The sequence below is a fragment of the Rutidosis leptorrhynchoides genome, chromosome 5 (assembly GCF_046630445.1).
Source record: "Rutidosis leptorrhynchoides isolate AG116_Rl617_1_P2 chromosome 5, CSIRO_AGI_Rlap_v1, whole genome shotgun sequence".
Taxonomy (NCBI): domain Eukaryota; kingdom Viridiplantae; phylum Streptophyta; class Magnoliopsida; order Asterales; family Asteraceae; genus Rutidosis; species Rutidosis leptorrhynchoides.
The window spans coordinates 381,946,665-382,090,843 of NC_092337.1; the positions used below are offsets into that span (position 1 = coordinate 381,946,665).

Sequence of the window (144,179 nt, forward strand, 5' to 3'; positions counted from 1 at the left end):
ATTTTCTCTCTCATTTCCAGAGTATCTCGTCATGATTATATACTATCTCAAATTCTAGATCTCATTCACCCGCTCGTCCGAACCGACAATCATCCCGGTGTAATAGAAGAGTCAACGAGCTTCGCGCTCGGGTAGTGGCTTTGGAGAATATGGTGCAAAGGTTACAAACACTAGCAGCAGCACCGGCAGCAACAGTACCACCATCAGCAACACCAACAGTACCATCACCACCACCAACAACAACATTCGCATCCCACACCTCAACATCACAATCTGTGCCTCGAGTATCAACGTCATACGCACCATAGATACCAAGGAATACCAACAACAAACGATGAAGTATCGATTCATAAATTCATTGAAGAAATATTCTACGGCGATTATGTAATATCTAAAGTTTTAGAGATTATATATTCTAGTCCTAATCGAAAACCAGATGAGATTAATATTATTAAATCCATGATTACATCTAAAGAAAATATATATGTAGGTATATTTTCATAAAGATTGTAATTAAAAATTCATTTGTACAAACTGTTAATGGGAGAATATTTTAACGGGTAGGTAATACCCGAAAGATATATATAAATTCACAATTAATATGTTACATTCTTCAATTCTGATTCAACAAATCATCAGCTATACTCACTACTTTCACAACGAGATATATTCTTTCATAGAAATCAAAACAACCATACTCATTCAAATTCAATTACATATTCTGATTTTAACATATCAGAATCCAAGACGAGATATAACCGATATCATCACTCTTAGATTTCTACATCTTTCAAAGCTGTATTTTGATTTCAAAACTGTGCTAAAACATCATATGTATATTAACGATTACGATCGGTGTTCAAACCCTTCGAAATTCCTGAAGACACTTCAAATAATGAACAATCAAGATGATGATCCAACCACATGTTACCCACAGTTATGTACCTGAAAAACTCTTAAAACCAAAGTCATAGTTTAACACATATCCGTGTTAAACCCTTTGGCATTTATTAGCTAAAATAACTTTGCAATCCCTTTACAAAGTAGTCAGTTTTGTCACAACTCCAGCAAGTCAACTTTAATTCTTCAGTTGAAACAGCCTTATTATAACCTTGATATATACGTTGCCCCTTTTACCATCGTTACTGGGGAACCGTTTATGTTCCACCACAAATAAACTTACCAATAACTTCACTGATCTTTGACTTTCCGAAAAATCATTACATTTATCGAAACCCCATCATTTACTCATCTGCATCTTATAACAAGAATTGTCTTACCAATTACTGGGAATCAGCAATCAGTATTTTGAAATCTCGCAGCATGTCTACTCCAACAGTTATATGTGTACATATAACATCTATCTCCTATACTTACGTACTTTGAATGTGAAGTTTCTAAAAAACACCCTAAACTGCGAACTAGTTCTCGAAATTTTGAAAGATGCTGATGAAGCAGCAAAAACTGTAAACGACCTTAACAGTAAAATGTTTGATGATAAAGAATAGTGTGTTGGCAAAGCTCAGAAAAAGAGAAGGTTTGGAACTGGAAAACGAATTGTGCAAAGTATGAAGGAGGCTGTGGACAAATCACAAAGACTAAACCTGCCTTCAAAGAATCCAAATGATTCAGTATCTGCTAAAGTCATTAACGAATACCTTGCTCCTGAGTCTAAACCCTTGCGGATAATATTCTTCATCATCCTCTGATATTAGAAATTTTAAGATATCATCGTATATTTCATTATAAATATCCTCCATATTTCTGAAGATATATCCATAATTATTCTTATCTAAAATAATTTATCTATTTGCACCATCTGTATTATATCATAAAAGAAACTATTTTAGTTTCTAAATTCTGAAACCTTCAAGTTTAAAATATGAATGTTTTTGAAGTAGTGTTGGAAATTGAAGCATGAGTTAACATAATATAATGACACTTGATCAACGTGATTATATTACAGTAAGTCATGCTGAGTTTCTAAATGGGACATGACGATTCACAGACCATACCGTCATCATGTGCCATGTTACACGACTCTGGTATTCTATTTAACCTCTAAGAATATCAAGAAAATATTTTCTTGATGATTCGGTTTTTTCTGGATATTCTGGTAATTTGACAAATCAAAATCGTGCCATTACAATTTCCTTCTTAGAACATTAACTATGTTCATTTCAAAATCCATAACTACGAATTCTGGACCATTATTCGCTTGACTTGAAGTCAAGAAAAGGAGACAAAAGTATGGAACTCTTGGATATAAAAGAAAGTATAAAGCTCGACAACAACACATAAATTACAAACCGTGCATATCAATATGTATTGCCACGTAAAGGCACGGGAGAATTAAAATTACTATAACCCCAAGGTAATAATAAAAATAAATAAAATCCTCCGGTGGTAGATGAAAGAGAAGAATGACAGATATAAAAGTTAGGAGTATATCAAGGATCAGAACTGGATGTAGCATATTGACGAATGATTCAAAGTATGAATTAAAGGAGAGAGAATAGAGGGTGTGAGTTGTGAAAATAAGAAAACGAAGAGAATGAATTTATAGTGACATATCCGACAGAGCAATCAAAACAGGTTATCACATTTAATCAAAGAAGATCCTAATTTCCTTAATTATCGAAGAATCAAATCTTATTACGGAAATTTTCTCTAAATCCCTTGAAATCCGGAAATCAATCCTATCTACGTCAAAAGATATGATGAATCTACATTTATTTATTTCACTCTTTTGTGATAGCTTCACTCGTACTCTTCACAAAATCAAATTGTTTGTCTATATTACTCGATGATGATAAAAATCTAATTTTCAGCTCGTATGCGTCATGAAAACATACTTATTGTCAGCCATGACCAATCCAATCAAATTTCGGGACGAAATTTTTTAACGGGTAGGTGCTGTGATAACCCGGAAATTTTCGACCAAATTTAAACTTAATCTTTATATGATTCTGACACGATAAGCAAAGTTTGTAATGTTGAGTCTCGAAAATTTTGGAACTATGTTCATACATTCAATTACCCTTTTGACTATGCTCGACGATTCACGAACGAATATATAAATAGATATGAATATATATATATGTATATATATATATATATATATATATATATATATATTATAACTTGAAAACGTTAACAAAGTATTAAATGTATAATATTTTACATTAAACGTATTTGTCTCAATATATGCTAAATAATATATATTCATCTACGGAATTAGAAGATAATACCAACGATTGGATTAGTAAATATTTCAACAATTATAAAACCCGTAAGTATTGTGATAAATCTTTGTTGAGAGATTCACCTTGATTTAAGAAATCTTTCCTTTTTAACTATATTTGATATATAAATAACTTGCAACGTGTATAGAAAAAGTATTTATATATATTGTATATATATATTAAGGTTCAACATTATTTTTGTAAACAATAGTAACACCCATTTATTGTTCCGTTTGATAAATAAATATTATATACAAATTTATATTCTTCTAAACGAAAATATATATTTTACAATGTGATAATGCATAGAATTGAATTAGATATAAAACGTTTCGATATTATTAAATATATTTTAATAAACAACGAGGAGTTGAATTATAGAAGCAAATGACCAAATTACTCAAATGTATAAGTTATACTTTGAGTAATATAGTTTATTGATAATTTAAGATTATATTTTGGCAAATGTACGAATCACGAAACGTAAAGTACAAGTTTTCTAAATGTACGAAAGGACGTTCGAAAATTCGGAACCGAGACATAAACCGTGTATCAACGTGCGAGTCAACGAACCTAAAATTACAAGTCAACTATGTACATGAATATAATATAATATATATATATATATATATATAATTAATATAAATTATATATATTATATATATAATAATATGTCGACAAACAAGAAAACAAAAAAATTGTGAGCTGGATTTTGGGGCCATGCGATCGCATGAGAAATAGGCATAAAACCCATGCGATCGCATGAGGTCAGATTTCAGGACTGATCTATAAATTGAATTCGTTTTTGCTCGAATACACACCCACATATCCTCACATCTCTCTGCTCACTTTATATATATTTATATTATTATTATAATTATTATTATAATTATTATTATTATAATTATTATAATAATAATTATTATTATTATTATTATTATTATTATTATTATTATTATTATTATTATTATTATTATTATTATTATTATTATTATTATTAAGATTAATATTATTATTAATCTTATAATTAGGAGTATTATTATTAGTATTATTATACATAAAATACTACGACGAGGTCATGAGCAAGTTATTTTCAAAACAAGCTTTTCGAGCGGGATAGAGCTAAGGAAATTATGAGTTATGGCTAAGGAGGTGATGGGTATTATTCGGGGGTATTGTTCGTAAGTCAAACTAGTGTTTATCATCTCCGTTGCGTCTACGTACTTTCCTGCAATATTGAATCACATTATTGATACGTGAGCATTCATATCTTATCTTTTATATATTAATAGTGTATACATGTCTAGTGCTCGAGTATATATGTTTATGCATGCTAGTATGCTAAATTTTGTCGTTAAACAGTTTATGATGAATCACGAATTAAATACACATATTACTGATAAAAGGTATATGATATGCATGTTTTTGGAAAGCTGGCGAAAAATCAATAACTTTTCATTTAGAAATCGCGAAATTTCTATGAACGAATTAAAAGATATGGGCAACTGAATTATGATCAACGTTAATTGGAATTGCTTTTGAATCTGAAATTAATATTTAAACAACTTGTCTATGAGATTGGTAAATTGGAATTTTAGATATTACTAATCGAGTAAATGAATTTCTATATAAGGCACGTCTCGTTTTGTTGAACAATTGTCAAATTTAATTGTTTTATCATATTTTAAAGCCTTATAAAAACTATAGTTTAATTTTACAAGAATTGGGAAACTATGTGAAATGTTAAAATGTTTCGATTGCCCTGATCATTCAACTAGAGTATTGAGTCAGATTGACTTTTTGAAATGACTTTTGATAACTTTTGTATGTCGATCTCGAGCATTAGGATTGTGATACACTATGACCAGATTGACTTTTTGAAATGACTTTTGATAACTTTTGGTATTTCGAGTTTCGGTCACATTTCGGTGAACTACTTTATGTGCTGCTAAGGTGAGTTTCATATGCTCCCTTTTTAATTGCTTTTGCAATCTATATTTTTAGGCTGAGAATACATGCACTTTATTTTAAACGTAATGGATACAAGTACATACTAAATTCTACACCGAGTTTGAACCGAAAATCCCTTAGCTTTGGTAACTAGTAACTGCCGGTTATAAGAACTGGCAGGCGCGAGTAGTTATATATGGATCCATAGGGCTTGACATCCCTTCTATTCCAGGTATAGAAACCCTAGCCTGAACTATAAAACAGACGTATGCTATTTGAGTTTAGTACACGTTGGTTTGCGTGTATTGTACATGTTGGTAGCATGTATGTTAAAATAGGGGTACTTATTATATATACGTTAAAGTTTAGTTACCAGGGTGCTCAATCTTGTAGAATAATTTGATAAACGTTTCTGGATGAAACAACTGAAATCTTGTGATTCACATTTATATAAGATTATACGATACATTAAAACTATGAACTCACCAACCATTGTGTTGACACTTGTTAGCATGTTTATTCTCAAGTTCCCTAGAAGTCTTCCGCTGTTTGCTTATATGTTAGACAAGCTTTGTGCATGGAGTCATACATGCTTTATTCTAGAAAACGTTGCATTCACAAAACCATCATCATGTATCTATTTTGACTGCATTGTCAACGGAAGTATTATTGTAAACTATTATTTACGGTGATTGTCTATATGTAGAAATCATCAGATGTCGAAAACCTTGGATTTAAATATTCATTATGGTATACCTTTTCCAAAGAATGCAATGTTTATAAAACGTATCATATAGAGGTCAAATACCTCGCAATGAAATCGATGAATGACGTATTCGTCCATATGGATTTGGAGCGATCGTCACAGAAGTTTCCGCCTCGATGTGAGCATAACCAGCATATCGTAGTTCGTCGATAAAACTGCGCGAAGACGAGATAGTATACACGTGTAACATACGTTTGAAGTTGCAAGAATTTGTCATTCATTCAGAAGCATAAATATGGTTCGACAATAATCGATGATGTGTCCCGGGTATGGTTGTTATCAGTATTCTCGGAGTTGTCGGATGTTCAAACAAGGAAAATGAAGTCATGTACATGGCACATGGTGGTGATTAGGTTGATCGAGTCCAATCACCATCACGTGTCATTAGAACTTTGGTATGACTTACCGTAATATAACCACGTTGATCGAGTGTCATTATATTACGCTAACTCATACCTCCATTCCCACATCACTCCATAGATTCAAGTTCATGTAATCGTGAAGTTTTAATGAACAAAGTGTAACGATGTCTCTAACGTGACTCGTATTGAATCGAAAGAATTAGTGCTCGTATTGAATCGAAAGAATTAGTGCAACTCTAAAGAAGCGTTCCCCGAGGGAAGTGTATAAATGATTGTTCATGTCAATGCGGTTCAAGTCAACTAATAATGTCTTTTAGGTACGAAAAGAGTAACGAATTATGATAACGAGTAGTACGCAACCGTAGTGATAAGTAGTGATGACGATACTCTAGGTGAGTAGTGGTGGTAGTAACAAGAAGTGGTAGATAGTAAGGAACACCAGTGCGACACCGATAGTAAGTTGAAACGATGGCAAATAACAATCTGGGAGACAGAGTTCCCGAACAAGTGTGACTAATGAAGTCGTCGTCATTCTTACGCGTATGAATCTTGAATTTACGTGTGTTACCAGAAAGTGGTAGAGTACATGATCGTATGATGAAAGTTTGGTACCATTATGGAGTTCACCTAAGAAAGATTCAAGTATATATGCACAAGTAGTCAAGTAAGTGTTATCTATAGCAAATGCAAGTCAGAATGCAATGATTAACTATCCGGTTGTAGTCTAGATTCACTAATGCGTCCTAACGACTCTGTCAGACACACTAATGCATATCCTAGTTCCCTACAACCAACGCTCTGATACCATCTGTAGCGACCTGACAAAATCGCCATTGACGGCGCTGTTAACTTAGGTCCCGCTTGTAGTGACCCGAACTTTTCCATGTTTATATATATTAATTGAGATTGATATTTACATGATTAAATGTTTCCAACATATTAAGCAATCAAACTTGTTAAGACTTGATTAATTGAAATATGTTTCATATAGACAATTGACCACCCAAGTTGACCGGTGATTCACGAACGTTAAAACTTGTAAAAACTATATGATGACATATATATGGATATATATATAGTTAACATGATACTATGATAAGTAAACATATCATTAAGTATATTAACAATGAACTACATATGTAAAAACAAGACTACTAACTTAATGATTTTTAAACGAGACATATATGTAACGATTATCGTTGTAAAGACATTTAATGTATATATATCATATTAAGAGATATTCATACATGATAATATCATGATAATATAATAATTTAAAATCTCATTTGATATTATAAACATTGGGTTAACAACATTTAACAAGATCGTTAACCTAAAGTTTTCAAAACAACACTTACATGTAACGACTAACGATGACTTAACGACTCAGTTAAAATGTATATACATGTAGTGTTTTAATATGTATTTATACACTTTTGAAAGACTTCAATACACTTATCAAAATACTTCTACTTAACAAAAATGCTTACAATTACATCCTCGTTCAGTTTCATCAACAATTCTACTCGTATGCACCCGTATTCGTACTCGTACAATACACAGCTTTTAGATGTATGTACTATTGGTATATACACTCCAATGATCAGCTCTTAGCAGCCCATGTGAGTCACCTAACACATGTGGGAACCATCATTTGGCAACTAGCATGAAATATCTCATAAAATTACAAAAATATGAGTAATCATTCATGACTTATTTACATGAAAACAAAATTACATATCCTTTATATCTAATCCATACACCAACGACCAAAAACACCTACAAACACTTTCATTCTTCAATTTTCTTCATCTAATTGATCTCTCTCAAGTTCTATCTTCAAGTTCTAAGTGTTCTTCATAAATTCCAAAAGTTCTAGTTTCATAAAATCAAGAATACTTTCAAGTTTGCTAGCTCACTTCCAATCTTGTAAGGTGATCATCCAACCTCAAGAAATCTTTGTTTCTTACAGTAGGTTATCATTCTAATACAAGGTAATAATCATATTCAAACTTTGGTTCAATTTCTATAACTATAACAATCTTATTTCAAGTGATGATCTTACTTGAACTTGTTTTCGTGTCATGATTCTGCTTCAAGAACTTCGAGCCATCCAAGGATCCATTGAAGCTAGATCCATTTTTCTCTTTTCCAGTAGGTTTATCCAAGGAACTTAAGGTAGTAATGATGTTCATAACATCATTCGATTCATACATATAAAGCTATCTTATTCGAAGGTTTAAACTTATAATCACTAGAACATAGTTTAGTTAATTCTAAACTTGTTCGCAAACAAAAGTTAATCCTTCTAACTTGACTTTTAAAATCAACTAAACACATGTTCTATATCTATATGATATGCTAACTTAATGATTTAAAACCTGGAAACACGAAAAACACCGTAAAACCGGATTTACGCCGTCGTAGTAACACCGCGGGCTGTTTTGGGTTAGTTAATTAAAAACTATGATAAACTTTGATTTAAAAGTTGTTATTCTGAGAAAATGATTTTTATTATGAACATGAAACTATATCCAAAAATTATGGTTAAACTCAAAGTGGAAGTATGTTTTCTAAAATGGTCATCTAGACGTCGTTCTTTCGACTGAAATGACTACCTTTACAAAAACGACTTGTAACTTATTTTTCCGACTATAAACCTATAATTTTTCTGTTTAGATTCATAAAATGGAGTTCAATATGAAACCATAGCAATTTGATTCACTCAAAACGGATTTAAAATGAAGAAGTTATGGGTAAAACAAGATTGGATAATTTTTCTCATTTTAGCTACGTGAAAATAGGTAACAAATCTATTCCAACCATAACTTAATTAACTTGTATTGTATATTATGTAATCTTGAGATACCATAGACACGTATACAATGTTTCGACCTATCATGTCGACACATCTATATATATTTCGGAACAACCATTGACACTCTATATGTGAATGTTGGAGTTAGCTATACAGGGTTGAGGTTGATTCCAAAATATATATAGTTTGAGTTGTGATCAATACTGAGATACGTATACACTGGGTCGTGGATTGATTCAAGATAATATTTATCGATTTATTTCTGTACATCTAACTGTGGACAACTAGTTGTAGGTTACTAACGAGGACAGCTGACTTAATAAACTTAAAACATCAAAATATATTAAAAGTGTTGTAAATATATTTTGAACATACTTTGATATATATGTATATATTGTTATAGGTTCGTGAATCAACCAGTGGCCAAGTCTTACTTCCCGACGAAGTAAAAAATCTGTGAAAGTGAGTTATAGTCCCACTTTTAAAATCTAATATTTTTGGGATGAGAATACATGCAGGTTTTATAAATGATTTACAAAATAGACACAAGTACGTGAAACTACATTCTATGGTTGAATTATCGAAATCGAATATGCCCCTTTTTATTAAGTCTGGTAATCTAAGAATTAGGGAACAGACACCCTAATTGACGCGAATCCTAAAGATAGATCTATTGGGCCTAACAAACCCCATCCAAAGTACCGGATGCTTTAGTACTTTGAAATTTATATCATATCCGAAGGGTGTCCCGGAATGATGGGGATATTCTTATATATGCATCTTGTTAATGTTGGTTACCAGGTGTTCACCATATGAATGATTTTTATCTCTATGTATGGGATGTGTATTGAAATATGAAATCTTGTGGTCTATTGTTACGATTTGATATATATAGGTTAAACCTATAACTCACCAACATTTTTGTTGACGTTTAAAGCATGTTTATTCTCAGGTGAATTTTAAGAGCTTCCGCTGTTGCATACTAAAATAAGGACAAGATTTGGAGTCCATGTTTGTATGATATTGTGTAAAAACTGCATTCAAGAAACTGATTTCGATGTAACATATTTGTATTGTAAACCATTATGTAATGGTCGTGTGTAAACAGGATATTTTAGATTATCATTATTTGATAATCTACGTAAAGCTTTTTAAACCTTTATTTATGAAATAAAGGTTATGGTTTGTTTTAAAAATGAATGCAGTCTTTGAAAAACGTCTCATATAGAGGTCAAAACCTCGCAACGAAATCAATTAATATGGAACGTTTTTAATCAATAAGAACGGGACATTTCAGTTGGTATCAGAGCGTTGGTCTTAGAGAACCAGAATTTTGCATTAGTGTGTCTTATCGAGTTTGTTAGGATGCATTAGTGAGTCTGGACTTCGACCGTGTTTACTTGAAAAATGATTGCTTAACAAATTTTGTTGGAAACTATATATTTTTAACATGTGAATATTATGTGATATATTAATCTCTTAACGCGTTTGATATTATGTGATAGATGTCTACCTCTAGAACAAGTCCCATTGACTCACCTAATAATAATGAAGAGTCAAATGTAAATTGGAATGATTCGTGGACTGATTCACAAGTTCCCGAAGAGGAACCGGAAGAAGAGTCGGAACCGGAAGAAGAATCGGAACCGGATGAAGAAATAGAACCGGTGGGGGAAATAATAAAACGGTTAAGTAAAAGAAAATCCTCAACCAACCGACCAAGGTTAATTATGGTAAATGGTGTTTCCGCCAAGGAAGCAAAATATTGGGAGGATTACCAATTCTCCGATGAATCGGATTCCGACGAGAATTCCGATGATGTTATAGAAATTACCCCAACTGAATTTAAAAAGGCAAAAGAAAATAATAAGGGAAAGGGCATAAAAATAGAGAAATCTAATTCCAACCCGATGAACTTTATATGTATCGTCAACCCCCGAAGTCCTTCAGTTGTAACAATGACCCGGGAACCTCTAAACCACTAGGTTTTTCTAAACCAATGTGGATCACGACGGCTCATATTAGGGGAACATCATATATCCCTAGAAACTTGGCAAAACGAACCAAAACCGAAGAAGAAGAAACAAGCGAGTCGGAATAAGATAGTTGTATTCGTGTGGTGTAATATATGTAATATAGTGTGCTTATGCTTTATGATATATGTAAAAATTGCTTGTATTAATAAGTATTTTTTTTTATGAATCTAACTCTTGTCTATTTTACAGTATAAAAACACAAAATGGATAGACAACCCAATATTTTAAGAGACCTACCCGGAGACATGATTGATGAAATCTTGTCTAGAGTCGGTCAGAATTCTTCGGCACAACTATTTAAGGCGAGATCAGTTTGTAAGACATTCGAAGAACGTTCCAAGAATGCCTTGGTTTATAAAAGGCTTTCGTTCGGAAGATGGGGGATATCACATTGGGAAATCCATAAGTTACGATGTGTTTACTTTGACGCATATATTGCGGGGAACCCAAATGCTATTTTACGCAATGGGTTAAGAAATTATTTTGACTCAATATATCCGAATATTGGACTTCGTGATTTAGAAAAAGCGGCTAACATGCAACATAAAGAAGCATGTTATGCTTACGGATTAGTAATGTTCGCTTCTCACCAAAGTGAGAACAAGAACATCGGGCTACAACTATTAAACAAAACGTTCCCACAAGTGACGGAGTCGGTAATTGGGGTAAGAAATGAGGTTTTTAGATTGTTACGGGACTGTTGGACATTACGTAACCCTCGTCCCTTTGACGACGTTACAACACGCTGTCTTATCAATGGCCATAACGGTTATGTTCCACAAGACCAAGGATGGGAAGTAGTCCTAGTAAAACCAGAATGCATGACTTGTTTCTGGACGTATGAATTACGTGTCTTTATTGCCTTTGCTGAACGACTTGTGTACTAGCTAGAATTATCTTCACAACCATCTTGTATCAAATTTATTGTGTGCTATATTTCATGCTATATGTAAAATAAGCGGTATTGTAAGTTTGTAAAATGTTGTGTAAAAGTTTGAACGCGAAATATTATTATAATCAGTTTTTCATATAGAATTGTAGTAGTTGAATTGTATATTAGCTACTAAGTATGAACTTAACGGGTAGGTACTACCCGAATTTAAACTTATAAAACGCTAATATGAAGAAAAAGCTTTTATAAATGAGTTCATATTATGCTACGAAATACTATTAACTACTCTTAATATTCTGTATGATTAACTTGTTCCATTTAACTATTTTGAAGGAAATGGCACCGACTACTCGACACACCATGAATATGAATGAAGAGGAATTCCGTACTTTTCTAGCTTCAAACATAGCCGCAGTACAGGCTGCGCTACATACCAACAATAACCTTGGATCTAGCAGTACACGAAATCGTGTAGGATGCACCTACAAAGAATTCACTGCCTGCAAACCTTTGGAATTTGATGGAACCGAAGGACCGATCGGATTGAAACGGTGGACCGAGAAGGTCGAATCGGTGTTTGCCATAAGTAAGTGTACTGAAGAGGACAAAGTAAAGTACGCTACGCATACCTTCACAGGTTCTGCGTTAACATGGTGGAATACCTATCTAGAGCAAGTGGGACAAGACGATGCGTACGCACTACCGTGGTCAGCATTCAAGCACTTGATGAACGAGAAGTACCGTCCCAGAACCGAGGTCAATAAGCTCAAGACAGAACTTAGAGGGTTACGAACCCAAAGATTTGATATTACCACGTACGAAAGACGATTCACAGAATTGTGCCTATTGTGTCCGGGAGAATTCTAAGATGAGGAAGAGAAGATCGACGCGTTTGTGAAAGGATTACCGGAAAGAATCCAAGAAGATATAAGTTCACACGAGCCCGCCTCCATACAACAGGCATGTAGAATGGCTCACAAACTCGTGAACCAGATTGAAGAAAGAATTAAAGAACAGACTGCTGAAGAGGCCAATGTGAAGCAAGTCAAAAGAAAGTGGGAGGAAAACGGTGATAAGAATCACCAATACAACAACAACAACAACAACAACAACAACAGCAACTACAACAATCATCCCAACAACAATAATAACCGCAACAACAACAACAATCAGAAGCAGCTATGCCAAAGGTGTGAAAAGAATCACTCGGGGTTCTGCACCAAGTTTTGCAACAAGTGTAAAAGAAATGGTCATAGCGCGGCGAAGTGTGAGGTCTACGGACCAGGGGTTAATAGAACGAAAGGAACAAATGGTGTCAGAACGAGTAATGGCGGAGCAAGTTATGCCAATGTAGTTTGTTATAAATGTGGAAAACCGAGCCACATTATTAGAAATTGCCCGAACCAGGAGAACACGAATGGACAAGGCCGTGGAAGAGTTTTCAATATTAATGCGGCAGAGGCACAGGAAGACCCGGAGCTTGTTACGGGTACGTTTCTTATTGACAATAAATCTGCTTACGTTTTATTTGATTCGGGTGCGGATAGAAGCTATATGAGTAGAGATTTTTGTGCTAAATTAAGTTGTCCATTGATGCCTTTGGATAGTAAATTTTTACTCGAATTAGCAAATGGTAAATTAATTTCAGCAGATAATATATGTCGGAATCGAGAAATTAAACTGGTTAGCGAAACATTTAAGATTGATTTGATACCAGTAGAGTTAGGGAGTTTTGATGTGATAATCGGTATGGACTGGTTGAAAGAAGTGAAAGCGGAGATCGTTTGTTACAAAAATGCAATTCGCATTATACGAGAAAAAGGAAAACCCTTAATGGTGTACGGAGAAAAGGGCAACACGAAGCTACATCTTATTAGTAATTTGAAGGCACAAAAACTAATAAGAAAAGGTTGCTATGCTGTTCTAGCACACGTCGAGAAAGTACAAACTGAAGAAAAGAGCATCAATGATGTTCCCGTCGCAAAAGAATTTCCTGATGTATTTCCGAAAGAATTACCGGGATTACCCCCACATCGATCCGTTGAATTTCAAATAGATCTTATACCAGGAGCTGCACCAATAGCTCGTGCTCCTTACAGACTCGCACCCAGCGAGATGAAAGAACTACAAAGCCAATTACAAGAACTTTTAGAGCGTGGTTTCATTCGACCAAGCACATCACTGTGGGGAGCTCCTGTTTTGTTTGTCAAGAAGAAAGATGGTACATTCAGGTTGTGTATCGACTACCGAGAGTTGAACAAACTTACCATCAAGAACCGCTACCCACTACCGAGAATCGATGACTTATTTGATCAACTACAAGGCTCGTCTGTTTATTCAAAGATTGACTTACGTTCCGGGTATCATCAAATGCGGGTGAAAGAAGATGATATTCCAAAGACTGCTTTCAGAACACGTTACGGTCATTACGAGTTTATGGTCATGCCGTTTGGTTTAACTAATGCACCAGCTGTGTTCATGGACCTTATGAACCGAGTGTGTGGACCATACCTTGACAAGTTTGTCATTGTTTTCATTGATGACATACTTATTTACTCAAAGAATGACCAAGAACACGGTGAACATTTGAGAAAGGTGTTAGAAGTATTGAGGAAGGAAGAATTGTACGCTAAGTTTTCAAAGTGTGCATTTTGGTTGGAAGAAGTTCAATTCCTCGGTCACATAGTGAACAAAGAAGGTATTAAGGTGGATCCGGCAAAGATAGAAACTGTTGAAAAGTGGGAAACCCCGAAAACTCCGAAACACATACGCCAGTTTTTAGGACTAGCTAGTTACTACAGAAGGTTCATCCAAGACTTTTCCAGAATAGCAAAACCCTTGACTGCATTAACGCATAAAGGGAAGAAATTTGAATGGAATGATGAACAAGAGAAAGCGTTTCAGTTATTAAAGAAAAAGCTAACTACGGCACCTATATTGTCATTGCCTGAAGGGAATGATGATTTTGTGATTTATTGTGATGCATCAAAGCAAGGTCTCGGTTGTGTATTAATGCAACGAACGAAGGTGATTGCTTATGCGTCTAGACAATTGAAGATTCACGAACAAAATTATACGACGCATGATTTGGAATTAGGCGCGGTTGTTTTTGCATTAAAGACTTGGAGGCACTACTTATATGGGGTCAAAAGTATTATATATACCGACCACAAAAGTCTTCAACACATATTTAATCAGAAACAACTGAATATGAGGCAGCGTAGGTGGATTGAATTATTGAATGATTACGACTTTGAGATTCGTTACCACCCGGGGAAGGCAAATGTGGTAGCCGATGCCTTGAGCAGGAAGGACAGAGAACCCATTCGAGTAAAATCTATGAATATAATGATTCATAATAACATTACTACTCAAATAAAGGAGGCGCAACAAGGAGTTTTAAAAGAGGGAAATTTAAAGGATGAAATACCCAAAGGATCGGAGAAGCATCTTAATATTCGGGAAGACAGAACCCGGTATAGGGCTGAAAGGATTTGGGTACCAAAATTTGGAGATATGAGAGAAATGGTACTTAGAGAAGCTCATAAAACCAGATACTCAATACATCCTGGAACGGGGAAGATGTACAAGGATCTCAAGAAACATTTTTGGTGGCCGGGTATGAAAGCCGATGTTGCTAAATACGTAGGAGAATGTTTGACATGTTCTAAGGTCAAAGCTGAGCATCAGAAACCATCAGGTCTACTTCAACAACCCGAAATCCCAGAATGGAAATGGGAAAACATTACCATGGATTTCATCACTAAATTGCCAAGGACTGCAAGTGGTTTTGATACTATTTGGGTAATAGTTGATCGTCTCACCAAATCAGCACACTTCCTGCCAATAAGAGAAGATGACAAGATGGAGAAGTTAGCACGACTGTATTTGAAGGAAGTCGTCTCCAGACATGGAATACCAATCTCTATTATCTCTGATAGGGATGGCAGATTTATTTCAAGATTCTGGAAGACATTACAGCAAGCATTAGGAACTCATCTAGACATGAGTACTGCCTATCATCCACAAACTGATGGGCAGAGTGAAAGGACGATACAAACGCTTGAAGACATGCTACGAGCATGTGTTATTGATTTCGGAAACAGTTGGGATCGACATCTACCGTTAGCAGAATTTTCTTACAACAACAGCTACCATTCAAGCATTGAGATGGCGCCGTTTGAAGCACTTTATGGTAGAAAGTGCAGGTCTCCGATTTGTTGGAGTGAAGTGGGGGATACACAGATTACGGGTCTGGAGATTATACAAGAAACTACCGAGAAGATCATCCAAATTCAACAACGGTTGAAAACCGCCCAAAGTCGACAAAAGAGCTACGCTGACATTAAAAGAAAAGATATAGAATTTGAAATTGGAGAGATGGTCATGCTTAAAGTTGCACCTTGGAAAGGCGTTGTTCGATTTGGTAAACGAGGGAAATTAAATCCAAGGTATATTGGACCATTCAAGATTATTGATCGTGTCGGACCAGTAGCTTACCGACTAGAGTTACCTCAACAACTCGCGGCTGTACATAACACTTTCCACGTCTCGAATTTGAAGAAATATTTTGCTAAAGAAGATCTCACTATTCCGTTAGATGAAATCCAAATCAACGAAAAACTTCAATTCATCGAAGAACCCGTCGAAATAATGGATCGTGAGGTTAAAAGACTTAAGCAAAACAAGATACCAATTGTTAAGGTTCGATGGAATGCTCGTAGAGGACCCGAGTTCACCTGGGAGCGTGAAGATCAGATGAAGAAGAAATACCCGCATCTATTTCCAGAAGATTCGTCAACACCTTCAACAGCTTAAAATTTCGGGACGAAATTATTTAACGGGTAGGTACTGTAGTGACCCGAACTTTTCCATGTTTATATATATTAATTGAGATTGATATTTACATGATTAAATGTTTCCAACATATTAAGCAATCAAACTTGTTAAGACTTGATTAATTGAAATATGTTTCATATAGACAATTGACCACCCAAGTTGACCGGTGATTCACGAACGTTAAAACTTGTAAAAACTATATGATGACATATATATGGATATATATATATATAGTTAACATGATACTATGATAAGTAAACATATCATTAAGTATATTAACAATGAACTACATATGTAAAAACAAGACTACTAACTTAATGATTTTTAAACGAGACATATATGTAACGATTATCGTTGTAAAGACATTTAATGTATATATATCATATTAAGAGATATTCATACATGATAATATCATGATAATATAATAATTTAAAATCTCATTTGATATTATAAACATTGGGTTAACAACATTTAACAAGATCGTTAACCTAAAGTTTTCAAAACAACACTTACATGTAACGACTAACGATGACTTAACGACTCAGTTAAAATGTATATACATGTAGTGTTTTAATATGTATTTATACACTTTTGAAAGACTTCAATACACTTATCAAAATACTTCTACTTAACAAAAATGCTTACAATTACATCCTCGTTCAGTTTCATCAACAATTCTACTCGTATGCACCCGTATTCGTACTCGTACAATACACAGCTTTTAGATGTATGTACTATTGGTATATACACTCCAATGATCAGCTCTTAGCAGCCTATGTGAGTCACCTAACATATGTGGGAACCATCATTTGGCAACTAGCATGAAATATCTCATAAAATTACAAAAATATGAGTAATCATTCATGACTTATTTACATGAAAACAAAATTACATATCCTTTATATCTAATCCATACACCAACGACCAAAAACACCTACAAACACTTTCATTCTTCAATTTTCTTCATGTAATTGATCTCTCTCAAGTTCTATCTTCAAGTTCTAAGTGTTCTTCATAAATTCCAAAAGTTCTAGTTTCATAAAATCAAGAATACTTTCAAGTTTGCTAGCTCACTTCCAATCTTGTAAGGTGATCATCCAACCTCAAGAAATCTTTGTTTCTTACAGTAGGTTATCATTCTAATACAAGGTAATAGTCATATTCAAACTTTGGTTCAATTTCTATAACTATAACAATCTTATTTCAAGTGATGATCTTACTTGAACTTGTTTTCGTGTCATGATTCTGCTTCAAGAACTTCGAGCCATCCAAGGATCCATTGAAGCTAGATCCATTTTTCTCTTTTCCAGTAGGTTTATCCAAGGAACTTAAGGTAGTAATGATGTTCATAACATCATTCGATTCATACATATAAAGCTATCTTATTCGAAGGTTTAAACTTATAATCACTAGAACATAGTTTAGTTAATTCTAAACTTGTTCGCAAACAAAAGTTAATCCTTCTAACTTGACTTTTAAAATCAACTAAACACATGTTCTATATCTATATGATATGCTAACTTAATGATTTAAAACCTGGAAACACGAAAAACACCGTAAAACCGGATTTACGCCGTCGTAGTAACACCGCGGGCTGTTTTGGGTTAGTTAATTAAAAACTATGATAAACTTTGATTTAAAAGTTGTTATTCTGAGAAAATGATTTTTATTATGAACATGAAACTATATCCAAAAATTATGGTTAAACTCAAAGTGGAAGTATGTTTTCTAAAATGGTCATCTAGACGTCGTTCTTTCGACTGAAATGACTACCTTTACAAAAACGACTTGTAACTTATTTTTCCGAATATAAACCTATAATTTTTCTGTTTAGATTCATAAAATATAGTTCAATATGAAACCATAGCAATTTGATTCACTCAAAACGGATTTAAAATGAAGAAGTTATGGGTAAAACAAGATTGGATAATTTTTCTCATTTTAGCTACGTGAAAATAGGTAACAAATCTATTCCAACCATAACTTAATTAACTTGTATTGTATATTATGTAATCTTGAGATACCATAGACACGTATACAATGTTTCGACCTATCATATCGACACATCTATATATATTTCGGAACAACCATTGACACTCTATATGTGAATGTTGGAGTTAGCTATACAGGGTTGAGGTTGATTCCAAAATATATATAGTTTGAGTTGTGATCAATACTGAGATACGTATACACTGGGTCGTGGATTGATTCAAGATAATATTTATCGATTTATTTCTGTACATCTAACTGTGGACAACTAGTTGTAGGTTACTAACGAGGACAGCTGACTTAATAAACTTAAAACATCAAAATATATTAAAAGTGTTGTAAATATATTTTGAACATACTTTGATATATATGTATATATTGTTATAGGTTCGTGAATCAACCAGTGGCCAAGTCTTACTTCCCGACGAAGTAAAAAATCTGTGAAAGTGAGTTATAGTCCCACTTTTAAAATCTAATATTTTTGGGATGAGAATACATGCAGGTTTTATAAATGATTTACAAAATAGACACAAGTACGTGAAACTACATTCTATGGTTGAATTATCGAAATCGAATATGCCCCTTTTTATTAAGTCTGGTAATCTAAGAATTAGGGAACAGACACCCTAATTGACGCGAATCCTAAAGATAGATCTATTGGGCCTAACAAACCCCATCCAAAGTACCGGATGCTTTAGTACTTTGAAATTTATATCATATCCGAAGGGTGTCCCGGAATGATGGGGATATTCTTATATATGCATCTTGTTAATGTTGGTTACCAGGTGTTCACCATATGAATGATTTTTATCTCTATGTATGGGATGTGTATTGAAATATGAAATCTTGTGGTCTATTGTTACGATTTGATATATATAGGTTAAACCTATAACTCACCAACATTTTTGTTGACGTTTAAAGCATGTTTATTCTCAGGTGAATATTAAGAGCTTCCGCTGTTGCATACTAAAATAAGGACAAGATTTGGAGTCCATGTTTGTATGATATTGTGTAAAAACTGCATTCAAGAAACTGATTTCGATGTAACATATTTGTATTGTAAACCATTATGTAATGGTCGTGTGTAAACAGGATATTTTAGATTATCATTATTTGATAATCTACGTAAAGCTTTTTAAACCTTTATTTATGAAATAAAGGTTATGGTTTATTTTAAAAATGAATGCAGTCTTTGAAAAACGTCTCATATAGAGGTCAAAACCTCGCAACGAAATCAATTAATATGGAACGTTTTTAATCAATAAGAACGGGACATTTCACCGCTGCGTGGTCATAGTCCCTATATGAGACGCGTTTGACCAAAATTATGTCGCATTCATTTGAAACGTACAAGACTTGCAAAGTTTAGTTTACAAAACGGATCGACAACAAGTTTAAGTTTACAAAAGTATAAAGTATAAATGAAATAATTTGCGACATAATTAGTTTAAAATCACGGTTGCTATAAATATCATAAGTATGTATGCTTGAATCCAAAGGTGCTATCACTAGCGTATGCATTTATGCTTGACCCCAAGCAAGTAATCAAAGTATGCGGAAGCATGTATCAAGTAGCCAAGTATGAACCTAAGAAACATATAGAAAACTGTCAACGAAAAACGTTGGTGAAATCATAGGTGTATTTGTAAAAGTATGTCTTTGAACCACAAGATTTAGTATAAACCGATTATCAAGCGTATACATCTCAAAAGATGTGTTTGTATCACGAGCATCCAATTATCAAAGCTTAACTGAATCTTACCTCTGCATATAGTGTTAGAACCTACACTATTTCCCGAAAATACGTTTCATTCATCCGAATAAGGGTTCGTCAAACCCGTATGGCCACACAACATAAGTTCACGCTTACACCCTACAAGTGTAACTGATGATAATTGGACTTGAGGATTTTTGTTCTAACTCGTACGTATCTTTGCCTTCGTATTTGTGTTCAAAGTATAAGATTATAAACCGTATAAAATGTATACAAAGTATATGTTTCTCAGGCCACGATTTAAAAGTATAAAAGTTATTGAAAAGGTGGGACTATGATCTCACCTCGAGTGCACGAGTATAATGGTACTTCACAAAGTAAATGTGTGCATGAAAGTTGTTTAGCCTTGATGAAACGACCCAACCCGTATTAAAACCGGCCCATAAATTTTTTTCCTTTTAATACGCTTTAAATAACACTTTAGGTCCCAATTGTGTTTCCATAAACATCTTTAATACAATAGAAGGTTTAATAAACCTTAAAACATTTAATACATTAGTTTCGGACATACACGACCCGACTAGTTTAGTTTCCAACAAAACCGAGCATGGTGATTTGGGACTACGCTACCCAAATCCTAATCGAATACAAAAGCAAGAGCTTCTAAGCAACCTAGCCAAGATCTCTAATCCCCAAGCTTACCCGAGCCGCCAAGCATGCGATCCTATAAAAATAGCAACAACGAGAGGGTAAGCTAACACTTAGTGAATGAAAATATACTAAATACATATATATGTATAAAATGGACACGCCACACAAATATCAAATACCGCATACCGAAGCATCCAAGTGTAAAGGCAAGCTAAGCTAGGCATACCATACGATCACTAAGCAACAAGTTAAAGATATCAACAAAGTATAAGTTCACCAACGACGATGTGAACAATGCCAATAAGCTACACCCAGAGGGTTAGCTACAACACAACATTACATTAATATATATAACAATATAAAACGAATAAGGTTAACCCCTTAACCCATTACCGAATACCAAACGCCACAATGAAGATTGGCCGAGCTACACGAGCCTTAGTAATCCGAATCCACACGAGATTACTATCTTCACAACATCGAGGTTGGCCGAACTACACGAGCCTTAGTAATCCGAAACCACACGAGATTACTACCTCAATAAGATGACCGAACTACACGCGTCATCATGAGTCCGAACTACACGAGACTCACTTCTCCAATATCAAAACCCACGGTCACGGGATTATAAAATCCACCACATCGGAGTTATCCACATGATGTCGTAGGGGGTAGTATACGAAATAGTTTATATTTTACTAGGAAAAACTATTAAATACGATACAATTTTACACAAGATATTTATTTATTTATAGAATGGATATACTTAAACCTTGCTACAACACTTATAGGCAGTGTACCTAATCGTACAGTAGTGTAGTTTTTAGTAAGTCCGGTTCGTTCCACAGGGAATCTTTTTTTTTTTTAAACAAAGCTCAACGCTATATTAGTTTACTTTTATAAAAATACAAATATATATATATAAGTAATATTATTATTATAAAGGGGGGTTTTTACCGTTTAATGACCGGTTTGTCGATTTTAAAACTTTAGTCGCAGTTAAAACCTAATGTAAAATATTAAATAAATAAAAGACTTAATTTAAAGCGTAAAATAAATAACGATAATGAAATTGCGAATAATAAAAGTGCGATAAAATAAAATTGCGATAATTAAAAAGTACGATAATTAAAAGTGCGATTAAATAACAATAAATAAAAGTGCGATAATTAGAAGTGCAATTAAATATAAAATAAAGGAAATTAAATATGAAATAAAAGAATTATGCTTATTTAAACTTCCGTAATCATGATGTTTGACGTGTTGATTTTAGTTTTATGCCCATGGGTTAATTGTCTTTTGTCCTGGATTATTTAATATGTCCGTCTGGTTTTTGTCCATAACAGTCCATCAGTCATAAATATAAAGTGCGAGTGTCCTCATCAAATTATTCTTATACCCGAAGTTAAATATTCCAACTAATTGGGGATTCGAATTGTAACAAGGTTTTAATACTTTGTTTAATGAATACACCAGGTTATCGACTGCGTGTAAACCAAGGTTTTACTACTTTGTTAACAATTACACCAATTACCCTTGAATGTAATTTCACCCCTGTTTTAATTATTCTAGTGGCTATTAATCCATTCCCGTGTCCGGTTAAATGAACGAGTATTCGTACATATAAATACCCCGCCCATCGTGTCCGATTGAGTGTATATGGTAATTTATAGGGACGCCCAATTGTAAATCTTTATATTAACATTAACAAACTATCATTTAGTTAAACAAATATAAAGCCCATTAATAGCCCATAGTCTAATTTCCACAAGTGTCGTTCTTTTGTCCAAACCCCAATTATGGTACAAAGCCCAATTACCCAATTTTAGTAATTAGCCCAACATCATGATTACTTCGTTTTAAATAAGCATAATAATAACTTAGCTACGAGACATTAATATAAAAAGGTTGAACATAACTTACAATGATTAAAAATAGCGTAGCGTTACACGGACAGAATTTCGACTTACACCCTTACAACATTTGCTAACATACCCTTATTATTAGAATTATAATTAAAATTAAAATATAAATTATAAATATAAATATAAATTTTACGTATGAATGAGGATGAAAAAGATTATGAAAATGATCAGAATTCGGTTTGCTTTATAGGGAGTTTTAAAACTGGGGGCTCCGCGACTCGCGGCCATTTTGGCCTTCAAACTCCGCGAGTCGCGGAGAATGAAAATACAGCTCACATCTTTGGAGTCTTTCTCTGCCGACGGTTTTTATTTATAAATATAATATATATATAATTAATATAATTAATTATATATTATATTATATTTATATACATAGTTAACTTGTAATTTTTAGTCCGTTGCGTCGAGCGTTAAGAGTTGACTCTGGTCCCGGTTCCGGATTTTCGAACGTCCTTGCGTACAATTTAATATCTTGTACTTTGCGTTTTGAATCTTGTACTCTTGTAATTTCGAGACGTTTCTTATCAATAATTGGAACCTTTTTGATTGTCTTTTGTACTTTTAAGCTTTTTGGTCGTTTGCGTCTTCAATTCATCGAATCTGTCTTTTGTCTTCACCTTTTATTATTTAAACGAATATCACTTGTAAATAGAACAATTGCAACTAAAAGCTTGTCTTTCTTGAGGAATAATGCTATGGAATATATGTTCGTTTTTAGCATTATCAAATATTCCCACACTTGAGCGTTGCTTGTCCTCAAGCAATATCGTCTTGAAATACTAGAATCACTTCTTTATTCTTCACACTTTGTACATCAGTGATTTTTATACGACGGTATAAACAATGGTAGTAACGATATGGTTTACAGTCCCACATGACTATAAAATTTTAGATCCATTAAGGAAATTGGATCTTTATGAAAACATTTGATCTTTTGAAAATTAAATCTAGTTTTTACCCTAGATAAGTTTTCCGGAATAACCCTTTACCGGTGTTTGCAAAATATTTTTGTGGGTTTGGTGAGTTTCAGATTTGAAAATTTTAGCTCAAAACTTGCGGTTTTGTGTCACCCACTTGCTAACCTTGTATTTGGAAAGCAACACGTCCAGTTTACTTGTCCCGTATATTACCTTTCGGTAAACTACCGTCCGGTCGTAAAGAAAAGCATTGAACAAGCAACTGTTAAGGCAATGTCCCCTGACATGCTTTTAATTATGGTCTATAACGTGTCGGACGCAATTACTATCCTTTGTAGGAGCAATAGTAAAGCTCACCCTTATAATTTTTTGATCTGGCACAAGGTCCTGTCTTTGACCATGCTATGCAACCACCGTTCTTACGGTTGACACCCGATTTAGTTCAGGTGACCTAATGAATTCCAGGTGAATTCCTAGGATTTTACGTTCAATGGTAATGAACGCATTAAAAATAGGGTTTTCAGACAACAAATCGGTTTATAATTTTGATCAAAATATTTTCTCGTTCAAGCTCGAGTTTAGATATCATTGAATTCCATGAGTTTGTAATTCTCAATCTTTAAGGTCAATCTCTAGGATTGAATAATATCAGTCTTAAAAGCTGATTTTTAATCTTTAAGGAGATTATCCTTTCTGGGGATCTGATTCATTAGTCTTATCCAGCTAATTTGCATGGTGCCCCCCATTTTACAAGATAAATCCTTCTCATGGTTAGGATAAATCTGACCACATGGCAACCCTGTTTGATGCTGAGGTCCGTGGATTTCCTGCTGATTTTAGTGATGACTTTTCTAGATTTTTCGTCAACCTACAGCTGGTATGGACGACAACTTCATGACCTAAATCAAGAAGCGCGTGTCTTTTTCGGAAGACTTTACTTCCTTTTAATGATGGAATTGATTCATCGTGTAGATCCATCTCTTCTTTTCTTTCATTGGGTAAAACAGTTTAGTTTAGTCCAAAGCAAAAGTATTTTCAGTTATTTATTACAGATATATGTGACATATGTTTAAGATAACTTGGTAAATTTTCCCACACTTGGCTTTTATTTTCCTTTTTATCGTCCTCTATTCTATTTTAAATGAATTTTAACATTTTAGTTTGTTTCTCAATTTATGTTCTTTCCGAGGTAACAATAATTTCGGTGTTAAAACCTAGTTTTATTGTTCATAAATATGTATAAACATGATTTTGAGTTCATTTAGTTGAAAATTTTTAAAAATTTTACTAGAATTGGGTAGTCAGTATATAAGACTAGGGCTGTTCTTTATTATCAGAGAGCACTAGATTCTAATACAACTACTGCTTTACTAGTATTTTTAATGGTAACCAAGTGTATAAAGTAAAAAATTTTAAAATCCGAAAGAATTTAACCCCTTCCCACACTTAAGATCTTGCAATGCCCTCATTTGCAAGAAATCAGGAATAATTTAAATTATTGAGGGTGATTTGTGTGAAAATGATTAAATTTTTACCAAAGTTTCCAAATATATTGGCGTTTGTTTGCTGAATGATAAATGGTGCACATCATTTGTTCATTCCGTCTTGTTGTTATTTCACATATATTTTGCATCTTGTCGTCAAAATTAGTTGCTTTTGCTGAACTTAATGCCAGTCTTTGAAAATGCGTTGTTTTACCCTGTTGTGTACATAAGATAAACTGCAAACATATATACATATTTTTGAAGTTTGGTATATTACCCCACATTCAAAAATTATTAAAATCTAAGAATAAAAGTTAGACAATTATAAAAAATGATTACAATATTAACAAAAGTATTAAACGTATCAATAATTACAAATTACAAAATAAAAAAAAAATAATAAGTAAACTAAGGATGATATTGGTACCAATAGGGGTTCCAGGCATAACCATAGGTACTATAGAATGCTTCGGCAGGGTCATACGTAGGATATGGTGGCTGCATCTCTATAGACCAGGGAGGGAAGATGGGTTTCGGTGTAGGAATATAGTTTCTACCTATATGTTGGCAATGAGCTATGATTTGGTTCTGATGAACTTGCCAATCTTCAAATGCTCTCTGTCTAGCATTTTCGTATTCCTGAGAAGCTATAAACCTTTGCATTTCTTGCATCTCATTCCCCCCTCCTACATTACCTTGCCGTTGGTTTCTCTCCACCTGTGGATGTCTACCATGGTATCGTACTCCGGTGTTATTTCGCCTCTTTAAAACTTTCGCACCATGGTATACATTTAAACCTATAGTATCGCGTGGTTCTGGTTCTTCTACTAATAATCCCCCCCGACTTATATCCACACCGAGATATTCACCAATCAAAGTAATAAAAATACCACCTCCTATTATGCTATGTGGTCGCATCCCCCGAACCATAGCTGATAAATAATAACCCACACAATATGGTATACTTACAGCGCTTTGTGGGTCTCGAATACACATATGGTAAAACAAATCCTGTTCATTTACTTTTTCCTTGTTCTTACCCCTTTGTGTAATCGAATTGGCTAAAAACCTATGAATCACTCTTAATTCGGCTCTATCTATATCCAAATAAGAGTAATTTACCCCTTTGAAACGGTGATGGCTTGTCATTTGACTCCACACACCGTGTGTATCAAAATTTTCATCTATCTTTCTACCGTTTAGTATCAACCCTCTACAATCGGCAGATGCTAACTCCTCAGGCGTATATATACGTAAAGCCTGAGCCATGTCCAGTAAAGACATGTGGCGCATCGAACCGCCTAACAAAAATCTAATAAAAGAACGATCGGTTAAACTAGCTACCCGATCATTCAACTCTATACTACATAACAATTCTTCACACCATACTTTATATACAGGTCTACATATGGTGAATAAACGTACCCAGTCATTAAAAGAAGAATTACCATACCTCTGTACAAGTAATTCCCTAATTGGCCCGGCCAATTCTACAGCTTCTAAGGGTCCCCATTCTATGACCCTCGGTACCTCAACAACCTTAGAATGAAGAGTATGCAAACCCCTTTGATATTTTGGATAATCTATCCAAAGTCTGTCAAATCTTAGGTTCGGGTGCAACTCTTCCAAGTGCATATCAGAAAAGGTCATGACTGGATGAGGTATATCCTGCTTGTAGTAGTTATCCACCTCCTGTTGTTCCAAATTCTCAGCAGGAGCATTGCGGGCTTGGGATGAAGATTCACCCCTTTCATTCTGCAAAACACATCAAACACAATTTTTGTGCATCCAAATATGCATTAGTGTCAGCAAAATCATCAATCAAAATAATTACAATGACATTATCAATTTATATCAAACTTAAGCTTATTTTCATATTTTCATCAAATCTACACTTTTTGAAATAAGCATATACGAAAATGTTCGCCAAGTTCATAATCATTCAACTCAAATAACATGTCAAAATAATCATTACTAGCAATTAAACAAGTTTCAAATGGCATTATCTTTCAAAAATCAAGTTCATGAATTTTAGACTTGAAAAAGTCCACTTTAATTCTCAAAATCATGTTTAGGCTCAAAGTTTGGATCATTTAACTACCTAGACATGTTACACTACTCAATTTAGCAACAATTCATGACAAAAATCGGCCATAACCTGTTTATATCAAAAAGCCCCAAATTTCTCAAGAACACAAACCCTAGATTATTCAAAATTTGAAGTTTAAGGCTTCTAATCATGTTAAACAGCATCAATCTAGGTTATACAAGCATAATACATAAACAATTTAAGCCTAATTACACTAAAAAGCATCAAAATCAAATTGGGAAAAAAATGACTCAAGAACACCAAATTTCGGATTAAATGGTGTTTAGGTGTAGAAATTTACCGTTTTTCTTGAGTAATTCTTAGATAGCATCCTTCTCAACATGATTTTAGCAAAAGATTTGGTGATTAACGGTAAAAAATTGTGATTTTGGGGTGTATTTTTCGGGTTTTTCGCGTGCAGTTTTTCGCAGGTTTTTATTGTTTTGGGGTTGGGACTGATCTGTTCCAGCTCTTTATTTTTTTTTCTGATTTTTCATCCCTCCGCGACTCGCGGTGAATAACCCTTCAAACTCCGCGAGTCGCGGAGTTTGATATTTTTTTTTTTTTTTTTTTATAATCAATAACTTATAAAACAATTAAGTACTTAATTTTAAAATTTTGTTTCCCTTGTTATTTAGGACGAGGTCGTTTCGGATCGATGTCCAAGTCCGTCCCTCGACAAAATTTTAAAATTTGTCTTTTTGTAGCGATTGTTTTAAAAGCTAAGATTTTTTTTTTTAATGTTTTTGGCATACTTTAATTCAATAAGATTAAAAATAATGATAATAAAAGTTCTCGTCCCTTCCTCGGATAAAGCAATTTCGGTTCAAAGACCTAGTCTTCAACTTACGACGAATTTTAAAAATCATATTTTTAACTTAATGAGATAGAGTAAATTTTTGTTTTTAAATTCACACAACTTAAATATAAAATTCAAAATTAATATTAAAAATTCACACCAAACTTAAAATTTAAAATGCATAAAATTAAAAATTTATATTTTAAAAATTAAAAATTTACACCAATCTTAATTTAAAAATTCATATTATAAATTCACACCAAACTTATATTAATTTTTCAAATATTTACAATTTTAAATATATTGTTTTTACAAAGTTTACAATATTAATTTAAGATTTAAATATTAATTTTAAAAACATGGTAAAAATAAAATTAAAAATCTTTTTGGCTTTTTATCCCACTTTAATCAATCAAATATTATCAAAAATATGCGCCCCTCTTTTCGGTAAAGTAATTTCGGTTCCAAGACCTAATTTAACTCATGACGAATTTTTGAAATATTTTGGGTTGATTGTTTAAAGATATTTATACCTTAAGAATAAACGTTAAATTTCGCAGTGATGTAATAAATTTTTGAATGATATCAATAATTTCGGTCGCCAAACCTAATTTTATTTAATACCAATTTAATACTTTTTAGCGAACAAATTAGCGTTTATTATCAAAAGGTTAAAAATAAAAATAAAAATAAAAACTGTACAGACATACCTGTGGAATAGATTTCTTAGTTATATGATCTATCCCATTCATAAGATAGTCGGTTTAATTGGTTTTCCATGGCTACATAGGCGTAACCTCGAGCATTCAGTGTCTTTTCTTCTAAACATATGAACGGTCCGTCTCTGCATAAAGTAACAAATTCGGTATTTGAATAGGTTTGATTATTTGAACATTTACCTCCATGTGACCATTTTCCGCATTTGTGACATCGTTCTAGGTGTCGTGCTCTTCTTTTTGCTGCGGATTTTGATTTTCCTTTACCAAATTGTAACTTATTATCTTCGCATCTAGATTCTTTTCTAACTCCGTCCATTCTTTCTCTGATTACTGATACTAATTCACTCGGTAGTATGTCATTATTTCTTTTAGTGATCAAAGCGTGTAGCATTAGACCATGGTTTAGTTCACAGGCAGTCTTCATTTTGTAAAAACCTAAAAAAAATAAAAATTCAGAATGGGGGGAGAAGACTAGTTCTTTAGGGTCTGCTAGGGAAAGACCATTCGGGTTCCATTTTCGAGAACTACACAAAAACAGATAATCTAACTCTAACAGAAATACATATTATCCTTTAAAGACTTGATTCTCCCCACACTTAGTTAGCTGTGGTGTCGAAATTGTGATTAACTTCGTTGTCGACTTCCATCGGACCATGTATGTAATGTTTACCTCTGTGACCATTAACTTTAAATTCAATCCCATTTGAATTTATCAATTCTATCGTTCCGTATGGGAAAACTCTTTTGACTATGAATGGTCCAGACCATCTTGATTTCAATTTTCCAGGAAATAGCTTGAATCGTGAATTGAAAAGAAGAACTCTGTCTCCTTCTTTAAATTCTTTTGAACTTCTGATTCTTTTATCATGCCATTTCTTCGTTCTTTCTTTATAGATTAACGAATTTTCGTATGCTTCATGTCTTAATTCTTCTAATTCGTTTAGTTGACTTAATCGTAGACGTCCGGCTTCATGTAAATCAAGATTACATGTCTTCAAAGCCCAAAATGCTTTGTGTTCAATTTCTACTGGAAGATGACATGCTTTTCCATAAACAAGTCTAAAAGGTGTGGTTCCAATTGGAGTTTTGTAGGCTGTTCTAAAAGCCCAGAGTGCATCCTCCAATTTAATGGACCATTCCTTCGGATTTGATCCTACGGTTTTCTCTAGAATACGTTTTAAAGCTCGGTTGGTATTTTCAACTTGTCCACTTGTTTGTGGATGATATGCGGTGGAGATTTTATGAGTTACTCCATATCTTTTAAGAACTTTCTCAAGTTGATTATTACAGAAATGAGTACCCCGATCACTTATTAAAGCTTTCGGTGTTCCAAACCTTGCAAAAAGACGTTTTAAAAAGTTGACTACAACTCGTGCATCGTTAGTTGGGAGAGCTTGTGCTTCCGCCCATTTAGATACATAATCAATGGCTACGAGTATATATAGATTATTATTAGATTTTGGAAATGGACCCATAAAGTCAATACCCCAAATGTCAAATACTTCACATACTTGGATGACATTTTGTGGCATTTCATCACGTTGACTTATTTTTCCGGCCCTTTGACAAGCATCACAGGATTTGCAAAGAAGGTGTGCGTCTTTGTAAATTGTAGGCCAATAGAATCCAGCATCATAAACTTTTCTTGCTGTTAGTTGAGGCCCATAATGCCCTCCTGTTGGTCCTGTGTGACAATGGTTTAAAATTTTACTAGCTTCATCTCCAAATACACATCGGCGTATTATTCCATCGGGACAACTTTTAAACAGGTGTGGATCTTCCCAGAAATAGTGTTTTATATCACTGAAGAATTTCTTTCGTCTTTGGTACGATAATCCTTTTTCAAGGAATCCACAAACTAAGTAGTTTGCATAGTCTGCAAACCATGGGATTTCTTTATAATCTATCTTCAATAGATATTCATCAGGAAAGTTGTCTTGTATGGCTGATTCATTTAGAACTTCTAATTCGGGATTTTCAAGACGAGAAAGATGATCAGCGGCGAGATTTTCTGCTCCTCTTTTATCTCGGATTTCAATATCAAACTCTTGTAAGAGCAAGATCCAACGGATTAATCTTGGTTTAGCATCTTGTTTTGAAAATAGGTATCTAAGAGCAGAATGGTCGGTATAGACCACCGTTTTTGCTAGAACGAGATATGATCGAAATTTGTCAAAAGCAAAGACAATAGCAAGGAGTTCTTTTTCAGTAGTTGTATAGTTCGTTTGTGCTCCTTGTAATGTCTTACTAGCATAATATATAGGTTGAAATCGTTTTTCAATCCTTTGTCCTAAAACGGCTCCCATTGCAAAATCACTTGCATCGCACATTAGTTCAAATGGTAGATTCCAATTTGGCGTTATCATGATCGGCGCATTAGTGAGTTTCTCTTTAAGAATATTAAAAGATTTGATACACTCATCTGAAAAGATGAATGGCGCATCCTTTTCTAGGAGTTTATTCATAGGAGTGGCAATCTTAGAAAAATCTTTTATGAAACGTCGGTAAAAACCGGCATGCCCTAGAAAACTCCTAACTCCTCTAACATTGGTGGGATGTGGAAGTTTAGCAATTACATCTACTTTAGCTCTATCCACTTCAATTCCTTCTTTTGAAATTTTATGTCCAAGAACGATGCCTTCTTTAACCATGAAATGGCATTTCTCCCAATTAAGTACTAGATTTGATTTTTCGCATCTAATTAGCATTCGTTCCAGATTTACTAGACATGATTTAAATGTATCACCGAAGACTGAAAAGTCATCCATGAAAACTTCCATGCATTCTTCTATCATGTCGTGAAAAATCGCCATCATACACCTTTGAAAGGTTGCAGGGGCGTTACAAAGTCCAAATGGCATGCGTTTGTAAGCAAAAGTACCATAAGGGCACGTGAATGTGGTTTTCTCTTGGTCCTCGGGTGCTATTGGAATTTGAAAATATCCGGAAAATCCATCTAGAAAACAATAGTAGCTATTTCCGGCTAATCTTTCCAACATTTGATCAATGAAAGGTAAGGGAAAGTGATCTTTTCTGGTGGCGTCATTTAATTTTCTATAATCAATACATACACGCCATCCTGTTACAGTCCTAGTAGGAATAAGCTCATTTTTCTCATTTGTGATGACAGTCATGCCACCCTTCTTAGGCACGCATTGAACTGGGCTTACCCAAGGACTATCAGAGATTGGATAAATTAAACCTGCATCTAGCAGTTTAATAATCTCTTTCTTAACTACATCTTGCATATTAGGATTTAGTCTTCGTTGGCGTTGCACATACATTTTATGACCTTCTTCCATAAGGATTTTACGTGTGCAATACGAAGGACTTATTCCTTTAATATCATGAATCTTCCATGCAATGGCTGGTTTATGAGCTTTCAACACAGAAATGAGTTGTGATTTCTCATTTTCAGTAAGAGAAGACGATATTATTACAGGTAATTCAGATTCACCATGTAAATAAGCGTATTCCAAATGGTTTGGAAGTGGCTTTAACTCTAATTTCGGAGGTTCTTCTATCGATGATTTGTATCGATATCTGTCTTCTTCTTTTAGCATTTGAATTTCTTCTGTTGTTGGTTCATATCCATTAGCTATAAGTGTAGCTAACATTTCAGCTTCATCAATTGGTTCATTACCTTCTCCTAAAGAACATTCTCCTGTTCCTTGTAATTCTGGAAATTCTTCTAATAATTCTGCATGTGCATCTATAGTTTGAATATAATAACATGTATCATCTGCAGATTGTGGTTGTTGCATTGCTCTATCAACTGAAAAGGTAACACTCTCATCCTCTATACTTAGGGTCAGTTTCTTACCGAACACGTCTATCATTGCTTTAGCCGTGTTTAAGAATGGTCTTCCTAATATGAGAGGAACTTGAGAATCTTCTTCCATGTCCAGAACAACAAAATCTACTGGAAATACTAAAGTACCAACTTTAACTAGCATGTTCTCCATTATCCCTCTAGGATATTTTATTGATCTATCGGCTAGTTGTATGCTTATTCTGGTTGGTTTCAATTCTCCAAGGTCTAGTTTAGCGTATAGTGAATACGGCATTAGATTTATACTAGCACCTAAGTCTGCCAATGCTTCTATTGAACTAAGACTACCCAGAAAACATGGAATTGTGAAACTTCCTGGATCAGATAGTTTTTCTGGTATCTTATTCAACAGCACTGCTGAACAATTAGCATTCATAGTAACAGCCGAGAGTTCTTCCATTTTCTTTCTATTTGAGATTAGATCTTTCAAGAATTTAGCATATCTAGGCATTCCTGAAATCACATCAATGAAAGGAAGATTTACATTTATCTGTTTAAACATATCCAAAAATTTGGATTGCTCGGCTTCAAGTTTCTCTTTCTTCATTTTACTCGGGTAAGGAAGTGGTGGTTGATATGGTTTAACATAAGGTTTATCCTTAACTGTGTTATCTTCATTAACCTTTTCAACTACCGGTTCTTTTTCCTTATCTTGATCAGGTTGTGGTTCTTGTGGAGTAGGAATAGTTTCATCAGAAGTTACAGGTATTTCAGGTGGTTTAAGTGTTGTGCCACTTCTTGTGGTAATGGCTTTAGCTGTTTCATTTCGGGGGTTAGCATTTGTATCGCTCGGTAAACTTCCTGGTTTTCTTTCACCTATTAACCTTGCTAGGTTACTTACTTCTTGTTCTAGATTTTGAATAGAAGCTTGTTGATTTCTAAATGCTTGAGCATTTTGTTCATTGGTTTGTTTCTGAGATGTGAAAAACTGCGTTTGAGTTTCAACTAGCTTCGTCATCATATCTTCTAAATTTGGCTTTTTATCATCGGTTTGTTGTGGTGGTTTGTTTTGAAAATTAGGTCTTTGCTGATTGTAAGTATTATTAGATACTTGTTGATTGCTAGGACCTTGTTGGTTGTTGTATGGAATATTTCGGTTATAATTTTGGTTTTGATTGTAAATCGGTCTTGGCGGTTGATAATTATTCTGATAATTATTTCCAGGCCTTTGGTTTATGTATGAAATATTCTCTCTTTGTTCCATTGTTAATTCAATACTGAGACAATCTTTTGTCAAATGTGGTCCTCCACACTGCTCACAACTAATTCGTATTGAGTGAATATCCTTAGTCATCTTTTCCATTCGTCTCTCCACAGCATCTATCTTTGCGAAAATGGAATCTAAGTCATGGCTAGAATCGGCTCTAGCTGCTTTAGATGATCTAATGATATCTTTTTCTTGGTGCCACTCATGTGAGTGAGAAGCAGTGTTATCAATAATTTTGTAAGCATCAGTTTCGGTTTTCTTCATAATAGAACCACCAGCTGCTATATCTATGTCTTTCCTTGTAGTGATGTCGCATCCTTGGTAGAATATTTGTACTATTTGACAGGTGTCTAAACCATGTTGCGGACATCCTCTTAATAACTTTCCATATCTTGTCCACGCCTCATATAGAGTTTCATTTGGCTTCTGTGTAAACGTAACAATTTCTGCTTGAAGTCTTACGGCTTTAGATGCAGGAAAGAATTGTTTAAGAAATTTGTCAACTAAAACATCCCATATATCAATCGCCCCTTCAGGTAACGATTCCAACCAATCTTTGGCTTCTCCCTTTAAAGTCCAGGGAAATAACATGAGATATATCTGTTCATCCTCCACTTCTCGGATTTTAAATAGTGTGCAGATCCTATTAAAGGTACGTAGATGTTCATTTGGATCTTCCTTCGGCGCACCACTAAATTGGCATTGATTAGTCACCATGTGTAGAATTTGTCCTTTGATTTCATAATCTGGCGCATTAATGTCTGGATGAGTAATTGCGTGACCTTGGCCAGTGCGTTTAGCTCTCATTCGGTCTTCCATACTTAAAGGTTCCAGATTCTCCATAATTGAATTTGTTGAATCTGTATCACTAGATGATTCTGATTTAATGGTTCGTTCCTCAACAATCTCTGTTTGAATGATTGGTGGTTCCGGAGGAAAGTTTAGTGGTTCAGGATCTATGAACCGTTCCTGAATATTCTCCGGATTCTCAATTGTGAGGTCGGGTTCAAAAAATGGATTATCGGAAATTTGAACTGAAGTACTTGGTCGACTGGATGATGATTCTAAAGAAAAATCAACGGCGGTTATATTTGCTAAATGTCTTGATCGAGTTACAGGTGGTGAACGTACAAAAGGTGGTGAACGTCTTGCTCGGTGCATTCACTGAATATCCTATTAGTTTTAAAAAGGAAAGAAAAATTATAATAAGTTATCCAACCAATTGACTTTTCTGATTTTGCCCACGTTTCGAATAGCCAAAAGATGCAGCAGAGGGGCTGGATTCGTTTGGTCTCAATATAATTGAGGACTGTTTGGCTCCAATAACCCGGTCCACGTACAAATCCAACTATTACTACGAACCAGAAAATTTTGATGTCTATCAATTTAACCACTTAAAATAAATTTTCGTAATTTTAAGAAAATTTAGATAAGAAGTAGAAAAAATTCTAAGTCCTAAAAACTAGAATGGCGAGAAATAAGAGAGAAAAAGAGTTCGTCGAAAAAGGTCGAAAAAGAAAAAATGGTTGAAAAATAAAAGGTGACGAAAAAAAATAAAAGAAACTTATAAAACTTAAAAATACTTGACCTACCTAATCTTATTACTACAACTAACTTAAAATTATAATCGCAAATTGAAATTACTAATTGGAATGATAATTGATACATAGTAAAAGGTGTCTAAAAATATTAAAGCTTACAGGAAAAACTAAATCCCAAATGGAAATAACTTAAAAAGAAACTAAAACTTAAAAAGGCGTCGCAAAATTCTAAAGCACCTAAATCTTAGTCTAAAGAAAAAGCACTTAAGGAATTCTACGGCAAAGCCTAAAAATCTAGTAGTAAAAATGACTATAGCAAAAACTATGTTTAAAATTAAATATGAGCTAAAAATACAAATATTACGCTAAAACGATTAAAAAGGGACAAAATATAAAAATATATAAAAAGTTGTAAAAAGTACAATTTTTATAAAAATATTATTTTTATATTATTTATTTAATAAAACTACTAATTTTACAATTTAATAAAACTAATTAATACTAAATACATAAATTAAATAAAAAGTAAAAGTTAAAATAAAATTAATTACAATAATAATAATAATTAGGGTTAATAATAATAATAATTATTAAATAACCGTAATTAATGCTGAATTAGGGCTTCTGTCGGCGTGTCAGGTTATCTCCGCGAGTCGCGGTATTTAAAACACCAAACCCCGCGAGTCGCGGGGTTCAGAAATTCAGATGACAGCTTATTAAATTCGACGCGTTTTTTTTTTTTTTCTTCTGTTTTCTGTTTTTATATAAATAAAAGATATTTAAATAAAACTTATATTTTTATAAACTAAAATAAAAATAAAGAAACTTATAAAACTTAAATATTTAACAAAATCTTTAAAATACTTATATTTTTGTTTTTCTTTTTATATTTTTGAATAATTAAAACGTATTTTTACAAAAACGAATTTTAATAAAAGTTAACTAAAAATCTTTTTTTTTTTTTTAATATTAGCGTTGCGCTTCCGGCGTTTAAGAGGGTCCCCGGCAGCGGCGCCAAAAATACTTGATGTCGTAGGGGGTAGTATACGAAATAGTTTATATTTTACTAGGAAAAACTATTAAATACGATACAATTTTACACAAGATATTTATTTATTTATAGAATGGATATACTTAAACCTTGCTACAACACTTATAGGCAGTGTACATAATCGTACGGTAGTGTAGTTTTTAGTAAGTCCGGTTCGTTCCACAGGGAATCTTTTTCTTTTTTTTAAACAAAGCTCAACGCTATATTAGTTTATTTTTATAAAAATACAAATATATATATAAGTAATATTATTATTATAAAGGGGGGTTTTTACCGTTTAATGACCGGTTTGTCGATTTTAAAACTTTAGTCGCAGTTAAAACCTAATGTAAAATATTAAATAAATAAAAGACTTAATTTAAAGCGTAAAATAAATAACGATAATGAAATTGCGAATAATAAAAGTGCGATAAAATAAAATTGCGATAATTAAAAAGTACGATAATTAAAAGTGCGATTAAATAACAATAAATAAAAGTGCGATAATTAGAAGTGCAATTAAATATAAAATAAAGGAAATTAAATATGAAATAAAAGAATTATGCTTATTTAAACTTCCGTAATCATGATGTTTGACGTGTTGATTTTAGTTTTATGCCCATGGGTTAATTGTCTTTTGTCCTGGATTATTTAATATGTCCGTCTGGTTTTTGTCCATAACAGTCCATCAGTCATAAATATAAAGTGCGAGTGTCCTCATCAAATTATTCTTATACCCGAAGTTAAATATTCCAACTAATTGGGGATCGAATTGTAACAAGGTTTTAATACTTTGTTTAATGAATACACCAGGTTATCGACTGCGTGTAAACCAAGGTTTTACTACTTTGTTAACAATTACACCAATTACCCTTGAATGTAATTTCACCCCTGTTTTAATTATTCTAGTGGCTATTAATCCATTCCCGTGTCCGGTTAAATGAACGATTATTCGTACATATAAATACCCCGCCCATCGTGTCCGATTGAGTGTATATGGTAATTTATAGGGACGCCCAATTGTAAATCTTTATATTAACATTAACAAACTATCATTTAGTTAAACAAATATAAAGCCCATTAATAGCCTATAGTCTAATTTCCACAAGTGTCGTTCTTTTGTCCAAACCCCAATTATGGTACAAAGCCCAATTACCCAATTTTAGTAATTAGCCCAACATCATGATTACTTCGTTTTAAATAAGCATAATAATAACTTAGCTACGAGACATTAATATAAAAAGGTTGAACATAACTTACAATGATTAAAAATAGTGTAGCGTTACACGGACAGAATTTCGACTTACACCCTTACAACATTTGCTAACATACCCTTATTATTAGAATTATAATTAAAATTAAAATATAAATTATAAATATAAATATAAATTTTACGTATGAATGAGGTAGAAAAAGATTATGAAAATGATCAGAATTCGGTTTGCTTTATAGGGAGTTTTAAAACTGGGGGCTCCGCGACTCGCGGCCATTTTGGCCTTCAAACTCCACGAGTCGCGGAGAATGAAAATACAGCTCACATCTTTAGAGTCTTTCTCTGCCGACGGTTTTTATTTATAAATATAATATATATATAATTAATATAATTAATTATATATTATATTATATTTATATACATAGTTAACTTGTAATTTTTAGTCCGTTGCGTCGAGCGTTAAGAGTTGACTCTGGTCCCGGTTCCGGATTTTCGAACGTCCTTGCGTACAATTTAATATCTTGTACTTTGCATTTTGAATCTTGTACTCTTGTAATTTCGAGACGTTTCTTATCAATAATTGGAACCTTTTTGATTGTCTTTTGTACTTTTGAGCTTTTTGGTCGTTTGCGTCTTCAATTCGTCGAATCTGTCTTTTGTCTTCACCTTTTATTATTTAAACGAATATCACTTGTAAATAGAACAATTGCAACTAAAAGCTTGTCTTTCTTGAGTAATAATCCTATGAAATATATGTTCGTTTTTAGCATTATCACCACATCACAACCAAGTGTGATAACGTACACACATAGTGTGCACCTCGCCAAAGGTAGTCAACCAAAACGCACAACCGTGCCAATTGGACCTATACACAAGTCCATCGAAACCACCTATATGAGAAGTGAGCTCTATAACCGAGAACCACTTCACCCGACCCGCACCCATCCTACACATACATATGCATATAGGATATTAACACTCACCTTGTCGCCTTGAAGAAAATGCTTCCAAGAAATCCGCAACTCGTCAATGGAAATTACCTAATCCATTATCACAAATTCAACAACATACTTAGATTGGATCTACAAACCAACCCAATTCGACACTTAGTGCAATTTCGACCCAAATGCACTTCCAAGTACAAACCGCGCCCAAACTAACCAATAATCACTAACATAAGTGAAAATGGTCCTAATATGCCAATTAAACCCGAACACAAGTGTTAAACACTTATCGTTCTCAAAATCGCCCATAAACCCTAATTTTGACCCATAAGGTCAAAATCTCACCATTTACAAGTTTTGACACCAAAACATGTTTAACTCGGTTTCATACTTCAACTTAATCCATTTTAAGTTTACAAACCTCATCGAATCGACATTCGGGTCATAATCCTCAACAAACCCTAATTTTGACTCTAGTCAAAATTAGTCAACCACGAAAACCCTAAAAGTCTCCAAAACACCAATAATCACTAATGCTAGCGATTGTACACCATTTACAAGTCTTAAACATGGTTAAATCATTAACCAACCCAAAACCCGCCTTTAACAACAATAAACCCGAATATTGGTGTTAATCTCCAATTAACAACTAAATGGGTTTCACCTATGAATCATACAATCAAAAGCCCCAAAATTGAATGATGAACACAAGAATGAAATTCGGAGTTAGAGCTTACCACTAGTATTACCGTGTAGCCAAGAACGAGGAGAACAAACTTGTCAACTACGCCAAAGATCAAATCCCATTTTTTCCTTTCCAAAAATCCGTTTGAATCCAATTGGGTGTTTGAGTTTTTGAGAGGAAAATGAAATGAAAAGGGAAAAGAAATTAGGAAATGAAAGGAGTGGATGAGATTTAAGATCTCAATCTGGTTCAAATGCAAAAAGACCACAATGCCCCTCACTTTTCCTAAATATTGCGAAAACAGGAACCAGTTCGCCCACATTGCCGCGCCGCGGCCTTAAATGTCGCGCCGCGACATTTGCCTAGGTCTGGGATCATTTTTTGTTGGACTTCTGATCTGATTTCCAGTTAATTGCCGCGCCGCGGCCTCATTTGTCGCGCCGCGACACACATCGTGATCTGAGTCATTTTCTTGCATACAAGACCTCAACACCCGAACATGTCCCGAACCCTTCATACGCCTATCGTACATACACAATACACCTATAAATCATATACGGGGAAAACTGGGTGTTACAACTCTCCCCCACTTAGATTCGATCACATCCTCGTGATCCTCGTCACTTAACCAAACGGACCACACTTCACTGTCCTCAAACATAAGTCCCAACCGGCTTTCCTAAGCAATTCTTCCCACTGAATTGCCTTTAACAGCTAAATCGTCACCCACGATTTATCAAATCCACAATCCGAGCACTAAAACCATGCTCATTCCCTAACATCGGGAAAACTCAACCAATCTCGTACCGAGATATCAACCCCTTAGCGTACTCTTACCGAGTACAACGCTAAAAGCAACCAAGTCTCAACCTAAGGTCAACAATCCGAGACGATGAAGACCGAACCAAACGAATCAACATCCCTTGTAGTGCGCAATACGACCAATACGCAACTACCGTAACATCATAACAAACGGTTAAGACCGATAACGCCCAAAACGACTATGGTAACGTTAATCCCAAGGTGTACAAAATCGACTATCGTCACACACGTAACAACACGTGAGCGAAGCACGGCTATCGCATCACTAAACATACAACATGGTCCTCGCGACCCCACCATCGGCGTATAAAACAACCGATAGTTCCCACAACATGGTCCTTACGACCCCACCATTGGTGTATCAAACAACCAATAGATCACACGACATGGTCCTTACGACCCCACCGCCGGTGTATAAAACAACCGACAGATCACACAACCCGAAGGCTGGCCGAAAACACACGCGCCTTAGTGAATCTGAACTACACGCGACTCACTACCTTCACCACAACAACAATCGGGATTGGCCGAACTACACGCGCCTTAGTGAATCCGAACTACACGCGAGTCACTATCCCAGAGGAATGACCGAACTACACGAGTCATTTGTGAATCCTAACTACACGAGACTCACTCCTCAATACAATGACCGAAACCACACGATTCATTTGTGAATCCAAACTACACGCGACTCACTTCCACAATAAGATGACCGAAACCATACGCGTCATCGTGAATCCGAAACCACATGCGATCCACTACCATGATGAAGTCAGCGGACCCGAAGATCATGCTTCACCAATCTCAACACCGGATGAAGTCAGCGGACCCCGTCAACGGTCATGCTTCACCGATATAACACCTCGCTCGTGATGAAGTCAGCGGACCCCGAAGGTCATGCTCCACCAATCGCATACTCCCATGATGAAGTCAGCGGACCCTAAAGGTCATGCTTCATCAATCACCAATACCATGATGAAGTCAGCGGACTCTGAAAGTCATGCTTCATCAATCAACGCCCTTTTGGCCTCGAACGACGAGTAGCATAACATCTCGCTCTGCTACGCCATAGTGAATCCTAACAGATACCACTAACCATTCACACACTCGAGCAAGAACCACCTATATCAAACATAGGCACAAAAAAAATAATTCTCTAGAAGAGAATCCGACACACACCTCCCTTAACCGAAGGATTTCACCTTGCTCACCAAACACGTCCATTATCTCTCAACGAGATTTACCACATTACCACCTAAGTGATAATTCAAATCCAAACCATAAGTACAATTTATCCGAAATTGTAATCTACCACAAATCGACCAAAACCAGGTCTCGACAACATTTTCCGGATCTACCAAAAGCATCATCCGAAATCTCACACTAAAACTTCCTCGTGCGGAAGTGTAACTCCCCCACTTTGAACTACGTTCTATATCCGCACCTCGTACAACCGTACAATGCTACCAAAGGTAGACTTTACCAACAATTGGGTTCACACGACCCATCACCATCTCTTGCTCCAGCCATGAGCACATGAAGGATTTTAATCAATCCTTAAACACTTCGAACAAAAAGTGTACCACGATTACACAAACCACACCCTCGCAATCATCCAATTGCTTTAGTTTGTCAACTTCCACCTTGTCACTCATGTACCTAAGGGTTTCACTTCGGTACCCTAAGTACAATGTAACCACAACACAATCGGAGTCGAACACCACGCTAGTAGGTATAAAAGAGGCACCTAATGTCGCGTCTTATATACTCCATTACCAACATACATCGAGATTCAAAACACTCGATCTTAAGGGTTCCAATCCACCCGTCGAACCTCATGGTTCATCGACCTCCACACAAAAACGAACACGCGCTTAACAATCGAACACCAAAACCCATTTCCATGGCTTGGTAGAAACATTTCCAAATACTAAGGAATGCTTGGTGGCACCAAGTCTTACGCCCTTCGCCCGACAATCAACGTCACCATTGGGTACTTCCATTAGGAACGTCACCCATAACAACATCATGCACAACACAATGCATTTAATAAACTCAAACTCAACGGCGCATAATAAATAATCAAAGGACATATTTATTAAAACGAAACGTACCTTAACGTCTCCTTGAAGCACCCGTCATCGCTAACTTGGGACATTCGGACTTACGATGTCCTTCTTCTTGGCAATTGAAACACACCATACCATCACTCTTTGGTACCGAACATTCCCAAGACTTGTGACCCCTCATGCCACAATTGTAACATCTAGATGCACTAGAATCCGGTATACCCGTCCGCGTACCACCCGTGCTCACACTCGGACCCTTAGTCCTCTTACTCGGAGCACCATACGAAACAACCATTCTCTCGCTCGAAGGTTCACCCTTCTTTGATCGTGAATACGACTCGAAACCTCTAGCCACGGCGAATAATTCCGCAAATGATTTCGCGTGACCCCGGCTAATCTTATTCTTCAAGTCATCATTCAAGGTTCGATAGAAATCTTGCATCAACAAATTATCATTCCCCAAATACTCCGGGCAAAAACGAGCCTTCGCCATAAAGGTCGTCTTGAGAGTATTCAAATCCATAGAACCCTGTTGCAAATTTCGCAACTCATTACGCATTTCCGACAAATCGGCTGAAGTTCGGAACTCCTCGAAGAATTCCTTCTTAAACCCGTCCCACGATAACGCCATAAACGGTTCACCACCGACAAGATCAATCTTACCATCCAACCAATCCTTTGCCCTACCCCGCAACAAACTAGTAGCGAGTCTCGTCTTCTTCTCAGGAGGGCATTCAATAGTACGAAAACACCCTTCGACATCCGAGATCCAAGTTGTGCTTACCAAAGGATCCGGTTTCCCGTCATACATCGGGGGTTTAGTCCTCATGAAGCTCTTAAGACCACGCTCCATTTCACTACTACCCCGAAATTCGGAATACTTCCTATCCATTTCTTCTCGAAACGCACTCATTTGCTCCGCAACTGCGGCCGCAACTCTAGAGTTAAACTCCTCGTCATTCGTCTCGATCTCATTTTGCATCGTCATTCTAAAGAATGCAAAACGATTAGTCCACGAACGTATAAAACAACACGCATAACACCGCCCCATCTTGCTCAACACTCGTCGTACATCACTCGTTAGACACGATTTGCACCCGTAATAAGGTTTGCAAGTCCTTATTACGCACACACGTCATCTCAACTCGTTAGTACAACGACCGCCTCGCTCGATGATATAACCAACATAACGACGATTCCACGCGATATAAACACACGCAAGGGAATAGCATCACAACACAAGCCAAAAATCCTAGTTGGTCCACCTACAAACAGGGCACTAACTATAACCCGTTCCGACCCATTTACCTACAAGTCCCGCAACACATTAAGCACACAAAAAATTCTAAGTCTAGGCACCTATCGCAAGTCACCTAAATCCCTTAGACCATGCTCTGATACCACTTGAAACGACCCAACCCGTATTAAAACCGGCCCATAAAATTTTTTCCTTTTAATACGCTTTAAATAACACTTTAGGTCCCAATTGTGTTTCCATAAACATCTTTAATACAATAGAAGGTTTAATAAACCTTAAAACATTTAATACATTAGTCAATTGTCCAAACGGACATACATGACCCGACTAGTTTAGTTTTCAACAAAACCGAGCATGGTGATTTGGGACTACGCTACCCAAATCCTAATCGAATACAAAAGCAAGATCTTATAAGCAACCTAGCCAAGATCTCTAATCCCCAAGCTTACCTGAGCCGCCAAGCATGCGATCCTATAAAAATAGCAACAACGAGAAGGTAAGCTAACGCTTAGTGAATGATAATATACTACATACATATATATGTATAAAATGGACACACCACACAAATATCAAATACCGCATACCGAAGCATCCAAGTGTAAAGGCAAGCTAAGCTAGGCATACCATACGATCACTAAGCAACAAGTTAAAGATATCAACAAAGTATAAGTTCACCAACGACGATGTGAACAACGCCAATAAGCTACACCCGGAGGGTTAGCTACAACACAACATTACATTAATATATATAACAATATAAAACGAATAAGGTTAACCCCTTAACCCATTACCAAATACCAAATGCCACAATGAAGATTGGCCGAGCTACACGAGCCTTAGTAATCTGAATCCACACGAGATTACTATCTTCACAACATCGAGGTTGGCCGAACTACACGAGCCTTAGTAATCCGAAACCACACGAGATTACTACCTCAATAAGATGACCGAACTACACGCGTCATCATGAGTCCGAACTACACGAGACTCACTTCTCCAATATCAAAACCCACGGTCACGGGATTATAAAATCCACCACATCTGGGTTATCCACATCACAACCAAGTGTGATAACGTACACACATAGTGTGCACCTCGCCAAAGGTAGTCAACCAAAACGCACAACCGTGTCAATTGGACCTATACACAAGTCCATCGAAACCACCTATATGTGAAGTGAGCTCTATAACCGAGAACCACTTCACCCGACCCGCACCCATCCTACACATACATATGCATATAGGATATTAACACTCACCTTGTCGCCTTGAAGAAAATGCTTCCAAGAAATCCGCAACTCGTCAATGGAAAGTACCTAATCCATTATCACAAATTCAACAACACACTTAGATTGGATCTACAAACCAACCCAATTCGACATTTAGTGCAATTTCGACCCAAATGCACTTCCAAGTACAAACCGCTCCCAAACCTAACCAATAATCACTAACACAAGTGAAAATGGTCCTAATATGCCAATTAAACCCGAACACAAGTGTTAAACACTTATCGTTCTCAAAATCGCCCATAAACCCTAATTTTGACCCATAAGGTCAAAATCTCACCATTTACAAGTTTTGACACCAAAACATGTTTAACTCGGTTTCATACTTCAACTTAATCCATTTTAAGTTTACAAACCTCATCGAATCGACATTCGGGTCATAATCCTCAACAAACCCTAATTTTGACTCTAGTCAAAATTAGTCAACCACGAAAACCCTAAAAGTCTCCAAAACACCAATAATCACTAATGCTAGCGATTGTACACCATTTACAAGTCTTAAACATGGTTAAATCATTAACCAACCCAAAACCCGCCTTTAACAACAATAAACCCGAATATTGGTGTTAATCTCCAATTAACAACTAAATGGGTTTCACCTATGAATCATACAATCAAAAGCCCCAAAATTGAATGATGAACACAAGAATGAAATTCGGAGTTAGAGCTTACCACTAGTATCACCGTGTAGCCAAGAATGAGGAGAAAAAACTTGTCAACTATGCCAAAGATCGAATCCCGTTTCTTCCTTTCCAAAAATCCGTTTGAATCCAATTGGGTGTTTGAGTTTTTGAGAGGAAAATGAAATGAAAAGGGAAAAGAAATTAGGAAATGAAAGGAGTGGATGAGATTTAAGATCTCAATCTGGTTCAAACGCGAAAAGACCACAATGCCCCTCACTTTGCCTAAATATTGCGAAAACAGGAACCAGTTCGCCCACATTGCCGCGCCGCGGCCTTAAATGTCGCGCCGCGACATTTGCCTAGTTCTGGGATCATTTTTTGTTGGACTTCTGATCTGATTTCCAGTTAATTGCCGCGCCGCGGCCTCATTTGTCGCGCTGCGACACACAGCGTGATATGAGTCATTTTCTTGCATACAAGACCTCAACACCCGAACATGTCCCGAATCCTTCATACGCCTATCGTACATACACAATACACCTATAAATCATATACGGGGAAAACGGGGTGTTACACTTGACCTAAACAAGTAAGTTATATCAATTAACCGGTTACGACACAAGGTCGGGTGAAATGTGTTCAATTAGTCCTATGGCTCGTTACGACTCGAATATATAGCATGTGAGTCACGTTGTCAAGTTTCATGCAAGAATCAAGTATAAAATCATGTTAGAACGATCGCATAAGTATTTTGTTAAGTTTGACAAAAAGTCAAACTTGGTCAAAGTCAACGAAAAAGTCAACACATTCGGGTCGGGTACCGAACTATTTTTCTAAGCTTAGAAGTCATATATGAGCATGTTGGCCAAGTTTCATGTCAATCGGAGGTGCATAGCATAGTTAGAATTAAACAAAAATCGAGATTTTTGGGCAGTTTGCCTCAGATGCGCTGCATCTGTGTCTGGTTCAGCAATTCTGGGGCAGTTTAACACTTAGACGAATCCAACTTCAAACAACCATAACTTATTAACCGTAAATATTCAAAACATGTATCTTATATCGTTGGAAAGGTATTTTGACGAGGAATACAACTAAACACATTTCATCAAACAAAAACAGCATTTACATAAACAAAAACCTCGTCGAATGATCGTTAAACGTTCAAAATCAAAGTTTCAAGTTCATAATATGCATTTCTTGACTCGGGAATCCAACCTACACATACGATAGGCTGTTTCGAAGGTAATTAAACATACAATACAACTAAACACTTACTAATAACATTTCATGGCATTCAGAGCATCAAAAGTTCATTTTAAAAGTTATCAAACCCTAACCAAGAATCACAAAATCAATAATCATGTTAGTGATATTTTCCAAATCAACCTACACATCAAATTGAAGCTAATGATGCTAGTAACACATTTAATACATGAACTTTAGCATTTAAACAACATTTAATCATCTAAAATTCAAGATTAAACAAACCCATTTCAAGTTCATGCTAGTTTATGCAAAACAACAAGATCGAGCAATTAAATCATATATTCATGCTAGACACGAGCCATAGACACTAACTAACACCATTTCAAGTCAAAATCACGAATTAGAGAAATCTAGAGTTTTAGAAATGTTACCCAAACGAGATGAAATTGGTACCAAAATGTAGAGGATGATGAGAGGATCAAGAATATGTAGTCGGATTTGTTGTGAGCTTCCTAGATCGAATTTAGATGACGAATGAATGATTTGGGTGTTTGAGAGTAAAAGTTGAAGTATAAAAAATGGTGGGAGGTGGATGAATGAAATGGATGGTGGTGGTGGGTTACTAGTTAACCAAATTTGCCCAAGTGGCAAGATTAGTCCCTCAAGTTTAGAAGCGGGTGCGCGAATTAACCGAATGAATATTTTAAAAATGAAAATTAACGAGAGATGTTATAATCGAATAACAGAAATATTAAGAACGTTAGTTAACGAAAGATACGAATTTAGATAACGAAAGATATTATCTAAAAAAAAAGACGGTGTCAAAAATAAATTTAACGGAAAAACGCGGGATGTTACACGGCGGACCACCAAGATGGTGCGACGTACCGTAAGCCTGAACAACCAAATCATAGTTTGATTCAACTCGAACTATATCCAACTCAAGCTATCTCTTTTAGCTCTTTGGCGGACGTGTATTCGACACTCTCCAAACTCGTTCTAGAACATTAGAGATCGCTTCACTTTCAACTTAGCAAATCCAATACAGTAAAATGGTTCATTGGATCACATTAAAATCACCAACAAGATATACACCCTTTTTTCTGCATAATGTAACTTGCGTGATCTTTTCGAGTATATAGTTTAATTCTAGTCCAAAGATTTAACCTTTATCAACCATATCAATCTAAACATGTTACTACATATTGTAGTAACAGTAAAAGATGGCTGTTGTTGTATCTTGTGCCTTTTATCAATAATGTTAAAATTCATATTAATTTCTTTTAATATGTAGTCAACGGGGGTCGAATTCCTAACCTCTCCTAAAGAAGGCAGATCATCAACCGCCGAACCACATCACAACTTCTCTCATAATCATTTTTGACCCTTTTACCTGGTTACCACCCAAGATATACTTAGATTCTAAATTTTAAGATATATATATATATATATATATATATATATATATATATATATATATATATATATATAGGGGCGGAGTCAGGATTGTAATTGATTGGGGTCACAACATACTTAGCACCAAAATTAAAATTAACTAATTATGATTAGCTACAAAAAGTCAAATTATCTTGATACCTCGAAACGTTGAGTACAGTATTTCTTTCATTTACACATAAAAAATATAGTTATCTTGAGTGAACTTAAACTATTTTAAGACTAAAATGTACATTTACTCAAATTTTACATCAGTTTAGGATTAACTAGGAGAAATTAACCACTCGCGTGTTCATCTCCCATAGTTGTATAACCAACGTAAATGTGGAAAATGAGATCATCTTCTAATTGATTTAGGACCTAATCAACTAAACTATGATAACTTATATGTTTATAAATTTTTAAATAGCTAGTATTAAATAGAATTTACAAATGCTTAGAATAAATTACACATGTATAATCATAATCATAACTTTAATAAACATAAAACTTAAAAAATAATAATAAATTAGATAGCATAAAATGATATAATTTTTTTTTGTTAATTCTTCAATAAATTTTGGAGTATATTGATTTATTAATTAAAAAACATTGGCCGCTGAATGTATGAGATTTTTCAATATATTAATTTGGGTATATTTTATATGGAGTAGTTAAATAAATGATGCATCTAATATCATCGCTCGTAATTAAGAAAAATCACAGCTCAAACATTTGGGGTTCATAAATCAATTGTTGGGCTTGAGAATAAGAAGTATGGGTCACATGTCTAAATTTAATGGGGTCACATAACTAAAAACCTAATACTTTATGCTAAATAGAGTATGAGTTTATGAGTTTACATGCTATTGAGTGGGGTCACAGGCCCCCACAATTTAATACGTACCTCCGCCCATATATATATATATATATATATATATATATATTTATTGGTAGGATCAAGAAGGTAGTAACCAATCGGGGGGAAGCGAGGGGAATCAAAATTTTTTTTTTCTTATCGTTTTTGAAAAAACTTTGTTCACGAACATTATAGATTGGATGAAAATATGAACATTTAATAAAGACACTTTATGATAAATATTTTTGTTTTGGCGGGAAAACGCTCGAAGAACTAATATATAACAATTATCGTGTTTTTCGAGCGTATGTTGAGGTTTTAAATATTAGGGTTTAGATATTAGGGTTTATAGGGTTTAGATATTAGGGTTTAGAAATTTAGGGTTTAGGGTTTAGATTTAGGGTTTAGATTTAGGGTTTAGATTGAGTTTTTAATACGAACGGTTTAAAGTTTAGGGTTTAGGTTTGGTGTTTTGGGTTTATGGAATAAACCCAAAACACCAAACACTAAACCCTAAATTCTAAACCCTAAACTCTAAATCGGGCTAAATTTTTACTTCACAAAACATGAAGAAAAAAAACGTTAACATTCTTCACGAACAATATTATCTTGAATGTTATTTTTATCGATCGTTTTTCCGCCTAAATAATAACATTCATCACGAAGTGTCTTTTCTAAATGTTCATATTTTCGTGTGATCTTGATGTCTGAAAAAAAATTCCAAAAAAACGAATTTTTTTTTTGCTTCCCCCCGCTTCCCCCGATTGGTTACTTCTCCATTGATCCTGCATATATATATATATATATATATATATATATATATATATATATATATATATATATATATATATATATATATATATATATATTGTTTTGATTAAGAGGAAAGTAGAATTTAGAAAGGAAAGAGATAAATACTTTTATTTTTTTATTTAAAAATTTCACGAACATTTAGATGTGAAAATATAAAAAAGTTTTTTAAAAAAATACACTTTGTAATAAGTGTTATTATTTTGATAAGAAAACACTCGAAAAATAACATTTATCACGATGAATGTTAATCTGGATGACGTGGATCATCACGATGAATGTTATTTTCAAGTATTTTCTTGTCAAAACTGTAACATTCATTATTAAGTGTATTTTTTTAAATGTAACATTCATCACTAAATGTATTTTTAAATATTCATATTTTTAAATGATTTTAACATTCATAACTAACTTAAAAAAACAATAATAAATAAAGTTACATCTTTTCCCTCATAAAATTCACTTATAATAATCCCGTATATATTATGTACTCCATTTCTCCGTATGGAATTAAATTAAACTAATATTGTATTATATAGGCATCTACATCATGCATGTGAGGTCAGATATTAACATTCATGATCCGAAAGTTACATATGCATGAGGTATGTCTAATGCTCAACATGGTCCCACATATCCTTTCTATAAATACCCCACATCCCAACTCAACATATAACCTCCAAATCATACTCATCATTGTTCTCTCATTCATTCTCTTATAAACAAAAAATTATGCATTACCAAACCGAATCTTGGGGAACTTACTTGCCACCACCACCACCACCTACAACCACCGTTAACGACCCGTTACATGGTATGGAACGGCTAGCTTCCGAGAACGCTGTCGTTATATTCAGTCTCAAAGGTTGTTGCATGTGTCATGCCATTAAAAGGCTCTTTTGTGGCATGGGGGTTAACCCAATTGTCTATGAGCTTGATCAACAACCTTTAGGGAAAGAAATGGAGAAAGCATTGGTGAGGCTGCTCGGTACTAATTCTCCGGTGCCGGTGGTCTTCATCGGCGGGAAACTTATCGGAGGAATGGATAGAGTTATGGCTTCTCATATTAATGGTACACTTGTTCCTCTTTTAAAAGAGGCAGGTGCACTTTGGCTTTAAGTGTTTTACTAAAATGTTACATTTACTAAATTTGTACAAAAAAATGTATACAAAATGATATGAACTAAAAGATGCATCAATTTGTACATATCATTTTGTAGACAATATTTTGTGAGATTATTAGTAAGTGTGACATTACTTTTTAAAAGTTATAAATTCTTTTCTTTCTTTGTTTTGGTAAGAAAGAAAAGATGGGGTTTACTTTAGTGTTTTTTTAGTATAAGTTTTTAGTTTCATTTTATGGTTTTTAGAAAGAAGTTATGATAAAAATGATGTAAAATTAGGAAATTTAGTGGAAGAGATAGAGGAAGAGGAGGATTTTGTGGGGTAGGTTAATTAGCTTGGTGTTTTTTTAGTAATCCGAGAAATGTAATTCTCTCCCTTCTCTCACTAATGACAATTAGTAATCTAACTCTTGCTAATTATTCTACATGTTTAATGTAGATTAATTGTTCAACAAGTTTATTTATACTTTTTTGTTTTTGTTACTATGTATGCGAATTTTCTTAATTTCTGTCGTGTATATATATATATATATATATATATATATATATATATATATATATATATATATATATATATATATATATATATATATATATATATATACTCCGTATATTATATAACCTATAAATTAAGAGTTGTTATAAAAGAAGATACTAGTAATTAACGAGTTCTAACATATTTATAAGACAATAACAAATCAACCTCAAGTTGCTAGTGAAAATTAATATAAACGTTCAATGTATATAAAAATTTATGCAGTAAATATGTTAAAAATTTAAAAACATGTACGTAAAGGTCGGTTGATTAAGTTATTCTGCATAAGTGGCTATCAAGTTGCCCAATGAAGCATATCACCCGGTAGAGGTGTGCACCATTTGGTTTCAAACCGAATAAACCGAATATCGAATCGAATCCAAAAAAAAAAAAAAATCAAACCGTATTTTTTTAACGGTTTTCGGATCGATCAAAACTGAATTCGTAATTCGGTTTTTGGTTTTGAAAATTTTAAATTTGATTAACCGAAAACCGAATTAAAAACCGAATTCAAATTAATAACATATTAAAACATATTTATAATTATAATATTTATATATTTATATTATATCTGATGTATTATTACATTTTTATTAAATAATAAATATGTTATATACCCAGTATACTTAAATTAATTCCACAACCGATATTCCTAATGTATATGTAAGTTTATGTTGGTTATAAATTTTATTTTTAGTGATTTCAGTTTTAACCGAAATCAAATTCTGTTTTTGGTTCGGTTTTGGTTATGTTTTTGATATTTAAATTTGGTTTTGGTATGGTTTTCAGTTTTGATTTTATAATTTTCAAAACCGAAAAAACCGTACCAAATAAATCGAAAAACCAAAAACCGAACCGATGAACACCCCTACCACCCGGGTTCAATTCCTGGCTATGCCAAATTGTTCAAAAATGGAGTGTGACTAGAGGGTGCGCATAATGCGCAATTCATCCGGTACCAGATCTCGCGCTCGGGGGCTTAATTATCCGAGGTTTTACTTTCTATGAGAGAGCTAATGTGCACATTCATAGGAGGGTTTCCTCGATTATAAAAAAAGAAGTTATCCTTAGAGCGCAATTATTTTACCTCAAACTTACTAATTAACCAAATCGGATTATTCTTTAACAATCGTTATCAACACTAATTAAGTTGAGCATCTAGGATGTATTGCTAATGATGTTTTTAACGAAAACTTCTCGTCAAGATATCCATCCAGTATTACAAGATTATCTTGTGATTGTTACGTATCTTTAACTATTCGTTGAAGCTTCATAATTCTTCACTTACTGTTAGGATCGTCTCAACAATTTTAAGGCTCTAGACGAATATCAAAATATGCCCATATATATGTTAAATTTGTTTACTATGCATTAAAAAATAATACTTTAATTTATCTATTTATTTACTTACATTATTATATTTAATTATTAAAACAAGGTATTTTAACTTTAATTGATTTTTTTTATTTAATTTAATTAAATATATTGAAAAAATATTTACATATTCAAAATTTTGAGTCCTAAATTTTTAAACTCTAAACAATTATTTATATTGCCTATGCTCGAGAACACCTATGCTTACTGTACATTTCTTGCATATTTAGGAATACTCGAAACATAGACAAAAATCGTCCAAAAAGAACGAGCTTATCATTAAAATAAGTTTATTTTTATTTATTTATTTATTTATTTATTTTTATGACCCAACTTTTTTTGAATACATATAAACGTGGTGTAGATTGTTTGCACACAAAAACTTGCGAGTAGTTTAGTTTTTCTTGGGTTTCATTATACCTATATAAAGCCCATAGTTTCACGCTTTCACTATTTCATTTGTCCTCAATTGTCTTTTCTTATTTTTCTATTTTACTTTCCAACTTCATTTCTCAACTAACAACCAATCAGAAACCATGCCACCTATGAACTGACCAAAATACTCCATAACACTACACAACAAAAGACCACACTACCCCCCACACTACCCACCCTCTCCATTGTAAGCACAACTACCACAACACAAAGTACAACTCCCTCAAGCATGCACTTTACAAACAAATGTAACTGTAACCAACATTAACCTCTTACCACCATCACTACTAACATCCTACCACCACCGCCATCCACCAACTTCCACCACCCCATCGGATCGACGGTTAACACGACCACCACCACCGTAATAAAACGGAAACCAAGCAACAATAAATACAAAAAAAAAAAAAATACCCAAAATCTTCACGTGAAGTCGACAACATTCTCCGGTAACCACCGCCGGTAACCAACATCATCGCTCAGATCTGAAAAAAAAAAAAAAAAGATAATATAAACATATGAAAAAAATTAAGAAAAGAACCTACATACCACTTTCAATCGAAAAAAAAAAATACCACCAGGACTGCCATCACCATCATGTACCACCGTCGACTACACCCATCAAGTTTTATGTCAAAAAAATAAAAAATAAAAAATAGGGCCACACCCATCAACTTTTATGTCTGATGCTGTGGTGGAGGATTTGAGAGCTGGTGAGGAGGTCAAATGGGTTTTAAATGGTGAGGCCACTTTGAAACTAACAACCAATCAATCTTGATCGACGACGGCTGAAAACGGCAGCTAGCGGGGCGACGGCTAGATTTGGTGGGAAGAAAGTCAGAAGGTTTTTTTTAGAGAGGGTTTTATTTTGAAGAAAATTACTGTCAAAAGTAGAGGTCAAATGGGTGTTAAATGGTGAGGCCAATTTGAAACTAACAACCTATATCCTATTTACAGAAAGTCAAAAACAAAAAACCTAACCTTTTTTTTTAACCCGGGTATCTAAACGGTCAACTTGACTAATCTTATGGCGGCTACTAGCTACGCGAGCAGCCCGGAGTCATTGCAGGCGAACCTCCGTGGCCATGAGTGGATAACTATGAGTGCCTGGAATCGAACCCTTGACCTCCACTATAGAAAGCGAGGGTCTTAACCATTCAACCACCACATTCAAAAACCTAACCTTTTTTTGGTTGATGTCACACCCAACTTATACCCATTATAAAGCTATCTATTTCCTATTTCCTATTAGATTAAATTAAAAATTAAAATTAAAATTAAATTAAATTAAATTAAATTGAATATGAATTTGATATGAACTTGATAAGAAAAGATTACAACATGCAGAGTAGAATAAAAATTGAACTTGACTCATAGAGAACATCAAAAAAGAAAAAAACAGTAGTTTTTTTAATATACAAAAATATGCGTTACACAAATATAGTAGGGAGTATTAGCACATTAGATTCAGTAGTAGGCAAAGAAAAATTATCACAGTCCATATTTATGAAAGTTTACATATTGTTAAAACCAGTTTACATTTTTCCAAATACCTCTATAACCATTAATTGTGTGTTGTAAAAATTAAAATGTTTAAGATTTTATACATATATTAAACTATTAGAAATAACAAAGTATATATATAACCAATCCGCAGCGAAGCGCGGGTTCGCACACTAGTTGCTTCCTATTTGAAGGAGAACATTTCTACTTTCTAGTACGTACAAACTGACACGTTGAGACGTGAATAAATGTAGTCTCACCTTCCAAATATGTTGACTTATTTTGAAAAAAATTTCGTTCTAATTTTAACTTTAAATATTTTAATTTTTATTATATATTATTCGATAAAATTTATAACAATGAATTAATTTTTGTGTATATTTTTAACGGTATATAACATTCATCAAGTATTATATAACACGTAAAAGATAATTTAAAGTCAAAGTTGGCGAGAAAAGACCTATAAAATCAAAAAAAGGACAATAGATTTGGAACGAACGAAGTAATTACTATAAATTAAAGGATACCAATACATGTAGTAGCTCGAATGTATTCAAGTCGCTTTAAACAATGTAACGGTGGATGTCATACCCCAAATAGGGCCGGGAAAATATGACTTCACAATATCACAACACAAGTATGTATAAACGAGAACGACTCTAAATGAGACGTTTTAATTAGAAACCAATGTATTAAAGCAGCGGATAATATAAGTCATTACAAATGAATCCTTTGTAAATGTAATCTAAGTGTTTTAATGCAATAATATAAATGATAATATGCGGACTCCAAAAGCAGCAAAGTCCAAATAGCACACAATCTTTAGCAATCTTCACCTGAGACAAAACATGCTTAAAGTGTCAACCAAAAATGGTTGAGTGAACAACATAGGTTTAATATATAGTTTTAGACCACAAGATTTAGTTATAAAGTTTAATCAGTTCGTTAGTAGTGCTGAGGTGTATGATATCGAGACTAAACATAAGTTACCCTAAACACTTCACGTTCGTATCGTAAAATCATTATTATGTACCCCCTTGACGAGTACGCCAATGGGTAGAGACGTCACTCTCTCAGTAGGCCTACTCACAATAACTAAGTTTGCGTTTATACGTAGCAATTAACGATATCATGGCAGGGATTTAGCATGAATCAAAGCATGACATAGTACAGTTTGAACTAATCAAAATAAAGTTTTCATGTACTTGTGTCTAAGCGTAAAACAGTTTGAAAGCAAGCATGTGTCTCACCTCAAAAGTTCAAAATAAGTATGTAAAGCAAGTTAAAAAGTGGGGCTATGAAGTTCACCTTAGTAGCAAGCAAGAAATTCCACGAAAGTAGTATGAACGGAGTATGTAAACGGAGATCTCAACCTAGAGATATAATGTTTAATTAGTTAATGTCTAATAGACATAAAGTTTGTTTATTAATATAGCAAACTATATTAGCAGTGACGGTTTTCGAGAAAAGTTCCTATTTCTCAAAAGTTTCTATATTTGGAAACCTACTATTTATGAAAAGCTTCCACTTATAGTAAGCTTCTAGTTTTAGAAGTTCGGGTTATAATTCTTAACAAAGATGTTGTACAATCTCGCCCAAACTTCCTTGCTAACATGCAAGTCACTCGAATGATCTATTGTTACCGGACGCCCAGGACTCTTGACCAGAATCTAAGTCTTGGCATTCGAGATCCACAAGCGTGTCCCAAAATGGCAACAAGGATCACCCTAGGCCACAAGTAGCGGTGATGTTTGTAGTCTTTGTACGCTATCTTTAATTATAACCTTCACGTGATAAGTGTATACACATAACAAGTTATTAATATACTTATTAGTTATATATATATATATATATAAAAGTGATATTATACTTAGTGTAATTAAGTGTTACTATATAGTTAAGTTTATAAGTTATAATAATAGTATTATTATTATTATCCCATAATTAATTAACCATTCTTATAAGACCTTTTTATGTACATACATACTATAATCTTTATATGTGTTAGATATATAAATAAATATCTATGCGATATATATATATATATATATATATATATATATATATATATATATATATATATATATATATATATATATATATATATATATATATATATATATATGTTTATGATCATACATGTTCATAACTATATAGTATATATATTAAGTGTATGTGTTACATATATATAGGTGTAAGATGATACATATATATATATGCACTTATTACTTTTCTTATTATGTTTACTAACTTTATGTAACTTACATAATACACATTCATACATACATACACACGTACATATACATACATATATACACATACATATACATGTATGTATATATTTACATATACCCATACACATACATCTACAATGTATGCATGTACACACATACGTATGCATACATGCATGTTTATATATCATTAATTATTAATCAACACTACATAAAATCATACCCTTTTAACATTCTTATTAACTTATTCAATATACTTGTAATTGTAACAACCCAAACCAACACGCGACCAAACCACGTGAAAATACAAAATAATTTTTTTTTTGCTGTACAGAGAAGTGGCGCGGCGTGCCATTCAGGCCTGTCCGAAAAGTTTCAAATGCGAAAAAGATCGACTAGTTCCCGACATTTTTAGACGACACGCTTTTAACCACACATTCAAATATGTAAAACTATCACGATTCAAACATAAAAATGATGTTTTACAAGCGGGGCCCACACGACCCAAAATACAAGTTTAATACAATTTAAGAGTTTCGACCACCAAAAAGTTTAAGTACCAAACTACACTATGAGCATGGCGTTTGGGATTAAACTACCCACGTCTCGGTCAAACTCCCAAAAGTTAACACATCCAAAAGCGTCCACTAGTCAACGACGGGATCTCTAATCCAAAACGATGCCCTTACCCTTGTCCACAACCGAACCTATAAAAATGGTAAACAACGAGAGGGTAAGCAAAGCTTAGTGAATGCAATAATTATACGAATACATATATAATTATACCTACTTGCATACACTTACACAATACCGCAAACATGCTAGCAAACACAATTAGCTTATCGTCACAATAACAAGCTATAATTCACCAATACCACAAACTAGCATAACAACCGCATATAAATATAACTCGAATAATATAATATGCTTACAACACAAATAACCATGGTTAACCAATCGTACAAGGGAACGCCGCTCGCGAAAACGCCATCGGTGTTCGTAACATCCGTTAGGGCACTTAACACCTCACACCACTAACCCCTAGGGTGGCACCTTAACACCTCGGTACTTCACCCCGAGTGGCATCTTAACACCTCGATGCTTCACTCATATTTTACGGAGTGGTGTCTTAACACCTCGGCACTACACTCCTAGGTGGCATCTTAACACCTCGATGCTACACCCGAGTGGCATCTTAACACCTCGATGCTACACCCGAGTGGCATCTTAACACCTCGATGCTATACTCTTCACGTGAAACGTGGTGTCTTAATACCTCGACACTACACATTTCACGCTACAACAAATAGATACATTATATACCAACGCATATAATTATTCCACTCACCTCAAAGTCTTGTGAAAAGATACCCGAGCTTGCGAAACCTCAATGTAACGTACCAAATCACATTATACATATTATTAAACGCAACTCAAGTTGGTCAACCAAATCTTTCACCATTCTAAAGCCATTTTGACCCAAAGTGCAATTTCAACCCATTTTGCACCATTAACCCTAATAATGGGTTAACTTCACCAAAAACCCTAACTCTAGCCAATTATGGTCTTATTACATTCTTAAATCACAAGGTTAACTCAATTTCACACTAGCAAGACCACTTAGGTCATTAAAGATCCATTTGACCCATTTCAAGGTCATTACACCCATTTACATATATATATATAAGTGTGCTAGTACATTAACTAACCAATTTAGGCTTATAAACATAATTTAATACTTTGAAAACCCTAATTGGTCATCTTTGAATCTACATGACCCAAATTCACCCAAAACCCCCAAATTTACTAGCAAATGGGTTTTGTGTGCAACACTAACCCAACCCTAACCCTTAAACACAATTAAAGTAAGAAATTGGGTTTTATAACTTACCAACACAATCACCACGTAGCTAGCGACTAGATGAACGACTTTAGAACTCGCACCAAGACTCGATTCGACTTCCTTCTTCCTTTAATGGAGTTTTCTCACTCTAGAACCTCCTCTCTCTCTAAACTTGAATGGAAGATGATAAGGTGGTTGTGAATGGAGTGAATGAGGCTCCCAAACTAATCTAAGGCATTAAATTCAGGTCCCAAAGTAGTTTTACCAAAATACCCTCAAAATATCTAATTAAAAGAAAAGGGGAATCTGTCGCAGACAGATGGCGCGCCAACATCCAACATCAAGATCATAATCTTTCATTATCCTTCTTAACCTTATTAACATACTTAGTCTTATTAATCATAATAACTAATCATACTTTCAACTTATTCATTAATCATCTAACTTATTCATAATCTTTTAAGTTTTACAATCTTTAATCTTATTAATCACATTCATGACTAGTTTATTAATCACTAACTATATTCTTTCATGCACAATACTTATAATCATATATCATTAATCATTATTAATTTTACTTGTTCTTATAAACATAATCATAATCTATCTTTATAACTTATTCATAATCATAATCAAAATTCATACTTGATTATATTACTTATAACATAATAAAAAGTAATAGATTAAAAGCAAGTTTGAGCTAGGGTTTTTAGTATACCTTTAGAGGTTAAGACTAAGACTATGATGATGATGGTGATGCGAAACAGAAACAGAAACCAGTAGCAGCAGCAACGACCCAAAAGAGGTCTTCTTGGGTCTTCTTGATCACGAACAGAAACAGCAAAACCGCAACAACACTCACGACCCAATGAAGGGTTTCTTGGACTATTTTTAACATGCAGAAGCAGAAGAAAAATGCAGCAATTTAGGATGATTTGTAGGGTTATTTTGATCACGCAAACAAGTAGAAACAAGTTGCAAGATGGGCTGTTTATGGGGGCTTAATAGGAGGCTGAAAAGCAGCAGCAAAGCATGCGATTAGGGATGTAAGGGTGGTGATGATTGGCGACTGCTGGTGGGAGTTCAAAGGGGCTGTTGGATGTCGAGTTACAGATGGGTTTTGAGTTTGTTTTAGTCGACTAAATTGGAGGGAAAAGCAGGAAATTAGTCGACTAGTTGCAAGGGGTTTTGTGGTTTATTTTTGTGGTGAAAAATATGGAATATCATGAGGGTTTATATAGGAAACAAATCAAGTGTTTGGGTTTCCTAATTCCACTAGAATTACTTGAAGTTCAAGGTTTAATCAAGATTAGGATGCAAGTTAGAATTAGAGTAGGATTAGTCTTTGTTACTTAGCAATCAAGTTCCCTTCTCCATTTTTTATTATTAGCCGATTTTTTTATAAATTATATATATATATATATATATATATATATATATATATTTTTGGCAACTATATATTTATTTATTTTTATATTTTATATTTTTTTAGTTACATTTTATTTAAATTACATTTTATTTAATCAATTACATTTTGTCCATGTCTTTTATTAAGTTTTACGTAGTTCCTAATAGGCTTTAGTCTATAAATATCACATCTAGATTATACATATAGTTTATACTATTAATTTAGTATTAGGGTTAGGGTTTAATATTTAATATTAAATGGTATTAGGGTTTAATATTTAATGTATAGGGTTAAGTTTATGGTTTACAAGATTAGGGTTTTAATTAATATTTGAGGTTAGGGTTTTAAGTTATTAAGGACATGTATTAATTATAGAGCATTTAATTATCTGGATACAACCCTAATGACAACACACAGGATCAGGAAATGAAACTCTAAGGGCAATCTGGTAAATTCAGAATGGAAAAGTGAGGGTTGTTATAGTACCTCCCCGTTAATTTAAACTTCGTACCGAAGTTTCAGAAAGACTTCTCGAATGCATCTGTGGTTGAGAAGAGATGTGGATATTTTAGCTCCATTTGGTCTTCACGTTCCCAGGTATACTCGGGGCCTCTTCGTGATTCTAATGGATCTTAACAATAGGTATAGTGCTTTGCTTCAAGCGTTTTTCAGTTTGACCCATGACCTCAATTGGTTCTTCTATGAAGTGCATCTTGTCATCAATGCGAATGTCATCCAAAGGAATAACGAGTGTGTCATCGGCAAGACACTTTTTAAGTTTCGAGATGTGAAATGTATGAACTTTAATTAACAGGAAGTGTTGACTAAAAATTACCATTCGGTCAACGTTTTGTTAAAACAAAGTTCACACTTAATTACAGTGGGGATCTTCATTTTTGTCCGTATGAGACCTCCAATAAAACTTCTTCACATCGTGATACATTTTACTAGAGCCTGTGTCAATAGAATATTTAGTCTTGTGGACTTCATCCATGACTAGTTCTCGAAAAATTTCTGAATAGCGGTGATTTTTATAGGATCGACATGTATTCCTTCACTATCAACTACATGTCTAAGAAATTGTACGGTTCGCAGCCAAAGTTCACACTTGTAAAAACTTGGCATACAGTTGTTCCTTCTTTAAGAGCTCTAGAATCAATCGCAAATGTTGCTCATGTTCTTTCTCGCTCTTGGAATAGATTAAGATGTTGTCAATGAAAACGATCACGAATTTGTCAAGATATGGTTTGTATACATGGTTCATAAGATCCATGAATACAACAGGAGCATTGGTTAAACTAAAAGGCATGACAAGAACTCATAATGTCCATAACGAGTTCGGAAAACAGTCTTACAGCTTCTTTGACTCTCAATTGATGATAATCCTACCTAACATCAATCTTCGAATAGATACTTGACCCTTGCAGTTGGTCGAACAGGTCATCAATAAGCAGTAATGGATAACGATTCTTGATGGTTAGCTTGTTGTGTTCTCTTTAATTAATACACATCCTCCACGTGCTATCTTTCTTCTTAACAAATAGAACGGGTGTTCCCCACAGAAACAAGCTAGGACGAATGAAACCTTTCTCCAAAAGTTCTTGGAGTTGGCTGGATGATTCTCTCATTTCGGATGGAGCTAATCGGTATGGTACCTAGGCAATAGGTGCAGCACCGGGCGTGGATAATTTACAAGTGAAGGATAATATAATATCTAGGGTTGATATTTTTAGTTGACAATGTAGTGATAAGGAGTAGGTAACGGTACACAATGGTCCTAAGGTTGATCAGATCTTATTTCCATCATGATCCATTAGGATTTCTGCATGACTTATCATAATATAACTACGTTGATCAAACATCATTATATTATACTAAATCATACTTTATCACTCCATAAGGTTACTACTATGTCATCTAGTCAATATTCATCTTCTTCGAGGTGAATGATTCAATGGAAGATGAAAGAAAAGAAAATAACATCATTCATTCATTTAAAAGAAAATAACCAGAGTATTACAGAAACTTAACGAAATCGTCAAAAATATAGAAGTACTGAATGGTAAAATAAAGAACACTATGAAAATGAGAAATTTAAATGACTCTAGTGGTTTCCAAAAACTCTTCATTGTGCCTCTTCATTCTTCCTCTTATCCGAACATTTATTTTTGAAATGCCCTACTCCTCCACATTTATAGCAAGTAGGAACGGTTGCATTTGCCTTTGTGGATGGAGTTTTGGTTGATGGAATAACAACTCTACAATTTTTGGCTACGTGACCCACCTTCTTACACTTGGTGCACTTGGCCTTACACCATCCTTCATGATGTCTCTCACATCTTTTGCAATAAGGATGGTTTCCCTTATAAAGCTTGTTGAATTTGCTTTTAGAATTTTCTTGCTCCATTCCTCCTCTCTTCCTTTTTCCACCTTCTTTCTTCTTATGTTCGTCGATGACATACCTTGCCATGCAGGCTGCTTCTTGTATGGTGCTTGGGTTCTCCAAGATAACATCTCTCCGGACTTCATCAGGTAATCCATTGATGTAGCATTGGATCCCTAGATACTCGGGAGTAGTCATGAGAGTAAATTCTTGAAATTGGTTGGTGTAGCTTATGAGATCAGCATTCACCATTTCCATATTTCTAAGCCCAGGTCTTTCAGTACTCTTGTATGTAGGGGGCTGGTAGTTAATGAAATTTTGATGAGAACAAATAGTCGAAAGATTTCGCGGTACACCATTGTTGCCATTGCCTTGCGCGGCAGCCAACAGTTGTTGAAATTGTGCAGGAGTCAAAGTAAAATTTGGGAGAGCGTTAGCACCATGAGTTGATTGAGCCATTGATCTTCAATACATACAACAGTATTAGTCGAAGATTTATGGTGCTAGTAAATTATAAGTTGGTTTAATAAATGCACAAATTTTGCACAACATGTATTAGGAAAATAGATAGGAGAAACAACGAGATGTATTAAAACACTTAAATTTTATTAAACATCACAAAGATAACTAACATCTTTTATTACACACGAAACGAAACTAGAATAAACATGAAACGAAACAAAGATAGTAGGTTTAGACAAAGCCTTTACAATGAATGTAAAACACTAATACGGAAACGGAAAAGAAATCCTAAGATCTAATTCTTCTTAGGAGATGGGGGTCGGGTCTTGAAATGTTCTCACAGAAGATCCTTGAGAAACTGCACCTCCTTCTCTAGTTCCTCAATCCGTTGATCTTGAAGCTCAATTTCTCTATCATGTCTCTTAGCAGTCTTTCTAAAGATGTTATACACATCATATGAGTATGTTGACAATTCCTGTTGTTGATCTTCAAGCGTGCTAAAGTGACCATCAAGAAGTTCTTTTAACTTACCAAACTCTGTCTTCACTTCATGTAAATTACTCTTTACCTTATCATGTTGTAACAACTCAACCCGTAACCAACCGGATAAAATTTTTTTTTTTAAAATTAATGAACCATTAACGCCCAAATAATTGGTTACATAACATGAACCATTTCATACAACCCACTTAAACGTACAGCATGTTTAGAGTTTACATCATGGGCATGAAGACCCTTAATCAAAAGTAATACAAGTTCGACCCATAAATGATAGTTTTAAACTAAACGACACTCGAGCATGGTTTGGGGCTAAACTACCCAAACATTAGGTCGACTTCCAAACGCTTCATCTAGCAACCAACATAGGAATATCTAATTCCCGGCAACCCCTTTACCCTTCTCCATAGTTGTACCTAAAAAGTAAACAACGAGAGGGGTAAGCAAACGCTTAGTGAATGCAATAATTATACATATACATATACAACTTACTCACTTGCAATCACCTACACAATTCTGCATACATACTAGCAATATAATTAGCATACCATCATAAAGTATGACGCTAAATCTCCGATAACACAAGCTAGTATAACAATAGCATATAACACAAGCAATATAATATGCTATAACACAATACACAAACATTGATGTTCACAACATCCATTAGTACTCAAATCCCAAGGCTAGCCCTACGAATGGTATTGTCAACATCGAACTTAAACCCCATCCGTCCCGATTAATGTGGTATCGTCAACATCGAGCTTTAAACCCACATATGAGGTATCGTCAACACCGAACTTTAACCCCTCATCGATTCAGTATAAGAGTGGTATGGCATCGTCAACATCGAACTTTAACTCCATACATGAGGTATCGTCAACATCAAACTTTAAACCCTCATCCAACAAACAATATACTCTAGGATATGGTATCATCAACATCGAACTTAAACCCCATATCCCACAAGCAAATAAATCATATACATACATATATAACTATTCCACTCACCTCAACGTTTTTGGTGAATTAGGAAATCAAGCTCGCGACCTTCGATGCAACGTACCTATTACATTATGTATATAATTAACATACAACTCGTTGGACTAAACACCAACAATTTACTATTGCGCATTTAATGACCCAAATGCATTAAATGGCCCATTTACACTAAAACCGCCCATTCGAGGCCAAGACTCATCATTAATCACTAAGAGCTAGTGATTTAGGTCTAACGACACCAACTAACACAAACTTAGGGCATTTCTTACCCATCTAGTCCAACTAAGTCAACAATTACTCTTTTGACCCATTTTTACATTAAGACCCATGATTTGGTCAAACCCGAACCTTTTAATCAAACTTTCACTAACACATAATGTATTAGCGATCTAACAACACAATTACACTTTATACAATCTCGATTTACATGACCAAACCCTAGATTATAGCTATTAGGGTTTCCTTACATCAATATAACCCAAATTCACCCATTTAACCCCCAAATGGTCTTACAAGTCTCAAGTAAACAAAACCTTAGCCATAGATCAATTAAAACTCAAAACACAGAGTTAAGACTTATCAACACTACCACAACGTAGCTAGTGATGTAGAGAACAACTTTAAAACTTGAACTCGGGTGAGATTTGGTCTCCTTCTTCTCCAAGTGAGCTCTCTCACACTAAAAACCTCAACTCTCTCTAGATTTAATTTAGGTAAATGAAGATGTGATAAATGAGGATAGGATAAGATTGAATCAGCTTTAGACTCCCTAAAACCGTCCATAAGTGAAAAGACCACTACACCCTCAAAGATGCCATTTAATTTGGGTAAAAAATGTAAAACAACGACATTTGTCGCGTTTCGCGACACCAGGTCGCGTTTCGCGATACCCAAATGCCACAAACCAAATCAAAATGCGATAAGGTAGACAGAACTGGGTTTCAGAAGTTGTCGCGTCCCAGCCAGCTTTGTCGCGTATCGTGACCGACCAAAACGCGATGAAACACCTTCAGACGCGACAGAAGGCCTGCTCAAACCATTTTCAACATTTTCTAACATTTAGACTATAAACAATCATTCGCGGCTAATAATAAACGTTTACAAGGTAAAAATACGTACCTTTATACCATGCATGAGGAAAACGGGGTGTTACAACTCTCCCCCACTTGAATCGGAGCGCGTCCTCGCGATCCAAGCCACATGACAACCCGGAAGATACACCAATACAAACTCTTCGGGTTCCCTTGTAAACTCGGAACCTTTACTACGACTCCATTGAACTTTAAAATTTCTCACCTCTTTATTTCTCAACCTCTTTACCTTTTCATCGAGTATAGCAATCGGCTTCTCAGCATACTCTAACTTGTTGTTTAGCTCAATCTCGTTTAACGGCACCCATGAAGAATCATCCGCAAGACACTTACGGAGATGGGAAACATGAAATGTATTATGGATCCCCGCAAGCTCTTCGGGTAATTTCAAACGATACGCAACTTCACCAACACGAGCTAAAATCTTAAAAGGACCAATAAACTGAGGAGCTAACTTTTCTCATTTTCGAAACCGAATAACACCCTTCCATGGCGAAACTTTGAGCATCACCATGTCGCCTTCTAGAAACTCAATCGGTCGCCTTCGTTTATCGGCATACGACTTTTGTCTATCTTGAGCCTTTTTCAAATGAGCCTGAATCATATCAATCTTGCTATTCGTCTCTAGAACCAAATTGGTACTCCCGATTTCTCTTTGTCCCACTTCTCCCCAACATATAGGATTTCGACACCTTCGCCCATAAAGCATCTAATATGGTGGCATTCTAATACTAGCATGATAGCTATTGTTATACGAGAATTCCACCAAAGGTAAGTGCTCATCCCAACTACCATCGAAATAAATAATACACGCCCGTAACATATCCTCCAATGTTTAATTCGTACGTTCGGTTTGACCGTCTGTTTGAGGATGGTACGCCGTGCTCAATTTCAATTGTGTACCCATATCTTCATGAAACTTTTCCCAAAACCGAGATGTGAAACGAGTATCTCGATCCAAAATAATAGATATAGGAACCCCATGCCTTGATATCACTTCCTTGATAAACAACTTGGCCAAAGTCTCTGATGATATCGCTTCCCGAATGGGAAGAAACAAAGCACTCTTCGTCAACCGATCAACTATCACCCAAATCGTATCAAATTGGGTTCTCGCCGTCTTTGGTAACTTTGTAATGAAATCCATGGTAATGTGCTCCCATTTCCGTTTCGGGACTTCCAACGGTTGTAACTTACCATACGGCTTTTGGTGTTCGGCCTTAACCTACAAACACGTGACGCATTGTTCAACATACTTAACAACATCACGTTTCATGCCCGTCCACCAATACTCTTTCTTCAAATCATAATACATCTTTGTTGCACCCGGATGAATGGAATACTTTAACTTATGTGCTTCATCAAGTAGCACTCGTCAGTAATCTCCCATTCTAGGCACCCACACTCATCCTTGGAAGGACAATAAACCATGCGGGCCTAAGGTAATAAACTCCGTTTGGCCCACGATCCATTTCTCATGTTTGTTGTTAACAAAAGCTTCAATTTGAAGCTCACCAAGCTTTACAAGAAAATCGTTAGTAATAATCATGCGTAACGATCCCACTCGTATCGCCGGATGTTGACTCTTTCGACTTAACGCATCCGCGACCACGTTCGCCTTACCCGGATGGTAAAGTATCTCACAGTCATAATCCTTTACCACATCCATCCACCTACGTTGATGATAATTCAAATCTCGTTGATCAAAAAGATGTTTTAAGCTCTTTTGATTCCGAATAAATCGTACACTTGACACCGTACAAGTAATGACGCCAAATTTTCAACGCATGTACCACCGCCGCCAATTCAAGATCATGAGTCGGGTATTTCTTTTCGTGCTCCTTTAATTGTCGAGAGGCATAAGCGATGACTTTACCTCTTTGCTTTAGAACACACCATATTCCATTTAATGAGGCATCACAATAAACCGTCATATCTTCTACACCTTCCGGTAATACTAGCACTGGAGCTTGACACAATTTCTCTTTCAACAATTGGAAAGCGATCTCTTGCTCATTTTCCCAATTAAATCTCGCGTTCTTTCTCGTTAACTTCGTCAATGGAGAAGCGATCTTAGAAAATTCTTGGATAAACCGACGATAATAACCGGCCAATCCAAGAAAACTTCGGATTTCCGTAGGCGTAGTCGGTTGTTCCCAACTCTTCACCGTCTCTATCTTCCCCGGGTCTACTTGAATGCCTTCTTTACTCACAATGTGGCCAAGGAATTGCACTTCCCTTAGCCAAAATTCGCACTTTGAGAATTTAGCATACAACTTCTCCTTCAGCAAAGTTTTCAATACTTCACGCAAATGACGTTCGTGTTCCTTCATACTCTTCGAATAAACGAGGATGTCGTCAATGAACACAATTACCGACTTGTCCAACATAGGTTGGCACACTCGGTTCATAAGATCCATGAATGCCGCCGGTGCATTCGTAAGACCAAAAGGCATAACCACAAATTCAAAATGCCCATAACGCGTTCGAAAGGCCGTTTTCTCAACATCTTCCTCACGGACCCTCATTTGGTGATAACAGGACCGTAAGTCAATTTTAGAAAAATAAGTCGCGCCTTGGAGTTGGTCAAATAAATCGTCAATCCGAGGCAAGGGATAACGATTCTTGATCGTCACTTTATTCAACTCCCGATAATCGATGCACATCCGCATGCTACCATATTTCTTCTTAACGAATAAAACCGGAGTGCCCCATGGCGAGGCACTCGGTCGAATGAAACCCTTTTCAAGCAACTCTTGGGTTTGAGTTAATAACTCTTGCATTTCGGTCGGCGCTAAACGATAAGGGGTTTTAGAAATGGGAGTAGCACCCGGAACCAACTCAATGCGAAATTCAACTTGTCTTTCCGCCGAAACACCCGGTAATTCATCCGGAAAAATGTCTTCAAATTCATTAACCACCGAAATTTCACGAATGGATGGTGGCTCTTCACGAGTATCAACCACATGGGCAAGAAAAGCCATGCCACCACTACTAAAAAATGACGTGCCCGTGCAATAGTGCATAATGGCACAAGTCTTCTATGTTTCTCACCATGAATGATTAACTCTCCCCCACTTGGGGTCTTTACACGAATAGACTTTTCATGGCATGCAATATCGGCCCTATAACGATCAAGCCAATCCATACCAGCGACAATATCAAACTCACCCAAAGTCATCGGGATGAGATCAATCTTAAACGTTTCGGTACCAAGCACAATATTACAATCTTTACAAACATCAACCCCTAGCACCGTCTTGCCATCCGCTATTTCGACTTCTACCGGATGACTTAACTTAGCTAACGGTTTATTAAGTTTAGGCACAAATCACTGTGATACAAAAGAAAAATTAGCACCGCTATCAAATAATATCCTCGCCGGATTAGAGTTAACCATGAAAGTACCTGAGACAACTTCATTGGATTTCTTGGCCTCATCATTGGTCATCAAATAATTTTGACCCCTAGCCGTGCCCGTCGCCTTCTCTAACTTTTTGAAATGATCAGTGTTCAAGTCGGGACACTCCAACCTTCGGTGTCCTTCTTTGTTGCAATTATAATAAGTGAGCTTGTTTGTCGAAGAAGGCTTTGTACAATCTCGAGACAAATGACCCCGTACCCCCACAATTGTAGCAAGTAGGGATGAAACTCCCGAAACCACCCTTCTTCACACTATTCACACTTTCGGAACCCTTCTTGTTTTTCTTGTTGGAAAAGTTCGAATGACTGGAACCTTCAAATTTTCTCTTTGAGAAAGAGAAGTCGCTTCTTCTTGGAACCTCCGGCTCGAAACCCCGAGCCAATTCAAATAACTCCTCAAAAGACTTAGCCATTCCCGGACTAATCTTACCCTTCAACTCATCGCTCATGGTACGGTAGAAATCTTGCATCAACTTGCGATCATCACCAACATACTCCGGACAAAAACGAGTCTTTGCCAAGAAGGTAGACTTGAGAGTAACCAAGTCCATTGAACCTTGTCGCAAATTGTGCAACTCGTCCCGGATTCTATCAAGGTAGGAAGGAGTTCGGTATTCCATGAAGAATTCCTTTTTAAACTCTTCCCACGTTAAGCTCATGCATTGCTCTTCCCCATATAATTGGATTTTATCGTCCCACCACATCTTGGCCTCTTCACGTAACATGCTAGAACTGTACCTCGTCTTCTTCTCGGGAGGACACTCCGCGGTACGTAAAGCCCCCTTGATGTCGGAGATCCAACATGTGCTTTTCAATGGATCCCTCACTCCATTAAACATAGGAGGTTGAGCATCCTTGAAATTTTTGTAATGGAAGTCTCGCCTTCTATATCCACCATTACCATCACCCCCTTCGCCCCGAGGACAAATATTTCTAGCTTCTAATGCCTCTTCGATCGCGGCATTCATTCGTTCGTTTATTAACTCGGTTACTTGCCCATCAACCGATTCTTGGAAAACCTTTCGGACATCGTCGAGAAATTCCGATCTTTGCTTTTTAATGATGGCCTCAACTTTGGCCGTGAATTTGGAGTCCTCGCTCGGGCCTCCATTTTTGGTATCATGACCATTTCTCATCTTCATTCTATAAAACAGAATAGGTTAAACCATGAACGAAAAGACATGACACATATACATATCCACCTCATCGCCCCATCTTGTTCAATAATCGTCGTACATCGCTTTTTTGGCACAATTTGAACCAGTAACAATGGTAGCTAATCATTGTTACGCGAGCACGTCGCATTAGCTCGCTAGTACAACGTCTATCTCGCTTGATGATTGCAAAATACAACGCAAAACAATTAGCGCTTAGTTAGTTCACCCTAACCTAGGCACTAACCAATCCCTGGCCTGACCCATCTCCTACAAGTCCCGCATAAAGCGTATACACAAATAAAGTCTAAGTCTAGGCACCTATCTCAAGTCACCTAAATCCCTTAGACCATGCTCTGATACCACTTGTAACAACCTAACCCATAACCAACCGGATAATATTTTTTAAAAAAAATTAATGAACCATTAACGCCCAAATAATTGGTTACATAACGTGAACCATTTCATACAACCCACTTAAACGTACAACATGTTTAGTGTTTACATCATGGACACGAAGACCCTTAATCAAAAGTAATACAAGTTCGACCCATAAAAGATAGTTTTAAACCAAACGACACTCGAGCATGGTTTGGGGCTAAACTACCCAAACATTAGGTCGACTTCTAAAAGCTTCATCTAGCAACCAACATATGAATATCTAATTCTCGGCAACCCCTTTACCCTTCTCCATACTTGTACCTAAAAAGTAAACAACGAGAGGGGTAAGCAAACACTTAGTGAATGTAATAATTATACATATACATATACAACTTACTCACTTGCAATCACCTACACAATTCCGCATACATACTAGCAATATAATTAGCATACCATCATAAAGTATGATGCTAAATCTCCGATAACACAAGTTAGTATAACAATAGCATATAACACAAGCAATATAATATGCTATAACACAATACACAAACATTAATGTTCACAACATACATTAGTACTCAAATCCCAAGGCTAGCCCTACGAATGGTATCGTCAACATCGAACTTAAACCCCATCCGTCCCGATTAATGTGGTATCGTCAACATCAAACTTTAAACCCACATATGAGGTATCGTCAACACCAAACTTTAACCCCTCTTCGATTCACTACAATAGTGGTATGGCATCGTCAACATCGAACTTTAACTCCATACATGAGGTATCGTCAACATCGAACTTTAAACCCTCCTCCAACAAACAATATACTCTAAGATATGGTATAATCAACATCGAACTTAAACCCCATATCCCACAAGCAAATAAATCATATACATACATATATAATTATTCCACTCACCTCAACGTTTTTGGTGAATTAGGAAATCAAGCTCGCAACCTTCGATGCAACGTACCTATTACATTATGTATATAATTAACATACAACTCGTTGGACTAAACACCAACCATTTACTATTGCACATTTAATGACCCAAATGCATTAAATGGCCCATTTACACTAAAACCGCCCATTCGAGGCCAAGACTCATTATTAATCACTAAGAGCTAGTGATTTAGGTCTAACGACACCAACTAACACAAACTTAGGGCATTTCTTACCCATCTAGTCCAACTAAGTCAACAATTACTCTTTTGACCCATTTTAACATTAAGACCCATGATTTGGTCAAACCCGAACCTTTTAATCAAACTTTCACTAACACATAATGTATTATCGATCTAACAACACAATTACACTTTATACAATCTCGATTTACATGACCAAACCCTAGATTATAGCTATTAGGGTTTCCTTACATCAATATAACCCAAATTCACCCATTTAACCCCCAAATGGTCTTACAAGTCTCAAGTAAACAATACCCTAGCCATAGATCAATTAAAACTCAAAACACAGAGTTAAGACTTACCAACACTACCACAACGTAGCTAGTAACGTAGAGAACAACTTTAAAACTTGAACTCGGGTGAGATTTGGTCTCCTTCTTCTCCAAATGAGCTCTCTCTCACTAAAAACCTCAACTCTCTCTCTCTAGATTTAATTTAGGTAGATGAAGATGTGATAAATGAGGATAGGATAAGATTGAATCAGTTTTAGACTCCCCAAAACTATCCATAAGTGAAAAGACCACTACACCCTCAAATATGCCATTTAATTTAGGTCAAAAATGTAAAACATCGACATTTATCGCGTTTCGCGACACCAGGTCGCGTTTTGCGACACCCAAACGCGACAAACCAAATCAAAACGTGATAAGGTAGACAGAACTGGGTTTCAGAAGTTGTTGCATCCCAGCCAGGTTTGTCACGTATCGCGACCAACCAAAACACGTTAAAACACCTTCAGACGCGACAGAAGGCCTGCTCAAACCATTTTCTAACATTTAAGCTATAAACATTCATTCGCGACTAATAATAAACGTTTACAAGGTAAAAATACGTACCTTTATACCATGCATGAGGAAAACGGGGTGTTACACATGTTCAACAGAGTTCGTGCAAAACACCAGAACTGTGGTAAGACGGGGTTCTTTGGATGAACTTGAACTCTCAGTTTTTGATGTTTCGGGTTCCTTTCTTTTTAAGGAAGGAGGTAAGACAATAGAGGGCTCGAACTTGGATTCTTCCTCGGGTTATTCCTCGGAAGTCTCCTCCTCCACTTCTTCTTCAATCATCTCTTCCACAAATTCTTCCTTCTCGTCATCCCCATCATAGTTAGTATTAGTGTGGGATTCTTCCATAAGAGGGGAGTGTGGTGGAGTAGCAATAATATAATATGGGTGAGTTGGTGATAATGGCGGGAAAACGGGTCCATAAGCCGATGTGTGGACAGATCTTTCGGAGTCGGATCCCTCGGAGTCAGAAATGACGATCGGGTTAAGGCGAGACATCCAAAATGAAAAGAAAGAGAGATGATTAGATAGGTTCTAAGGATGACGCAAGAGCACGAATAAAATGTAAGGGGAAAAAGCACTAGAAACTAAAACAGGAAAGGTTATAGACCTATAGAAACTAAAACAGGAAAGGTTATAGACCTATAGATTGCTAAGGCACCTAACTAACACATAAGGCACACATAAAATGCAATCCTGGTTCTCTATAATAACCTGGCTCTGATACCACTCTGTCATACCCCCAAATAGGGCCGGGGAAATATGACTTCACAATATCACAACACAAGTATGTATAAACGAGAATGACTCTAAATGAGACGTTTTAATTAGAAACCAATGTATTAAAGCAACGGATAATATAAGTCATTACAAATGAATCCTTTGTAAATGTAATCTAAGTGTTTTAATGCAATAATATAAATGATAATATGTGGACTCCAAAAGCAGCAAAGTCCAAATAGCACACAATCTTTAGCAATCTTCACCTGAGACAATACATGCTTAAAGTGTCAACCAAAAATGGTTGAGTGAACAACATAGGTTTAATATATAGTTTTAGACCACAAGATTTAGTTATAAAGTTTAATCAGTTCGTTAGTAGTGCAGAGGTGTATGATATCGAGACTAAACATAAGTTACCCTAAACACTTCACGTTCGTGTCGTTGAATCATTATTATGTACCCCCTTGACGATTACGCCAATGGGTAAAGACGTCACTCTCAGTAGGCCTACTCACAATAACTAAGTTTGCGTTTATACATAGCAATTAACGATATCATGGCAGGGATTTAGAATGAATAAAAGCATGTCATAGCACAGTTTGAACTAATCAAAATAAAGTTTTCATGTACTTGTGTCTAAGCATAAAACAGTTTGAAAGCAAGCATGAGTCTCACCCCAAAATTTCAAAGTAAGTATGTAAAGCAAGTTAAAAAGTGGGGCTATGAAGTTCACCTTAGTAGCAAGCAAGAAATTCCACACAAGTAGTATGAACGGTGTATGTAAACAGAGATCTCAACCTAGAGATATAATGTTTAATTAGTTAATGTCTAATAGACATAAAGTTTGTTTATTAATATAGCAAACTATATTAACAGTGACGGTTTTCGAGAAAAGTTCCTATTTCTCAAAAGTTTCTATATTTGGAAACCTACTATTTATGGAAATACTAATAATACTTCTAATAATAATAATACTATTTAGAAGTTCGGGTTATAATTCTTAACAAAGATGTTGTACAATTTCGCCCAAACTTTGTTGCTAACATGCAAGTCACTCGAATGATCTATTGTTACCGGGCGCCCAGGACTCTTGATCAGAATCTAAGTCTTGGCATTCGAGATCCACAAGCGTGTCCCATAATGGCAACAAGGATCACCCTAGGCCACAAGTAGCGGTGATGTTTGTAGTCTTTGTACGCTATCTTTAATTATAACCTTCACATTATAAGTGTATACACATAACAAGTTATTAATATACTTATTATATATATATATATATATATATATATATATATATATATATATAAAAGTGATAATATACTTAGTGTAATTAAGTGTTACTATATAGTTAAGTGTATAAGTTATAATAATAGTATTATTATTATTATCCCATAATTAATTAACCATTCTTATAAGACCTTTTTATATACATACATACTATAATCTTTATATGTGTTAGATATATAAATAAATACCTATGTGATACATATATATATATATATATATATATATATATATATATATATATATTCTTTATTTATGGTCATACATGTTCATAACTATATAGTATATATATTAGGTGTATGTGTTACATATATATAGGTGTAAGATGATATATATATATATATATATATATATATATATATATATATATATATATATATATATATATGCACTTATTACTTTTCTTATTATGTTTACTAACTTTATATAACTTACATAATACACATTCATACATACATACACACGTACATATACATACGTATATACACATACATATACATGTATGTTTATATTTACATATACCCATACACATACATCTACAATGTATACATGTACACACATAGGTATGCATGCATGCATGTTTATATATCATTAATTATTAATCAGCACTACATAAAATCATACCCTTTTAACATTCTTATTAACTTATTCAATATACTTGTAATTCATCATACATTCTTTACTACCATAATCATAATCTAATTTCATTCTTTATTCATTAATCTTTAACATCCAACATCAAGATCATAATCTTTCATTATCCTTCTTAATCTTATTAACATACTTAATCTTATTAATTATAATAACTAATCATACTTTCAACTTATTCATTAATCATCTAACTTATTCATAATCTTTTAAGTTTTACAATCTTTAATCTTATTAATCACATTCATGACTAGTTTATTAATCACTAACCATATTATTTCATGCACAATACTTATAATCATATATCATTAACCATTATTAATTTTACTTGTTCTTATAAACATAATCATAATCTATCTTTATAACTTATTCATAATCATAATCAAAATTCATACTTGATTATATTACTTATAACATAATAAAAAGTAATAGATTAAAAGCCAGTTTGAGCTAGGGTTTTTAGTATACCTTCAGAGGTTAAGACTAAGACTATGATGATGATGGTGATGCGAAACAGAAACAGAAACCAGTAGCAGTAGCAATGACCCAAAAGAGGTCTTCTTGGGTCTTCTTGATCACGCACAGAAACAACAAAACCGCAGCAACACTCACGACAAAATGAAGGGTTTCTTGGACTGTTTTAACACGCAGAAGTAGAAGAAAAATGCAGCAACTTAGGATGATTTGTAGGGCTGTTTTGATCACGCAAACAAGCAGAAACAAGTTGCAAGATGGGCTGTTTATGGGGGCTGAACATGAGGTTGAAAAGCAGCAGGAAAGCATGCGATTTGGGATGTAAGGGTGGTGATGATTAGCGACTGCAGGTGGGAGTTCAAAGGGGCTGTTGGATGTCGACTTGCAGATGGGTTTTGAGGTTGTTTTAGTCAACTAAATTAGAGGGAAAAGCAGGAAAGTAGTCGACTAGTTGCAAGGGGTTTTGTGGTTTATTTTTGTGGTGAAAAATATGGAATATCATGAGGGTTTATATAGGAAACAAATCAAGTGTTTGGGTTTCCTAATTCCACTAGAATTACTTGAAGTTCAAGGTTTGATCAAGATTAGGATGCAAGTTAAAATTAGAGTAGGATTAGTCTTTGTTACTTAGCAATCAAGTTCCCTTCTCCATTTTTTATTATTAGCCGATTTTTTTATAAATTATATATATATTTTTTCGGCAACTATATATTTATTTATATATTTTATATTTTTTTAGTTACATTTTATTTAAATTACATTTTATTTAATCAATTACATTTTGTCCATGTCTTTTATTAAGTTTTATTTAGTTTCTAATAGGCTTTAGTCTATAAATATCATATTTAGATTATACATATAGTTTATACTATTAATTTAGTATTAGGGTTAGGGTTTAATATTTAATATTAAATGGTATTAGGGTTTAATATTTAATGTATAGGGTTAAGTTTAGGGTTTACAAGATTAGGGTTTTAATTAATATTTGAGGTTAGGGTTTCAAGTTATTAAGTACATGCATTAATTATAGAGCATTTAATTATCTGGATACAACCCAAATGACAATACACAGGATCAGGAAATGAAACCCTAAGGGCAATCTGGTACATTCAGAATGGAAAGTGAGGGTTGTTATAGTGGAAATGGTGATTCCAAAGATTTGGAGGCTGTTAATCATAATCTGATTATTGTTTCGTTTAGTATGAAGAACTCGTAGGGTTTCCAGTGGATGGTTCATTGACTGATTTGTTTACAAGTTTGAATTGACCTTTGAATGCCATGGTAGCTGAGGTACAGATGGCTTCATGGATGCAGCCATTAGAGGGTCGGATGGTGGAAGTAAGGATTATCCGTATTGTGGAAAGAGTTATGAAAAAATTAATGTGTCGGGTTGTGTGGAATAATGAAGAATTTCAAAGGACGCGGGTCTGGAAATGATGAAGGTTTTAAGGAAGAACGAAAGAAGAAGAGTCGGGAGAAAGGAGCGTGTATAGATGGGACTTTCGATTTGCGGGATAACGGGGATGACCTTATTTTCTGGGAGGCGGCTCAAAAGTTCTTTGCTGGTGATATTGTAGGTGGTCTAAACATTGGTATGCCCGAGTTTAGTCAAGATGAAGGCGTTTTGAAGGCACACGTGTGACGACCCGGAAATTTCTGACCAAATTTAAACTTAATCTTTATATGATTTCGATACGATAAGCAAAGTATGTAATGTTGAGTCTAGAAAATTTTGGAACGATGTTCATATATTCAATTGACCTTCGACTGCTCTCGACGATTCACGAACAATTAATTGTAAATAGATATGTGTGTATGTATATATATATATATATATATAAATAATAATTCAAAATATAATTTGAAGTATTATATGTTGTTGTTATTAAAAATTAATAAAATAAAAATAGGATATTATAATAATTATTATTTAAAATATATCCCTATATATAAATAAAGTATATTAAAAATAAATATTAAATGATTGTAATACTCGTTTGATGTTTCGATTGATATTAAGCAAGTTAAATTCAAACTTATGTAATTTTAAAATAAATGGTGATACGAAAATGAGTTCTATAAATTATAGGCTTATTAAAAATGTATTTAGGAACTATTTGTTAAGTTTTAACACTTTTTATATTTTACCCAGAAATGAGAGGGACCGTTGATGTAATTTTTATTTAACAAATTAAGGATCGAATTTTATACCATAATGACCAAAATAAATAAATAAAGTTAATTTAAAAATATGAGATTTTTTTGAACACTTTTATCCGCCACTGATTTCGCACGATACACAGTCCGTTAAAACTGTCGGTAGATTAAAAATAAAACTTTGAAAATTAACTATTCCTAGTGCACGTTTATGAATCACATAGTATTTATATTTATTATTATATTATTAAAATTATTATATATTACTGTTTCTTCTTGTTCTTTTCTCACCATCTCAATCTCAAACTCTATATACATATACTTATAAACTTATAGGCAGAGATATGATCAACCATCTTGTGTCCTTTTCTTCATTTTTTTCTCTGTATTACCCTTCATTTGATTCAGCTCAACACAAGTTCAAAAGCAATTATGAACTACAACTAATCGTCATGTGTTACGACGGTTTTGATCATCATCCACCACCAATGAAAATACCAACACCATCGTTGCTATACACAAAAACCGCCACTACTACCAACATTATTTTTCCTATTTTGATATTCTATTGCAAACAAGCACTAACACAACCTTCTCATTTGCTACATGTAGCTACTGTTACCTCTTCCTAGTTCAAACTTATGTTTGTTATTCGGTCAACCTCAACACGAAACTACCACGTTTACGGTTTCCATCAAACCACCATCGACCACTGGATACCTGCTATCTTTGTCATGTTGTTCAAAACAAAACCCAAAACAAAAGCCGCTGCTACTCGATGTCTTGCTCGAACTACTGTCATACGCGTTTGTTTTCGGTTCACTATCAAAACCAAACCACACCACCATGATTCAAACCACCATGTCCAACCTCTCCACGACAACACTCATCGAAATTATAAACCCGTTTTTCTGTTTCATATCGTGAACCACACCACCAACACAACCATAACCACCACCTGTGAAATAATGCAGCTACAGTTACTGTTTTCTGTTCCTTTTCGACAAAACCACCTTTATTAAACCATCAATTGATCACCAAAACCAACATCCACATAATTGATTCAATTGTTCCAGTTTTTATTTTTTTTATTTTTAGTTCTTCACTACACAACACACCTTGTGATGCCCCGTACAAAACCTCGTATACGAATCATCAACAACAGGATCATTACAAGGTTAAGTACTATATGCGTTTTCAAAAAGAGTTTGCATTCATAATTAAAAGTGATGTCAAACCAACATCGAAAGTTTTACATTCCAAAAGTATGCTTCACTGAGTAGAAGCAATAATTAAGTGTACGTGACCCCAAATGGTCGTTACAAGTCATAATTCAAAAGTACTAATGTTTGAATGCAAAGTAAAGTAGTTCATGCGTGGACAACTCTAAGCAGCGGGTGTCTACAGCACAACAAGTAAGACAGCGGAAGCAACCTCAAGCACCTGATAAATACATGCTTAAAAATGTCAACACAAAGGTTGGTGAGCTATAGTTTAAGTAAAACAGTATGTATGGTAGGCCACGAGATTTCAGTGCTACAAAGAGCGTTTCAAAACAGTATGATAAAGTATATGTTAACCGTGGGCACTTGGTAACTAACTTAACGTTTATACCCCCTGAAAGTACACTTGGAAAGTGCGTATGTCTACAAAGTATTAAACACTCGTTAAATGCTAGCGCGACTAGCCCGAGTGGGGATGTCAAACCCTATGGATCCATATCTAAGATTCACGTTCACGGTTCAAAAACCAATGATTAAACGTTACCGAGCTAAAGGGAATGTTTATGCCGTTGTATAACCCACACATATAAAGTTTAAGTACTCGTGCCTAGTATGTAAAACATAAAATCCGCATGTATTCTCAGTTCCCAAAATAAGTTAAAGTAAAAAGGGAATGCTATAACTCACAATGATAATGTAGTCGTAAAGTCGGTTCGGAAAAGGTATGCAAGTAATCGGTCCGAAGGTCCTCAACCTAAGGCAAATAGTACTAAGTCAGTAAATCGTCTTAATAGGTTTAAAAGTATGTTATTAAGGTCTTAAGGGTCATCATCATTCATCATCAAACAAAAGGCGTAAAGTAAGTTTTGTTTATGAAAGTAGTTTAAAACAAAGTCTGATTTCAGTCAGTCACCACGGCCTCTACCCTTACTGAATTAAGGTGAGACCAGTGGCCATGGCTCCGTCTATGAGTCCCTTAAGTGTGGTAAAATTTACAGAAGCAAACTCGTCTTTGTTTAACCGTGGTGACGGTTTAAGTGCGAGTAGGTCTGAAATTTCTGCACAACGTTAAAGGACATAGTGACGATCGGAGGGCCATAAATCCTAAACCGTAACTTGGATTAAGATGAGTCCTATATGAAAAGTTATCTACTCGAAAAGTTCTATCTAAAAATCAAGGTTAGAACAGCCCAGGTCTACTGGTCTGTTACTGAAACATCAGATCGGTAGCTTTTGGACAGAAACAGTAAGTTTAAAAGGGTTCCGGTGGTCTTGGTGCTTGATGTTCATCATGGTTCTCATCCTTGATGCATATAGCTTCAAGTGTACAACTCATTGATGTATCTACATCATATTAACCAAGTCTTGACCATCATAACCCTAGTGCAAGTCTAAGACATGAAGCATAACTCACTTAAGAGTTGCATGTAGTTTGATGAACCAAAGTTACATCAAAGTCTTAGGTTTGACACTTACATGAACTATAATAGAAATATTGAACTCTAAACTTGAAAATAAACTAACTAATCAAGATCTTAAGATGTAGAATAAAGTTCCTAGTTAGATCTTGAAGATCCAAGACTCAAAAGTCTAGATCAAGCATAAGTATACAAAGTTATAATTAAAAAGTTTCCTTCATATGTTCTTGAACTTTAAAGTTAACTTTAAGTTCAAGATTAATGAGATCAAAGTTAACTAGTAATCTTTGACCAAAAAACCAACCACATGAAATTTAAAGTGCATAAATGAAGTAGTAAACTTAAATAAACAAGAAAAGGTTCATGGTTGTTCATACTTTAAAGATTCAAACCAAAGTTTGATCTTTAGAAAGTAAACTTTAAAGTTTACTTCATGAGCTTCAAGTATGTCTTTAATCAACACACGGAACTTGCAACTTTTGAAATAATTGAAATAGAATCATAAACTAGTGAGTTTATGTTCTTGTGTTCTTGAAAATACAAGATAATAGAAGAATCAAAACTAAAAAGTTTGATCTTGTAACTAGTAAAGAATAACTAACAATTACATGTAACAAACTAACAACAAGTAATCAAACTACAAATAACAAAAGATGATGATGATTAAGGGTGTATGGTATTCGGTTTTGTTTAAGAAAAAGGAGAGAAGAATGCTTCAAGTTACTTACAAAAGTTAGAGAGAAAGGAGAGAAAATTGGAAACTAGTAAGTGTGTGTTTTGAATGAGAGATTACAAAATGAAGAAGTGAATGAAAAGTGAAACAAAACTCCCCATATGCTTGAGGGAAACCGACGGTTTGCTTAGTGGGGGAGGGAGGATGGCTTTGTTCTTTGGTCACTTGCAAGTAAAGCTTCAAAAGTGTGGTTAAAATGGGTGATTACATGGGGATTACATGCAACTAGATTCCTAGTCTTTCAAACTAACTAGTTAAATATGAAACTAATACTTACAAGTCTAAGTGGACTAGTTAATCCATTTAAATGGGTAGGGTAGGCTTGTAAGCCCAAAGTCATAAGTCTATTAACTTAAAACAAGCCCAAGTTCCAATAATAACAAGTTAAGCCCAACAAAGCCCAAGTAACTAACTAACAATCTTAGTTAATTAAAATGATTAATAAAACTTAATCATAAATGCAAATAATACTTGAAAATATTATTCGTGCAAGTTTCGTGTGTCACAAAGACGTTTCGGGCACTTAAAAGTCAAGTTCGGGCAATCATGGCAACATGTAAATGTAATAACATACATTCGTTATATCACACGTATTAATAATAATAATTATTAATAAATAAACGTTGAAAAATCCAGGGTCGTTACATTACCCACCTGTTAAAGAAAATTTCGTCCTGAAATTTAAGCTGAGGTAGATGGAGGAGTCGGGAAAAGGTGAGGATACTTCCGCATCATTTGATCCTCTCATTCCCAAGTAAACTCAGGTCCTCGTTTGGCATTCCATCGTACTCGGACGATCGGAATCTTATTGCGTTTCAAAGTTTTGATCTCACGATCCATAATTTCAATAGGTTCCTCCACAAAGTGGAGTTTGTCATCAATCGTAAGTTCCTCAAGTGGTATGATAAGTTCCGATGCAGCAAGACACTTCGTCAAGTTTGACACGTGGAAGGTAGGATGAATTGAGCTCAATTGTGCTGGTAGATCCAAACGGTAAGCAACGGGTCCAACACGTTCCAAGATCTCAAAAGGACCAATGTATCGTGGGTTTAACTTTCCACGTTTTCCAAAACGGATCACACCTTTCCAAGGTGCAACCTTCAACATTACACGATCACCAATGTTGTATTCAAAGTCTTTACGTTTAAGATCGGCATAACTCTTTTGGCGATCACGGGCAGTCTTAAGTCTAGCTTGAATCTGAGCAATCTTCTCCGTCATTTCGTGGACTACCTTGGGTCCGGTGATTTGCCTTTCGCCTACTTCGGCCCAACAAATAGGAGATCGGCACTTACGACCATACAATGCTTCAAAAGGTGCAGCATTAATGCTAGAGTGATAACTGTTGTTGTACGAGAATTCAGTGAGTGGCAAATGTCTTTCCCAGGCCTTTCCGAAATCGATGACACATGCACGCAACATGTCCTCCAAGGTCTGAATCGTTCGTTCACTTTGTCTGTCAGTCTGAGGGTGATAAGCAGTACTCATGTCGAGACGGGTTCCCATGGCTTCTTGCAAAGAACGCCAAAATCTAGAAGCAAAACGGGGATCGCGATATGAGATGATCGATAAAGGTACACCATGATGAGATACAACCTCCTTAATGTATAATTGAGCAAGTCTTTCCATCGTATCAGTTTCCTTCATCGCTAGGAAGTGTGCAGATTTGGTAAGGCAGTCAACAATAACCCAAATAGTATCGTATCCGCCCACCGTCTTTGGCAGCTTAGTAATGAAATCCATCGTTATCCTTTCCCACTTCCATTGTGGGATTTCCGGTTGTTGAAGCAATCCAGAAGGTCTCTGATGCTCGGCTTTAACCTTCGAGCAAGTCAAACACTTACCAACATAAGTCGCAACGTCCTTCTTAAGATTCGGCCACCAATACCGTTCTTTAAGGTCGTGGTACATTTTGCCTGCTCCAGGGTGAATCGAATATCTCGATGTGAGAACTCATCCCACATCGGTGGGGGAGGAGAACGAAACACCCCTTATAAAGGGTGTGGATACCTCCTCTAGTGGACGCGTTTTGAGGGTGAGTCCCGAGAAACAAAACCGTGAGCCACCGTGCGTCGGGGCAAAGCGGACAATATCTACTACGGGTTGTACTCGGGCTCTTACAGATGGTATCAGAGCTGGGGCCCGCATTGATGTGCACTGCGGGGACGCAGTGTCCTGAGTGGGGGAGAGTGTGAGAACTCATCCCACATCGGTGGGGGAGGAGAACGAAACACCCCTTATAAAGGGTGTGGATACCTCCTCTAGTGGACGCGTTTTGAGGGTGAGTCCCGAGAAACAAAACCGTGAGCCACCGTGCATCGGGGCAAAGCGGAAAATATCCACTACGGGTTGTACTCGGGCTGTTACACTCGATTTATGTGCTTCATTAAGTATAAGGTTTCGTAGATCTCCATAAAGAGGTACCCAAATTCTTCCGGCATAACATCGGAGTCCAGACTCCCTAACCTCGAATCGAGAGACAAGTATGTTCAAATGTTCGTGAGATATATTCTCCTCCTTGAGAGCCTCAACTTGGGCTACTCTGATCTGGCTGTTGAGGTTCGAATGGATGGTGATGTTCAGAGCCCTAACACGAAGAGGTGCCGTCCTCTCCTTTCGGCTTAAAGCGTCAGCTACAACATTGGCCTTGCCAGGGTGATAACGGAGTTCACAATTGTAGTCGTTGAGCATCTCGATCCATCGATGTTGTCTCATATTCAGTTGCTTCTGATCGAAGATGTGTTGAAGACTCTTGTGGTCGGTGAAGATAGTGCTCTTAGTTCCATACAAATAGTGTCTCCACAATTTAAGCGCAAAGACAACGGCTCCAAGTACAAGAACATGAGTAGTGTAGTTCCGCTCATGAATCTTTAATTGGCGGGAGGCATAGGCAATAACTTTTGATCGTTGCATCAGTACACAGCCAAAACCACTCTTCGAAGCATCGCAATAAACAACGAACTCGTTACTGCCTTCGGGAAGTGATAGGATAGGTGCGGAGGTTAACTTCTTCTTCAAAGTTTGAAATGATGATTCATGTGCGGGTTCCCAAATGAACTTCTTGCCCTTGTGAGTCAGCGCGGTCAAAGGACGCGCAATCAGAGAAAATCCTTCGATAAACCTTCGATAATAACCGGCGAGACCTAGGAATTGGCGAATATGCGTCAGAGTAGTGGGGGTCTCCCACTTGCTGATGGCTTCAATCTTGGCGGGATCAACTTTGATACCCTGGTCGCTTACAACATGACCCAAAAATTGTACTTCCTTCAACTAAAATTCACACTTGGAGAATTTGGCGTAAAGTTACTCTTGTCTTAAGAGTTCAAGCACTAATCGGAGGTGTTGCTCATGTTCTTCTTTAGAGTAGATGAGGATATCATCTATGAAGACGATAACAAACTTGTCCAAGTAAGGCTTGCAGACACGATTCATGAGGTCCATGAACACGGCAGGTGCATTTGTCAAACCGAATGGCATCACGAGAAACTCATAATGACCATAACGGGTCCTGAATGAAGTTTTCATCACGTCACTTTCCTTCACCCTCAGCTGGTGATATCCGAATCGCAAATCGATCTTTGAATAAACGATCGATCCTTGTAGTTGATCAAAAAGATCATCAATTCGTGGAAGAGGATACCGATTCTTGATAGTCAATTTGTTGAGTTCACGGTAGTCGATACACATACGGAAGGATCCATCCTTCTTCTTCACAAACAACACAGGTGCGCCCCAAGGCGAGAAGCTTGGTTGGATAAACCCTCGATCTAATAGCTCTTGTAGTTGACTCTATAATTCTTGCATCTCGGAAGGTGCGAGTCTATAAGGTGCGCGAGCTACAGGTGCAGCTCCTGGCACTAAGTCAATCTGAAACTCTACTGCTCTCTGCGGCGGCAATCCAGGTAATTCCTCTGGGAAGACATCGGAAAATTCGTTCACAATTCGAACATCGTTCACGCTCTTCACCTTAGTTTCTACCGCTTTCACATGTGCTAGGACAGCAAAACGTCCCTTCTTCATAATCTTTTGCGCTTTCACGCAACTAATGAGGTTCAACTTCGAGGTACATCTCTCTCCATAGATAACCAGTGGTTCGCCATCTCCTTGTGGTATGCGAAGTGCTTTATCTCCATAGATAATATTGGCCTTTATCTTGCTCAACCAATCCATACCAACGATCACGTCAAAGCTTCCCAGTTTAATAGGTATCAAATTAATTTCGAAATCTGCACCAGCTATGTTGATAACAGCTCCACGACTAATATGGTCAACCTTTTCAAGTTTTCCATTTGCGACCTCGACAAGCATACTTTCTTTTAACGGGACTAATGACCAATTAATCTTATCGCAAAAATGTCTACATACATAACTTCTATCCGCACCAGTATCAAACAAGACAGAAGCTAAAAGATTGTTGATTGTGAATATACCTGTCACCAAGTCGGGGTTATCGCGTGCATCCCTTGCATTAACATTAAAAGCTCTACCACGGGGTGGCCCGCCATCTTTTCGCTTGTTGGGGCATGCATTTCTGAAATGGCCCATCTGTCCACATTCGTAGCACTTCTTAGGTCCATTGGTGTTCGGTTTCCCATTCAAAGTGGTGACCTTGCAGTCCTTTCCGATATGCCCAGCCCGTTGGCACTTCTCACAGACATCATTGCAATATCCAGTATGGTGCTTATAGCACCGCTTGCATTGTGGTAAGGTTCCTTTGTAGTTCGGGTTGGTGTTGGTGTTGTTGTTGGGATTAGGTTTTCCACCGTTGTTGTGCCTCTTGGCAGGGGTTTGATCGTAGTTTCTCCCCCTGTTGTTGTTGTTGTTGTTGTTGTTGTTGTTGTTGTTGTTGTTGTTGTGGTTGTTGTGGTTGTTGTCCCATTTCCTCTTTTCGCTACTACCGGCTTCAAACTTAGCCTTCTCCGGCTCATCAAGGATGATTTGATTCAGGAGAGTATGCGCCATGCGCATTGCTTCGGGGACATTCGGTGGCTTGGATGAGGTGACATTACCCTTGATGGACTTAGGAAGTCCCGAGAAGTATTTCTCCATGCGCTTGAATTCGGGGGTGACCATGGTCGGACACATTAATGCTAACTACAAAAACCTACGATTGTAACTGTTAAGATCGTTTCCCACAGCTTTCAACTGCATAAATTCGATCTTCATCTTCTGAGTTTCGGTTCTCGGACAATACTCATCAATCATAGCCGCCTTGAATTCCTCCCATGGCGTAGCATACGCCTCATCGATACCTTTCGCTTGAGCTAACGTGTTCCACCACGTTAGCGCGCCGTCAGATAGCGTGCAAGATGCAAACTTGGTCTTATTGTCCTCCGAACAGTTGCTAACTCGGATTACTGATTTAAGTTTCTCGAACCATCTGGTGAGACCAACTGGTCCCTCGGTGCCGCTGAAGTTATGCGGTTTGCAGCTCTGGAATTCCTTGTATGTACACCAATTTCGAGCGGGTGGAATAACCGGTGGTGGTTGCGGTGGAGCTTCAAGATTTCTTTCTGCTAGGGCTGCAGTGACCCGTTCGTTGATCATGTCCTCAATCTGGGCGGCGGTAGGTGTGGATCTTCCGTTAGCCATGGTATTCTAAACAAAAATTTTGACTCAAGTCAAAATCCAGTATGCAAGTAGTAATAATACAGTATATAGTGACCAACATGGAATCAAAACATCACATGTTATTAAATAATGCATCTAGGTACAAATACCACAGAATCATCCTACAGCAATGTAAATAGAACATCGTGCAAGAATTAAATAACGCAAAGTTCCATTCATTAATAATAATAAGTTTCATGCATCTGAATAAGTTCGTACAATACATATGAAATACATGAAACTATATCTAGATTACATCATGAAATCTAAATACAAGGTCCTACGGTGAAGGCGGGTGAACTGCTCCTCGAGCCAAATGCTCCTCGAGCTCAGTGACTCGAGCTTGGAGAGTCTCAATCTCCCTCATCAGTTCCTCGTTAGAGGGAGCTGGTTGGGCAGGCGGTGCAGGTGGGGCGGGTGGTGCGGGTGGTGCCGGTGGTGCTGATGTAGATGGTCCGGCTCCAGATGTAGACGGTACGTCCCTAGATGTAAGTGGTCCGTATCTAAATCTAGGTGGTACGGTTCCAGGAATAGTCAATACGTAATGGGGAACCTTACGTATCTGTGGGTCGGCAGGGTATGGCACAACTCGTTTACGAGCAGTAACCCTACGACGATGGCCAAATGCGTCAGTAAAAGCACGACCTCCATTCACCCCTGGAATGACGGTGCCGTCAAAACGGTACCGCTTCTTCGGCGGGGTGGAGGGTTCCTGAATAGGTCTATCAGCAGGATCCTCATCATCGTTGGAGTCGTCTGATGATGAAGAATCGGCGGATGATGAGTCATCCGAATCGTGTGGTGGTGACACTGGTGGCTGAGCTGGTAATCCGAAGCGTCCGAAGGCGGCCAACATCTGTCTGTGTTTGCCTGGCGGAATCACGACTAAACGTCCATCGGGAGTGCGTCGGCAAGGCGTGTGCATGTGGTTACGAAACGGCCCTTCCCCGAACTCCGCGGGGATCTCAATACCACCAATGCGGGGCTGTGACCTCGAGGGTCCGGGAGCTGACACTGGGGCAGGTGCACTAGTACCAGCTCCAGAAGTAGAAGCGCCGGGATCACTAGTGGGTGTCGGGGCCGGTGTATCGGCAGTAGCAGCAGCAGGTGTAGCAGTAGGTAGGGCGATGGGGTCTGAGTCTGTACTGCCCGAAATGCCAGTAGGTGAAACATCCGACATCTGAACAAGGAAAAATAAATTTTCCATGTCAGTATGTCATAAAGCAAGCAAATAATAGGCCAACAGTTTAAATCATGTATAACGGTAACTAGCATGGCAATAACAGTAATTCGTATGAAGGTAGTGATAATGCTAAAAACGAACATATATTTCATAGCATTATTCCTCAAGAAAGACAAGCTTTTAATTGCAATTGTTCTATTTACAAGTGATATTCGTTTAAATAATAAAAGGTGAAGACAAAAGACAGATTCGACGAATTGAAGACGCAAACGACCAAAAAGCTCAAAAGTACAAAAGATAATAAAAAAGGTTCCAATTATTGATAAGAAACGTCTCGAAATTACAAGAGTACAAGATTCAAAACGCAAAGTACAAAATATAAAATTGTACGCAAGGACGTTCGAAAATCCGGAACCGGGACTAGAGTCAACTCTTAACGCTCGACGCAACGGACTAAAAATTACAAGTTAACTATGTATATAAATATAATATAATATATAATTAATTATATTAATTATATATATATTATATATATATTATAAAACCGTCGGCAGAGAAAGACTCCAAGGGTGTGAGCTGTAAATTCATTCTCCGCGACTCGCGGAGTTTGAAGAGGATTTTGCCGCGAGTCGCGGAGCCCCAATTTCAGAAACTTCCTATAAAAGCAAACGAATTCTGATCGAAAAAACACACCAAATATATCCATCTCTCTATCTATATCGTATATATTTATATTTATATTTTAATTTTAATTTTAATTTTAATTATAATTCTAATAATAAGGGTATGTTAGCGAATGTTGTAAGGGTGTAAGTCGAAATTCTGTCCGTGTAACGCTACGCTATTTTTAATCATTGTAAGTTATGTTCAACCCTTTTACATTAATGTCTCGTAGCTAAGTTATTATTATGCTTATTTAAAACGAAGTAATCATGATGTTGGGCTAATTACTAAAATTGGGTAATTGGGCTTTGTACCATAATTGGGGTTTGGACAAAAGAACGACACTTGTGGAAATTAGACTATGGGCTATTAATGGGCTTTATATTTGTTTAACTAAATGAAAGTTTGTTAATGTTAATATAAAGATTTACAATTGGGCGTCCCTATAAATTACCATATACACTCGATCGGACACGATGGGCGGGGTATTTATATGTACGAATAATCGTTCATTTAACCGGACACGGGAATGGATTAATAGCCACTAGAATAATTAAAACAGGGGTGAAATTACATTCAAGGGTAATTGGTGTAATTGTTAACAAAGTAGTAAAACCTTGGTTTACACGCAGTCGATAACCTGGTGTATTCATTAACCAAAGTATTAAAACCTTGTTACAATTCGAATCCCCAATTAGTTGGAATATTTAACTTCGGGTATAAGAATAATTTGATGAGGACACTCGCACTTTATATTTATGACTGATGGACTGTTATGGACAAAAACCAGACGGACATATTAAATAATCCAGGACAAAGGACAATTAACCCATGGGCATAAAACTAAAATCAACACGTCAAACATCATGATTACGGAAGTTTAAATAAGCATAATTCTTTTATTTCATATTTAATTTCCTTTATTTTATATTTAATTGCACTTCTAATTATCGCACTTTTATTTATTGTTATTTAATCGTACTTTTAATTATCGTACTTTTTAATTATCGCAAGTTTATTTTATCGCACTTTTATTATTCGCAATTTCATTATCGTTATTTACTTTACGCTTTAAATTTAAGTCTTGTATTTATTTTATATTTTACATTAGGTTTTAACTGCGACTAAAGTCTTAAAATCGACAAACCGGTCATTAAACGGTAAAAACCCCCCTTTATAATAATAATATTACTTATATATATATTTGTATTTTTATAAAAGTAAACTAATATAGCGTTGAGCTTTGTTTAAAGATTTCCCTGTGGAACGAACCGGACTTACTAAAAACTACACTACTGTACGATTAGGTACACTGCCTATAAGTGTTGTAGCAAGGTTTAAGTATATCCATTCTATAAATAAATAAATATCTTGTGTAAAATTGTATCGTATTTAATAGTTTTTCCTAGTAAAATATAAACTATTTTATATACACCTCGCATAACATCAAGTATTTTTGGCGCCGCTGCCGGGGACACTCTTAAATGCCGGAAGCGCAACGCTAATATATATAAAAAAAAAGAGATTTTTAGATTACTTTTATTAAAATTCGTTTTTATAAAAATACGTTTTAATTATTCGAAAATATAAAAAGAAAAACAAAAATATAAGTATTTTTAAGATTTTGTTAAATATTTAAGTTTTATAAGTTTCTTTATTTTTATTTTAGTTTATAAAAATATAAGTTTTATTTTAATATCTTTTATTTATTTAAAAACAGAAAACAGAAAATAAAAAAAAAATAAAGAAAAACGCGTAAAAATTTCAAACTGCTCCAGATCTGAAATTCTGAACCCCGCGACTCGCGGGGTTTGATGCAATAATTGCCGCGACTCGCGGAGGGTACCTGACACACGGACAGAAGCCCTAATTCAGCATTAATTACGGGTTTTAATTAATTATAATTATTATTTAACCCTAATTATTATTATTATTATTATTAGTTTTATTTTTACTTTTACTTTTTATTTATGTATTTAGTATTAATTAGTTTTAATTAAATTGTAAAATTAGTAGTTTTATTAAATAAATAATATAAAAATAATATTTTTATAAAAATTGTACTTTTTACAACTTTTTGTATATTTTTATATTTTGTCCATTTTTAATCGTTTTAGCGTAATATTTGTATTTTTAGCTCATATTTAATTTTAAACTTAGTTTTTGCTATAGTTATTTTTACTCCTAGATTTTTAGGCTTTGCCGTAGAATTCCTTAAGTGCTTTTTCTTTAGACTAAGATTTAGGTACTTTAGAATTTTGCGACGCCTTTTTAAGTTTTAGTTTCTTTTTAAGTTATTTCCATTTGGGATTTAGTTTTTCCTGTAAGCTTTAATATTTTTTTTTAGACACCTTTTACTATGTATCAATTATCATTCCAATTAGTAATTTCAATTTGCGATTATAATTTTAAGTTAGTTGTAGTAATAAGGTTAGGTTAGTCAAGTATTTTTAAGTTTTTATAAGTTCCTTTTATTTTTCCGTCACCTTTTATTTTTCAACCATTTTTTTTTCTACCTTTTGCGACGAACTCTTTTTCTCTCTTATTTCTCGCTATTCTAGTTTTTAGGACATAGATTTTTATTCTACTCCTTATCTAAATTTCTTAAAATTACGAAAATTTATTTTAAGTGGTTAAATTAATAGACATCAAAATTTTCTGGTTCGTAGTAATAGTTGGATTTGTACGTGGACCGGGTTATTGGAGCCAAACAGTCCTCAATTATATTGAGACCAAACGAATCCTGCCCCTCTGCTGCATCTTTTGGCTATTCGAAACGTGGGCAAAATTAGAAAAGTCTATTAATTGGATAACTTATTATAATTTTTCTTTCCTTTTAAAAACTAATAGGATATTCAGTGAATGCACCGAGCAAGACGTTCATCACCTTTTGTACGTTCACCACCTGTAACTAGATCAAGACATTTAGCAAATATAACCGCCGTTGATTTTTCTTTAGAATCGTCATCCAGTCGACCAAGTACTTCAGTTCATATTTCCGATAATCCATTTTTTGAACCCAACCTCACAATTGAGAATCCGGAAAATATTCAGGAACGGTTCGTAGATCCTGAACCACTAAACTTTCCTCCGGAGCCACAAATCATTCAAACAGAGATTGTTGAGGAACGAACCATTAAATCAGAATCATCTAGTGATACCGATTCAACAAATTCAATTATGGAGAATCTGGAACCTTTAAGTATGGAAGACCGAATGAGAGCTAAACGCACTGGCCAAGGTCACGCAATTACTCATCCAGACATTAATGCGCCAGATTATGAAATCAAAGGACAAATTCTACACATGGTGACTAATCAATGCCAATTTAGTGGTGCGCCGAAGGAAGATCCAAATGAACATCTACGTACCTTTAATAGGATCTGCACACTATTTAAAATAGGAAAAGTGGAGAATGAACAGATATATCTCATGTTATTTCCCTGGACTTTAAAGGGAGAAGCCAAAGATTGGTTGGAATCGTTACCTGAAGGGGCGATCGATACATGGGACGTTTTAATTGAAAAATTTCTTAAACAATTCTTTCCTGCATCTAAAGCCGTAAGACTTCAAGCAGAAATTGTTACGTTCACACAGAAGCCAAATGAAACTCTATATGAGGCGTGGACAAGATATGGAAAGTTGTTAAGAGGATGTCCGCAACATGGTTTAGACACCTGTCAAATAGTACAAATATTCTACCAAGGATGCGACATCACTACAAGGAAAGACATAGATATAGCAGCTGGTGGTTCTATTATGAAGAAAACCGAAACTGATGCTTACAAAATTATTGATAACACTGCTTCCCACTCACATGAGTGGCACCAAGAAAAAGATATCATTAGATCATCTAAAGCAGCTAGAGCCGATTCTAGCCATGACTTAGATTCCATTTCCGCAAAGATAGATGCTGTGGAGAGACGAATGGAAAAGATGACTAAAGATATTCACTCAATACGAATTAGTTGTGAGCAGTGTGGAGGACCACATTTGACAAAAGATTGTCTCAGTATTGAATTAACAATGGAACAAAGAGAGAATATTTCATACATAAACCAAAGGCCTGGAAATAATTATCAGAATAATTATCAACCGCCAAGACCGATTTACAATCAAAACCAGAATTATAACCGAAATATTCCATACAACAACCAACAAGGTCCTAGCAATCAACAAGTATCCAATAATACTTATAATCAGCAAAGACCTAATTTTCAAAACAAACCACCACAACAAACCGATGATAAAAAACCGAATTTAGAAGATATGATGACGAAGCTAGTTGAAACTCAAACGCAGTTTTTCACATCTCAAAAACAAACTAATGAACAAAATGCTCAAGCATTTAGAAATCAACAAGCTTCTATTCAAAATCTGGAACAAGAAGTGAGTAACCTAGCAAGATTAATAGGTGAAAGAAAACCGAGAAGTCTACCTAGTGATACAAACGCTAACCCCCGAAATGAAACAGCTAAAGCCATTACCACAAGAAGTGGTACAACACTTAAACCACCTGAAATACCTGTAACTTCTGATGAAACTATTCCTACTCCACAAGAACCACAACCTGATCAAGATAAGGAAAAAGAACCGGTAGTTGAAAAAGTTAATGAAGATAACACAGTTAAGGATAAACCTTATGTTAAACCATACCAACCACCACTTCCTTACCCGAGTAAAATGAAGAAAGAAAAACTTGAAGCCGAGCAATCCAAATTCTTGGATATGTTTAAACAGATAAATGTAAATCTTCCTTTCATTGATGTGATTTCGGGAATGCCAAGATATGCTAAATTCTTGAAAGATCTAATCTTAAATAGAAAGAAAATGGAAGAACTCTCGGCTGTTACTATGAATGCTAATTGTTCAGCAGTGCTGTTGAATAAGATACCAGAAAAACTATCTGATCCAGGAAGTTTCACAATTCCATGTTTTCTGGGTAGTCTTAGTTCAATAGAAGCATTGGCAGACTTAGGTGCTAGTATAAATCTAATGCCGTATTCACTATACACTAAACTAGACCTTGGAGAATTAAAACCAACCAGAATAAGCATACAACTAGCCGATAGATCAATAAAATATCCTAGAGGGATAATGGAGAACATGCTAGTTAAAGTTGGTAATTTAGTATTTCCAGTAGATTTTGTTGTTTTGGACATGGAAGAAGATTCTCAAGTTCCTCTCATATTAGGAAGACCATTCTTAAACACGGCTAAAGCAATGATAGACGTGTTCGGTAAGAAACTGACCCTAAGTATAGAGGATGAGAGTGTTACCTTTTCAGTTGATAGAGCAATGCAACAACCACAATCTGCAGATGATACATGTTATTATATTCAAACTATAGATGCACATGCAGAATTATTAGAAGAATTTCCAGAATTACAAGGAACAGGAGAATGTTCTTTAGGAGAAGGTAATGAACCAATTGATGAAGCTGAAATGTTAGCTACACTTATAGCTAATGGATATGAACCAACAACAGAAGAAATTCAAATGCTAAAAGAAGAAGACAGATATCGATATAAATCCATTTGGAATACGCTTATTTACATGGTGAATCTGAATTACCTGTAATAATATCGTCTTCTCTTACTGAAAATGAGAAATCACAACTCATTTCTGTGTTGAAAGCTCATAAACCAGCCATTGCATGGAAGATTCATGATATTAAAGGAATAAGTCCTTCGTATTGCACACATAAAATCCTTATGGAAGAAGGTCATAAAACGTATGTGCAACGCCAACGAAGACTAAATCCTAATATGCAAGATGTAGTTAAGAAAGAGATTATTAAACTGCTAGATGCAGGTTTGATATATCCAATCTCTGATAGTCCATGGGTAAGCCCAGTTCAATGCGTACCTAAGAAGGGTGGCATGACTGTCATTACAAATGAGAAAAATGAGCTTATTCCTACTAGGACTGTAACAGGATGGCGTGTATGTATTGATTATAGAAAATTAAATGACGCCACCAGAAAAGATCACTTTCCCTTACCTTTCATAGATCAAATGTTGGAAAGATTAGCCGGAAATAGTTACTATTGTTTTCTAGATGGATTTTCCGGATATTTTCAAATTCCAATAGCACCCGAGGACCAAGAGAAAACCACATTCACGTGCCCTTATGGTACTTTTGCTTACAAACGCATGCCATTTGGACTTTGTAACGCCCCTGCAACCTTTCAAAGGTGTATGATGGCGATTTTTCACGACATGATAGAAGAATGCATGGAAGTTTTCATGGATGACTTTTCAGTCTTCGGTGATACATTTAAATCATGTCTAGTTAATCTGGAACGAATGCTAATTAGATGCGAAAAATCAAATCTAGTACTTAATTGGGAGAAATGCCATTTCATGGTTAAAGAAGGCATCGTTCTTGGACATAAAATTTCAAAAGAAGGAATTGAAGTGGATAGAGCTAAAGTAGATGTAATTGCTAAACTTCCACATCCCACCAATGTTAGAGGAGTTAGGAGTTTTCTAGGGCATGCCGGTTTTTACCGACGTTTCATAAAAGATTTTTCTAAAATTGCCACTCCTATGAATAAACTCCTAGAAAAGGATGCTCCATTCATCTTTTCAGATGAGTGCATCAAATCTTTTAATATTCTTAAAGAAAAACTCACTAATGCGCCGATCATGATAACACCAAATTGGAATCTACCATTTGAACTAATGTGCGATGCAAGTGATTTTGCAATGGGAGCCGTTTTAGGACAAAGGATTGAAAAACGATTTCAACCTATATATTATGCTAGTAAGACATTACAAGGAGCACAAACAAACTATACAACTACTGAAAAAGAACTCCTTGCTATTGTCTTTGCTTTTGACAAATTTCGTTCATATCTCGTTCTAGCAAAAACGGTGGTCTATACCGACCATTCTGCTCTTAGATACCTATTTTCAAAACAAGATGCTAAACCAAGATTAATCCGTTGGATCTTACTCTTACAAGAGTTTGATATTGAAATCCGAGATAAAAGAAGAGCAGAAAATCTCGCCGCTGATCATCTTTCTCGTCTTGAAAATCCTGAGTTAGAAGTTCTAAATGAATCAGCCATACAAGACAACTTTCCTGATGAATATCTATTGAAGATAGATTATAAAGAAATCCCATGGTTTGCAGACTATGCAAACTACTTAGTTTGTGGATTCCTTGAAAAAGGATTATCGTACCAAAGACGAAAGAAATTCTTCAGTGATATAAAACACTATTTCTGGGAAGATCCACATTTGTTTAAAAGTTGTTCCGATGGAATAATACGCCGATGTGTATTTGGAGATGAAGCTAGTAAAATTTTAAACCATTGTCACACAGGACCAACAGGAGGGCATTATGGGCCTCAACTAACAGCAAGAAAAGTTTATGAAGCTGGATTCTATTGGCCTACAATTTACAAAGACGCACACCTTCTTTGCAAATCCTGTGATGCATGTCAAAGGGCCGGAAAAATAAGTCAACGTGATGAAATGCCACAAAATGTCATCCAAGTATGTGAAGTATTTGACATTTGGGGTATTGACTTTATGGGTCCATTTCCAAAATCTCATAATAATCTATATATACTCGTAGCCATTGATTATGTATCTAAATGGGCGGAAGCACAAGCTCTCCCAAGTAACGATGCACGAGTTGTAGTCAACTTTTTAAAACGTCTATTTGCAAGGTTTGGAACACCGAAAGCTTTAATAAGTGATCGGGGTACTCATTTCTGTAATAATCAACTTGAGAAAGTTCTTAAAAGATATGGAGTAACTCATAAAATCTCCACCGCATATCATCCACAAACAAGTGGACAAATTGAAAATACCAACCGAGCTTTAAAACGTATTCTAGAGAAAACCGTAGGATCAAATTCGAAGGAATGGTCCATTAAATTGGAGGATGCACTCTGGGCTTTTAGAACAGCCTACAAAACTCCAATTGGAACCACACCTTTTAGACTTGTTTATGGAAAAGCATGTCATCTTCCAGTAGAAATTGAACACAAAGCATTTTGGGCTTTGAAGACATGTAATCTTGATTTACATGAAGCCGGACGTCTACGATTAAGTCAACTAAACGAATTAGAAGAATTAAGACATGAAGCATACGAAAATTCGTTAATCTATAAAGAAAGAACGAAGAAATGGCATGATAAAAGAATCAGAAGTTCAAAAGAATTTAAAGAAGGAGACAGAGTTCTTCTTTTCAATTCACGATTCAAGCTATTTCCTGGAAAATTGAAATCAAGATGGTCTGGACCATTCATAGTCAAAAGAGTTTTCCCATACGGAACGATAGAATTAATAAATTCAAATGGGATTGAATTTAAAGTTAATGGTCACAGAGTTAAACATTACATACATGGTCCGATGGAAGTCGACAACGAAGTTAATCACAATTTCGACAACACAGCTAATTAAGTGTGGGGAGAATCAAGTCTTTAAAGGATAATATGTATTTCTGTTAGAGTTAGATTGTCTGTTTTCGTGTAGTTCTCGAAAATGGAACCCGAATGGTCTTTCCCTAGCAGACCCTAAAGAACTAGTCTTCTCCCCCCATTCTGAATTTTTATTTTTTTTTAGGTTTTTACAAAATGAAGACTGCCTGTGAACTAAACCATGGTCTAATGCTACACGCTTTGATCACTAAACGTAATAATGACATACTACCGAGTGAAATAGTATCAGTAATTAGAGAAAGAATGGACGGAGTAAGAAAAGAATCCAGATGCGAAGATAATAAGTTACAATTTGGTAAAGGAAAATCAAAATCCGCAGCGAAAAGAAGAGCACGACACCTAGAACGATGTCACAAATGCGGAAAATGGTCACATGGAGGTAAATGTTCAAATAATCAAACCTATTCAAATACCGAATTTGTTACTTTATGCAGAGACGGACCGTTCATATGTTTAGAAGAAAAGACACTGAATGCTCGAGGTTACGCCTATGTAGCCATGGAAAATCAATTAAACCGACTATCTTATGAATGGGATAGATCATATAACTAAGAAATCTATTTCACAGGTATGTCTGTACAGTTTTTATTTTTATTTTTATTTTTAACCTTTTGATAATAAACGCTAATTTGTTCGCTAAAAAGTATTAAATTGGTATTAAATAAAATTAGGTTTGGCGACCGAAATTATTGATATCATTCAAAAATTTATTACATCACTGCGAAATTTAACGTTTATTCTTAAGGTATAAATATCTTTAATCAATCAAACCAAAATATTTCAAAAATTCGTCATGAGTTAAATTAGGTCTTGGAACCGAAATTACTTTACCGAAAAGAGGGGCGCATATTTTTGAAAATATTTGATTGATTAAAGTGGGATAAAAAGACAAAAAGATTTTTAAATTTATTTTTACCATGTTTTTAAAATTAATATTTAAATCTTAAATTAATATTGTAAATTTTGTAAAAACAATATATTTAAAATTGTAAATATTTGAAAAATTAATATAAGTTTGATATGAATTTATGAATTTTTAAATTAAGTTTGGTGTGAATTTTTAAAATATAAATTTTTAATTTTATGCATTTTAAATTTTAAAGTTTGGTGTGAATTTTTAATATTAATTTTGAATTTTATATTTAAGTTGTGTGAATTTAAAAACAAAAATTTACTTTATCTCATTAAGTTAAGAATATGATTTTTAAAATTCGTCGTAAGTTGAAGACTAGGTCTTTGAACCGAAATTGCTTTACCCGAGGGAGGGACGAGAACTTTTATTATCATTATTTTTAATCTTATTGATTTAAAGTATGCCAAAAACATTAAAAAAACCCAAAAATCTTAGCTTTTAAAACAATCGCTACAAAAAGACAAATTTTAAAATTTTGTCGAAGGACGGACTAGGACATCGATCCGAAACGACCTCGTCCTAAATAACAAGGGAAACAAAATTTTAAAATTAATTACTTAATTGTTTTAATAAGTTAATGATTATAAAAAAAAAATGAAAAAAAAAAAATATACCAAACTCCGCGAGTCGCGGAGTTTGAAGGGTATTTCACCGCGACTCGCGGAGGGGCCGGATTACAGAAAAAAAAATAAAGAGCTGCAACTGCTCAGTTTCATACTCCTCAACCCAAAAATACTGCGAAAATAGCTGCGAAAACCCCGAAAATACACCCAAAAACACCCCAAAAATCCCAATTTTTAACCGTTAATCACCAAATCTTTTGCTAAAATCATGTTGAGAAGGATGCTATCTAAGAATTACTCAAGAAAAATGGTAAATTTCTACACCTAAACACCATTTAATCCGAAATTTAGTGTTCTTGAGTCATTTTTTTTCCAATTTGATTTTGATGCTTTTTAGTGTAATTATGCTTAAATTGTTTATGTATTATGCTTGTATAACCTAGATTAATGCTGTTTAACATGATTAGAAGCCTTAAACTTCAAATTTTGAATAATCTAGGGTTTGTGTTCTTGAGCAATTTGGGGCTTTTTGATATAAACAGGTTATGGCCGATTTTTGTCATGAATTGTTGCTAAATTGAGTAGTGTAACATGTCTAGGTAGTTAAATGATCCAAACTTTGAGCCTAAACATGATTTTGAGAATTAAAGTGGACTTTTTCAAGTCTAAAATTCATGAACTTGATTTTTGAAAGATAATGCCATTTGAGACTTGTTTAATTGCTAGTAATGATTATTTTGACATGTTATTTGATTTGAATGCTTATGAACTTGGCGAAAATTTTTGTATATGCTTATTTGAAAAAGTGTAGATTTGATAAAAATGTGAAAATGAGCTTAAGTTTGATATAAATTGATAATGTCATTGTAATTATTTTGATTGATGATTTTGCTGACACTAATGCATATTTGGATGCACAAAAAATTGTGTTTGATGTGTTTTGCAGAATGAAAGGGGTGAATCTTTATCCCAAGCCCGCAATGCTCCTGCTGAGAATTTGGAACAACAGGAGGTGGATAACTACTACAAGCAGGATATACCTCATCCAGTCATGACCTTTTCCGATATGCACTTGGAAGAGTTGCACCCGAACCTGAGATTTGACAGACTTTGGATAGATTATCCAAAATATCAACGGGGTTTGCATACTCTTCATTCCAAGGTTGTTGAGGTACCGAGGGTCATAGAATGGGGACCCTTAGAAGCTGTAGAATTGGCCGGGCCAATTAGGGAATTACTTGTACAGAGGTATGGTAATTCTTCTTTTAATGACTGGATATGTTTATTCACCATACGTAGACCTGTATATAAAGTATGGTGTGAAGAATTGTTATGTAGTATAGAGTTGAATGATCGGGTAGCTAGTTTAACCGATCGTTCTTTTATTAGATTTTTGTTAGGCGGTTCGATGCGCCACATGTCTTTACTGGACATGGCTCAGGCTTTACGTATATATACGCCTGAGGAGTTAGCGTCTGCCGATTGTAGAGGATTGATACTAAACGGTAGAAAGATAGATGAAAATTTTGATACACACGGTGTGTGGAGTCAAATGACAAGCCATCACCGTTTCAAAGGGGGAAATTACTCTTATTTGGATATAGATAGAGCCGAATTAAGAGTGATACATAGGTTTTTAGCTAATTCGATTACACAAAGGGGTAAAAACAAGGAAAAAGTAAATGAACAAGATTTGTTTTACCATATGTGTATTCGAGACCCACAAAGCGCTGTAAGTATACCATATTGTGTGGGTTATTATTTATCAGCTATGGTTCGGGGGATGCGACCACATAGCATAATAGGAGGTGGTATTTTTATTACTTTGATTGGTGAATATCTCGGTGTGGATATAAGTCGGGGGGGATTATTAGTAGAAGAACCGGAACCCCGCGATACTATAGGTTTAAATGTATACCATGGTGCGAAAGTTTTGAAGAGGCGAAATAACGCCGCAGTACGATACCATGGTAGACATCCACAGGTGGAGAGAAACCAGCAGCAAGGTAATGTAGGAGGGGGGAATGAGATGCAAGAAATGCATAGGTTTATAGCTTCTCAGGAATACGAAAATGCTAGACAGAGAGCATTTGAAGATTGGCAAGTTCATCAGAACCAGATCATAGCTCATTGCCAACATATAGGTAGAAACTATATTCCTACACCGAAACCCATCTTCCCTCCTTGGTCTATAGAGATGCAGCCACCATATCCTACGTATGACCCTGCCGAAGCATTCTATAGCACTTATGGTTATGCCTGGAACCCCTATTGGTACCAATATCATCCTTAGTTTACTTATTATTATTTTTTTATTTTGTAATTTGTAATTATTGATACGTTTAATACTTTTGTTAATATTGTAATCATTTTTATAATTGTCTAACTTTTATTCTTAGATTTTAATAATTTTTGAATGTGGGGTAATATACCAAACTTCAAAAATATGTATATATGTTTGCAGTTTATCTTATGTACACAACAGGGTAAAACAACGCATTTTCAAAGACTGGCATTAAGTTCAGCAAAAGCAACTAATTTTGACGACAAGATGCAAAATATATGTGAAATAACAACAAGACGGAATGAACAAATGATGTGCACCATTTATCATTCAGCAAACAAACGCCAATATATTTGGAAACTTTGGTAAAATTTAATCATTTTCACACAAATCACCCTCAATAATTTAAATTGTTACTGATTTCTTGCAAATGAGGGCATTGCAAGATCTTAAGTGTGGGAAGGGGTTAAATTCTTTCGGATTTTAAAATTTTTTACTTTATACACTTGGTTACCATTAAAAATACTAGTAAAGCAGTAGTTGTATTAGAATCTAGTGCTCTCTGATAATAAAGAACAGCCCTAGTCTTATATACTGACTACCCAATTCTAGTAAAATTTTTCAAAATTTTCAATTAAATGAATTCAAATCATGTTTATACATATTTATGAACGATAAAACTAGGTTTTAACACCGAAATTATTGTTACCTCGGAAAGGACATAAATTAAGAAACAAACTAAAATGTCAAAATTCATTTAAAATGGAATAGAGGACGATAAAAAGAAAAATAAAAAGCCAAGTGTGGGAAAATTTACCAAGTTATTTTAAACATATGTCACATATATCTGTAACAAATAACTGAAAATACTTTTGCTTTGGACTAAACTAAACTGTTTTACCCGATGAAAGAAAAGAAGAGATGGATCTACACGATGAATCAATTCCATCATTAAAAGGAAGTAAAGTCTTCCGAAAAAGAAACGCGCTTCTTGATTTAGGTCATGAAGTTGTCGTTCAGACCAGCTGTAGGTTGACGAAAAATCTAGAAAAGTCATCACTAAAATCAGCAGGAAATCCACGGACCTCAGCATTAAACAGGGTCGCCAAGTGGTCAGATTTATCCTAACCATGAGAAGGATTTATCTGGTACAATGGGGGGCACCATGCAAATTAGCTAGATAAGACTAATGAATCAGATCCCCAGAAAGGATAATCTCCTTAAAGATTAAAAATCAGCTTTTAAGACTGATATTACTCAATCCTTGAGATTGACCTTAAAGATTGAGAATTCAAACTCATGGAATTCAATGATATCTAAACTCGAGCTTGAACGAGAAAATATTTTGATCAAAATTATAAACCGATTTGTTTTCTGAAAACCCTATTTTCAATGCGTTCATTACCATTGAACGTAAAATCTTAGGAATTCACCTGGAATTCATTAGGTCACCTGAACTAAATCGGGTGCCAACCGTAAGAACGGTGGTTGCATAGCATGGTCAAAGACAGGACCTTGTGCCAGACCGAAAAATTATAAGGGTGAGCTTTACTATTGCTCCTACCAAGGATAGTAATTGCGTCCGACACGTTATAGACCATAATTAAAAGCATGTCAGAGGACATTGCCTTAACAGTTGCTTGTTCAACGCTTTCCTTTACAACCGGACGGTAGTTTGCCGAAAGGTAATATACGGAACAAGTAAACTGGACGTGTTGCTTTCCTAATACAAGGTTAGCAAGTGGGTGACACAAAACAGCAAGTTTTGAGCTAAAATTTTCAAATCTGAAACCCACCAAACCCACAAAAATATTTTGCAAACACCGGTAAAGGGTTATCCCGGAAAACTTATCTAGGGTAAAAACTAGATTTAATTTTCAAAAGATCAAATGTTTTCATAAAGATCCAATTTCCTTAATGGATCTAAATTTTTATAGTCATGTGGGACTGTAAACCATATCGTTACTACCATTGTTTATACCGCCGTATAGAAATCACTGATGTACAAAGTGTGAAGAATAAAGAAGTGATTCTTGTATTTCAAGACGATATTGCTTGAGGACAAGCAACGCTCAAGTGTGGGAATATTTGATAATGCTAAAAACGAACATATATTTCATAGCATTATTCCTCAAGAAAGACAAGCTTTTAATTGCAATTGTTCTATTTACAAGTGATATTCGTTTAAATAATAAAAGGTGAAGACAAAAGACAGATTCGACGAATTGAAGACGCAAACGACCAAAAAGCTCAAAAGTACAAAAGATAATCAAAAAGGTTCCAATTATTGATAAGAAACGTCTCGAAATTACAAGAGTACAAGATTCAAAACGCAAAGTACAAAATATAAAATTGTACGCAAGGACGTTCGAAAATCCGGAACCGGGACTAGAGTCAACTCTTAACGCTCGACGCAACGGACTAAAAATTACAAGTTAACTATGTATATAAATATAATATAATATATAATTAATTATATATATATTATATATATATTATAAAACCGTCGGCAGAGAAAGACTCCAAGGGTGTGAGCTGTAAATTCATTCTCCGCGACTCGCGGAGTTTGAAGAGGATTTTGCCGCGAGTCGCGGAGCCCCAATTTCAGAAACTTCCTATAAAAGCAAACGAATTCTGATCGAAAAAACACACAAAAAAATATCCATCTCTCTATCTATATCGTATATATTTATATTTATATTTTAATTTTAATTTTAATTTTAATTTTAATTCTAATAATAAGGGTATGTTAGCGAATGTTGTAAGGGTGTAAGTCGAAATTCTGTCCGTGTAACGCCACGCTATTTTTAATCATTGTAAGTTATGTTCAACCTTTTTACATTAATGTCTCGTAGCTAAGTTATTATTATGCTTATTTAAAATGAAGTAATCATGATGTTGGGCTAATTACTAAAATTGGGTAATTGGGCTTTGTACCATAATTGGGGTTTGGACAAAAGAACGACACTTGTGGAAATTAGACTATGGGCTATTAATGGGCTTTATATTTGTTTAACTAAATGAAAGTTTGTTAATGTTAATATAAAGATTTACAATTGGGCGTCCCTATAAATTACCATATACACTCGATCGGACACGACGGGCGGGGTATTTATATGTACGAATAATCGTTCATTTAACCGGACACGGGAATGGATTAATAGCCACTAGAATAATTAAAACAGGGGTGAAATTACATTCAAGGGTAATTGGTGTAATTGTTAACAAAGTAGTAAAACCTTGGATTACACGCAGTCGATAACCTGGTGTATTCATTAAACAAAGTATTAAAACCTTGTTACAATTCGAATCCCCAATTAGTTGGAATATTTAACTTCGGGTATAATAATAATTTGACGAGGACACTCGCACTTTATATTTATGACTGATGGACTGTTATGGACAAAAACCAGACGGACATATTAAATAATCCAGGACAAAGGACAATTAACCCATGGGCATAAAACTAAAATCAACACGTCAAACATCATGATTACGGAAGTTTAAATAAGCATAATTCTTTTATTTCATATTTAATTTCCTTTATTTTATATTTAATTGCACTTCTAATTATCGCACTTTTATTTATTGTTATTTAATCGCACTTTTAATTATCGTACTTTTTAATTATCGCAATTTTATTTTATCGCACTTTTATTGCAATTTCATTATCGTTATTTACTTTACGCTTTAATTTAAAGTCTTTTATTTATTTTATATTTTACATTAGGTTTTAACTGCGACTAAAGTCTTAAAATCGACAAACCGGTCATTAAACGGTAAAAACCCCCCTTTATAATAATAATATTACATATATATATTTGTATTTTTATAAAAGTAAACTAATATAGCGTTGAGCTTTTTTTAAAGATTTCCCTGTGGAACGAACCGGACTTACTAAAAACTACACTACTGTACGATTAGGTACACTGCCTATAAGTGTTGTAGCAAGGTTTAAGTATATCCATTCTATAAATAAATAAATATCTTGTGTAAAATTGTATCGTATTTAATAGTTTTTCCTAGTAAAATATAAACTATTTTATATACACCTCGCATGACATCAAGTATTTTTGGCGCCGCTGCCGGGGAACACTCTTAAACGCCGGAAGCGCAACGCTAATATAAAAGAAAAAAAAAGATATATATATATAAATCTAGTTTTAATCATTTTATTTATTAAAATTATAAAGTAATTCTATTTTTATTTAAGTTTTAAATATAAGTTTTATTTATACACATATTATTTTTTTTATAAACAGAAAAAATTAAAAACAGAAAATAAAATAAATAAATAAATAAAGAAAAATGCGTTGAAGAAATAAGCTGTCATCTGAATTTTGGAACCCCGCGAGTCGCGGGGTTTGAAGTTTTAATTACCGCAAGTCGCGGAGTGACTCTGACACCACCGACAGAACCCTAAATCTGTATTAATTACGGAGTATTTATTAATTATTATTAATATAAACCCTAATTATGTATTATTATTATAATTAATTTTATTTTAACTTTTACTTTTTATTTAATTTATGTATTTAGTATTAATTAGTTTTATTAAATTGTAAAATTAGTAGTTTTATTAAATAAATAATATAAAAATAATATTTTTATAAAAATTGTACTTTTTATAACTTTTTGTATATTTTTATATTTTGTCCCTTTTTAATCGTTTTAGCGTAATATTTGTATTTTTAGCTCATATTTAATTTTAAACTTAGTTTTTGCTATAGTTATTTTTACTCCTAGATTTTTAGGCTTTGCCGTAGAATTCCTTAAGTGCTTTTTCTTTAGACTAAGATTTAGGTACTTTAGAATTTTGCGACGCCTTTTTAAGTTTTAGTTTCTTTTTAAGTTATTTCCATTTGGGATTTAGTTTTTCCTGTAAGCTTTAATATTTTTTTTTAGACACCTTTTACTATGTATCAATTATCATTCCAATTAGTAATTTCAATTTGCGATTATAATTTTAAGTTAGTTGTAGTAATAAGGTTAGGTTAGTCAAGTATTTTTAAGTTTTTATAAGTTTCTTTTATTTTTCCGTCACCTTTTATTTTTCAACCAATTTTTTCTTTTTCGACCTTTTTCGACGAACTCTTTTTCTTTCTCATTTCTCGCTATTCTAGTTTTAGGACATAGATTTTTATTCTACTTCTTATCTAAATTTCTTAAAATTACGAAAATTTATTTTAAGTGGTTAAATTAATAGACATCAAAATTTTCTGGTTCGTAGTAATAGTTGGATTTGTACGTGGACCGGGTTATTGGAGCCAAACAGTCCTCAATTATATTGAGACCAAACGAATCCTGCCCCTCTGCTGCATCTTTTGGCTATTCGAAACGTGGGCAAAATCAGAAAAGTCTATTGATTGGATAACTTATTATAATTTTTCTTTCCTTTTAAAAACTAATAGGATATTCAGTGAATGCACCGAGCAAGACGTTCATCACCTTTTGTACGTTCACCACCTGTAACTAGATCAAGACATTTAGCAAATATAACCGCCGTTGATTTTTCTTTAGAATCGTCATCCAGTCGACCAAGTACTTCAGTTCAAATTTCCGATAATCCATTTTTTGAACCCAACCAATTGAGAATCCGGAAAATATTCAGGAACGGTTCGTAGATCCTGAACCACTAAACTTTCCTCCGGAGCCACCAATCATTCAAACAGAGATTGTTGAGGAACGAACCATTAAATCAGAATCATCTAGTGATACCGATTCAACAAATTCAATTATGGAGAATCTGGAACCTTTAAGTATGGAAGACCGAATGAGAGCTAAACGCACTGGCCAAGGTCACGCAATTACTCATCCAGACATTAATGCGCCAGATTATGAAATCAAAGGACAAATTCTACACATGGTGACTAATCAATGCCAATTTAGTGGTGCGCCGAAGGAAGATCCAAATGAACATCTACGTACCTTTAATAGGATCTGCACACTATTTAAAATACGAGAAGTGGAGGATGAACAGATATATCTCATGTTATTTCCCTGGACTTTAAAGGGAGAAGCCAAAGATTGGTTGGAATCGTTACCTGAAGGGGCGATCGATATTTATTTATTTATAGAATGGATATACTTAAACCTTGCTACAACACTTATAGGCAGTGTACCTAATCGTACAGTAGTGTAGTTTTTAGTAAGTCCAGTTCGTTCCACAGGGAAATCTTTAAACAAAGCTCAACGCTATATTAGTTTACTTTTATAAAAATACAAATATATATATAAGTAATATTATTATTATAAAGGGGGGTTTTTACCGTTTAATGACCGGTTTGTCGATTTTAAGACTTTAGTCGCAGTTAAAACCTAATGTAAAATATAAAATAAATACAAGACTTAAATTTAAAGCGTAAAGTAAATAACGATAATGAAATTGCGAATAATAAAAGTGCGATAAAATAAACTTGCGATAATTAAAAAGTACGATAATTAAAAGTACGATTAAATAACAATAAATAAAAGTGCGATAATTAGAAGTGCAATTAAATATAAAATAAAGGAAATTAAATATGAAATAAAAGAATTATGCTTATTTAAACTTCCGTAATCATGATGTTTGACGTGTTGATTTTAGTTTTATGCCCATGGGTTAATTGTCCTTTGTCCTGGATTATTTAATATGTCCGTCTGGTTTTTGTCCATAACAGTCCATCAGTCATAAATATAAAGTGCGAGTGTCCTCGTCAAATTATTATTATACCCGAAGTTAAATATTCCAACTAATTGGGGATTCGAATTGTAACAAGGTTTTAATACTTTGTTTAATGAATACACCAGGTTATCAACTGCGTGTAAACCAAGGTTTTACTACTTTGTTAACAATTACACCAATTACCCTTGAATGTAATTTCACCCCTGTTTTAATTATTCTAGTGGCTATTAATCCATTCCCGTGTCCGGTTAAATGAACGATTATTCGTACATATAAATACCCCGCCCATCGTGTCCGATTGAGTGTATATGGTAATTTATAGGGACGCCCAATTGTAAATCTTTATATTAACATTAACAAACTATCATTTAGTTAAACAAATATAAAGCCCATTAATAGCCCATAGTCTAATTTCCACAAGTGTCGTTCTTTTGTCCAAACCCCAATTATGGTACAAAGCCCAATTACCCAATTTTAGTAATTAGCCCAACATCATGATTACTTCATTTTAAATAAGCATAATAATAACTTAGCTACGAGACATTAATGTAAAAAGGTTGAACATAACTTACAATGATTAAAAATAGCGTAGCGTTACACGGACAGAATTTCGACTTACACCCTTACAACATTCGCTAACATACCCTTATTATTAGAATTATAATTAAAATTAAAATTAAAATTAAAATATAAATATAAATATATACGATATAGATAGAGAGATGGATATTTTTTTGTGTGTTTTTTCGATCAGAATTCGTTTGCTTTTATAGGAAGTTTCTGAAATTGGGGCTCCGCGACTCGCGGCAAAATCCTCTTCAAACTCCGCGAGTCGCGGAGAATGAATTTACAGCTCACACCCTTGGAGTCTTTCTCTGCCGACGGTTTTATAATATATATATAATATATATATAATTAATATAATTAATTATATATTATATTATATTTATATACATAGTTAACTTGTAATTTTTAGTCCGTTGCGTCGAGCGTTAAGAGTTGACTCTAGTCCCGGTTCCGGATTTTCGAACGTCCTTGCGTACAATTTTATATTTTGTACTTTGCGTTTTGAATCTTGTACTCTTGTAATTTCGAGACGTTTCTTATCAATAATTGGAACCTTTTTGATTATCTTTTGTACTTTTGAGCTTTTTGGTCGTTTGCGTCTTCAATTCGTCGAATCTGTCTTTTGTCTTCACCTTTTATTATTTAAACGAATATAACTTGTAAATAGAACAATTGCAATTAAAAGTTTGTCTTTCTTGAGGAATAATGCTATGAAATATATGTTCGTTTTTAGCATTATCAAATATTCCCACACTTGAGCGTTGCTTGTCCTCAAGCAATATCGTCTTGAAATACAAGAATCACTTCTTTATTCTTCACACTTTGTACATCAGTGATTTCTATACGGCGGTATAAACAATGGTAGTAACGATATGGTTTACAGTCCCACATGACTATAAAAATTTAGATCCATTAAGGAAATTGGATCTTTATGAAAACATTTGATCTTTTGAAAATTAAATCTAGTTTTTACCCTAGATAAGTTTTCCGGGATAACCCTTTACCGGTGTTTGCAAAATATTTTTGTGGGTTTGGTGGGTTTCAGATTTGAAAATTTTAGCTCAAAACTTGCTGTTTTGTGTCACCCACTTGCTAACCTTGTATTAGGAAAGCAACACATCCAGTTTACTTGTTCCGTATATTACCTTTCGGCAAACTACCGTCCGGTTGTAAAGGAAAGCGTTGAACAAGCAACTGTTAAGGCAATGTCCTCTGACATGCTTTTAATTATGGTCTATAACGTGTCGGACGCAATTACTATCCTTGGTAGGAGCAATAGTAAAGCTCACCCTTATAATTTTTCGGTCTGGCACAAGGTCCTGTCTTTGACCATGCTATGCAACCACCGTTCTTACGGTTGACACCCGATTTAGTTCAGGTGACCTAATGAATTCCAGGTGAATTCCTAGGATTTTACGTTCAATGGTATTGAACGCATTGAAAATAGGGTTTTCAGAAAACAAATCGGTTTGTAATTTTGATCAAAATATTTTCTCGTTTAAGCTCGAGTTTAGATATCATCGAATTCCATGAGTTTGTAATTCTCAATCTTTAAGGTCAATCTCTAGGATTGAGTAATATCAGTCTTAAAAGCTGATTTTTAATCTTTAAGGAGATTATCCTTTCTGGGGATCTGATTCATTAGTCTTATCCAGCTAATTTGCATGGTGCCCCCCCCATTGTACGAGATAAATCCTTCTCATGGTTAGGATAAATCTGACCACTTGGCGACCCTGTTTAATGCTGAGGTCCGTGGATTTCCTGCTGATTTTAGTGATGACTTTTCTAGATTTTTCGTCAACCTACAGCTGGTCTGGACGACAACTTCATGACCTAAATCAAGAAGCGCGTGTCTTTTTCGGAAGACTTTACTTCTTTTTAATGATGGAATTGATTCATCGTGTAGATCCATCTCTTCTTTTCTTTCATCGGGTAAAACAATTTAGTTTAGTCCAAAGCAAAAGTATTTTCAGTTATTTGTTACAGATATATGTGACATATGTTTAAGATAACTTGGTAAATTTTCCCACACTTGGCTTTTATTTTCCTTTTTATCGTCCTCTATTCTATTTTAAATGAATTTTAACATTTTAGTTTGTTTCTTAATTTATGTTCTTTCCGAGGTAACAATAATTTCGGTGTTAAAACCTAGTTTTATCATTCATAAATATGTATAAACATGATTTGAATTCATTTAATTGAAAATTTTGAAAAATTTTACTAGAATTGGGTAGTCAGTATATAAGACTAGGGCTGTTCTTTTTTATCAGAGAGCACTAGATTCTAATACAACTACTGCTTTACTAGTATTTTTAATGGTAACCAAGTGTTTAAGATAAAATTTTAAAAATCCGAAAGAATTTAACCCCTTCCCACACTTAAGATCTTGCAATGCCCTCATTTGCAAGAAATCAGTAACAATTTAAATTATTGAGGGTGATTTGTGTGAAAATGATTAAATTTTACCAAAGTTTCCAAATATATTGGCGTTTGTTTGCTGAATGATAAATGGTGCACATCATTTGTTCATTCCGTCTTGTTGTTATTTCACATATATTTTGCATCTTGTCGTCAAATTAGTTGCTTTTGCTGAACTTAATGCCAGTCTTTGAAAATGCGTTGTTTTACCCTGTTGTGTACATAAGATAAACTGCAAACATATATACATATTTTTGAAGTTTGGTATATTACCCCACATTCAAAAATTATTAAAATCTAAGAATAAAAGTTAGACAATTATAAAAATGATTACAATATTAACAAAAGTATTAAACGTATCAATAATTACAAATTACAAAATAAAAAAAAAATAATAAGTAAACTAAGGATGATATTGGTACCAATAGGGGTTCCAGGCATAACCATAAGTGCTATAGAATGCTTCGGCAGGGTCATACGTAGGATATGGTGGCTGCATCTCTATAGACCAAGGAGGGAAGATGGGTTTCGGTGTAGGAATATAGTTTCTACCTATATGTTGGCAATGAGCTATGATCTGGTTCTGATGAACTTGCCAATCTTCAAATGCTCTCTGTCTAGCATTTTCGTATTCCTGAGAAGCTATAAACCTATGCATTTCTTGCATCTCATTCCCCCCTCCTACATTACCTTGTTGCTGGTTTCTCTCCACCTGTGGATGTCTACCATGGTATCGTACTGCGGCGTTATTTCGCCTCTTCAAAACTTTCGCACCATGGTATACATTTAAACCTATAGTATCGCGGGGTTCCGGCTCTTCTAGTAATAATCCCCCCGACTTATATCCACACCGAGATATTCACCAATCAAAGTAATAAAAATACCACCTCCTATTATGCTATGTGGTCGCATCCCCCGAACCATAGCTGATAAATAATAACCCACACAATATGGTATACATACAGCGCTTTGTGGGTCTCGAATACACATATGGTAAAACAAATCCTGTTCATTTACTTTTTCTTTGTTCTTACCCCTTTGTGTAATCGAATTAGCTAAAAACCTATGTATCACTCTTAATTCGGCTCTATCTATATCCAAATAAGAGTAATTTCCCCCTTTGAAACGGTGATGACTTGTCATTTGACTCCACACACCGTGTGTATCAAAATTTTCATCTATCTTTCTACCGTTTAGTATCAATCCTCTACAATCGGCAGACGCTAACTCCTCAGGCGTATATATACGTAAAGCCTGAGCCATGTCTAGTAAAGACATGTGGCGCATCGAACCGCCTAACAAAAATCTAATAAAAGAACGATCGGTTAAACTAGCTACCCGATCATTCAACTCTATACTACATAACAATTCTTCACACCATACTTTATATACAGGTCTACGTATGGTGAATAAACATACCCAGTCATTAAAAGAAGAATTACCATACCTCTGTACAAGTAATTCCCTAATTGGCCCGGCCAATTCTACAGCTTCTAAGGGTCCCCTTTCTATGACCCTCGGTACCTCAACAACCTTAGAATGAAGAGTATGCAAACCCCGTTGATATTTTGGATAATCTATCCAAAGTATGTCAAATCTCAGGTTCGGGTGCAACTCTTCCAAGTGCATATCAGAAAAGGTCATGACTGGATGAGGTATATCCTGCTTGTAGTAGTTATCCACCTCCTGTTGTTCCAAATTCTCAGCATGAGCATTGCGGGCTTGGGATGAAGATTCACCCCTTTCATTCTGCAAAACACATCAAACACAAATTTTGTGCATCCAAATATGCATTAGTGTCAGCAAAATCATCAATCAAAATAATTACAATGACATTATCAATTTATATCAAACTTAAGCTTATTTTCACATTTTTATCAAATCTACACTTTTTCAAATAAGCATATACGAAAATTTTCGCCAAGTTCATAAGCATTCAACTCAAATAATATGTCAAAATAATCATTACTAGCAATTAAACAAGTCTCAAATGGCATTATCTTTCAAAAATCAAGTTCATGAATTTTAGACTTGAAAAAGTCCACTTTAATTCTCAAAATCATGTTTAGGCTCAAAGTTTGGATCATTTAACTACCTAAACATGTTACACTACTTAATTTAGCAACAATTCATGACAAAAATCGGCCATAACCTGTTTATATCAAAAAGCCCCAAATTGCTCAAGAACACAAACCCTAGATTATTCAAAATTTGAAGTTTAAGGCTTCTAATCATGTTAAACAGCATCAATCTAGGTTATACAAGCATAATACATAAACAATTTAAGCATAATTACACTAAAAAGCATCAAAATCAAATTGAAAAAAAAATGACTCAAGAACACCAAATTTCGGATTAAATGGTGTTTAGGTGTAGAAATTTACCGTTTTTCTTGAGTAATTCTTAGATAGCATCCTTCTCAACATGATTTTAGCAAAAGATTTGGTGATTAACGGTTAAAAATTGTGATTTTTGGGGTGTTTTTGGGTGGTTTTTCGGGGTTATGTTCGCAGTATTTTTGGGTGTGGAGTGTGAAACTGAGCTGTTGCAGCTCTTATTTTTTTTTCTGTAATCCGGCCCCTCCGCGAGTCGCGGTGAAATACCCTTCAAACTCCGCGACTCGCGGAGTTTGGTATATATTTTTTTTTTAATAATCATTAACTTATTAAAACAATTAAGTAATTAATTTTAAAATTTTGTTTCCCTTGTTATTTAGGACGAGGTCGTTTCGGATCGATGTCCTAGTCCGTCCTTCGACAAAATTTTAAAATTTGTCTTTTTTTAGCGATTGTTTTAAAAGCTAAGATTTTTGGGTTTTTTAATGTTTTTCGCATACTTTAAATCAATAAGATTAAAAATAATGATAATAAAAGTTCTCGTCCCTCCCTTGGGTAAAGCAATTTCGGTTCAAAGACCTAGTCTTCAACTTACGACGAATTTTAAAAATCATATTCTTAACTTAATGAGATAAAGTAAATTTTTGTTTTTAAATTCACACAACTTAAATATAAAATTCAAAATTAAAAATTCACACCAAACTTAAAATTTGAAATGCATAAAATTAAAAATTTATATTTTAAAAATTAAAAATTCACACCAAACTTAATTTAAAAATTTATAAATTCATATCAAACTTATATTAATTTTTCAAATATTTACAATTTTAAATATATTGTATTTACAAAGTTTACAATATTAATTTAAGATTTAAATATTAAGATTAAAAACATGGTAAAAATAAAATTAAAAATCTTTTTGTCTTTTTATCCCACTTTAATCAATCAAATATTATCAAAAATATGCGCCCCTCTTTTCGGTAAAGTAATTTCGGTTCCAAGACCTAATTTAACTCATGACAAATTTTTTAAATATTTTGGGTTGATTGTTTAAAGATATTTATACCTTAAGAATAAACGTTAAATTTCGCAGTGATGTAATAAATTTTTGAATGATATCAATAATTTCGGTCGCCAAACCTAATTTTATTCAATACCAATTTAATACTTTTTAGCGAACAAATTAGCGTTTATTATCAAAAGGTTAAAAATAAAAATAAAAATAAAAACTGTACAGACATACCTGTGAAATAGATTTCTTATTTATATGATCTATCCCATTCATAAAATAGTCGGTTTAATTGGTTTTCCATGGCTACATAGGCGTAACCTCGAGCATTCAGTATCTTTTCTTCTAAACATATGAACGGTCCGTCTCTGCATAAAGTAACAAATTCGGTATTTGAATAGGTTTGATTATTTGAACATTTACCTCCATGTGACCATTTTCCGCATTTGTGACATCGTTCTAGGTGTCGTGCTCTTCTTTTCGCTGCGGATTTTGATTTTCCTTTACCAAATTGTAACTTATTATCTTCGCATCTGGATTCTTTTCTAACTCCGTCAATTCTTTCTCTGATTACTGATACTATTTCACTCGGGAGTATGTCATTATTACGTTTAGTGATCAAAGCGTGTAGCATTAGACCATGGTTTAGTTCACAGGCAGTCTTCATTTTGTAAAAACCTAAAAAAAATAAAAATTCAGAATGGGGGGAGAAGGCTAGTTCTTTAGGGTCTGCTAGGGAAAGACCATTCGGGTTCCATTTTCGATAACTACACGAAAACAGACAATCTAACTCTAACAGAAATACATATTATCCTTTAAAGACTTGATTCTCCCCACACTTAGTTAGCTGTGGTGTCGAAATTGTGATTAACTTCGTTGTCGACTTCCATCGGACCATGTATGTAATGTTTAACTCTGTGACCATTAACTTTAAATTCAATCCCATTTGAATTTATTAATTCTATCGTTCCGTATGGGAAAACTCTTTTGACTATGAATGGTCCAGACCATCTTGATTTCAATTTTCCAGGAAATAGCTTGAATCGTGAATTGAAAAGAAGAACTCTGTCTCCTTCTTTAAATTCTTTTGAACTTCTGATTCTTTTATCATGCCATTTCTTCGTTCTTTCTTTATAGATTAACGAATTTTCGTATGCTTCATGTCTTAATTCTTCTAATTCATTTAGTTGACTTAATCGTAGACGTCCAGCTTCATGTAAATCAAGATTACATGTCTTCAAAGCCCAAAATGCTTTGTGTTCAATTTCTACTGGAAGATGACATGTTTTTCCATAAACAAGTCTAAAAGGTGTGGTTCCAATTGGAGTTTTGTAGGCTGTTCTAAAAGCCCAGAGTGCATCCTCCAATTTAATGGACCATTCCTTCGAATTTGATCCTACGGTTTTCTCTAGAATACGTTTTAAAGCTCGGTTGGTATTTTCAACTTGTCCACTTGTTTGTGGATGATATGCGGTGGAGATTTTATGAGTTACTTCATATCTTTTAAGAACTTTCTCAAGTTGATTATTACAGAAATGAGTACCCCGATCACTTATTAAAGCTTTCGGTGTTCCAAACCTTGCAAAAAGACGTTTTAAAAAGTTGACTACAACTCGTGCATCGTTAGTTGGGAGAGCTTGTGCTTCCGCCCATTTAGATACATAATCAATGGCTACGAGTATATATAGATTATTCTGAGATTTTGGAAATGGACCCATAAAGTCAATACCCCAAATGTCAAATACTTCACATACTTGGATGACATTTTGTGGCATTTCATCACGTTGACTTATTTTTCCGGCCCTTTGACATGCATCACAGGATTTGCAAAGAAGGTGTGCGTCTTTGTAAATTGTAGGCCAATAGAATCCAGCTTCATAAACTTTTCTTGCTGTTAGTTGAGGCCCATAATGCCCTCCTGTTGGTCCTGTGTGATAATGGTTTAAAATTTTACTAGCTTCATCTCCAAATACACATCGGCGTATTATTCCATCGGGACAACTTTTAAACAGATGTGGATCTTCCCAAAAATAGTGTTTTATATCACTGAAGAATTTCTTTCGTCTTTGGTACGATAATCCTTTTTCAAGGAATCCACAAACTAAGTAGTTTGCATAGTCTGCAAACCATGGGATTTCTTTATAATCTATCTTCAATAGATATTCATCAGGAAAGTTGTCTTGTATGGCCGATTCATTTAGAACTTCTAATTCGGAATTTTCAAGACGAGAAAGATGATCAGCGGCGAGATTTTTTGCTCCTCTTTTATCTCGGATTTCAATATCAAACTCTTGTAAGAGTAAGATCCAACGGATTAATCTTGGTTTAGCATCTTGTTTTGAAAATAGGTATCTAAGAGCAGAATGGTCGGTATAGACCACCGTTTTTGCTAGAACGAGATATGATCGAAATTTGTCAAAAGCAAAGACAATAGCAAGGAGTTCTTTTTCAGTAGTTGTATAGTTCGTTTGTGCTCCTTGTAACGTCTTACTAGCATAATATATAGGTTGAAATCGTTTTTCAATCCTTTGTCCTAAAACGGCTCCCATTGCAAAATCACTTGCATCGCACATTAGTTCAAATGGTAGATTCCAATTTGGTGTTATCATGATCGGCGCATTAGTGAGTTTTTCTTTAAGAATATTAAAAGATTTGATACACTCATCTGAAAAGATGAATGGAGCATCCTTTTCTAGGAGTTTATTCATAGGAGTGGCAATTTTTGAAAAATCTTTTATGAAACGTCGGTAAAAACCGGCATGCCCTAGAAAACTCCTAACTCCTCTAACATTGGTGGGATGTGGAAGTTTAGCAATTACATCTACTTTAGCTCTATCCACTTCAATTCCTTCTTTTGAAATTTTATGTCCAAGAACGATGCCTTCTTTAACCATGAAATGGCATTTCTCCCAATTAAGTACTAGATTTGATTTTTCGCATCTAATTAGCATTCGTTCCAGATTAACTAGACATGATTTAAATGTATCACCGAAGACTGAAAAGTCATCCATGAAAACTTCCATGCATTCTTCTATCATGTCGTGAAAAATTGCCATCATACACCTTTGAAAGGTTGCAGGGGCGTTGCAAAGTCCAAATGGCATGCGTTTGTAAGCAATAGTACCATAAGGGCACGTGAATGTGGTTTTCTCTTGGTCCTCGGGTGCTATTGGAATTTGAAAATATCCGGAAAATCCATCTAGAAAACAATAGTAACTATTTCCGGCTAATCTTTCCAACATTTGATCTATGAAAGGTAAGGGAAAGTGATCTTTTCTGGTGGCGTCATTTAATTTTCTATAATCAATACATACACACCATCCTGTTACAGTCCTAGTAGGAATAAGCTCATTTTTCTCATTTGTAATGACAGTCATGCCACCCTTCTTAGGTACGCATTGAACTGGGCTTACCCATGGACTATCAGAAATTGGATATATCAAACCTGCATCTAGCAGTTTAATAATCTCTTTCTTAACTACATCTTGCATATTAGGATTTAGTCTTCGTTGGCGTTGCACATACGTTTTATGACCTTCTTCCATAAGGATTTTATGTGTGCAATACGAAGGACTTATTCCTTTAATATCATGAATCTTCCATGCAATGGCTGGTTTATGAGCTTTCAACACAGAAATGAGTTGTGATTTCTCATTTTCAGTAAGAGAAGACGATATTATTACAGGTAATTCAGATTCACCATGTAAATAAGCGTATTCCAAATGGTTTGGAAGTGGCTTTAACTCTAATTTCGGAGGTTCTTCTATCGATGATTTATATCGATATCTGTCTTCTTCTTTTAGCATTTGAATTTCTTCTGTTGTTGGTTCATATCCATTAGCTATAAGTGTAGCTAACATTTCAGCTTCATCAATTGGTTCATTACCTTCTCCTAAAGAACATTCTCCTGTTCCTTGTAATTCTGGAAATTCTTCTAATAATTCTGCATGTGCATCTATAGTTTGAATATAATAACATGTATCATCTGCAGATTGTGGTTGTTGCATTGCTCTATCAACTGAAAAGGTAACACTCTCATCCTCTATACTTAGGGTCAGTTTCTTACCGAACACGTCTATCATTGCTTTAGCCGTGTTTAAGAATGGTCTTCCTAATATGAGAGGAACTTGAGAATCTTCTTCCATGTCCAAAACAACAAAATCTACTGGAAATACTAAAGTACCAACTTTAACTAGCATGTTCTCCATTATCCCTCTAGGATATTTTATTGATCTATCGGCTAGTTGTATGCTTATTCTTGTTGGTTTCAATTCTCCAAGGTCTAGTTTAGCGTATAGTGAATAGGGCATTAGATTTATACTAGCACCTAAGTCTGCCAATGCTTCTATTGAACTAAGACTACCCAGAAAACATGGAATTGTGAAACTTCCTGGATCAGATAGTTTTTCTGGTATCTTATTTAACAGCACTGCTGAACAATTAGCATTCATAGTAACAGCCGAGAGTTCTTCCATTTTCTTTCTATTTGAGATTAGATCTTTCAAGAATTTAGCATATCTTGGCATTCCTGAAATCACATCAATGAAAGGAAGATTTACATTTATCTGTTTAAACATATCCAAGAATTTGGATTGCTCGGCTTCAAGTTTCTCTTTCTTCATTTTACTCGGGTAAGGAAGTGGTGGTTGATATGGTTTAACATAAGGTTTATCCTTAACTGTGTTATCTTCATTAACTTTTTCAACTACTTCTTTTTCCTTATCTTGATCAGGTTGTGGTTCTTGTGGAGTAGGAATAGTTTCATCAGAAGTTACAGGTATTTCAGGTGGTTTAAGTGTTGTACCACTTCTTGTGGTAATAGCTTTAGCTGTTTCATTCAGGGGGTTAGCGTTTGTATCACTAGGTAGACTTCCCGGTTTTCTTTCACCTATTAACCTTGCTAGGTTACTTACTTCTTGTTCCAGATTTTGAATAGAAGCTTGTTGATTTCTAAATGCTTGAGCATTTTGTTCATTGGTTTGTTTCTGAGATGTGAAAAACTGCGTTTGAGTTTCAACTAGCTTCGTCATCATATCTTCTAAATTCGGCTTTTTATCATCGGTTTGTTGTGGTGGTTTGTTTTGAAAATTCGGTCTTTGCTGATTGTAAGTATTATTGGATACTTGTTGATTGCTAGGACCTTGTTGGTTGTTGTATGGAATATTTCGGTTATAATTCTGGTTTTGATTGTAAATCGGTCTTGGCGGTTGATAATTATTCTGATAATTATTTCCAGGCCTTTGGTTTATGTATGAAATATTCTCTCTTTGTTCCATTGTTAATTCAATACTGAGACAATCTTTTGTCAAATGTGGTCCTCCACACTGCTCACAACTAATTCGTATTGAGTGAATATCCTTAGTCATCTTTTCCATTCGTCTCTCTACAGCATCTATCTTTGCGGAAATGGAATCTAAGTCATGGCTAGAATCGGCTCTAGCTGCTTTAGATGATCTAATGATATCTTTTTCTTGGTGCCACTCATGTGAGTGGGAAGCAGTGTTATCAATAATTTTGTAAGCATCAGTTTCGGTTTTCTTCATAATAGAACCACCAGCTGCTATATCTATGTCTTTTCTTGTAGTGATGTCGCATCCTTGGTAGAATATTTGTACTATTTGACAGGTGTCTAAACCATGTTGCGGACATCCTCTTAACAACTTTCCATATCTTGTCCACGCCTCATATAGAGTTTCATTTGGTTTCTGTGTGAACGTCACAATTTCTGCTTGAAGTCTTACGGCTTTAGATGCAGGAAAGAATTGTTTAAGAAATTTGTCAACTAAAACATCCCATGTATCGATCGCCCCTTCAGGTAACGATTCCAACCAATCTTTGGCTTCTCCCTTTAAAGTCCAGGGAAATAACATGAGATATATCTGTTCATCCTCCACTTCTCGGATTTTAAATAGTGTGCAGATCCTATTAAAGGTACGTAGATGTTCATTTGGATCTTCCTTCGGCGCACCACTAAATTGGCATTGATTAGTCACCATGTGTAGAATTTGTCCTTTGATTTCATAATCTGGCGCATTAATGTCTGGATGAGTAATTGCGTGACCTTGGCCAGTGCGTTTAGCTCTCATTCGGTCTTCCATACTTAAAGGTTCCAGATTCTCCATAATTGAATTTGTTGAATCGGTATCACTAGATGATTCTGATTTAATGGTTCGTTCCTCAACAATCTATGTTTGAATGATTGGTGGCTCCGGAGGAAAGTTTAATGGTTCAGGATCTATGAACCGTTCCTGAATATTTTCCGGATTCTCAATTGTGAGGTTGGGTTCAAAAAATGGATTATCGGAAATTTGAACTGAAGTACTTGGTCGACTGGATGACGATTCTAAAGAAAAATCAACGGCGGTTATATTTGCTAAATGTCTTGATCTAGTTACAGGTGGTGAACGTACAAAAGGTGATGAACGTCTTGCTCGGTGCATTCACTGAATATCCTATTAGTTTTTAAAAGGAAAGAAAATTTATAATAAGTTATCCAATTAATAGACTTTTCTGATTTTGCCCACGTTTCGAATAGCCAAAAGATGCAGCAGAGGGGCAGGATTCGTTTGGTCTCAATATAATTGAGGACTGTTTGGCTCCAATAACCCGGTCCACGTACAAATCCAACTATTACTACGAACCAGAAAATTTTGATGTCTATTAATTTAACCACTTAAAATAAATTTTCGTAATTTTAAGAAATTTAGATAAGGAGTAGAATAAAAATCTATGTCCTAAAAACTAGAATAGCGAGAAATAAGAGAGAAAAAGAGTTCGTCGCAAAAGGTAGAAAAAAAAATGGTTGAAAAATAAAAGGTGACGGAAAAATAAAAGGAACTTATAAAAACTTAAAAATACTTGACTAACCTAACCTTATTACTACAACTAACTTAAAATTATAATCGCAAATTGAAATTACTAATTGGAATGATAATTGATACATAGTAAAAGGTCTAAAAATATTAAAGCTTACAGGAAAAACTAAATCCCAAATGGAAATAACTTAAAAAGAAACTAAAACTTAAAAAGGCGTCGCAAAATTCTAAAGCACCTAAATCTTAGTCTAAAGAAAAAGCACTTAAGGAATTCTACGGCAAAGCCTAAAAATCTAGGAGTAAAAATAACTATAGCAAAAACTAAGTTTAAAATTAAATATGAGCTAAAAATACAAATATTACGCTACAATGATTAAAAAGGGACAAAATATAAAAATATATAAAAAGTTGTAAAAAGTACAATTTTTATAAAAATATTATTTTTATATTATTTATTTAATAAAACTACTAATTTTACAATTTAATAAAACTAATTAATACTAAATACATAAATTAAATAAAAAGTAAATCTTAAAATAAAACTAATAATAATAATAATAATAATTAGGGTTAAATAATAATTATAATTAATTAAAACCCGTAATTAATGCTGAATTAGGGCTTCTGTCCGTGTGTCAGGTACCCTCCGCGAGTCGCGGCAATTATTGTATCAAACCCCGCGAGTCGCGGGGTTCAAAAATTCAGATGAAAGCTTTAAATTCGACGCGTTTTTTCTTTATTTTTTTTTATTTTCTGTTTTTTGTTTTTAAATAAATAAAAGATATTAAAATAAAACTTATATTTTTATAAACTAAAATAAAAATAAAGAAACTTATAAAACTTAAATATTTAACAAAATCTTAAAAATACTTATATTTTTGTTTTTCTTTTTATATTTTCGAATATTTAAAACGTATTTTTACAAAAACGACTTTTAATAAAAGTTAACTAAAAATCTTTTTTTTTCTATATTATATTAGCGTTGCGCTTCCGGCGTTTAAGAGTGTCCCCGGCAGCGGCGCCAAAAATACTTGATGTTATGCGAGGTGTATATAAAATAGTTATTAATTTTAGCAGAAAATACTATTAAATACGATACAATTTTACACAAGATATTTATTTATTTATAGAATGTATATACTTAAACCTTGCTACAACACTTATAGGCAGTGTACCTAATCGTACAGTAGTGTAGTTTTTAGTAAGTCCGGTTCGTTCCACAGGGAAATCTTTAAACAAAGCTCAACGCTATATTAGTTTACTTTTATTAAAAATACAAATATATATATAAGTAATATTATTATTATAAAGGGGGGTTTTTACCGTTTAATGACCGGTTTGTCGATTTTAAGACTTTAGTCGCAGTTAAAACCTAATGTAAAATATAAAATAAATAAAAGACTTTAAATTAAAGCGTAAAGTAAATAACGATAATGAAATTGCAATAAAAGTGCGATAAAATAAAATTGCGATAATTAAAAAGTACGATAATTAAAAGTGCGATTAAATAACAATAAATAAAAGTGCGATAATTAGAAGTGCAATTAAATATAAAATAAAGGAAATTAAATATGAAATAAAAGAATTATGCTTATTTAAACTTCCGTAATCATGATGTTTGACGTGTTGATTTTAGTTTTATGCCCATGGGTTAATTGTCCTTTGTCCTGGATTATTTAATATGTCCGTCTGGTTTTTGTCCATAACAGTCCATCAGTCATAAATATAAAGTGCGAGTGTCCTCGTCAAATTATTATTATACCCGAAGTTAAATATTCCGACTAATTGGGGATTCGAATTGTAACAAGGTTTTAATACTTTGTTTAATGAATACACTAGGTTATCAACTGCGTGTAAACCAAGGTTTTACTACTTTGTTAACAATTACACCAATTACCCTTGAATGTAATTTCACCCCTGTTTTAATTATTCTAGTGGCTATTAATCCATTCCCGTGTCCGGTTAAATGAACGATTATTCGTACATATAAATACCCCGCCCATCGTGTCCGATTGAGTGTATATGGTAATTTATAGGGACGCCCAATTGTAAATCTTTATATTAACATTAACAAACTATCATTTAGTTAAACAAATATAAAGCCCATTAATAGCCCATAGTCTAATTTCCACAAGTGTCGTTCTTTTGTCCAAACCCCAATTATGGTACAAAGCCCAATTACCCAATTTTAGTAATTAGCCCAACATCATGATTACTTCGTTTTAAATAAGCATAATAATAACTTAGCTACGAGACATTAATGTAAAAAGGTTCAACATAACTTACAATGATTAAAAATAGCGTAGCGTTACACGGACAGAATTTCGACTTACACCCTTACAACATTCGCTAACATACCCTTATTATTAGAATTAAAATTAAAATTAAAATTAAAATTAAAATATAAATATAAATATATACAATATAGATAGAGAGATGGATATTTTTTTGTGTGTTTTTTCGATCAGAATTCGTTTGCTTTTATAGGAAGTTTCTGAAATTGGGGCTCCGCGACTCGCGGCAAAATCCTCTTCAAACTCCGCGAGTCGCGGAGAATGAATTTACAGCTCACACCCTTGGAGTCTTTCTCTGCCGACGGTTTTATAATATATATATAATTAATATAATTAATTATATATTATATTATATTTATATACATAGTTAACTTGTAATTTTTAGTCCGTTGCGTCGAGCGTTAAGAGTTGACTCTAGTCCCGGTTCCGGATTTTCGAACGTCCTTGCGTACAATTTTATATTTTGTACTTTGCGTTTTGAATCTTGTACTCTTGTAATTTCGAGACGTTTCTTTTCAATAATTGGAACCTTTTTGATTATCTTTTGTACTTTTGAGCTTTTTGGTCGTTTGCGTCTTCAATTCGTCGAATCTGTCTTTTGTCTTCACCTTTTATTATTTAAACGAATATCACTTGTAAATAGAACGATTGCAATTAAAAGCTTGTCTTTCTTGAGGAATAATGCTATGAAATATATGTTCGTTTTTAGCATTATCAAATTGATAATGCTAAAAAAGAACATATATTTCATAGCATTATTCCTCAAGAAAGACAAGCTTTTAGTTGCAATTGTTCTATTTACAAGTGATATTCGTTTAAATAATAAAAGGTGAAGACAAAAGACAGATTCGACGAATTGAAGACGCAAACGACCAAACTCAAAAGTACAAAAGACAATCAAAAAGGTTCCAATTATTGATAAGAAACGTCTCGAAATTAGAAGAGTACAAGATTCAAAACGCAAAGTACAAAATATAAAATTGTACGCAAGGACGTTCGAAAATCCGGAACCGGGACCAGAGTCAACTCTTAACGCTCGACGCAACGGACTAAAAATTACAAGTTAATTATGTATATAAATATAATATAATATATAATTAATTATATTAATTATATATATATTATATATATATATTATAAAACCGTCGGCAGAGAAAGACTCCAAGGGTGTGAGCTGTAAATTCATTCTCCGCGACTCGCGGAGTTTGAAGAGGATTTTGCCGCGAGTCGCGGAGCCCCAAAAATCAACTCTGCCTAAAAAGCAAACCGAATTCTGATCATTTTTCATCATCTTTTTCTTCTCTTATCATACGTAAAATTTATATTTATATTTATAATTTATATTTTAATTTTAATTATAATTCTAATAATAAGGGTATGTTAGCGAATGTTGTAAGGGTGTAAGTCGAAATTCTGTCCGTGTAACGCTACGCTATTTTTAATCATTGTAAGTTATGTTCAACCTTTTTACATTAATGTCTCGTAGCTAAGTTATTATTATGCTTATTTAAAACGAAGTAATCATGATGTTGGGCTAATTACTAAAATTGGGTAATTGGGCTTTGTACCATAATTGGGGTTTGGACAAAAGAACGACACTTGTGGAAATTAGACTATGGGCTATTAATGGGCTTTATATTTGTTTAACTAAATGAAAGTTTGTTAATGTTAATATAAAGATTTACAATTGGGCGTCCTTATAAATTACCATATACACTCGATCGGACACGATGGGCGGGGTATTTATATGTACGAATAATCATTCATTTAACCGGACACGGAAATGGATTAATAGCCACTAGAATAATTAAAACAGGGGTGAAATTACATTCAAGGGTAATTGGTGTAATTGTTAACAAAGTAGTAAAACCTTGGTTTACACGCAGTCGATAACCTGGTGTATTCATTAAACAAAGTATTAAAACCTTGTTACAATTCGAATCCCCAATTAGTTGGAATATTTAACTTCGGGTATAAGAATAATTTGATGAGGACACTCGCACTTTATATTTATGACTGATGGACTGTTATGGACAAAAACCAGACGGACATATTAAATAATCCAGGACAAAGGACAATTAACCCATGGGCATAAAACTAAAATCAACACGTCAAACATCATGATTACGGAAGTTTAAATAAGCATAATTCTTTTATTTCATATTTAATTTCCTTTATTTTATATTTAATTGCACTTCTAATTATCGCACTTTTATTTATTGTTATTTAATCGTACTTTTAATTATCGTACTTTTTAATTATCGCAAGTTTATTTTATCGCACTTTTATTATTCGCAATTTCATTATCGTTATTTACTTTACGCTTTAAATTTAAGTCTTGTATTTATTTTATATTTTACATTAGGTTTTAACTGCGACTAAAGTCTTAAAATCGACAAACCGGTCATTAAACGGTAAAAACCCCCCTTTATAATAATAATATTACTTATATATATTTGTATTTTTATAAAAGTAAACTAATATAGCGTTGAGCTTTGTTTAAAGATTTCCCTGTGGAACGAACCGGACTTACTAAAAACTACACTACTGTACGATTAGGTACACTGCCTATAAGTGTTGTAGCAAGGTTTAAGTATATCCATTCTATAAATAAATAAATATCTTGTGTAAAATTGTATCGTATTTAATAGTTTTTCCTAGTAAAATATAAACTATTTTATATACACCTCGCATAACATCAAGTATTTTTGGCGCCGCTGCCGGGGAACACTCTTAAACGCCGGAAGCGCAACGCTAATATAAAAGAAAAAAAAGATATATATATAAATCTAGTTTTAATCATTTTATTTATTAAAATTATAAAGTAATTCTATTTTTATTTAAGTTTTAAATATAAGTTTTATTTATACACATATTATTTTTTTTTATAAACAGAAAAAATTAAAAACAGAAAATAAAATAAATAAATAAATAAATAAAGAAAAACGCGTTGAAGAAATAAGCTGTCATCTGAATTTTGGATCCCCGCGAGTCGCGGGGTTTGAAGTTTTAATTACCGCAAGTCGCGGAGTGACTCTGACACCACCGACAGAACCCTAAATCTGTATTAATTACGGAGTATTTATTAATTATTATTAATATAAACCCTAATTATGTATTATTATTATAATTAATTTTATTTTAACTTTTACTTTTTATTTAATTTATGTATTTAGTATTAATTAGTTTTATTAAATTGTAAAATTAGTAGTTTTATTAAATAAATAATATAAAAATAATATTTTTATAAAAATTGTACTTTTTACAACTTTTTGTATATTTTTATATTTTGTCCCTTTTTAATCGTTTTAGCGTAATATTTGTATTTTTAGCTCATATTTAATTTTAAACTTAGTTTTTGCTATAGTTATTTTTACTCCTAGATTTTTAGGCTTTGCCGTAGAATTCCTTAAGTGCTTTTTCTTTAGACTAAGATTTAGGTACTTTAGAATTTTGCGATGCCTTTTTAAGTTTTAGTTTCTTTTTAAGTTATTTCCATTTGGGATTTAGTTTTTCCTGTAAGCTTTAATATTTTTTTTTAGACACCTTTTACTATGTATCAATTATCATTCCAATTAGTAATTTCAATTTGCGATTATAATTTTAAGTTAGTTGTAGTAATAAGGTTAGGTTAGTCAAGTATTTTTAAGTTTTTATAAGTTTCTTTTATTTTTCCGTCACCTTTTATTTTTCAACCAATTTTTTCTTTTTCGACCTTTTTCGACGAACTCTTTTTCTTTCTCATTTCTCGCTATTCTAGTTTTAGGACATAGATTTTTATTCTACTTCTTATCTAAATTTCTTAAAATTACAAAAATTTATTTTAAGTGGTTAAATTAATAGACATCAAAATTTTCTGGTTCGTAGTAATAGTTGGATTTGTACGTGGACCGGGTTATTGGAGCTAAACAGTCCTCAATTATATTGAGACCAAACGAATCCTGCCCCTCTGCTGCATCTTTTGGCTATTCGAAACGTGGGCAAAATCAGAAAAGTCAATTGATTGGATAACTTATTATAATTTTTCTTTCCTTTTAAAAATTAATAGGATATTCAGTGAATGCACCGAGCAAGACGTTCATCACCTTTTGTACGTTCACCACCTGTAACTAGATCAAGACATTTAGCAAATATAACCGCCGTTGATTTTTCTTTAGAATCGTCATCCAGTCGACCAAGTACTTCAGTTCAAATTTCCGATAATCCATTTTTTGAACCCAACCTCACAATTGAGAATCCGGAAAATATTCAGGAACGGTTCGTAGATCTTGAACCACTAAACTTTCCTCCGGAGCCACCAATCATTCAAACAGAGATTGTTGAGGAACGAACCATTAAATTAGAATCATCTAGTGATACCGATTCAACAAATTCAATTATGGAGAATCTGGAACCTTTAAGTATGGAAGACCGAATGAGAGCTAAACGCACTGGCCAAGGTCACGCAATTACTCATCCAGACATTAATGCGCCAGATTATGAAATCAAAGGACAAATTCTACACATGGTGACTAATCAATGCCAATTTAGTGGTGCGCCGAAGGAAGATCCAAATGAACATCTACGTACCTTTAATAGGATCTGCACACTATTTAAAATACGAGAAGTGGAGGATGAATAGATATATCTCATGTTATTTCCCTGGACTTTAAAGGGAGAAGCCAAAGATTGGTTGGAATCGTTACCTGAAGGGGCGATCGATACATGGGACGTTTTAATTGACAAATTTCTTAAACAATTCTTTCCTGCATCTAAAGCCGTAAGACTTCAAGCAGAAATTGTTACGTTCACACAGAAACCAAATGAAACTCTATATGAGGCGTGGACAAGATATGGAAAGTTGTTAAGAGGATGTCCGCAACATGGTTTAGACACCTGTCAAATAGTACAAATATTCTACCAAGGATGTGACATCACTACAAGAAAAGACATAGATATAGCAGCTGGTGGTTCTATTATGAAGAAAACCGAAACTGATGCTTACAAAATTATTGATAACACTGCTTCCCACTCACATGAGTGGCACCAAGAAAAAAACATCATTAGATCATCTAAAGCAGCTAGAGCCGATTCTAGTCATGACTTAGATTCCATTTCCGCAAAGATAGATGCTGTAGAGAGACGAATGGAAAAGATGACTAAAGATATTCACTCAATACGAATTAGTTGTGAGCAGTGTGGAGGACCACATTTGACAAAAGATTGTCTCAGTATTGAATTAACAATGGAACAAAGAGAGAATATTTCATACATAAACCAAAGGCCTGGAAATAATTATCAGAATAATTATCAACCGCCAAGACCGATTTACAATCAAAACCAGAATTATAACCGAAATATTCCATACAACAACCAACAAGGTCCTAGCAATCAACAAGTATCCAATAATACTTACAATCAGCAAAGACCGAATTTTCAAAACAAACCACCACAACAAACCGATGATAAAAAACCGAATTTAGAAGATATGATGACGAAGCTAGTTGAAACTCAAACGCAGTTTTTCACATCTCAAAAACAAACTAATGAACAAAATGCTCAAGCATTTAGAAATCAACAAGCTTCTATTCAAAATCTGGAACAAGAAGTAAGTAACCTAGCAAGGTTAATAGGTGAAAGAAAACCGGGAAGTCTACCTAGTGATACAAATGCTAACCCCAGGAATGAAACAGCTAAAGCTATTACCACAAGAAGTGGTACAACACTTAAACCACCTGAAATACCTGTAACTTCTGATGAAACTATTCCTACTCCACAAGAACCACAACCTGACCAAGATAAGGAAAAAGAACCGGTAGTTGAAAAGGTTAATGAAAATAACACAGTTAAGGATAAACCTTATGTTAAACCATATCAACCACCACTTCCTTACCCGAGTAAAATGAAGAAAGAGAAACTTGAAGCCGAGCAATCCAAATTCTTGGATATGTTTAAACAGATAAATGTAAATCTTCCTTTCATTGATGTGATTTCAGGAATGCCTAGATATGCTAAATTCTTGAAAGATCTAATCTCAAATAGAAAGAAAATGGAAGAACTCTCGGCTGTTACTATGAATGCTAATTGTTCAGCAGTGCTGTTGAATAAGATACCAGAAAAACTATCTGATCCAGGAAGTTTCACAATTCCATGTTTTTTGGGTAGTCTTAGTTCAATAGAAGCATTGACAGACTTAGGTGCTAGTATAAATCTAATGCCGTATTCACTATACGCTAAACTAGACCTTAGAGAATTGAAACCAACAAGAATAAGCATACAACTAGCCGATAGATCAATAAAATATCCTAGAGGGATAATGGAGAACATGCTAGTTAAAGTTGGTACTTTAGTATTTCCAGTAGATTTTGTTGTTTTAGACATGGAAGAAGATTCTCAAGTTCCTCTCATATTAGGAAGACCATTCTTAAACACGGCTAAAGTAATGATAGACGTGTTCGGTAAGAAACTGACCCTAAGTATAGAGGATGAGAGTGTTACCTTTTCAGTTGATAGAGCAATGCAACAACCACAATCTGCAGATGATACATGTTATTATATTCAAACTATAGATGCACATGCAGAATTATTAGAAGAATTTCCAGAATTACAAGGAACAGGAGAATGTTCTTTAGGAGAAGGTAATGAACCAATTGATGAAGCTGAAATGTTAGCTACACTTATAGCTAATGGATATGAACCAACAACAGAAGAAATTCAAATGCTAAAAGAAGAAGACAGATATCGATATAAATCATCGATAGAAGAACCTCCGAAATTAGAGTTAAAGCCACTTCCAAACCATTTGGAATACGCTTATTTACATGGTGAATCTGAATTACATGTAATAATATCGTCTTCTCTTACTGAAAATGAGAAATCACAACTCATTTCTGTGTTGAAAGCTCATAAACCAGCCATTGCATGGAAGATTCATGATATTAAAGGAATAAGTCCTTCGTATTGCACACATAAAATCCTTATGGAAGAAGGTCATAAAACGTATGTGCAACGCCAATGAAGACTAAATCCTAATATGCAAGATGTAGTTAAGAAAGAGATTATTAAACTGCTAGATGCAGGTTTGATATATCCAATCTCTGATAGTCCATGGGTAAGCCCAGTTCAATGCGTACCTAAGAAGGGTGGCATGACTGTCATTACAAATGAGAAAAATGAGCTTATTCCTACTAGGACTGTAACAGGATGGCGTGTATGTATTGATTATAGAAAATTAAATGACGCCACCAGAAAAGATCACTTTCCCTTACCTTTCATAGATCAAATGTTGGAAAGATTAGCCGAAAATAGTTACTATTGTTTTCTAGATGGATTTTCCGGATATTTTCAAATTCCAATAGCACCCGAGGACTAAGAGAAAACCACATTCACGTGCCCTTATGGTACTTTTGCTTACAAACGCATGCCATTTGGACTTTGTAACGCCCCTGCAACCTTTCAAAGGTGTATGATGGCGATTTTTCACGACATGATAGAAGAATGCATGGAAGTTTTCATGGATGACTTTTCAGTCTTCGGTGATACATTTAAATCATGTCTAGTTAATCTGGAACGAATGCTAATTAGATGCGAAAAATCAAATCTAGTACTTAATTGGGAGAAATGCCATTTCATGGTTAAAGAAGGCATCGTTCTTGGACATAAAATTTCAAAAGAAGGAATTGAAGTGGATAGAGCTAAAGTAGATGTAATTGCTAAACTTCCACATCCCACCAATGTTAGAGGAGTTAGGAGTTTTCTAGGGCATGCCGATTTTTACCGACGTTTCATAAAAGATTTTTCTAAAATTGCCACTCCTATGAATAAACTCCTAGAAAAGGATGCTCCATTCATCTTTTCAGATGAGTGCATCAAATCTTTTAATATTCTTAAAGAAAAACTTACTAATGCGCCGATCATGATAACACCAAATTGGAATCTACCATTTGAACTAATGTGCGATGCAAGTGATTTTGCAATGGGAGCCGTTTTAGGACAAAGGATTGAAAAACGATTTCAACCTATATATTATGCTAGTAAGACATTACAAGGAGCACAAACAAACTATACAACTACTGAAAAAGAACTCCTTGCTATTGTCTTTGCTTTTGACAAATTTCGTTCATATCTCGTTCTAGCAAAAACGGTGGTCTATACCGACCATTCTGCTCTTAGATACCTATTTTCAAAACAAGATGCTAAACCAAGATTAATCCGTTGGATCTTACTCTTACAAGAGTTTGATATTGAAATCCGAGATAAAAGAGGAGCAGAAAATCTCGCCGCTGATCATCTTTCTCGTCTTGAAAATCCTGAGTTAGAAGTTCTAAATGAATCAGCCATACAAGACAACTTTCCTGATGAATATCTATTGAAGATAGATTATAAAGAAATCCCATGGTTTGCAGACTATGCAAACTACTTAGTTTGTGGATTCCTTGAAAAAGGATTATCGTACCAAAGACGAAAGAAATTCTTCAGTGATATAAAACACTATTTCTGGGATGATCCACATTTATTTAAAAGTTGTCCCGATGGAATAATACGCCGATGTGTATTTGGAGATGAAGCTAGTAAAATTTTAAACCATTGTCACACAGGACCAACAGGAGGGCATTATGGGCCTCAACTAACAGCAAGAAAAGTTTATGAAGCTGGATTCTATTGGCCTACAATTTACAAAGACGCACACCTTCTTTGCAAATCCTGTGATGCATGTCAAAGGGCCGGAAAAATAAGTCAACGTGATGAAATGCCACAAAATGTCATCCAAGTATGTGAAGTATTTGACATTTGGGGTATTGACTTTATGGGTCCATTTCCAAAATCTCATAATAATCTATATATACTCGTAGCCATTGATTATGTATCTAAATGGACGGAAGCACAAGCTCTCCCAACTAACGATGCACGAGTTGTAGTCAACTTTTTAAAACGTCTTTTTGCAAGGTTTGGAACACCGAAAGCTTTAATAAGTGATCGGGGTACTCATTTCTGTAATAATCAACTTGAGAAAGTTCTTAAAAGATATGGAGTAACTCATAAAATCTCCACCGCATATCATCCACAAACAAGTGGACAAATTGAAAATACCAACCGAGCTTTAAAACGTATTCTAGAGAAAACCGTAGGATCAAATTCGAAGGAATGGTCCATTAAATTGGAGGATGCACTCTGGGCTTTTAGAACAGCCTACAAAACTCCAATTGGAACCACACCTTTTAGACTTGTTTATGGAAAAGCATGTCATCTTCCAGTAGAAATTGAACACAAAGCATTTTGGGCTTTGAAGACATGTAATCTTGATTTACATGAAGCCGGACGTCTACGATTAAGTCAACTAAACGAATTAGAAGAATTAAGACATGAAGCATACGAAAATTCGTTAATCTATAAAGAAAGAACGAAGAAATGGCATGATAAAAGAATCAGAAGTTCAAAAGAATTTAAAGAAGGAGACAGAGTTCTTCTTTTCAATTCACGATTCAAGCTATTTCCTGGAAAATTGAAATCAAGATGGTCTGGACCATTCATAGTCAAAAGAGTTTTCCCATACGGAATGATAGAATTAATAAATTCAAATGGGATTGAATTTAAAGTTAATGGTCACAGAGTTAAACATTACATACATGGTCCGATGGAAGTCGACAACGAAGTTAATCACAATTTCGACAACACAGCTAATTAAGTGTGGGGAGAATCAAGTCTTTAAAGGATAATATGTATTTCTGTTAGAGTTAGATTGTCTGTTTTCGTGTAGTTCTCGAAAATGGAACCCGAATGGTCTTTCCCTAGCAGACCCTAAAGAACTAGTCTTCTCCCCCCATTCTGAATTTTTATTTTTTTTTAGGTTTTTACAAAATGAAGACTGCCTGTGAACTAAACCATGGTCTAATGCTACACGCTTTGATCACTAAATGTAATAATGACATACTACCGAGTGAAATAGTATCAGTAATTAGAGAAAGAATGGACGGAGTAAGAAAAGAATCCAGATGCGAAGATAATAAGTTACAATTTGGTAAAGGAAAATCAAAATCCGCAGCGAAAAGAAGAGCACGACACCTAGAACGATGTCACAAATGTGGAAAATGGTCACATGGAGGTAAATGTTCAAATAATCAAACCTATTCAAATACCGAATTTGTTACTTTATGCAGAGACGGACCGTTCATATGTTTAGAAGAAAAGACACTGAATGCTCGAGGTTACGCCTATGTAGCCATGGAAAATCAATTAAACCGACTATCTTATGAATGGGATAGATCATATAACTAAGAAATCTATTTCACAGGTATGTCTGTACAGTTTTTATTTTTATTTTTATTTTTAACCTTTTGATAATAAACGCTAAATTGTTCGCTAAAAAGTATTAAATTGGTATTAAATAAAATTAGGTTTGGCGACCGAAATTATTGATATCATTCAAAAATTTATTACATCACTGCGAAATTTAACGTTTATTCTTAAGGTATAAATATCTTTAATCAATCAAACCAAAATATTTCAAAAATTCGTCATGAGTTAAATTAGGTCTTGGAACCGAAATTACTTTACCGAAAAGAGGGGCGCATATTTTTGAAAATATTTGATTGATTAAAGTGGGATAAAAAGACAAAAAGATTTTTAAATTTATTTTTACCATGTTTTTAAAATTAATATTTAAATCTTAAATTAATATTGTAAATTTTGTAAAAACAATATATTTAAAATTGTAAATATTTGAAAAATTAATATAAGTTTGGTATGAATTTATAAATTTTTAAATTAAGTTTGGTGTGAATTTTTAATTTTTAAAATATGAATTTTTAATTTTATGCATTTCAAATTTTAAGTTTGGTGTAAATTTTTAATATTAATTTTGAATTTTATATTTAAGTTGTGTGAATTTAAAAACAAAAATTTACTTTATCTCATTAAGTTAAGAATATGATTTTTAAAATTCGTCGTAAGTTGAAGACTAGGTCTTTGAACCGAAATTGCTTTACCCGAGGGAGGGACGAGAACTTTTATTATCATTATTTTTAATCTTATTGAATTAAAGTATGCCAAAAACATTGAAAAAACCCAAAAATCTTAGCTTTTAAAACAATCGCTACAAAAAGACAAATTTTAAAATTTTGTCGAGAGACGGACTAGGACATCGATCCGAAACGACCTCGTCCTAAATAACAAGGGAAACAAAATTTTAAAATTAAGTACTTAATTGTTTTAATAAGTTAATGATTATAAAAAAAAAAAAACTCCGCGAGTCGCGGAGTTTGAAGTGCAAAACCTCCGCGAGTCGCGGAGAGGTCGGATTACAGAAAAAAAATAAAGAGCTGCAACAGCTCAGTTTCATACTCCTCAACTCAAACAACCTGCGAAAACTGCACCCGAAAAACCCGAGAAAAAAACCCCAAAAATCCCAATTTTTAACCGTTAATCACCAAATCTTTTGCTAAAATCATGTTGAGAAGGATGCTATCTAAGAATTACTCAAGAAAAACGGTAAATTTCTACACCTAAACACCATTTAATCCGAAATTTGGTGTTCTTGAGCTATTTTTTCCCCAATTTGATTTTGATGCTTTTTAGTGTAATTAGGCTTAAATTGTTTATGTATTATGCTTGTATAACCTAGATTGATGCTGTTTAACATGATTAGAAGCCTTAAACTTCAAATTTTGAATAATCTAGGGTTTGTGTTCTTGAGCAAATTTGGGGCTTTTTGATATAAACAGGTTATGGCCGATTTTTGTCATGAATTGTTGCTAAATTGAGTAGTGTAACATGTCTAGGTAGTTAAATGATCTAAACTTTGAGCCTAAACATGATTTTGAGAATTAAAGTGGACTTTTTCAAGTCTAAAATTCATGAACTTGATTTTTGAAAGATAATGCCATTTGAGACTTGTTTAATTGCTAGTAATGATTATTTTGACATGTTATTTGAGTTGAATGCTTATGAACTTGGCGAACATTTTCGTATATGCTTATTTGAAAAAGTGTAGATTTGATAAAAATGTGAAAATGAGTTTAAGTTTGATATAAATTGATAATGTCATTGTAATTATTTTGATTGATGATTTTGCTGACACTAATGCATATTTGGATGCACAAAAAATTGTGTTTGATGTGTTTTGCAGAATGAAAGGGGTGAATCTTCATCCCAAGCCCGCAATGCTCCTGCTGAGAATTTGGAACAACAGGAGGTGGATAACTACTACAAGCAGGATATACCTCATCCAGTCATGACCTTTTCCGATATGCACTTGGAAGAGTTGCACCCGAACCTGAGATTTGACAGACTTTGGATAGATTATCCAAAATATCAATGGGGTTTGCATACTCTTCATTCCAAGGTTGTTGAGGTACCGAGGGTCATAGAATGGGGACCCTTAGAAGCTGTAGAATTGGCCGGGCCAATTAGGGAATTACTTGTACAGAGGTATGGTAATTCTTCTTTTAATGACTGGATATGTTTATTCACCATACGTAGACCTGTATATAAAGTATGGTGTGAAGAATTGTTATGTAGTATAGAGTTGAATGATCGGGTAGCTAGTTTAACCGATCGTTCTTTTATTAGATTTTTGTTAGGCGGTTCGATGTGCCACATGTCTTTACTGGACATGGCTCAGGCTTTACGTATATATACGCCTGAGGAGTTAGCGTCTGCCGATTGTAGAGGATTGATACTAAACGGTAGAAAGATAGATGAAAATTTTGATACACACGGTGTGTGGAGTCAAATGACAAGCCATCACCGTTTCAAAGGGGGAAATTACTCTTATTTGGATATAGATAGAGCCGAATTAAGAGTGATACATAGGTTTTTAGCTAATTCGATTACACAAAGGGGTAAAAACAAGGAAAAAGTAAATGAACAAGATTTGTTTTACCATATGTGTATTCGAGACCCACAAAGCGCTGTAAGTATACCATATTGTGTGGGTTATTATTTATCAGCTATGGTTCGGGGGATGCGACCACATAGCATAATAGGAGGTGGTATTTTTATTACTTTGATTGGTGAATATCTCGGTGTGGATATAAGTCGGGGGGGATTATTAGTAGAAGAACCGGAACCCCGCGATACTATTGGTTTAAATGTATACCATGGTGCGAAAGTTTTGAAGAGGCGAAATAACGCCGCAGTACGATACCATGGTAGACATCCACAGGTGGAGAGAAACCAGCAGCAAGGTAATGTAGGAGGGGGGAATGAGATGCAAGAAATGCATAGGTTTATAGCTTCTCAGGAATACGAAAATGCTAGACAGAGAGCATTTGAAGATTGGCAAGTTCATCAGAACCAGATCATAGCTCATTGCCAACATATAGGTAGAAACTATATTCCTACACTGAAACCCATCTTCCCTCCTTGGTCTATAGAGATGCAGCCACCATATCCTACGTATGACCCTGCCGAAGCATTCTATAGCACTTATGGTTATGCCTGGAACCCCTATTGGTACCAATATCATCCTTAGTTTACTTATTATTTTTTTTTATTTTGTAATTTGTAATTATTGATACGTTTAATACTTTTGTTAATATTGTAATCATTTTTATAATTGTCTAACTTTTATTCTTAGATTTTAATAATTTTTGAATGTGGGGTAATATACCAAACTTCAAAAATATGTATATATGTTTGCAGTTTATCTTATGTACACAACAGGGTAAAACAACGCATTTTCAAAGACTGGCATTAAGTTCAGCAAAAGCAACTAATTTTGACGACAAGATGCAAAATATATGTGAAATAACAACAAGACGGAATGAACAAATGATGTGCACCATTTATCATTCAGCAAACAAACGCCAATATATTTGGAAACTTTGGTAAAATTTAATCATTTTCACACAAATCACCCTCAATAATTTAAATTGTTACTGATTTCTTGCAAATGAGGGCATTGCAAGATCTTAAGTGTGGGAAGGGGTTAAATTCTTTCGGATTTTAAAATTTTTTACTTTATACACTTGGTTACCATTAAAAATACTAGTAAAGCAGTAGTTGTATTAGAATCTAGTGCTCTCTGATAATAAAGAACAGCCCTAGTCTTATATACTGACTACCCAATTCTAGTAAAATTTTTCAAAATTTTCAATTAAATGAATTCAAATCATGTTTATACATATTTATGAACGATAAAACTAGGTTTTAACACCGAAATTATTGTTACCTCGGAAAGGACATAAATTAAGAAACAAACTAAAATGTCAAAATTCATTTAAAATGGAATAGAGGACGATAAAAAGAAAAATAAAAAGCCAAGTGTGGGAAAATTTACCAAGTTATTTTAAACATATGTCACATATATCTGTAACAAATAACTGAAAATACTTTTGCTTTGGACTAAACTAAACTGTTTTACCCGATGAAAGAAAAGAAGAGATGGATCTACACGATGAATCAATTCCATCATTAAAAGGAAGTAAAGTCTTCCGAAAAAGAAACGCGCTTCTTGATTTAGGTCATGAAGTTGTCGTTCAGACCAGCTGTAGGTTGACGAAAAATCTAGAAAAGTCATCACTAAAATCAGCAGGAAATCCACGGACCTCAGCATTAAACAGGGTCGCCAAGTGGTCAGATTTATCCTAACCATGAGAAGGATTTATCTGGTACAATGGGGGGCACCATGCAAATTAGCTAGATAAGACTAATGAATCAGATCCCCAGAAAGGATAATCTCCTTAAAGATTAAAAATCAGCTTTTAAGACTGATATTACTCAATCCTTGAGATTGACCTTAAAGATTGAGAATTCAAACTCATGGAATTCAATGATATCTAAACTCGAGCTTGAACGAGAAAATATTTTAATCAAAATTATAAACCGATTTGTTTTCTGAAAACCCTATTTTCAATGCGTTCATTACCATTGAACGTAAAATCCTAGGAATTCACCTAGAATTCATTAGGTCACCTGAACTAAATCGGGTGTCAACCGTAAGAACGGTGGTTGCATAGTGGTCAAAGACAGGACCTAGTGCCAGACCGAAAAATTATAAGGGTGAGCTTTACTATTGCTTCTACCAAGGATAGTAATTGCGTCCGACACGTTATAGACCATAATTAAAAGCATGTCAGGGGACATTGCCTTAACAGTTGCTTGTTCAACGCTTTCCTTTACAACCGGATGGTAGTTTACCGAAAGGTAATATACGGAACAAGTAAACTGGACGTGTTGCTTTCCTAATACAAGGTTAGCAAGTGGGTGACACAAAACAGCAAGTTTTGAGCTAAAATTTTCAAATCTGAAACCCACCAAACCCACAAAAATATTTTGCAAACACCGGTAAAGGGTTATCCCGGAAAACTTATCTAGGGTAAAAACTAGATTTAATTTTCAAAAGATCAAATGTTTTCATAAAGATCCAATTTCCTTAATGGATCTAAATTTTTATAGTCATGTGGGACTGTAAACCATATCATTACTACCATTGTTTATACCGCCGTATAGAAATCACTGATGTACAAAGTGTGAAGAATAAAGAAGTGATTCTTGTATTTCAAAACGATATTGCTTGAGGACAAGCAACGCTCAATTGTGGGAATATTTGATAATGCTAAAAACGAACATATATTTCATAGCATTATTCCTCAAGAAAGACAAGCTTTTAGTTGCAATTGTTCTATTTACAAGTGATATTCGTTTAAATAATAAAAGGTGAAGACAAAAGACAGATTCGACGAATTGAAGACGTAAACGACCAAAAAGCTCAAAAGTACAAAAGACAATAAAAAAGGTTCCAATTATTGATAAGAAACGTCTCGAAATTACAAGAGTACAAGATTCAAAACGCAAAGTACAAAATATAAAATTGTACGCAAGGACGTTCGAAAATCCGGAACCGGGACCAGAGTCAACTCTTAACGCTCGACGCAACGGACTAAAAATTACAAGTTAACTATGTATATAAATATAACATAATATATAATTAATTATATTAATTATATATATATTATATATATATTATAAAACCGTCGGCAGAGAAAGACTCCAAGGGTGTGAGCTGTAAATTCATTCTCCGCGACTCGCGGAGTTTGAAGAGGATTTTGCCGCGAGTCGCGGAGCCCCAAAAATCAACTCTGCCTATAAAGCAAATCGAATTCTGATCATTTTTCATCATCTTTTTCTTCTCTTATCATACGTAAAATTTATATTTATATTTATAATTTATATTTTAATTTTAATTATAATTCTAATAATAAGGGTATGTTAGCGAATGTTGTAAGGGTGTAAGTCGAAATTCTGTCCGTGTAACGCTACGCTATTTTTAATCATTGTAAGTTATGTTCAACCTTTTTACATTAATGTCTCGTAGCTAAGTTATTATTATGCTTATTTAAAAAGAAGTAATCATGATGTTGGGCTAATTACTAAAATTGGGTAATTGGGCTTTGTACCATAATTGGGGTTTGGACAAAAGAACGACACTTGTGGAAATTAGACTATGGGCTATTAATGGGCTTTATATTTGTTTAACTAAATGAAAGTTTGTTAATGTTAATATAAAGATTTACAATTGGGCGTCCCTATAAATTACCATATACACTCGATCGGACACGATGGGCGGGGTATTTATATGTACGAATAATCGTTCATTTAACCGGACACGGGAATGGATTAATAGCCACTAGAATAATTAAAACAGGGGTGAAATTACATTCAAGGGTAATTGGTGTAATTGTTAACAAAGTAGTAAAACCTTGGTTTACACGCAGTCGATAACCTGGTGTATTCATTAAACAAAGTATTAAAACCTTGTTACAATTCGAATCCCCAATTAGTTGGAATATTTAACTTCGGGTATAAGAATAATTTGATGAGGACACTCGCACTTTATATTTATGACTGATGGACTGTTATGGACAAAAACCAGACGGACATATTAAATAATCCAGGACAAAGGACAATTAACCCATGGGCATAAAACTAAAATCAACACGTCAAACATCATGATTACGGAAGTTTAAATAAGCATAATTCTTTTATTTCATATTTAATTTCCTTTATTTTATATTTAATTGCACTTCTAATTATCGCACTTTTATTTATTGTTATTTAATCGTACTTTTAATTATCGTACTTTTTAATTATCGCAAGTTTATTTTATCGCACTTTTATTATTCGCAATTTCATTATCGTTATTTACTTTACGCTTTAAATTTAAGTCTTGTATTTATTTTATATTTTACATTAGGTTTTAACTGCGACTAAAGTCTTAAAATCGACAAACCGGTCATTAAACGGTAAAAACCCCCCTTTATAATAATAATATTACTTATATATATATTTGTATTTTTATAAAAGTAAACTAATATAGCGTTGAGCTTTGTTTAAAGATTTCCCTGTGGAACGAACCGGACTTACTAAAAACTACACTACTGTACGATTAGGTACACTGCCTATAAGTGTTGTAGCAAGGTTTAAGTATATCCATTCTATAAATAAATAAATATCTTGTGTAAAATTGTATCGTATTTAATAGTTTTTCAAATCTGAAACCCACCAAACCCACAAAAATATTTTGCAAACACCGGTAAAGGGTTATCCCGAAAAACTTATCTAGGGTAAAAACTAGATTTAATTTTCAAAAGATCAAATGTTTTCATAAAGATCCAATTTCCTTAATGGATCTAAATTTTTATAGTCATGTGGGACTGTAAACCATATCGTTACTACCATTGTTTATACCGCCGTATAGAAATCACTGATGTACAAAGTGTGAAGAATAAAGAAGTGATTCTAGTATTTCAAGACGATATTGCTTGAGGACAAGCAACGCTCAAGTGTGGGAATATTTGATAATGCTAAAAACGAACATATATTTCATAGCATTATTCCTTAAGAAAGACAAGCTTTTAGTTGCAATTGTTCTATTTACAAGTAATATTCGTTTAAATAATAAAAGGTGAAGACAAAAGACAGATTCGACGAATTGAAGACGCAAACGACCAAAAAGCTCAAAAGAACAAAAGACAATCAAAGAGGTTCCAATTATTGATAAGAAACGTCTCGAAATCACAAGAGTACAAGATTCAAAACGCAAAGTACAAAATATAAAATTGTACGCAAGGACGTTCGAAAATCCGGAACCAGGACCAGAGTCAACTCTTAACGCTCGACGCAACGGACTAAAAATTACAAGTTAACTATGCATATAAATATAATATAATATATAATTAATTATATTAATTATATATATATTATATATATATTATAAACTGTCGGTAAACAAAGAGCCAAACTCCTCTGAGCTGTAAAAGTAACCTCCGCGACTCGCGGAGTTTGAAGGCAAAATTCACCGCGAGTCGCGGAGCCCCAAAAATCGAAAATCCCTATAAAGCCAACCGAATTCTGATCAAAATTCATAATCTATTTTCTCTCTTCTCTCATATATACGATATTTATATTTATATTTTAATTTTAATTTTAATTTTAATTATAATTCTAATAATAAGGGTATGTTAGCGAATGTTGTAAGGGTGTAAGTCGAAATTCTGTCCGTGTAACGCTACGCTATTTTTAATCATTGTAAGTTATGTTCAACCTTTTTACATTAATGTCTCGTAGCTAAGTTATTATTATGCTTATTTAAAACGAAGTAATCATGATGTTGGGCTAATTACTAAAATTGGGTAATTGGGCTTTGTACCATAATTGGGGTTTGGACAAAAGAACGACACTTGTGGAAATTAGACTATGGGCTATTAATGGGCTTTATATTTGTTTAACTAAATGATAGTTTGTTAATGTTAATATAAAGATTTACAATTGGGCGTCCCTATAAATTACCATATACACTCAATCGGACACGATGGGCGGGGTATTTATATGTACGAATAATCGTTCATTTAACCGGACACGGGAATGGATTAATAGCCACTAGAATAATTAAAACAGGGGTGAAATTACATTCAAGGGTAATTGGTGTAATTGTTAACAAAGTAGTAAAACCTTGGTTTACACGCAGTCGATAACCTGGTGTATTCATTAAACAAAGTATTAAAACCTTGTTACAATTCGAATCCCCAATTAGTTGGAATATTTAACTTCGGGTATAATAATAATTTGACGAGGACACTCGCACATTATATTTATGACTGATGGACTGTTATGGACAAAAACCAGACGGACATATTAAATAATCCAGGACAAAGGACAATTAACCCATGGGCATAAAACTAAAATCAACACGTCAAACATCATGATTACGGAAGTTTAAATAAGCATAATTCTTTTATTTCATATTTAATTTCCTTTATTTTATATTTAATTGCACTTCTAATTATCGCACTTTTATTTATTGTTATTTAATCGCACTTTTAATTATCGTACTTTTTAATTATCGCAATTTTATTTTATCGCACTTTTATTATTCGCAATTTCATTATCGTTATTTACTTTACGCTTTAATTTAAAGTCTTTTATTTTTTTTTATATTTTACATTAGGTTTTAACTGCGACTAAAGTCTTAAAATCGACAAACCGGTCATTAAACGGTAAAAACCCCCCTTTAAAAATACTTTATAAAGGGGGGTTTTTACCGTTTAATGACCGGTTTGTCGATTTTAAGACTTTAGTCGCAGTTAAAACCTAATGTAAAATATAAAATAAATACAAGACTTAAATTTAAAGCGTAAAGTAAATAACGATAATGAAATTGCGAATAATAAAAGTGCGATAAAATAAACTTGCGATAATTAAAAAGTACGATAATTAAAAGTACGATTAAATAACAATAAATAAAAGTGCGATAATTAGAAGTGCAATTAAATATAAAATAAAGGAAATTAAATATGAAATAAAAGAATTATGCTTATTTAAACTTCCGTAATCATGATGTTTGAAGTGTTGATTTTAGTTTTATGCCCATGGGTTAATTGTCCTTTGTCCTGGATTATTTAATATGTCCGTCTGGTTTTTGTCCATAACAGTCCATCAGTCATAAATATAAAGTGCGAGTGTCCTCGTCAAATTATTATTATACCCGAAGTTAAATATTCCAACTAATTGGGGATTCGAATTGTAACAAGGTTTTAATACTTTGTTTAATGAATACACCAGGTTATCGACTGCGTGTAAACCAAGGTTTTACTACTTTGTTAACAATTACACCAATTACCCTTGAATGTAATTTCACCCCTGTTTTAATTATTCTAGTGGCTATTAATCCATTCCCGTGTCCGGTTAAATGAACGATTATTCGTACATATAAATACCCCGCCCATCGTGTCCGATCGAGTGTATATGGTAATTTATAGGGACGCCCAATTGTAAATCTTTATATTAACATTAACAAACTTTCATTTAGTTAAACAAATATAAAGCCCATTAATAGCCCATAGTCTAATTTCCACAAGTGTCGTTCTTTTGTCCAAACCCCAATTATGGTACAAAGCCCAATTACCCAATTTTAGTAATTAGCCCAACATCATGATTACTTCGTTTTAAATAAGCATAATAATAACTTAGCTACGAGACATTAATGTAAAAAGGTTGAACATAACTTACAATGATTAAAAATAGCGTAGCATTACACGGACAGAATTTCGACTTACACCCTTACAATATTTGCTAACATACCCTTATTATTAGAATTATAATTAAAATTAAAATATAAATTATAAATATAAATATAAATTTTACGTATGATAAGAGAAGAAAAAGATGATGAAAAATGATCAGAATTCGGTTTGCTTTATAGGCAGAGTTGATTTTTGGGGCTCCGCGACTCGCGGCAAAATCCTCTTCAAACTCCGCGAGTCGCGGAGAATGAATTTACAGCTCACACCCTTGGAGTCTTTCTCTGCCGGCGGTTTTATAATATATATATAATATATATATAATTAATATAATTAATTATATATTATATTATATTTATATACATAGTTAACTTGTAATTTTTAGTCCGTTGCGTCGAGCGTTAAGAGTTGACT

General features: G+C 34.4%; 1 protein-coding gene across 1 annotated transcript; it reads left to right on the top strand.

The window, feature by feature from the left end:
* Window positions 1–50,745: 50,745 nt before the first annotated feature.
* LOC139848130 (putative glutaredoxin-C14) lies at window positions 50,746–51,601 on the top strand. Its single transcript, XM_071837860.1, has one exon. It carries the CDS (start codon window positions 50,746–50,748, stop codon window positions 51,130–51,132), a length of 387 nt encoding a protein of 128 aa, XP_071693961.1. The 3' UTR covers window positions 51,133–51,601.
* The last annotated feature ends 92,578 nt before the right edge of the window (window positions 51,602–144,179 follow it).

Bases quoted from the DNA above. Each gene is read 5' to 3' on its own strand.
- LOC139848130 (XM_071837860.1), top strand. From the start codon at position 50,746: ATGCATTACCAAACCGAATCTTGGGGAACTTACTTGCCACCACCACCA.